At 41.7% G+C, this 144,179-nt stretch overlaps 5 protein-coding genes, 1 long non-coding RNA gene and 1 pseudogene across 11 annotated transcripts; 4 read left to right on the top strand and 3 right to left on the bottom strand.

The window, feature by feature from the left end:
* Positions 1-96: 96 nt before the first annotated feature.
* On the top strand, positions 97-1,203 carry LOC308087755. Its single transcript, XR_013933363.1, has 2 exons — positions 97-272; positions 744-1,203. It is a non-coding gene; the product is annotated as an uncharacterized lncRNA (long non-coding RNA).
* Positions 1,204-2,883: 1,680 nt separating this feature from the next.
* On the top strand, positions 2,884-8,557 carry LOC308087300 (uncharacterized protein). 2 transcript variants are annotated; one of them, XM_080431078.1, is made up of 5 exons: positions 2,884-3,031; positions 4,522-4,617; positions 5,848-5,949; positions 6,951-7,232; positions 7,490-8,557. In XM_080431078.1, exons 2-5 carry the CDS (start codon positions 4,554-4,556, stop codon positions 7,855-7,857), a joined length of 816 nt encoding a protein of 271 aa, XP_080287204.1. In that variant the 5' UTR covers positions 2,884-3,031; positions 4,522-4,553; the 3' UTR covers positions 7,858-8,557. The 2 variants fall into 2 exon arrangements, with proteins under 2 accessions (XP_080287204.1, XP_080287203.1); XM_080431077.1 differs by having other exon boundaries at positions 7,487-8,557.
* Positions 8,558-14,316: 5,759 nt separating this feature from the next.
* On the top strand, positions 14,317-20,568 carry LOC308087584 (uncharacterized protein). Of its 2 annotated transcripts, none has more exons than XM_080431544.1 (5): positions 14,317-14,448; positions 16,043-16,068; positions 17,780-17,881; positions 18,894-19,175; positions 19,438-20,568. In XM_080431544.1, the coding sequence occupies exons 3-5, from the start codon at positions 17,812-17,814 to the stop codon at positions 19,911-19,913; spliced, it is 828 nt and encodes a 275-aa protein (XP_080287670.1). In that variant the 5' UTR covers positions 14,317-14,448; positions 16,043-16,068; positions 17,780-17,811; the 3' UTR covers positions 19,914-20,568. The 2 variants fall into 2 exon arrangements, with proteins under 2 accessions (XP_080287670.1, XP_080287669.1); XM_080431543.1 differs by having other exon boundaries at positions 16,043-16,144.
* Positions 20,569-27,761: 7,193 nt separating this feature from the next.
* On the top strand, positions 27,762-109,100 carry dnah7 (dynein, axonemal, heavy chain 7; the record flags this gene model as incomplete). Its single annotated transcript, XM_080430098.1, has 64 exons — positions 27,762-27,842; positions 28,063-28,243; positions 30,836-30,908; positions 31,282-31,407; positions 31,645-31,764; positions 32,427-32,610; positions 32,789-32,968; positions 33,412-33,687; positions 34,036-34,163; positions 34,818-34,896; positions 35,607-35,831; positions 36,011-36,157; positions 36,536-36,715; positions 38,116-38,256; positions 38,716-39,083; positions 40,173-40,359; positions 41,269-41,462; positions 42,409-42,607; positions 43,272-43,412; positions 44,627-44,839; positions 45,522-45,631; positions 46,258-46,426; positions 46,803-46,905; positions 49,455-49,582; positions 49,815-50,027; positions 53,974-54,072; positions 55,473-55,721; positions 60,449-60,598; positions 61,573-61,755; positions 62,378-62,554; positions 62,839-62,970; positions 63,954-64,175; positions 64,749-64,946; positions 70,898-71,053; positions 72,396-72,564; positions 73,224-73,350; positions 75,043-75,262; positions 76,625-77,083; positions 80,186-80,353; positions 80,674-80,919; positions 83,172-83,401; positions 84,091-84,421; positions 87,209-87,555; positions 88,086-88,266; positions 88,847-89,032; positions 89,756-89,919; positions 90,247-90,401; positions 90,522-90,712; positions 91,815-91,948; positions 92,924-93,259; positions 93,687-93,813; positions 94,459-94,653; positions 94,957-95,049; positions 95,894-96,070; positions 97,340-97,501; positions 99,207-99,407; positions 99,987-100,148; positions 100,650-100,835; positions 101,454-101,591; positions 104,067-104,297; positions 105,311-105,463; positions 106,259-106,436; positions 107,212-107,315; positions 108,894-109,100. The coding sequence occupies exons 2-64, from the start codon at positions 28,114-28,116 to the stop codon at positions 109,098-109,100; spliced, it is 11,538 nt and encodes a 3,845-aa protein (XP_080286224.1). The 5' UTR covers positions 27,762-27,842; positions 28,063-28,113.
* On the bottom strand, positions 50,054-52,484 carry LOC308086376 (CCA tRNA nucleotidyltransferase 1, mitochondrial-like; annotated as a pseudogene). The gene is made up of 2 exons: positions 52,480-52,484; positions 50,054-51,342 (listed from the first exon to the last, which is right to left on the bottom strand). The product of its transcript is annotated as a CCA tRNA nucleotidyltransferase 1, mitochondrial-like (transcript).
* Positions 56,165-59,379, bottom strand: LOC308086375 (bromodomain-containing protein 1-like; the record flags this gene model as incomplete). The annotated part of the gene is made up of 2 exons (XM_080429896.1): positions 56,165-56,211; positions 56,667-59,379. 2 exons carry the CDS (start codon positions 59,377-59,379, stop codon positions 56,165-56,167), a joined length of 2,760 nt encoding a protein of 919 aa, XP_080286022.1.
* Positions 109,101-134,684: 25,584 nt separating the features above from the next.
* On the bottom strand, positions 134,685-142,878 carry serbp1a (SERPINE1 mRNA binding protein 1a). 3 transcript variants are annotated; one of them, XM_080431793.1, is made up of 9 exons: positions 142,510-142,878; positions 140,565-140,748; positions 140,013-140,171; positions 139,252-139,323; positions 138,699-138,773; positions 138,006-138,186; positions 136,672-136,716; positions 135,875-136,147; positions 134,685-135,243 (listed from the first exon to the last, which is right to left on the bottom strand). In XM_080431793.1, the coding sequence occupies exons 1-9, from the start codon at positions 142,763-142,765 to the stop codon at positions 135,184-135,186; spliced, it is 1,305 nt and encodes a 434-aa protein (XP_080287919.1). In that variant the 5' UTR covers positions 142,766-142,878; the 3' UTR covers positions 134,685-135,183. The 3 variants fall into 3 exon arrangements, with proteins under 3 accessions (XP_080287919.1, XP_080287920.1, XP_080287921.1); XM_080431794.1 differs by having other exon boundaries at positions 139,252-139,320; XM_080431795.1 differs by lacking the exon at positions 139,252-139,323.
* Positions 142,879-144,179: the final 1,301 nt, after the last annotated feature.

Genomic DNA, 144,179 nt, shown 5'->3' with positions numbered 1-144,179 from the left:
TTTTCGGATTTCTTTTGTCCCTGCCAGGCCGGACGGCCGAAGGCCAGAGGCTGTGTTTTTGCTCCCGTCCATCTGTCCTTCCGTCCATCTGGGGGGGGGGGGGGGTACTCAATACAATTATCTTTCTGAACTTGGGTTTTCCTTACTAGTTTGTACATAAATAGGCATAGTCATACTTATTTTAGATACTTATTTATCAAGGCAATACATTACAGCAATGACTTAAAGTTTTTGGCGGTCAAGTGTTTCTGCTGAAACGGTTGGATTTAAAGGTTTAATGACATTCACTTTTACACCACATTCAAAGTCTTTGTCCTGGTCCTTCAAAAGTGTACAAAAAGTTTTAAGTGAAAATTCCATTCCAGTGATCCATGGCAGGTGTTTTTCTCTCACATTTCTAAAGCCTTTTCAACTGCAATGAAAAAAGAAATCTTTGCCTGCGGGTGTCGCTGGTGAGGGATTTTGCCTGTCAATCATCGCCTCTGCTCCGCCCCCCCCAAAGGAAAGGATAGGGGAGGGGAGGGGCGAGGAGGAGAGTGGGCGGGATTAATCGACTGTGACCTCACTGTCGAAGGGCCAAGCTCAGATTACTTTTCAGCCTAATTATTCAGAAAACCCCAGACCACAGAAAATCCACTGAATGTTCTAAATTCAGTTTTTTTGGGTGTAATTGAGGTCATAAAACCCCAAATAAAACATTGAAAATAAAAAAAGTGAAAATGAATGTCATGATACCTTTAAAGTGCCTTGCTCAGGGGTGCTTGTTTATGGAGAGATGGGTTTGGGAGGCCATCAAAGTCATCAATTCTTAGACCACTTGGAATAAGAATTGGAACTTTCTGATCTCAAGCCCAGTCATTAGTCAGTTACTGGTGTTTGCATAATTACTTTTGTTGCATCAGACATTTGTTAACTACAATCATGCTCAATCACAGATCGTTACATTCTTATGTCTGTGTGGCATATGCTTCCCCCTCTGTAAATCTTTGCTAAATAGGCAAGTATTGTATTTTTTTGTCCTTCTGGTGATTGCTAAAAAGGCATTTTGTTAAAGGTACATGTTTAAGTTGGTCTCTTTGAATATTGATACACATGGAGAAAAAAAAGATTTTGCTATAACACATGTTCTTGTATCTGTGTTGTAAAAATATGTTCAGTAAACCTTTATGTTGGCAAAATAAACTTGTCCAACTTCACCTTCAATTTATTGTCATTTATTGCGTTGGTGAAATTATTTTCCGCACCAAGCTTCAACGAACTGTAGTTTACCAATACCATATCCAATAATAAAATAAACATGTTTAAATCAACTGGCCTACAGGTTTTCTGTGGGGAGGCTGCAACAATATTGTTCTTTTGGTGCCACCCCTATGAACATTACTATATTTAGGATGTTTGGCAGAATTTATTCTGCAGGCACAATTCAGAATTAACTTTAGTGTCACATGATTACAGATGTTAAGGACAATTACAATTATACAACATCTGAAGTTACAGGAAGAGTTCAAATAGAGAAAGAAATATAGAAGAAAGAAACACAGAGCAAGTAAAAACTAAACTAAACAGGAAGGAACAAGTATATGCTTCTTCAGAAGTATATACATTTATTAATATACCAATGGAGCCAGGTCTGCAGACAGGACTGATACAATAGGGTTGTGGGTCTGATTTTATAACTACTTGTGGCCCTACATCTTGGAACACAATAATATGAAATCTCATGATTAGTTAAGACCATTTTAGGTCAGCCTGACCCAATGTAATTCATCCTTTACGTTCAATAAATCTTAAGAACCCTTTTCCTGTTTCCCAGAACTGTCTGGAACATGCATTTCATCATTCTCTTCTCCATGCATGCAATGATTCATAACAATATTTCTGCTACAAAATAACTTGTGATGTTCTTACTGTGTCATAGTCTGAATATACCATACAGTTTGAATGTATCATATAAATAGTGATATATTTACAAATATTGATCATGTAACATGGTATTTGGTTTATGTTGTATCCTGCATTTCTATGAGACGTGACTGATCAGACCAGATTATTCTTCACGATTATTCTATACATTACTTTCCTGATTCATCCAAAAAGATATTTTATATATATTAAAAAAATATATATCAATGAATTAATCAATTACTTTAGCCTTATTTTTATATGCTGCGCAACAGTGTCACGCAAGACTAGTGAAAGTAGCTGATCTATAAGCTCAAAATGCATCGCATCGTGACACGTTGTGAGCTTGTAGATCGGCTCTTTTCACTATTCTTTAAAGGGACACACACTTCACCCAAAAAAAACGGATGGATTTGTCACCCCATGGAGACTTGAATTCATGGATATTTTTTAGTTTTTGTCTCATTCCTAAGACAATAATTTGATGATCAGCGGACCGGTAGGCAGCGGTTCCGGTAGGAGACACAACGGAGACTCGTGTCTCCTACCGGAACCGCTGCCGGTCATCAAATTATTGTCTTAGGAATGAGACAAAAAACACAAAATATCCATGAATTCAAGTCTCCATGGGGTGACTAGTTTTTTTTGGGGTGAAGTGTCCCTTTAAGCTCTGGAAGTTTTTTGTGTAAATAATGCCCAAAATAGGGATTGATAAATGTATTAAATTATTGATTATCAATTTGTTTTTAATAATACATTAAATGTATTAGTTGTCTGAACTGCTTTTCCTATAGATGGATGTTCTCTTGTCTAGACTCTACAGGTCTGGAAGGTCACATAGTACTTCTTACTGTATATAAACAATGGACAGTACCCGAGACCAACAGTAAGGGGCAGCAATACGGCAACTGGCGTCTAGACTCTTGTGTTCGTCAGAAGAAGAACATACCCACAATGCAGTAGTGAAAACAACATGGTGTGTTGACTGACTGTTGTTGACACTTTAAAATACCATAGATTAATATAAAATTAAAATACAAAGAAAAGTAAAACGTGTCGTTTCTAAACAGTGTCGTCGTTGAGCAGCAGGAGGACGTTTGTTAGCAGCTCAACCACTGAAACACAGCAGGTAAAGATCAACTCATTCATGTTGGGTTTCATTTGTATTTATTGACTCAATATGGAATATAAATCTAATTGCTGTTACTTGCTAGATTATAATTCATGTTATTGTGACTATTATCAATGTAATGGTTAATCTCATATAAGCAATGAGGTGCAAACGTCGCTTGTACATGAGTAGCCTTGGATCAAGACGGTCATAATGATACGTCTTGGAATTATTTCAAAATAGTCTTTGCACTTTCGCACTTGGTCCGTACGTACATCTACTTAAACGTTCAGGTTTCAAATATAAAGTGCTTACCTCATGGCCACGGATGTTACAATTATGTTCGGGCCCTCAGAAGTACCCTTATCTTCTTTATTGTTCAATAAAAAGCATTTTAATCCGATCTGTGTCATATCTTCTCCATTATGCTTTCAACTGCGTGACCCTATCGGTTGAGAGGTGTATTGCACTCTGATACATTACAACTCTATGAAAATAATGGCCACCGATCAGGATTAAAATGCTTTTTATTGAACAATACGGCAGACACGGGTACTTTTGAGGGCCCGTACATACTCATAACATCTGTGGCCATGGGGTAAGCACTTTATATTTGAAATCTGAACGTTTATGTAGATGTACGGACCCCAAGTGTAAGAGTGCAAAGACTATTGTGAACCTACTCCAAGACTGTCAGATAATATATGACAGTCTTGTATCAAGGCTATCAGTAGGATCTTTACTCTGTCCACAGTAATGTTAATGTGATTGTCAAGTGAAGTTAAACATTTGTCTAAAAACATGTGTCATGCTGTAAGTGTTGCCAGATTTGCGAGGTTGCCCGACCCCCTGGGCAAGTGCGCGTTTGAGTGGGGACTCACGCTAAAATAAAAAGTTTACAAAAAAAACATCGCTAAGCTTAGCTGGCGTATTTGTCCTGTTCTGACAGCATTTGTTGTTTTTGAAAACCTAGACAGAGCATTCAAAATACCGATAGTATGATGATGGTACTGGTATGGATGGCAAAAGACGATCTATGGTCATATTTAATGCCTACTTGATTGATTGATTGATGTACTTTATTTAGTGAGACATATGAGAACAACAGTACATGGAAGTACAAATTCACAATACAAGGTCTACTTAACTGGAAGACTCATAAAGCACTAAGCTTGTTTAAAATGAGATACCCACGCACACAAATCATGATGACAGACAGATATACACACACTACTATACAGAACGTCATACAATCAGCTTACAGGTTACTGGTATGAAGAGTACTACTTTCACCTTATTCACTTTACACCATTATTTGCATAGTTGGAATCACTTTTGATACACTTGTGTAATATTAAGTTAAGCGTGATGTCTTCTACAATACTGTATATAAACTGTATATAGCCTACCATTATCCTTGCACCCAACGTTCATATGTTGTTTGACTTTAGTAACTGAAGACTACTGTGTCCAGTCATTAATGTCCTTTTTCAATTCCTTCATTTCAGACCAGTGTGTGCAGTCCAGACTGCAGGTGAAGATGAACTTTACAGACTCAGCCAGGGACATTTCTATTAAACAGGAGGAACCTGAAGACCACCTCAGTAAGTTTCATGTGCTCTCTCTTTCTTTCATATTTTCTGTTATGTTGTTGAGCTGTTACAACAGACTTGACACTTTGTCACTTGACTTTGGGCTTCAGGGAGTGGTGAAAGTACACATATGTAAATTAGCGGGTGCTTATAACAAAACACAAGACAAAATTAGAATGTCATTGTGAAATGGAATGCAGAACAATATTTTCATTTATACATTTTTGTCTCTGCCAGGCCGAAGGCATGGCCGAGACTATGTTTTGCACCCTGCCAGTCCGTCCGTCCGTCCGTCTGTCCGTCTGTGAACAGCTAATCTCCGGCACCGTTACCTTGATCACAGAGAAACCTGATGCCAGAGCTGAACCTCTTTCCCAAATGGTTCACATAGGCCTGTTATTGCGCCACCAGGAGGCAGATCTTTGTAAAAAAAAAATTGACAGTACTCCTACAGATTTTTTCCAAACATCACGCAAATCAGTACACAGTATCTCTATAGTCATGGGTCTTTCAGATTTTTCATATTCCATCCTGATTGGCTTCCAAAATTTGCAGGATTGCTCCGTTTTGAACAAAATGCCTCAAATGATTTTAACACTATAACAGGCCGATTTGTGTTTTAACCTATATCCGCACCGATCTGTGTAAAACTTTGTATGCTCACTCCCTAGACGCCAAGGAAAAACCTTTGCCCTGCATTTTTCATATCTGCCTTTTATAGCGCCATCAGGAGGCCGACCTATGTAAAACTTTTTTTTTTATATTACTCCTTCAGATTTTATCCATATTTCACGGAAATCGGTACACATGATCTCTATAGTCATGTGATCAAGACAGATCTGTTTGATTTTTCATATTCTTTCCTGATTGGCTAAGATTGACATCTAAAGTTTGCAGGAGTGGCCCGTTTTTGAACAAATGCCGCAAATCATGAACGCAGTGTTCGATTTTGGTGAAACTTTGCACGCACATTCGCACTATGTTGAGGAACAATGCCACCCTTTTAATTTTGCCCTATTATAGCACCACCAGGAGGCAGATCTTTGCTAAATTACAAAATTACTCCTAAAAGATTTGTCCCAACATCATGCAAATCGATACGCATTATCTCTATAGTCAAGTGATCAAGAGAGAGAGTTGATTTTAGGCCATATTGCCTTTACATTCTGCAAATATTAATGCTATTTTTGACACCACTGGGTGTCCAGTTATTAAAGTCCTTATTCAATTGTTTAATTTCAGACCAGTCTGTGGAGTCCAGACTGCAGGTGAAGATGAACTCTCCAGACTCAGCCAGGGAGATTTCTATTAAACAGGAGGAACCTGAAGACCACCAACTCCTCAGTAAGTTTCATGTGCTCTCTCTTTCTCTTCTTTTTTCTGTTCTGTTGTAGGGCTGCCACATTGTCTTATTTTCACTATATGATAATCATAGCTCATAAAACATCTTGACAATGCTAATATCCCAATATGTATAGCCATCATAACAATACCTCTAAAAGAAAATTATAGAATCTTTAACATCCAAAAGCACATCCTCTTATGTGTGAATCAATGTTAAAAAAAATAGATAAAAAAGGCAGCATATAACTTTAGAGCTTTGACAGGCTTTTTCTCTGCTTCTTGATTTAAGGTTCAACCACGTGAACTCGAGCATCCCTTTTCAGGGTGGAACAATAGAGGGTTAGCTCACTAAGTATAGAGGGTTTAAGTCATTCTATCAGATGTGAAAAATACTTCTTTGGCCTACTGGCATTGTGCAGACATTTGGCGCTGATCGGTACATCGGTTTGTCAAGTTCGCCCCGAACACAGACAAACAGATTCAAAGACTCACAGAACCATTTCTATTTATTAAACTATGACCCAACTTCATGGGTGGAGAAGTTTCTGTTTCATGATGTCATGCAGGTAAAGGCATGAGCTGTGATTGGTCTACTTTTGAGAGGAAATACATACAGTACATACTGTACGTACAGGTGAACCCTGTTCTATACGGCTTGACCTACAGCCTAATTTATCCAAATCAGAGCTGACGTGTGAAGTTCTATGGTTTAATATTGTTTCATAATTTAATGATTCAAGTTTGCAGTAACAACATTCACTTGTTTGGTAAAATAACTAATATTTAAATTCAAATTATATTTCAAATTATTTATTTTTCTAAAACCTAAAACATGATTCTTCTGAATTTCCGTTTGCAGAAACACCTGTAGTAACCTGTAGTTAGTAAATGTTTGGTAAATAAAAGTAGCTGATGGCTCAATTTGTACAGGGAACATGGACGCTAGAAAAATATATGTACATTTTAGGAATCCAGTATTCATGTTATCTTTCTGCTCCTAGACATCATGCACATGGTTGTGTGTAAAGAGGAGGTTTCTCCTGAACAGGAGAGGAGCCCCAGTCTGCTCCAGGAGGAACCAGAGCCTCCACACATTAAAGAGGAAAAGGAGGAGATACTTCAGAGACCAGAGGAGCCTGATGGGTCAATGTTGACATTACTAGCAGTGAAAAGTGATGATAATGATGAAGACTTCTCTTCACACTGCTCTGAAGTTGATGCTGAGCTTGATTCTGACACTGAAGTCACTGAAGACAGTGATGATTGGGAGGAGACCAGTGGAGGTCAGTCAGTGTTAAACACAGGGACAGGAACTACATGTGTAGGAAAACTGGGAGTTGGTATGACGACTAAATTGGGGAATAAAAGATGAAAAAACTATTAAATCAGAAATATTAACAAGGAAGCCATAGTGCTCCTAAACAATTGACTTGTTTGATGATGGAAGCTATATGTACTTGTACTCACCATTTCTAACCTGCCTCTCCCCTTCTTCTCCCCCCCCCTCTCTCTCTCTCACTCACTCACTCACTCTCAGAAGTGAGGTCCCAGTCTTCGCAGACTCCAATCACCAGCTCTACAACCAGCCAGAAACAAGGAGATGCTGATCAACCAAGATCTTATAGTCATCAACAATTTACCAAGGCTGTAACTCAACCAGAAGAACTAAAGGCTTACATAGACTTCCTGAACGACAGAGTAGATCAACCAGATGTAGAAAAACCTTTCCACTGTAAACATTGTGACAAGAGTTTCAGTCTGTCAGGTGACCTGAAGAGACACCAATTTCTCCACACTGGAGAAAAACCTTTCCACTGTAAACGTTGTGACAGGAGTTTCTATCGGTTATGTGACCTGAAGAGGCACCAGATTAGCCACGCTAAATTCGTGCTCTGGAAAGCACTTTGAGCTTTTGAGCATATCATGAAATGTGCTATACAAATAAAGTGTATTATTATTATTACTGAAAACATTGTGAACAGAGTTACAGTCAGTCAGGAGACCTGAAGAGACACCAGAGTATCCACACTGGATAAACTCCTTTCACAATGTTAACAGTGTGACAAGAGTTACAGTCAGTTAAGTGCTCTGAAAAGAGTGCATTCACACCAAGGATGATTTTTTTTACGGTCCTCTATAAATTAGCTCAATGATCAAATTAAACAGCTGTATGTTGGAAGGGAGTTGGATAGAGAAACAAACATATAGAGATTTATGCTGCTCTTGTCAATAGAGGCCCCCATTAGTACTCGTCTTTCTTACTGTAAATCGCTCTGGATTAAGAACGTCTGCTAAATGCCTGAATTGTCTTTTGGAGACATTTCCGAGCTCTTTCTTTTCTTCTTAGAAAGAGACATTGACGTCACACCATTGAAAGTAATTGCTGAAAACCTCCCAAGATGGCACCACCTGTCCACTGAACTCCATTGAATGGTTCCTCAATCTATATAGATGACCATGTTAACCATATCAATTGTATAAGGTAGAACACCTATTTCATCATGATTTGTGTGCATGGGGTTCTCATCTTAAACAAGCTTAGTGCTTAATGAGGGTTTCCAGTTTAGTAGACCTTGTATTGTGAATTTGTACTTCCATGTACTGTTATGTACTGTCATGTACTATTCTCATGTCTTTCTAAATAAACTACATCAATCAATCAAACAGTTTTTCTAGAATCTTAGTTTTAATCATTTGATTTAATGTAATGTTGCTGTATTCTATTACATGCCCAATTAATGGGGTATTATTTATTTGAATTATTTTAGGTATTAAATCAGTTAACTGAGGGAAAACCACTTCGCATGCATTTTTGATTAATTTTGCCAGTAATTATTACACTATTGGTGAATCATGACCATAACATATTTGATTCAGTGTCAAAACATATTTAATTATATTACATAGGCCTACTATAATTAATAAATACCCCCTTTTTGTGGTTTTCAAAAAAGAATTGACACAGAAACAAATATTGTATGGTTATTATTCACCAGGAGCGTGGATGGCTTGGTTCCAGGCTTAAAATAATTAATATAATATTAAATATTTGTATTTGTGAAAAATTAATTGGCTTTCGATTTGTGGCACCACAAAATGGCCGTCACTGCTATGCCCTATAACCAAACTCAGAACTGTCTGGAAGCTGTTCTGTTGAAAACAATGTGTCCTGTTTATATGTAAACCAGCATTTGTGGGGTACCCTAACACCTTCAGGAGGCTGCAATTCCAACCCCCCCCCCCCCACCACCACCACTAACCCTCCCTCCCCGAACTTTTTTATTTTTTCCTTTTCATAGTGACCCCCAAAAAATATTTTCTCTCCCGTTTTAGGATTATTACGGTCATTTCCGGGTCGCGCGGCCCAATTATTGTGGGATCGCTAAAGCGATCACACTACTGTTATTGTCAACACCGTTATTATACACTGTTATTTTTGACCCCTAACTAGTCCTTCATACTTTTAGCTACAAACTCCGTTCCAACTCTTCAACGTTCGGCCTACTCAGGACATGTCGGCTACCATTTGAATTTTTGAAATAATTTGTACTTTTAGAGATATTTCACTTTTTACTTCTAAAAAACTCCCATTCATTTCAATGGAGAAATTCATACTTTTAGATAGAAACTCCGTTCCAACTCTATAACGTTCAGCCTACTTAGGACATATTGGCTACCATTAGATTTTTTTGAAATAATTTGTACTTTTAGAGATATTTCACTTTTTAAATAGTAAAAATACTTCAAAGTTGATAAAAAGAGTAAAAATACTTAAAAGTTGTAAAAATTAGTAAAAGCTACTTTAAAGTAAATAAAGTGACTAAAAATACTTTAAAGTAAATACCTTGAGTAAAAATACTTAAGAGTACTTATATTGAGTAAAAATACTTAAAAGTACTCAAAATGAGTAAAAATACTTAAAAGTTGAAAAAAATAGTAAAAATACTTAAAAGTTGATAAAAAGAGTAAAAATACTTAAAAGTTGTAAAAATTAGTAGAAGCTACTTTAAAGTAAATAAAGTGACTAAAAATACTTTAAAGTAAGTACCTTGATTAAAAATACTTAAGAGTACTTATACTGAGTAAAAATACTTAAAAGTACTCAACATGAGTAAAAATACTTAAAAGTTGAAAAAAATAGTAAAAATACTTAAAAGTTGTAAAAATTTGTAAAAAATACTTTAAAGTAAATAAAGTGACTAAAAATAATTTAAAGTAAATACCCTTTAGAACCTTTCAAACCTTTAGAACCTCTTAAACCTTTAGAACCTCTTAAACCTTTCAAACCTTTCAAACCTTTCAAACCTTTCAAACCTTTAGAACCTTTCAAACCTTTAGAACCTCTTAAACCTTTCAAACCTTTAGAACCTCTTAAACCTTTCAAACCTTTCAAACCTTTAGAACCATTCAAAGCTTTAGAACCTTTCAAACCTTTAGAACCTCTTAAACCTTTCAAACCTTTCAAACCTCTTAAACCTTTCAAACCTTTCAAACCTTTAGAACCTTTCAAAAACTTTAGAACCTTTAAAACCATTAAAACCTTTAAAACCTTTAAACCTTTCAAACCTTTAACTCTACTAACACTATCAATACTCAATACCATCAACATTCTTAGCGATCCCACACTGTTTCTTCAGGAACAGTACCTTCTAGTTAGTTACGTTAATGTTTGGGCTGGCATGCTTTCTGCAGAGTGCAGCTGCAGAGTTCATGTGCAGGGCTGGGCTGAAACCATGATTTGTGTGCGTGGGGACCTCATTTTAAACAAGCTTAGTGCTTTATGAGTTATCCAGTTTAGTAGACCTTGTATTGTGAATTGTACTTATTTTTGTAGTGCAAGTCATTTTAAACCATGGGACTGACTTAGCTGTAGTATCGGTAGTATACAACCCTCGTAGACGTATTTATGATTCTGACGTTTTCAATCTACGAGAGTTGTAGGGTGCACTTCCCATAGTGACCTGGACCTTCTGCACTATGCCCCGTAGACACTCCAAACATTGTACAAAATGAAAATAAAGGTGCTTACCGCCGAGACCCAAATGTTAACTGGGTCTACGGGGTAGTAGTGTAATGTAATAATCCATATCTTTCAATGAAGAAGTGTTTTAATGCCGTCTGTGGCCGAACGCCATTTTTTCACCCTCGTTTACTTCCTCTTTACATTTAGTGTAATTCCGGGTTCCACCGGATGCGCCCCGTCACTACCCGTCACTACCGCCCATTGGGAACTTCCGACAGATTCGGCCACAGACGGCATTAAAACACTTCTTTATTGAAATATATGGATTATTACATTACACTACTACCCCGTAGACCCAGTTAACATTTGGAGCTCGGCGGTAAGCACCTTTATTTTCATTTTGTACAATGTTTGGAGTGTCTACGGGGCATAGTGCAGAAAGTCCAGGTCACTATGGGAAGTGCACCCTACAACTCTCGTAGATTGAAAACGTCAGAATCATAAATACGTCTACGAGGGTTGTATACTACAGCTAGGACTGACTGATGCTTGTGTCCGTTTCTTCTTAAAAGAGACACCGCTTTGTTTTTTATTATACACAGCTTTTGCTACCTCCCCAAACTGCTTAAATGGAGCAGTTTCAGTTTACAGAAATGATAAGTTTAAAGAAAGCAGTGCGGCTGTCAATGGCGCGATGTCTGTCCAAAGGAATCTGACTGGACTGGAGGTGGTGTGACCACAGTCTATGGGTGTGACGTGTGAGGTAGCCATGGATCACACGACACGACGGTCGTCTGTCACGATCGTCATGGATTAACTTCAACCTGGTCTTTGCATTTTCTCCATTTTTGGCCTTTACATCTGAAGTTACAGGAAGAGTTCAAATAGAGAAAGAAATATAGAAGAAAGGAATACAGAGCAAGTAAAAACTAAACTAAACAGGAAGGAACAAGTATATGCTTCAGAAGTATATACATTTATTAATATACCAATGGAGCCAGGTCTGCAAACAGGACTGATACAATAGGATTGTGGGTCTGATTTTATAACTACTTGTGGCCCTACATCTTGGAACACAATAATATGAAATCTCATGATTAAGACCATTTTAGGTCAGCCTGACCCAATGTAATTCATCCTTTACGTTCAATAAATCTTAAGAACCCTTTTCCTGCTTCCCAGAACTGTCTGGAACATGCATTTCATCATTCTCTTCTCCATGCATGCAATGATTCATATAAACAATATTTCTGCTACAAAATAACTTGTGATGTTCTTACTGTGTCATAGTCTGAATATACCATACAGTTTGAATGTATCATATAAATAGTGATATATTTACAAATATTGATCATGTAACATGGTATTTGGTTTATGTTGTATCCTGCATTTCTATGAGACGTGACTGATCAGACCAGATTATTCTTCACGATTATTCTATACATTACTTTCCTGATTCATCCAAAAAGATATTTTATATATTTAAAAAATATATATCAATGAATTAATCAATTACTTTAGCCTTATTTGTATATGCTGCGCAACAGTGTCACGCAAGACTAGTGAAAGTAGCTGATCTATAAGCTCAAAATGCATCGCATCGTGACACGTTGTGAGCTTGTAGATCGGCTCTTTTCACTATTCTTTAAAGGGACACACACTTCACCCAAAGAAAACGGATGGATTAGTCACCCCATGGAGACTTGAATTCATGGATATTTTATGTTAGTTTATGATAGTTTTTGTCTTATTCCTAAGACAATAATTTGATGATCAGCGGACCGGTAGGCAGCGGTTCCGGTAGGAGACACAACGGAGACTCGTTGTGTCTCCTACCGGAACCGCTGCCGGTCATCAAATTATTGTCTTAGGAATGAGACAAAAAACACAAAATATCCATGAATTCAAGTCTCCATGGGGTGACTAATCCATTGAAACAAAGTTTTTTTTGGGGTGAAGTGTCCCTTTAAGCTCTGGAAGTTTTTTGTGTAAATAATGCCCAAAATAGGGATTGATAAATGTATTAAATTATTGATTATCAATTTGTTTTTAATAATACATTAAATGTATTAGTTGGCTGAACTGCTTTACTCCTATAGATGGATGTTCTCTTGTCTAGACTATACATAGTCAGGGGATATTAGCAGAATATTTTCCAATCTTGGAATAAATTCCTTACCAAAAAAAATCTTCGCCAATGTGTTTGTAAAGGTGTCTAGTAACACATCTCACAAAGACTGAAATGCAGTCCCCCTAGGAGAATTTTTGACAGCTCCTTAAAGTTGGGGTACCCACCATAACCTTGGTTAAAAAAAAAAAAAAAAAAAAAATCAAAATTTAATTCTGTTTTAAGTAGCATGTGAGGGGTCAAACTAGGGTGTTTTTATGATTCTGAATCCATTGCAAGCATTTGTTTTGCACCAAAACCACTCCTTGGGCTTGTCAAGGATATTTGAATATAAACATTTAAAGTGAACTAGGTTGTTTTGATGCTTCCTGCTTTAGGACTGGCTGGCACCTGAACTTAAGTAATGCAAACAATGTGTATTGAGACTGTCTGTTCTCACCGTCTTCTCGTGTCATGTGTTAATGAAGAAGGTGTCAAATTTGACTATGAAAGTACCTTGAAGAAATTGTGTTACACCCCACCCTGAAGGGGTGGAGACTGGGAGAAGCCTATTTAAGTATGTGCTGGCCATTGCTTTGATTGAGTCAGCTTGTATGTCCCATTGATGACGTGTACGTTGGCTCCACTGTATTAATACCTTTAAACTCTCTCATACTTTGGAAATGTAATTATTGTCTGTCTCATCATTATTGTGTTATGAGTGCTCCATACAGATTCTGCTTTCACAGGCTAAAAACGGCCATAGCCATCCTTTTCCAGGTATACTTTTTGTGTAAAAAGCCCATTGAGATTGGGCCGTTTTTAGCCCAAGGAGTGGTTTTGGTGCAAAACAAATGCTTGCAATGGATTCAGAATCATAAAAACACCCTAGTTTGACACCTCACATGCTACTTAAAACAGAATAAAATTTAGATTTTTTTTAACCAAGGTTATGGTGGGTACCCCAACTTTCAATCAAAAATTCTCCTAGGGGGACTGCATTTCAGTCTTTGTGAGATGTGTTACTAGACACCTTTATAAACACATTGGTGAAGATTTTTTTTGGTAAGGAATTTATTCCAAGATTTTTTTAATATCCCCTGACTAACAGGTCTGGAAGGTCACATAGTACTTACTGTATATAAACAATGGACAGTACCCGATACCAACAGTAAGGGGCAGCAATACGGCAACTGGCGTCTAGACGTTCGTCAGAAGAAGAACATACCCACAATGCAGTAGTGAAAACAACATGGTGTGTTGACTGCATAGAGTTAAAGGTTGACTGACTGTTGTTGACACTTTAAAATACCATAGATTAATATAAAATTTAAATACAAAGAAAAGTAAAACGTGTCGTTTCTAAACAGTGTCGTCGTTGAGCAGCAGGAGGACGTTTGTTAGCAGCTCAACCACTGAAACACAGCAGGTAAAGATCAACTCATTCATGTTGGGTTTCATTTGTATTTATTGACTATGTAATATAAATCTAATTGCTGTTACTTGCTAGATTATAATTCATGTTATTGTGACTATTATCAATGTAATGGCTAATCTCATATAAGCAATGAGGTGCAAACGTCGCTTGTACATGAGTAGCCTTGGATCAAGACTGTCATCGGTCATAATGATATGTCTTGGAATTATTTCAAAATAGTCTTTGCACTTTCGCACTTGGGGTCCGTACCTGCATCTACTTAAACGTTCAGGTTTCAAATATAAAGTGCTTACCTCATGGCCACGGATGTTACAATTATGTTCGGGCCCTCAGAAGTACCCTTATCTTCTTTATTGTTCAATAAAAAGCATTTTAATCCGATCTGTGTCATATCTTCTCCATTATGCTTTCAACTGCGTGACCCTATCGGTTGAGAGGTGTATTGCACTCTGATACATTACAACTCTATGAAAATAATGGCCACTGATCAGGATTAAAATGCTTTTTATTGAACAATACGGCAGACACGGGTACTTTTGAGGGCCCGTACATACTCATAACATCTGTGGCCATGGGGTAAGCACTTTATATTTGAAATCTGAACGTTTATGTAGATGTACGGACCCCAAGTGTAAGAGTGCAAAGACTATTGTGAACCTACTCCAAGACTGTCAGATAATATATGACAGTATGGTATCAAGGCTAGTACATGAGTAGGATCTTTACTCTGTCCACAGTAATGTTAATGTGATTGTCAAATGTCAAGTGAAGTTAAACATTTGTCTAAAACATGTGTCATGCTGTCAGTGTTGCCAGATTTGCGAGGTTGCCCGACCCCCTGGGCAAGTGCGCGTTTGAGTGGGGAGTGGGGACTCATGCTAAAATAAAAAGTTAAAAAAAAAAAAAATCGCTAAGCTTAGCTGGCGTATTTGTCCTGTTCTGACAGCATTTGTTGTTTTTGAAAACCTAGACAGAGCATTCATACCGATAGTATGATGATGGTACTGGTATGGATGGCAAAAGACTATCTATGGTCATATTTAATGCCTACTTGATTGATTGATTGATGTACTTTATTTAGTGAGACATGAGAACAACAGTACATGGAAGTACAAATTCACAATACAAGGTCTACTTAACTGGAAGACTCATAAAGCACTAAGCTTGTTTAAAATGAGATACCCACGCACACAAATCATGATGACAGACAGATATACACACACTACTAACAGAACGTCATACGTAATCAGCTTACAGGTTACTGGTATGAAGAGTACTACTTTCACCTAGCCTCGCGTGGCCAGACAATATCACACGACACACTTTTGCAAAGGCAGATTCATCTGGAACCAGGCTAACTTTCACCTTATTCACTTTACACCATTATTTGCATAGTTGGAATCACTTTTGATACATTTCCCTTGTGTAATCTTAAGTTAAGCGTGATGTCTTCTACAATACTGTATATAAACTGTATATAGCCTACCATTATCCTTGCACCCAACGTTCATATATTGTTTGACTTTAGTAACTGAAGACTACTGTGTCCAGTCATTAATGTCCTTTTTCAATTCCTTCATTTCAGACCAGTGTGTCCAGTCCAGACTGCAGGTGAAGATGAACTTTACAGACTCAGCCAGGGACATTTCTATTAAACAGGAGGAACCTGAAGACCACCCACACCTCAGTAAGTTTCATGTGCTCTCTCTTTCTTTCATATTTTCTGTTATGTTGTTGAGCTGTTACAACAGACTTGACACTTTGTCACTTGACTTTGGGCTTCAGGGAGTGGTGAAAGTACACATATGTAAATTAGCGGGTGCTTATAACAAAACACAAGACAAAACTAGAATGTCATTGTGAAATGGAATGCAGAACAATATTTTTGTCTCTGCCAGGCCGAAGGCATGGCCAAGACTATGTTTTGCACCCTGCCAGTCCGTCCGTCCGTCCGTCTGTCCGTCTGTGAACAGCTAATCTCCGGCACCGTTGCCTTGATCACAGAGAAACCTGATGCCAGAGCTGAACCTCTTTCCCAAATGGTTCACATAGGCCTGTTATTGCGCCACCAGGAGGCAGATCTTTGTATAAAAAAAAATTGACAGTACTCCTACAGATTTTTTTCAAACATCACGCAAATCAGTACACAGTATCTCTATAGTCATAGGTCTTTCAGATTTTTCATATTCCATCCTGATTGGCTTCAAAAATGTGCAGGATTGCTCCGTTTTGAACAAAATTCCTCAAATCATTTTAACACTATAACAGGCCGATTTGTGTTTTAACCTATATCCGCACCGATCTGTGTAAAACTTTGTATGCTCACTCCCTAGACGCCAAGGAAAAACCTTTGCCCTGCATTTTTCATATCTGCCTTTTATAGCGCCATCAGGAGGCCGACCTATGTAAAACATTTTTTTTTATATTACTCCTTCAGATTTTATCCATATTTCACGGAAATCGGTACACATGATCTCTATAGTCATGTGATCAAGACGGATCTGTTTGATTTTTCATATTCCATCCTGATTGGCTAAGATTGACATCTAAAGTTTGCAGGAGTGGCCCGTTTTTGAACAAATGCCGCAAATCATGAACGCAGTGTTCGATTTTGGTGAAACTTTGCACGCACATTCGCACTATGTTGAGGAACAATGCCACCCTTTTAATTTTGCCCTATTATAGCACCACCAGGAGGCAGATCTTTGCTAAATTACAAAATTACTCCTAAAAAGTTGGTCCCAACATCATGCAAATCGATACGCATTATCTCTATAGTCAAGTGATCAAGACTAATCCATCCATATTCCATCCTGATTGGCAAATTCCAAACATTGCTGGCCCACAATAACCTACCTGAACTGGCAGAGACCTGTGCTCCGAGGAGCACTTTTTCTAGTTTAAATATTTTTTATAATTGTAGTACAATCAGTGATTAAGTAATTATAACTTACTACTTTGTTTGCACCCTATGTTTTCAGTGTTTTCCTTTAAACCATTGCTACAACTCTGACACATCAAAGGTCCATATTTCTGTCCTATAGTAATCATTCTTGGTGATGAGGTGTGCGTATAAGGATGCTTGGCTGGATAAATGTTAAAAACAGATGGGCTACTTTCAACTTATTATCTTTACTTTAAATTATTATTATTATTCATCACTAATATACTGTATAAACCTCATAATCTTTGCACCCGAGATTCATATGTTGGAGAGTTGATTTTAGGCCATATTGCCTTTACATTTTGCAAATATTAATGCTATTTTTGACACCACTGGGTGTCCAGTTATTAAAGTCCTTATTCAATTGTTTAATTTCAGACCAGTCTGTGGAGTCCAGACTGCAGGTGAAGATGAACTCTCCAGACTCAGCCAGGGAGATTTCTATTAAACAGGAGGAACCTGAAGACCACCAACTCCTCAGTAAGTTTCATGTGCTCTCTCTTTCTCTTCTTTTTTTTCTGTTCTATTGTAGGGCTGCCACAATGTCTTATTTTCACTATTCGATAATCATAGCTCATAAAACATCTTGACAATGCTAATATCCCAATATGTATAGCCATCATAACAATACCTCTAAAAGAAAATTATAGAATCTTTAACATCCAAAAGCACATCCTCTTATGTGTGAATCAATGTAAAAAAAAAAGAGATAAAAAAGGCAGCATATAACTTTAGAGCTTTGACAGGCTTTTTCTCTGCTTCTTGATTTAAGGTTCAACCACGTGAACTCGAGCATCCCTTTTCAGGGTGGAACAATAGAGGGTTAGCTCACTAAGTATAGAGGGTTTAAGTCATTCTATCAGATGTGAAAAATACTTCTTTGGCCTACTGGCATTGTGCAGACATTTGGCGCTGATCGGTACATCGGTTTGTCAAGTTCGCCCCGAACACACAGACAAACAGATTCAAAGACTCACAGAACCATTTCTATTTATTAAACTATGACCCAACTTCATGGGTGGAGAAGTTTCTGTTTCATGATGTCATGCAGGTAAAGGCATGAGCTGTGATTGGTCTACTTTTGAGAGGAAATACATACAGTACATACTGTACGTACAGGTGAACCCTGTTCTATACGGCTTGACCTACAGCCTAATTTACCCAAATCAGAGCTGACGTGTGAAGTTCTATGGTTTAATATTGTTTCATAATTTAATGATTCAAGTTTGCAGTAACAACATTCACTTGTTTGGTAAAATAAATAATATTTAAATTCAAATTATATTTCAAATTATTTATTTTTCTAAAACCTAAAACATGATTCTTCTGAATTTCCGTTTGCAGAAACACCTGTAGTAACCTGTAGTTAGTAAATGTTTGGTAAATAAAAGTAGCTGATGGCTCAATTTGTACAGGGAACATGGACGCTAGAAAAATATATGTACATTTTAGGAATCCAGTATTCACTATCATGTTATCTTTCTGCTCCTAGACATCATGCACATGGTTGTGTGTAAAGAGGAGGTTTCTCCTGAACAGGAGAGGAGCCCCAGTCTGCTCCAGGAGGAACCAGAGCCTCCACACATTAAAGAGGAAAAGGAGGAGATACTTCAGAGACCAGAGGAGCCTGATGGGTCAATGTTGACATTACTAGCAGTGAAAAGTGATGATAATGATGAAGACTTCTCTTCACACTGCTCTGAAGTTGATGCTGAGCTTGATTCTGACACTGAAGTCACTGAAGACAGTGATGATTGGGAGGAGACCAGTGGAGGTCAGTCAGTCTTAAACACAGGGACAGGAACTACATGTGTGGGAAAACTGGGAGTTGGTATGACGACTAAATTGGGGAATAAAAGATGAAAAATCAGAAATATTAACAAGGAAGCCATAGTGCTCCTAAACAATTGACTTGTTTGATGATGGAAGCTATATGTATTTGTACTCACCATTTCTAACCTGCCTCTCCCCTTCTTCTCCCCCCCCCCTCTCTCTCTCTCTCTCTCTCTCTCACTCACTCACTCACTCACTCTCAGAAGTGAGGTCCCAGTCTTCGCAGACTCCAATCACCAGCTCTACAACCAGCCAGAAACAAGGAGATGCTGATCAACCAAGATCTTATAGTCATCAACAATTTACCAAGGCTGTAACTCAACCAGAAGAACTAAAGGCTTACATAGACTTCCTGAACAACAGAGTAGATCAACCAGATGGAGAAAAACCATTCCACTGTAAACATTGTGACAAGAGTTTCAGTCTGTCATTTGACCTGAAGAGACACCAATTTCTCCACACTGGAGAAAAACCTTTCCACTGTGAACGTTGTGACAAGAGTTTCTGTCTGTCAGCTTACTTGAAGAGGCACCAGCGTATCCACACTGGAGAAAAGCGTATCCACACTGGAGAAAAACCTTTCCACTGTAAACGTTGTGACAAGAGTTTCTATCGGTCAGGTGACCTGAAGAGGCACCAGATTAGCCATGCTAAATTCGTGCTCTGGAAAGCACTTTGAGCTGCATTTCATATCATGAAACGTGCTATACAAATAAAGTTTATTATTATTATTATTACTGAAAACATTGTGAACAGAGTTACAGTCAGTCAGGAGACCTGAAGAGACACCAGAGTATCCACACTGGATAAACTCCTTTCACAATGTTAACAGTGTGACAAGAGTTTCAGTCAGTTATTGCTCTGAAAAGAGTGCATTCACACCAAGGATGATTTTTTTTACGGTCCTCTATAAATTAGCTCAATGATCAAATTAAACAGCTGTATGTTGGAAGGGAGTTGGATAGAGAAACAAACATATAGAGATTTATGCTGCTCTTGTCAATAGAGGCCCCCATTAGTACTCGTCTTTCTTACTGTAAATCGCTCTGGATTAAGAACGTCTGCTAAATGCCTGAATTGTCTTTTGGAGACATTTCCGAGCTCTTTCTTTTCTTCTTAGAAAGAGACATTGACGTCACACCATTGAAAGTAATTGCTGAAAACCTCCCAAGATGGCACCACCTGTCCACTGAACTCCATTGAATGGTTCCTCAATCTATATAGATGACCATGTTAACCATATCAATTGTATAAGGTAGAACACCTATTTCATCATGATTTGTGTGCATGGGGTTCTCATCTTAAACAAGCTTAGTGCTTAATGAGGGTTTCCAGTTTAGTAGACCTTGTATTGTGAATTTGTACTGTCATGTACTATTCTCATGTCTTTCTAAATAAACTACATCAATCAATCAAACAGTTTTTCTAGAATCTTAGTTTTAATCATTTGATTTAATGTAATGTTGCTGTATTCTATTACATGCCCAATTAATGGGGTATTATTTATTTGAATTATTTTAGGTATTAAATCAGTTAACTGAGGGAAAACCACTTCGCATGCATTTTTGATTAATTTTGCCAGTAATTATTACACTATTGGTGAATCATGACCATAACATATTTGATTCAGTGTCAAAACATATTTAATTATATTACATAGGCCTACTATAATTAATAAATACCCCCTTTTTGTGGTTTTCAAAAAAGAATTGACACAGAAACAAATATTGTATGGTTATTATTCACCAGGAGCGTGGATGGCTTGGTTCCAGGCTTAAAATAATTAATATAATATTAAATATTTGTATTTGTGAAAAATTAATTGGCTTTCGATTTGTGGCACCACAAAATGGCCGTCACTGCTATGCCCTATAACCAAACTCAGAACTGTCTGGAAGCTGTTCTGTTGAAAACAATGTGTCCTGTTTATATGTAAACCAGCATTTGTGGGGTACCCTAACACCTTCAGGAGGCTGCAATTCCAACCCCCCCCCCCCACCACCACCACTAACCCTCCCTCCCCGAACTTTTTTATTTTTTCCTTTTCATAGTGACCCCCAAAAAATATTTTCTCTCCCGTTTTAGGATTATTACGGTCATTTCCGGGTCGCGCGGCCCAATTATTGTGGGATCGCTAAAGCGATCACACTACTGTTATTGGCCCCTAACTAGTCCTTCATACTTTTAGCTACAAACTCCGTTCCAACTCTTCAACGTTCGGCCTACTCAGGACATGTCGGCTACCATTTGAATTTTTGAAATAATTTGTACTTTTAGAGATATTTCACTTTTTACTTCTAAAAAACTCCCATTCATTTCAATGGAGAAATTCATACTTTTAGATAGAAACTCCGTTCCAACTCTATAACGTTCAGCCTACTTAGGACATATTGGCTACCATTAGAATTTTTTGAAATAATTTGTACTTTTAGAGATATTTCACTTTTTAAATAGTAAAAATACTTAAAAGTTGATAAAAAGAGTAAAAATACTTAAAAGTTGTAAAAATTAGTAAAAGCTACTTTAAAGTAAATAAAGTGACTAAAAATACTTTAAAGTAAATACCTTGAGTAAAAATACTTAAGAGTACTTATATTGAGTAAAAATACTTAAAAGTACTCAAAATGAGTAAAAATACTTAAAAGTTGAAAAAAATAGTAAAAATACTTAAAAGTTGAAATAAATAGTAAAAATACTTAAAAGTTGTAAAAATTAGTAAAAGCTACTTTAAAGTAAATAAAGTGCCTAAAAATACTTTAAAGTAAGTACCTTGATTAAAAATACTTAAGAGTACTTATACTGAGTAAAAATACTTAAAAGTACTCAACATGAGTAAAAATACTTAAAAGTTGAAAAAAATAGTAAAAATACTTAAAAGTTGAAAAAAATAGTAAAAATACTTAAAAGTTGTAAAAATTAGTAAAAAATACTTTAAAGTAAATAAAGTGACTAAAAATAATTTAAAGTAAATACCCTTTAGAACCTTTCAAACCTTTAGAACCTCTTAAACCTTTAGAACCTTTCAAACCTTTCAAACCTTTCAAACCTTTCAAACCTTTCAAACCTTTCAAACCTTTCAAACCTTTAGAACCTTTCAAACCTTTAGAACCTCTTAAACCTTTCAAACCTTTAGAACCTCTTAAACCTTTCAAACCTTTAGAACCATTCAAAGCTTTAGAACCTTTAGAACCTTTCAAACCTTTAGAACCATTCAAAGCTTTAGAACCTTTAGAACCTTTCAAACCTTTCAAACCTCTTAAACCTTTCAAACCTTTAGAACCTTTCAAAACTTTAGAACCTTTAAAACCTTTAAAACCTTTAAAACCTTTAAACCTTTCAAACCTTTAACTCTACTAACACTATCAATACTCAATACCATCAACATTCTTAGCGATCCCACACTGTTTCTTCAGGAACAGTACCTTCTAGTTAGTTACGTTAATGTTTGGGCTGGCATGCTTTCTGCAGAGTGCAGCTGCAGAGTTCATGTGCAGGGCTGGGCTGAAACCATGATTTGTGTGCGTGGGGACCTCATTTTAAACAAGCTTAGTGCTTTATGAGTTATCCAGTTTAGTAGACCTTGTATTGTGAATTGTACTTATTTTTGTAGTGCAAGTCATTTTAAACCATGGGACTGACTTAGCTGTAGTATCGGTAGTATACAACCCTCGTAGACGTATTTATGATTCTGACGTTTTCAATCTACGAGAGTTGTAGGGTGCACTTCCCATAGTGACCTGGACCTTCTGCACTATGCCCCGTAGACACTCCAAACATTGTACAAAATGAAAATAAAGGTGCTTACCGCCGAGCCCCAAATGTTAACTGGGTCTACGGGGTAGTAGTGTAATGTAATAATCCATATCTTTCAATGAAGAAGTGTTTTAATGCCGTCTGTGGCCGAACGCCATTTTTTCACCCTCGTTTACTTCCTCTTTACATTTAGTGTAATTCCGGGTTCCACCGGATGCGCCCCGTCACTACCCGTCACTACCGCCCATTGGGAACTTCCGACAGATTCGGCCACAGACGGCATTAAAACACTTCTTTATTGAAATATATGGATTATTACATTACACTACTACCCCGTAGACCCAGTTAACATTTGGGGCTCGGCGGTAAGCACCTTTATTTTCATTTTGTACAATGTTTGGAGTGTCTACGGGGCATAGTGCAGAAAGTCCAGGTCACTATGGGAAGTGCACCCTACAACTCTCGTAGATTGAAAACGTCAGAATCATAAATACGTCTACGAGGGTTGTATACTACAGCTAGGACTGACTGATGCTTGTGTCCGTTTCTTCTTAAAAGAGACACCGCTTTGTTTTTTATTATACACAGCTTTTGCTACCTCCCCAAACTGCTTAAATGGAGCAGTTTCAGTTTACAGAAATGATAAGTTTAAAGAAAGCAGTGCGGCTGTCAATGGCGCGATGTCTGTCCAAAGGAATCTGACTGGACTGGAGGTGGTGTGACCACAGTCTATGGGTGTGACGTGTGAGGTAGCCATGGATCACACGACACGACGGTCGTCTGTCACGATCGTCATGGATTAACTTCAACCTGGTCTTTGCATTTTCTCCCTTTTTGGCCTTTACATCTAAATAAACGTACAGATGTCAAATATAAAGTGCTTACCTCATGGCCACAAATGTTAAAATTATGTTCGGGCCCTCAGAAGTACCCGTATCTTCCGTATTGTTCAATAGAAAGCATTTTAATGAGATCGGTGGCCATTTTCTCATAGTTATTATGTATCTGAGTGCAATACACCCCCCAACCGATAGGGTCGCGTGTTGAAATCATATGGCGAAAATACGGAGAAAATGTCCACCGATCTGAACGTTTATGTAGATGTACGAGCCAGAAAGGGAGAAGTCTATACCTCTATGGAGAAAGTGCAAACACAATGTTAAAGTTCATCCTTTATACTTCCATGTACTGAATTGAATTGAATTGAATTTGTACTTCCATGTACTGTTATAAACTGTCATGTACTATTCTCATGTCTTACTAAATAAACTACATCAATCAATCAATCAATCCATGACGGTCGTGACAGACGACCGACATGTGATCCATGTTTAGTGTGGAGGCTGCTGTCGCTTCCCTGGAAACAGCCTTAGCAACGGCACGCCGGATGCCTAAAACAAAAACAAAAGTTTGCTTTTAACAGACAACCAGCTTACTTTTTAGTTGTCTTTAAAGGAAAGAAAAACGATTAAACTGGACGTTTAACTGGGCACTAGCCTACTTCAACTGTATGGGTGCCGTATGAATAGTAAAGAGGACATGTTAATAAAGTGCGAGAAAACAGCCAACTTGTAATGATCAATGCATGTGTGTTGCTAACGTTCAGGTTAGCAAGATTCATCTCGCTCACCCTTTAGCGTTTAACTGGACCAACATAATACAGCTATGGAGAAAAGGGTAAGTTTGGACTATGATGGGCTGAATTGATAGCCTACGATGCCTTTTTTCTACCATAATAAAACATTTAGTACTTCTTCCACCAGTGGTGGAAGAAGTACTAAAAGTAGCCTAAAAGTATCAATACTGCAATGTAGAAATACTGTTACAAGTAAAAGTCCAGAATTAAATATGTACTTGAGTAAAAGTACAAAAGTATTGGTATCAAAATGTAGGCTTCTTGTCTTAAAGTACCAAAAGTAGAAAGTACTCATTACGCAGAATGTCCCATTTCACAAGTTTTCAAATGTATAAAATGTCTAAAAATCTTAAGAAAATCTGCAAGCTCACAATGCATAGCATGGCCATGCATGTGAGCTTGTAGACCAGCTATTTTCAAATGTCTGAAATGTACATACTAGCTAGGGTTTTAGTGGGTAATGTATGTTTTGTAAAAAATAATCAAAATCTACAAAGTACAAGTTTTAAAATAATTGTAGTGGAGTAAAAGTAGGCTACAATATTTCTGAGATGTAGTGCTAGAAGTAAAAGTATTGAAAACTGGAATTACTCCAGTAAAGTAAAAATACATCAAAAATGTACTTAAGTACAGTACTTGAGTTACTTTACTCTGCACTATAATGATATATCTCTCCCCCCACAGAATCCATCCTATACGAATAAATTAACCAAGGTTCCTGACAATTCAGCGCACTTCCTTCCACAGCTTCAGGTAGAAATCACAATAACTTTGATTGTGTTTATTGATGTATACAGTAACATACTTGCATACAGGATAGCAATTAGCACTTGCCACTTTCTACGGAAACAAACCATCAATTCATCATGCCATTTTCTGTACAAAAAATATTTTTTGACATTTTGACGTTTATTTGTCCCAAGACTGCTGTATAGGTCAAGTATATGTGTTAAAATGTGGCAAGTGTTCGACATGTTAATTCCCATAATCATTTCTAGAGTGTTTGTTCCCCATCTCTCCAGCTTTACACTGAACAGAAAATACATTTTCAGGTCAGGATACACATTTAACCAAATTAAGAGAGAGAACTCATACATGATGAAGTGAAATTGAAGTGAAATTGGAAGTGATTCAACTTATTTTTTGCTGAACACTAAAATTGAAGCTGATAAATGGGTTCTCTCTCCTGTTTGGATGAAATTGGTGTCCCACCTGCAAATGTGTTTGTTAAAGATGTAAAAATGGAGAGACCCCTGTTACCAAAACGAACACTATAGCAGTGATTAGTATCAGATTATCACCTGAATCAACTAGTACATAGACCAAGGCCTTAATTCAAGTGTCACCTCACCAAGACTGTCACTTTTGTGTCTGTATCTTAAGCCCAAGTTCCAGGACACATCATCAACTGCATTTACACTGCAGTCTCCTGTCAAGCTGGACCCAGGTAGATTTGGAGCAGCTGTGGAAAGACCTAGTAAGTACAATTCCCCATGCAGTCCTGCATCATACTGTATTATTCATGCATTTGAAAACTTTACTTACTTACTTTATTTGTTTATTTAGACAGGACAGAGCATATTAATGAACGTCACATGAACGTAAATACACCGGATTTAGCAAAGATGCTAATTTTCATCCGCAGTCCTCACACAAAACATAAAATCAGAAAAACATAACATCAGAAAACAGACAAACGGTGGAATACATTTACATAACATTACATAGCCTAAAAATAAACCTAAAATATGATCACAAATGGTTGCAGCTTTGGTTTTCAAGCAGCCATCTTTTCAAATTGAATTTAAAATATGGAAATGTAGCACAATCCCTTATATGTAGAGGAAGGCCATTCCATGCTACACAACCCTGTAGAGGACATTTTGACCGAAGGTTGTTTGCCGGTGCGGCACTTCACAATCTCCTGGAGTGGTTGCTCTGGTACTGATTCCTCTTTCAGGCTAAGGTCTTGTATATGACCCCAACCTGTTTGAACTTTTTGAAATTGTCGAAGAAAAAAAAATTGAGCCTCCTGAATATGTTACAATGATGATAAGAGTGAGGCTTCCTGTCAAACACCTTGAGCGCACTTTTGTAGAGCTGTTCAATGGGTTTTAGAATCGTCACGCCTGTGCAAGACCAGTTTGTCAATTTTTCATAGACATAGAAAGAAGAAAAGGATGAAAAAAGCTTATTGTCAGATAGCCACATGCTGAACTATTTCAAAACATTAAAGCTAATTTCCATAGCTTTTATGTCCTCTCCCAATGGAGAGGTAACTGCAATGTTCGAATAAAGATTGCATTTAGTGTACAATCCAGTCTGCCATCTGCTTCAAATTACTTTATTGACATTTGCCCGTTTTTGGATTTTGATTTTGCCTGCTCCCTGGACTTGTTCACTCTCCGCACATGTAGACATTGACACCAGGGGTAAAAAATCTCTCAATGTAAGAGTAGGAAGACCACCTCCAACCACAGCAGATGTGCTAGTTATATTGTATTAACATGTTCTACCAGATTGGTGGATCAAGTAATGTAATGTTATCTTGTACTGCTTGCCCCTGTGTGCCATACAGAAGATGTGCTGGGTGGAGCGTTTGGTGCAAAGCGAGTTAAAAGCCTGAGTAGAAGCCTGGATGAGTCCCAAACCAGGGGGACAGGACAGGCCCCAGAGTCCTCCAAAGACTCTGGGGCCTACAGAACTGGCAGCGCCTACAAGAACGAACGCGAGCACTTCCGCAGTGCCTTGGTCGGCTTCATTGTGTGAGTCTCACTTCATGGATAAGTATAGGCTTCAACTCTGCTGACAGTCCAAACATGTGACCCCATCTCTTTCTGTATTCATCCAGCACTGGATCATCCAGCACTGCAGAGAAATTGTGAATTTTGAAATGTGAAAAAACGATCATCATCATCATCATCATACATAGTAATACTAATTTAGCCTTATTTAGCAATCACACAACAGATGAATTAATGAATGGTGAACGATGCTCTAGAACTGTGACCAAAACAGGAGAATGCTATGGATCCATAACGAAAACCCCTAAGCACCACAGCCACATAAAATCACACATTTTGCATTCCTCATGATTCTCCTTTCGGTGACTTTGCTGTTCTCTTCAGTCAGCAGGAATCCAATACTGGCAATAGCGTAGTTGAGGACAGTAACCCGCCTGCTTATGGCCCTCCCACAGCCACAGAGAAGGATATTCTGGTGAGTTGAGCTTACTGTATGATATGAATTCAATCATAGTAATATATTATTCTATGTTTATTCAATACAGTCCCCAAAAATAGAATGAATTTAAAAGGAGCCTTTTTTCTTGAATCAATCAGCCCTTACAATATAATTTGTTTAATTCCAGCCAATCATGCTGTTTAATGTTAGCATTATTACCAGCACTGTGATAATAACTACCATTGTGTCCTGTCAGAGATATCAATACTACATTCGGCATGGCATCGATACAGAGCATGTGGCCCCAATGGAAGATTTGTGGCTGCAGAATATCCTGGGACTGGTCCCCTGCCACCTGAAGAGATTTACCACAACTACTGAACAGCTGTCTGAGGAGATAAGAGAGGACTACTTGTTCAGTGTCAAGAAAGCTATTGGTAGGTACAGTACGCCTACAACACACTTTGATCTCATGTGGCTTTGTGAAAAGTATTTCTTATTTGTATTTGCTGTATCAGAACTTTGTGCATTTCCCAATACAGAGGCAAAGTCTACACTGATCGTTCAATATTTTAAGCATTTTCAAATTGGCATACCTATATTGTGCGTGCCATTATAGGTGACATTTAATTATATTTTATTTTAAATGAATTTGTTTCCCACAGTTTTCCAATGTCAAAATCGAAAAAGACGATGTACAAGCTCACAACGCGTCGTGACTCGTGATGCAATGTGTTGTGAGCTTCTATCTGCTGTTTTTCATATTTTGGAACATTTGCAAAAGTATATCGTTGGTGTCCAGCCGAGACCAGCTAACTCCATTTTCAGTTTTTTTTTTTTTTTCATAAATCAACGCTATTGAACCCCCTCTACATCTGTGTAATTTTTTTTTAAATAATAACATATGAAAAGTATTAAAAAGCGCCTCTGACGAAAACTCCTAACTCCATTGGACCCTCAAACTGTCCGTCAAAAACAAACAACTCCCCCCTCCTCTCAGGCTCTCAGAGAAGCTCTGCTCTGTATGAGGCAGACAGGGAGAAGATTTTTCAATGCTTTTGGGAGAACATAAACTGGGAAGAGAAGAGAATGTATGTGCAAGGTTTGATAGATGTCACCCCAGTGAAGAGGAGAAGGGTGTCTTCACAAAGGTCATCTGCTCGTGTTTTCTTTTTAAATGTTAAAGGGATTGTAGGCGATTCAGAGATAAACAAAGAAAAAAACTCCAGCAGTTCGTTTCCCCGACCACCAGGGGGTGACGTAGGGAGGACTTCCATAGAGTTAAGGGCACTTCTAAACGGGCCATGCCGAATATAGGTTACTTTATTCGGATACAATTCGTGGAACTGCCCGCCCCTGCCGGTTCTCTGAATTTTTATTTTTAAATAGGCTCTTTCATGACAAATTGACCACATATATGAAGTTAAACAACTATATTCTATCCAAAACGCTATCTGAAAAGTAAATTATGTGCCTCAAAAACGAAGTTTGAGAGCGTTTTCAAACCGAAAGTAAAAAGTTCACACGGACACGGACGCGCACGGATGCGCACATGCGTGCGTTAATTTACGGCCCGCTACAAACATAAACAGTAGGGAAAATACGATTTCAGAAAGAGGACTGTGTTTCAATGCAGGAAAACACCCAGCATCATTATATAGTGGCTGATAGAGGGGAAAAAATGCAAAATATATATAGATATTTTTCAAATTTAGGCTTAATGTTGCCAACAATCCCTTTAATGGACAGACAGAGAATGAGTGTGTGCAGGAGTTTGTTTCAAACATCTCCAAGAGCTCAAGGAGATCATGCCAAAAGACTTTCACAGCTTTTATGACAATCTAAAGCACTAAGAAACACCCACCACACACACGCAACACACAACACACAGTGTGATAATAAAATGTTGATAGGTATATGATAGGTAAATTCAACTGTGGTTGTTATTGTTAGTGCAGTAGGCTACAGATTTGATAGGCTACAGATTCTATTTTTCATGAATGTATTTTGTATTTATATGCCATTTATTTATTGTTGGTGTGCCATGATTGCTTTTGTTAAATACATGATTGAGTATTGAGGCAGAATTGTTTGTTGCACTCAACTGTAGAAGAACAACAATGGTAACAGTTAGATCCATGGTTGTTTACAATGCATGTTAAAATAAAAGTTGTTTAAGTACAGAATTCAGCTTGATCTATACTTAGTATATGAGGATGGCGCTCACCTTAAATAGCTGATCTCCAAGCTCACAATGCGTTGTGAGCTTTGAGATCCATTGCCAGCTGTTCTTATCAATGATGGACAAAACCTCCTAACTCCACTTGCGCTGGATTTGTGTTTGGACAAAACTCCTAACTCCACTTGAGCTGGATTTGGGTAAAGTGGTGATAATATAATGACACATGCAAGTATCTGATAATATATAAAGTCACAATACCAAGTTTGATGAGGCAGTATTGCTTTGTTTTAAAAATATAAGGTTTTCTTCATTTTCAGAAAAAAATATATTTTGTTTTTCATTTCCTGAACAATTACCATTTTGGATTTAGCTGGTTCCGGCCGGACAGCAGAGATATAATAGTGCTTAAGCGGGTAGTTTTTATTTGGCATTATATAATAAAAAAATAAAATAAACGTTTACGGAGTGATGAGAGTGATAACACTTGTTATAGAGGCTATTTTGCACTGATATTAATACAGCTGTGCCTTCAGATTCTGACTTGCCATTGGTGTGCCTTGGGCACAAAACGTTTTTAAACGATTGACCTACTGTATACAACTAGAGAGTATGATGTTTATTACCAGCTGAAATGGGTCTTGACAAGAATTCAATTACATCTGTCAAGGGAATGGTGGTATTGCATTATACCCTCTGCTATACTACAATTTAGGAGGTGATCTGTGATTTTACAAAGTACAAAGGAAATATATGGACCTTTTTCATGTTCTCCAGCCTCCTATTCTTCTTTCAGTGTTTAAGTATTTGCAGGAAGGTAGTAATAACATGTTTTTCATTGTGTTTGCAGTGGATTTTGTATTACAAGACCAGAGGGAATTTGACATGGGCAGGATGAAAGATCTGCCACCCCACAGAGCTGAGTAAGTCTGTGGATTGTTGGAGAAAATGTTGCATACTCTTCCTCTATCCACAACATACACAGTAAAATCACAGTGTTCATTTGTACACTCTTCAGAGTTAAATTGTGTAGGCCTACTTAATATTTTTTAAATTTATATTAACACTAGGATTTTACTGTGTACTCTACTGTGACCTATGGCTCCGAAGCCAGAACACATGAAGATCCATGTGATATTTTATAATAACATTTAAAAAAAGTAAAACCAATCATTGATCAACAATGAGAGATGCAACAGTGTGGCTACATAATGATAGACTGATAACTTGTCATTCTGCCAAGAAAGAAAATGTACACATTCACAGGGTGACCTTTTTGAGACCTTTCAACCACAGATTGGAGGTGGTGCCAAAACCATGGAACAAGTCCTTTGTCCACGCCCAAAAGAGGATGAGAGACAAGCTTCATGCCATCAACCCCACTATGCTGCAAGTTCTGGACCTGTGGCATGTATCGTTCAAGTAAGTACACCAGCTTTTATTGACACTGTCAACATTCCCATAACTCCAACCTAGGTGGATTTCATTTTTGTTCTTGAATTGAGATTTTACACTGTGTAAACTCTCTGGAAGTCAATTTATTGTTCCGTACATCGAGCTCCACCTACCCATCTGGAACCACGGTCAGATAAAACGTAAAAAAATCGATTAAAGCCAGGTCTGTCTGGCATCTCACCCTGCTGTATCCTCACACTGCAGGGAGCTGCGTCTGATAGATGTGGAGGAATTCCACAGTAGGATGGAATCCATGGAGCTGCCTGTGTTCCAGCACCTCATCTCCAGGCACATTGAGAGTGCCAAACACACCCTGCTCAAAAAGTTGGTCCAGAAGAATCTAGTCATGAGAGTTTTGACCCATCACGTTGTGCTCAAAATAAACAGCAGTTAGTCCTGTGTGGTGCAATAAATGTACACAGATTTATCTTAGTGATAATGGTGCCTGCCGGCTGCTGAGACAAATCAATACCTTTGTGTACATGTCACATAGTAAAAGGGCAACAGGACCTCCCAGTCCAAATCTCCAGAGGTACTCCAAATCAACAGTGCTGTCTTTTTGTGTAATATCAATTATTAATTTAAGAATTAAAGTCTGGTTGGTTTCCAACCGATATAAGTGACTCACATCCAAAGAGGGTTTACAATATGTACCACCTGTTCCAAAGTACATTTCTGGTCTCATTGCTAATACAGTATTTGCAGCCAGCTTACATTGTGAATGCTTTATTTTAAAAATGAAACAAGTTCCAGGGAAGGGGTGTTATCATCAGCACTAAGGCGCTGAAAGACTTGACTGTGAAATCGTAATAATGACCTTTATATCACATTTGTTTCGATATGCAGCATACGGTATAATGAGGTGTTGTCCAACACATGCAGTTCATCCTGAATAATCCCTCAACCAGAATAATGACCCGGTATGTGGACTGCTGTGTCCATGGGAATGCCCTCAATGACTCAATGCCCTCTTCTCTGCCAACCAGATGGTTCCCTGAGGTGCAAAATATTTACTACCAGGGAAATAAACGCAAGCTGGTACCAAGCAACAGTAACATGGCCAAGCTGCAGTCCTTTTTCAACTGTGTGGCCGCCCTGATGACCTACCAGCTGCAGAGCCTGGCCCTGGACTCTGTGAGGGACTTCACATACCTCATCTCCAAAGACCCGGTAGGAGAGATCTTAGACTTCTGAGATCTTGCCAATCTGACCATCAAATGTCTGATTAGTCCAAATACTAACAGCAATAAATCCAAGTCCTGTATGACACAAAGTGTGTTAGGCACTGATTGCTCCCTGTGGGAAGTTGCACCATACTTGCTTTTTGGTTTTTATCCCTCCACCCCAGCTGTCAGTGCGAGCCTTCGAGCATCCAGGCTTTGTGCTGCGTCTGATCCTGGAGGACAAGGAGATTAAGTTTGAGCCCAAGTTCAAGGACTTCCAGGTTGCACTGCTGAGTGTCTACGACTTAATGCTGAAGTCCATCAGCGTTGTGCCTCGCGTGGAAACCACGCTCTACTCTGAATGGGTAAGAATGGGCGTAGTAGAGCCCTGTGCAGGACTGTTTTCTTAATACCGTACCCGCCACTCCCACTGTGTTTCTGGGGGGCATCAGGGGACCATTTCAGCACCACGGACAGAGGCACAGTGGGCTGAGTGAACTGCTGATCTGTAATAGATGCATACGTTTCAAAATACTTTTCTCCTCTTCTTATAACAAGTGTTAATGTTAAGCTACGTTCAAGTACTGTTCTGTACAGGCATTAAGTGGTAAAGAAAATGCTCACAAATCGAACCCTGCTTGTAATCATTCACAGTACGACTGAGTTTGACACATGTACCAGCCACAATGTCTCTGTTCCAAACACCATAATGTTGAATCATAATATCCATCAGCTACTGTCGTCGTGGAGAAATCCAGGTTACTGTAGTTTTCTGTCCTGCTCCTTAACCCTTCCTGCGTCTCTCCAGTCGGGCACCCAGTCAGGTGGTAGTACGCTGAAGCCCACCGTCCTACCAGAGATCCTCCGGGCCCAGCAGGAGACTGTACGCCGGGTGATCCGGGCTGAGAGCGCTGGTCCTATGGAGCATGTGCTCGCGTACGACAAGTACGCCGCACTGGTGTCCAAGCAGGCGGAAGAAGACGTGGAGCAGTTCCTCAGCGAGCAGCATTCTTTCCAGGAGATCATGGTGGAGGTGACTCACTACCAGGAGCTGGCAGACCAGATTCAGTACACCTCCACTAAGGTACGTGTCAACTACAATCCCTTACAGCGTTGGCTCAAAATACTCATCTAAGTTTACTTTGTTGACCGGGGTCGCCCAGGTTTCTATACTGGGGCCCCTATCTTGCGCGGCGCCTTATCCCTTATGCCTAATCTTATAGGCTATTTTTATTATTAAAAAAAAAACATTTTTAAATTATCCAATTGCCTGAAAATAGCCTATCTACATTGCCGCGTTGTGAGCTTGTAGATCGGCTATTTTCACTATTTTAAAATGTTTCAAGTTAGCTTAAGATGATCGTGTCTATTTTGAATGTCTGCTGCTAACCATAGTAGAAATGAATTATGTGCCGTGATGTGAATACCACAGGTGGTGCGCCTCGGGATGTTTGAAGTCCACTCCCATGAGTTGATCCGCTCGCTTGTCAAGCGCGCCGAGTGCCTGCAGCAGAGACTAGTCACACAAATACTGCAAGACCACCAGGAAATCAATAACAGGTGAGTCGATGTCCAGTTTCCACATCCTCACCGTCTAAGATCCTGGCTCTCACATGGGGTCCAGGGACACCCAGGGGTTCTTAAAGAGGTTCTACGGGGTCCCCAGTTAAATGATTCATTTTTAAGAACCAAATAGACACTTACAGGTCTGTAACTCTGAGAGTGTACAAATGGAAACCACAAGTGTCCATTTGGTTCCATTTGTACTCTCAGAGTTAAATTAGCAATGTGGATTTCACAGTGTAAATTGGTGTCCCAGAGATACAAATCTTATCAAATGGGGGTCCGTGGCTTAATGCATATCAAACTGGGGGTCCTTGAAATTACAAAGGTTGAGAATCACTGATGTAACACACATGCATATATAAGCCTGTCTCACTTAAGTCCCTGTACTTCTGCACAACTTAATGTCAAAATGCTGTTTATGCCAAGTTATTATCATCCAGAAATGCCTATGGGAATTACATGGAGTTCGATACTTCACACATACATCTCAGCCCAGCGGAGATGGGTTTCTTTTAACACTTTCAACAATATCAAACTCAGGACTGAACTCGAATGTCTTCAAGTGCAGTAGTATGACATGAGTCCCAACTACTTTGCTTGCAGTCTTTGCACATAACACTGAACTGTAATGATATCCCTCGCTCCCAGGCTCTGTGATGAATTCCAGAGGATTTCTGAGGAGGCACTGAGAACACCGGCCAGCACACAGGAGCTGATGGAGCTCAAGGTAAATAACTTAACTTAACGCCAGCTGGTGTGCCTTCGTCACACCGGCTGGCCTGGCTGGTGCGATGGGGCGTATGGCTAGTGGAGACTGCAAAACAATGCTAAAGTCACAGCTAATACTAACGGTAATGCCAGTTGGAAATGATCTCTATTTAACCTGTACATTTCAACAAAAACTGTTTCTGATAACATTTAGGTGAGAAATAGGCAATGCAGTTGTTCAATATTGATTAAATTCACATATACAATGGCTAGTTTGTTTGTTAACAGTATTCGGGAGCTTCTATGCAGTATAGGGGAATCCGTCCTGATGCAATTACAAAAGGAAGCTAATAACGATTTTCTCAGACCAATGAGTATTCTTCAGTGTTTTCAAGTGATATTTTGGTATCGCCTCAGCTTACTTGGAACCTCGACAGAGTTGATACCAAAAAGTTGAATGCAGTGCAGTGGAAACATGCAATAATTGTTGCCTTTAGAGTCATTTTGGTTTTAGTTCCTTGTCTGTCTGAATTCTTTCTGCACACTTTGGTTCTTGGACAGACTGCAACACTGTATTTAATAATGAATTATGGCGGTGGTGCTGGTTTGAAATTGAGCTATTATTAGCAGTGTATTTAAATTAGCGTCATTTTCAATCCATTAGAGTTGGTGATTTTCTGTGGTTGTGTGAATGTACTGTAGAAGAAACCCACTTCTCCCTCCCCTCAGGCCTACATCACTACGGTGCAGACCACAGAGATACCTCTCCTGGAGCAGAGGCTGGCTGATTCCAAGGCGCGCCTATATTTCCTGGTGGGCTACGTCAGCCTCTCACCAGCTGACATGAGGCTCAACAGACAGACCTGGCAGTGGCACGAGCGAATGCCCTCCATCTTTGAAGACCACCGACAGATCGTGAAGGACAGGACAGAGCAGTATCAGAATGCCCTCAAGGTCTGTCACTTCCCATCTTGATTTTGCAATAACTTGGGTACAGATAGCTTTGCCCATGAGGGTAATTTTTTACACTCCCTGGGTAAGATTACCACTAAGGATTGTGCTGTTTAGTCTACACAGTGAATTTTCCAGACTAAAGAAACTATTTTTCTGTGTAATGTGTGTGCTGATTTCAGCTGCGCTGCAAGTACTTTGTGGAGGAGCTGGTGAGCTATTCCAAACAGGTGGAGGTGTTTTCCACCTTCGGTGACCTGAAGGATCTCGACAAGTATTTGAAGAAGGCCCAAGCCCTCAGGACCAAACTGGAGATGGCCATGGAGAAGGTATTGCTGGATTTCTCCTCAACAAACTCGATCACTGTAAAAAAAATAACAGCAGAGATTGAAGACATAAATATTTGTAATGAGAAGATCTTCAGACATTTAGAAGATTCAGCAAAACCTGAGCGGATACTTCATTTTCATGTCATATTGCATTACTTTTGTGTCCTTGGGATAATATCATTATTTTGAGTGTATCTAAAAATAATTTAGAGAGCAATATTGGCTACAGAAATTAAATGCATTACCTGGTTGTTAGAGTGTAATACAAGGCACTAGTCATAAGGACAGAACTATATGTGGTCCTTCATTCATTCATTCATTTTCCTCTTCCCCTCTCCCATACCCTGCCCTCCCTCTGTCTTTTGTCTGTTGGCAAAGATTGATAGCTTCAACCATGAGGAGGAGGCCTTTGGCTGGCCTGAGTCTCAGTACCCTCAGCTGAAGCAGATCAAGGACAAGCTCACGCCTTTCCTGCAGCTGTACGAGACAGCATCTGACTTCCAGAATGATCACCAGAAGTGGGTCCATGGGCCGCTGTCCGCTGTCGACCCTGACAAGGTGACGCTGTCTGTGTCTTTGTATTGTGTCTGAGATTCTAGTCTTAAGCAGCACTTTACACTCATAGTCAATACAGTTTTAATACTGTTTTCAAGTCAGCGATCATTATATTTTATTTTATTTAAAAATTGCCTCGGGGGGCACGGTGGCGCAGTCTGTAGCGCTGTCGCCTCACAGCTAGAAGGTCCTGGGTTCGATTCCCACAGGGGACGCTGTGGGCGCTGGGGGCGCGTTCTCTCCTCCGCGTCATCAGTGCCCACACCCTAGGTGGGGTTGGCGAAAGGGCCTTTCTGTGTGGAGTTTGCATGTTCTCCCCGTGTCTCCTAGGGTAGGTACCCTCACAAAAAACATGCAGTAATCCTGGTCACTATACTGCCTCCCCCTGGCCAGCCAGGGCGCCTGATGGAGGGGAAGGGAACTGGTTGGAATAACGTGTTCCTTCCACGTGCTACGTCCAACCAGGGAAACTCTCCCCTGTCAGGTGATAAGAAGGTCAGTTGGCTCTCATGCATTGAAGGAGGCATGAGCTCGGCCCTGGCCTCCCTAGGTTGGCAGAGGGAAGGTGGTGCCCAGGATTACACGCTTAGGCATTGGCACTAGGGTGAAAAAATAGGGGTTACAAAAATCGTGGGATAAAAAATTTTGGTAAAAAAATAATTAAAAAGTGCCTCTCATTAGTTTATCACAAAGTACCACAAAATAAAAAATGCAGATCAAAATAAGATAAAACAGAAGCACACAACAAATGATTAACACATTCCATGCCAGAGTTTAATATCATAATGTACTCACCCACTGCCAGCGATTTATAGTTTTTTTAGTTTTTTCACCTCGCCACAGACCTCGCTAAATACCTTATGATCGCGTGTTCAACTGTTTGTAGACACACAGGGTAGTTGTGTGAGTGGCCCAGAGAAGACATTTTCAATCGGCGACATTCCATTTTGCAGTAGTAGCAGTTTCTAAAACCTTCAAACAGCGTTCAGCGCAGAGAAAAACAACACCGAGATAATGGCGATTTAGCGGAAGCTTTAGAGCGGCGGCAGATGGGAACGAAAATCTTCGATTGACGTCATTTCCGTATCCGTGTGTGCTACAATGAAATGTGTCACTGCGAGAGAGTGCTACAATGAAATGTGTCACTGCGAGAGAGAAAGAAAAAAAAAGACCACTTCACGTAGGCTACGCGATTGGCACGCTGCGGCTTTATTTAGGTTCGCGTAGATCTACGCGATTGGCATGCAATGTGTTAAGTGTGAGTGCTTTGTGTTACCAATTTTATTATAAAAGTGTGTATACTTAAATGAAACCACTTGACAACTGCTGTATATCAAGGTAGTAGCCATGTCAGTTCTTCCTGGCCTCTGTCCTGTGACATCACTCTAATCCATGTACTGCAGGTGGAGGGAGATGTTGGTAACTACTGGCGGGCCCTCTACAAGCTGGAGAAAGGCTTCGCCGACACACCCAAGGCCCTGACCATTGCTACCAAGGTCAAGGCTGATTTGGAGGCTTTCAAAGAGCACATCCCTATAGTACAGGTAAGACAAATACAGAATCCGGAGTGTTGAGCGGTCACACTTTACACAAAATGTGGACATTAAAGGGATATTAAAGGGATATTTCACTTTCAAACATGTTTGGCGTAATTTTAACGTCTACTCAGGCTTTTGTGAACACCCCAGAAGTTTAATTAATCCATCATGGTTCAAATGGAGTTTGAAGTTACAATGGGTTAGTATAGGAAGGGGTCTAGGAAGGGGTCTGATAAAATGAATATCTAAATACTGAATCAAGCAACTTAAAAAACTGTCTGGGGTGTTCACAAAAGCCTGAGTAGTCGTTAAAATTACCCCAAACATGTTTGAAAGTTAAGTATCCCTTTAACTTGGTTGAATCCCCGGCAAGTTAAAGTTTTAATTAAATGTATGATTCTATACATTACATAAAGTCACACTTGCCGTATCAGTGTACACTTTCACCTATGTCATGGCCTGTAGGTGCTGTGCAACCCAGGCCTGCATGAGCGACACTGGGACGCCATGTCGGCGGTGGTGGGCGCCCCCATCCGGCCGACCGCCGACCGAGCCAGCGTGGCGGATTTCCTGACCATGCATTTGGAGCAGCACCTAAGCAGCCTGGAGGGCATCAGCGAGACCGCCAGCAAGGAGCACTCGCTGGAGAAGGCCATGGAGAGGATGGCGGCCGAGTGGGCCGGCATGGAGTTCAACCTGCTGCCTTACCGAGAGACGGGCACCTCCATCCTGTCGTCGCTGGACGACGTGCAGATGCTGCTGGACGATCACATCGTCAAGTCGCAGACCATGAGGGGCTCACCCTACATCAAACCGTTCGAGGTGGAGATACGGTAATGGGTGTAGACGTGATTTCGAAGACGTCTTTGTTTACATTAGGACGCTATGTCTGATCACCAGGGCTGTATTAGCCATTGGGCTGCCAATGGCTAATACACCCTTGGCTCTCAGGGGCCCTTCGGGGGAACTGGGCCGCGTGGCCATCGACAATTTAATAAAATGAAATGTATAGGTTAATCAAATATCAAATGTGTGGGCCCCTCCTCTGTATTTACAGCAGTGATTCCCGCTGGGTTTGAGGCCCTGACAAGTGCTCCTGGGGCCCTTCCATATATGATGGAATATGATTAAGGATGTCATATCATACACACCATACCTGTAACTTTCACTAACCCCACCCAAAAAAGCGTTTTTGCAACCAAAAAAAATCAAATTATTTTTTTTCCAAAAAAATTGTTTTCCCCCAAAAGAAACCTTTAACACATTCCATGCCAGAGGTTGATCTCATAATGTACTCACCAGTGCCAACGTTTTATTGTAGTTTTTTTGTTTTTTTCACGTCGCCATAGACCTTGTTAAAATCCTTAAGATTGAGCTCTGCAATTGAGCTCTGTTTGTAAACATCGCCCAGATCTCCCTGCGTCTACCAGAAAAAACCACGTGTCAAACGGAGCTCCATGGTTGTAGTTAGAGCGGTTTATGTTAAACAGTGATATGCAAGGAGAAAAAACTACAAGGAGAAAATTGAGTTTCAGTTTCGTCATTAGAACGAGGGCCGACGGGATCGGCAAAACCGGATCCCAAATAATTCTGTTTCCGGTGGTCAAACCGGAACCGTAAATGGATCAAAAAATTCCGAAAGTGCACCTGGGGTGAAATCAACGCGAACCGGCGGTTCGCGTAGATCTACGCGATTGGCACGCTGCGGCTTTAAATAGGTTTGCGTAGATCTACGCGATTGGCATTCAATGTGTTAAGGGGAGCCCTAAAAAAATGGCGGCCCAGGGGCCCATGCGGGTGTTAATCCGTCCCTGCTGATCAGTAATATTATAATGCCATATCATTGTACAAACTAACTGGACTTCATCCAGTTGTATCTGTGAGTTTTTAGTGTGCATGTTTTGCATGTGGTTTCCTTCCAGAGAATGGGAGGGTAAGCTGCTGCTCCTACAGGAGATCCTGGATGAGTGGCTGAAGGTTCAGTCTGCCTGGCTCTACCTGGAGCCTGTCTTCAGCTCCCCAGACATCATGGCCCAGATGCCCAAAGAGGGACGCCGTTTCACCACCGTCGACAAGACCTGGAGGGATACCATGAAACAAGTCTCCCTGGTGAGAACTTTTCTCTTTTCTTTTCTTTTCTTTTCTTTTCTTTTCTTTTCTTTTCTTTTCTTTTCTTTTCTTTTCTTTTCTTTTCTTTTCTTTTCTTTCATTCATTCTTTCCTTTTCTCGACTGTGCTTTGCTCTTTTTATATACAGTAATTCTGATGTCATTTACAAGAGAGCCAGGCAAGACTGCGCTACCACATTAAATAGTTAAAATAAACAATAACAAAGGAAGATACAAGAGACAAGGAGGGGGACAGAACCATGTATACAGTGGCTGTCTTTATTTACATTTTCTCCTAAAGAATTATGATATATACTTATTTGCAGACAAATAATCCATATTAGATATTACTGCAACTGTGAGTTAGGATTTTTTTTTGTGTGCGTGCGAGTTCCAAGGTGCCAGTGCTAAAGAATAGCGCTGGCCATAATAACCAGAACATACATCTCACCCATCACACAGCTCTAGTATCTTGACAGATCACATCTCAATAGGTCGGACCAGTAACACGCACGCACGCACGCACGCACGCACAAAGTACGTGGCAGTGTACTGTAATTGGTCCTGTCTGTGTATTTAGTTATTTTAGCAAGATAACATGAAAACGGATGGACAAATGATCACAAAACGTGGAGGGAATCATCAGCAGGCTGCCCCGAAGAGATGATCAACTTTAGGGTCAAAAACATCAAAGGTCACAGTTAAAATCAAGGTCAAAATTGAGAATGGATCGATGGATTTTCATGAAAGTTTGTGGGAATGACCAGTAGGCTTCCTTGATGAAATGAATATGTTTTGGGTTGAAAAGGTCAAGGTCACAATTGAGAAACATCAAACAAGTTGCATTTGTTTAACATCCATCCTCTCTAAAGTGCACTATCACTTAGAAACACCATTCTGGCTTATGGCAGGACAAGCATGTGCTGGCAGTGGTGGCCATCGACAAGATGCTGGAGAAGCTGAAGAAGGCCAATGAGTTTCTAGAAATCATCCTCAAGGGTCTGAACAACTACCTGGAGAAGAAGCGACTCTACTTCCCGCGTTTCTTCTTCCTTTCCAATGATGAGCTGCTGGAGATCCTCTCTGAAACCAAAGACCCCACTAGGTATGTAGGTAAAAAGTGATGTCAATTTCAGATCGAAATTCAATCACATCCAATCAAACAAGTTGGTGTTATGTAATTTAATTGTACACTTTTCCACTATAACTGTCTTTACTATAGCAATGAAAGCAAAGGTAGGACTGTCAGGGATATTTAGGTGACCTTTGGTACTGACCTTTAATTAAAGATGAATTTTGAGTGAGGAGTTAAAGGAGCACTTCACACATTTTCAACCTTGTCTCCATGTAATTGGTCCTGTGACTCTCAGACTTGGCTCCAATGAGGAATTTGGATGTGGCCAGCCTGTGACATCAGTCATCTGAAGTCAGTCGTCTGTTACATATCTATGACTTATGACTCTAAATTTGGGTAAGGTTTCAGCCCGATGAGGGTCCATTTTAAAATCGAAGTATAAAACGTGTGAAAACTATTCGTGTTCTGTGGCCTACTTGCAGTGCGCCCAAGAAATTAGGCGACGATCAGTCCAGCGGTTTGCAGGATTAACTCTGGACACACAGACAGACAGACACACATATAGACAGACAGACAGACAGACCATCTTCTACACGGCTCTGCCTCATATAGAGCCATGCACGCTGTAAAAACAAGATAAACTAGAAAATGTGCTCCTCGGAGCACAGGTCTCCGCCAGTACTGTTCCTGATTAATCCTGTCTTACCTATTTATATTACATATTGTGATATATTACATAATGATTTTTTTAAGTGACACCTATTTATAGGTTTTTATTTCGTCATGCGTCTCGCTAGCCAATCAAAAGCATTGGTGACAACATATTGTCACGTGTCACACGAAGCTTGACCAATGTTAGCTTGGCTGAGACGGGGGGACACACGGAAGGACAAGAACGAAAACATACTCTCCACCTCTGGCGGAGACAATAAACCTAGACAAAGTGTATCTTTCTTGTCTCTTTCTCCGCCTCCAGGGTGCAGCCCCATCTCAAGAAGTGCTTTGAAGGCATTGCCAGCGTGGTGTTCACTGACGTGCTGGACATCACCCACATGAAGAGCAGTGAGGAGGAAGTGGTGCGGTTGCTGGACAGCATCTCCACCTCCAAGGCCAGAGGCCAGGTGGAGAAGTGGCTCCTGGAGCTTGAAAACGGCATGACCGCGTCCCTGCATAAGGTGCTGTGTGGTCCTTTTGTGGTGTGGTCTGATGTGGTCCTTTTTCTTTAAAGCTAAAAAGCGGTGATGAGCATGGATCAAATTGTTTTTTATTGCCGCATTAGAGCTTCACAATTATTTATTCATTATTTATTTGGTATTGGATATTGACATCAGTGGTTCTCAAACTTTTTCATGTCAAGGACCCCCAAATTGACACTTATTAGCCCGCGGACCCCCATTTGAAAAGATATGCCATAGGGACCCCCATAAGAGAAGATGTTTACAGCTCTATAGCAGTGATTCTCAACCATTTCAATTTCAAGGACCCCCCAGTTTGACATGTATTAGGCTACGGACCCCCATTTAATGACATTTCTATCTCTGGGACCCCAATTAGTACTGTAAAATCAATGTTAATTTAACTCTGAGAGTGTACAAATTGAACCAAATGGACCCGTTAGGGTCCACTTGGTTCCATTTGTACACTCTCAGAGTTACAGACCCATAAGGGTCCATTTAGTTCCTAACTATCCATCATTTAGCTGGGGACCCCCTGTAACTCCCCTGGACGCCACTTTGAGAACCAATGGATTACATAATACTCAATGTTGATTTGAGTTACATGCTCTAGATTGGACCTTTAGTTAGTTTTAAGGCTCCTTCCATGATCCCATTTTTTCAGGTAATCGGAGAGGCGATCGCTGCGTACCCTCAAGACCTCAGGACCAACTGGGTGCGCGCTTGGCCGGGTCAAACCGTACTGTGTGTCTCACAGGTCTACTGGACCAAGAACATCCATGAAGCCTTTACCTTGGGACAAAAGGTGGGCCAAGCCAGACCATGCATGCTCACTGCTTATTACACTGTAAAATCCTCACAGTTTTTATATGCACGTGTGCCTCGATGATTAGCAGAAAATATGGAAGGTGGGAGAAGTTTGAATAAACTGTAATGTAATAAAAGTAACATACCATGACATAAGACTGCTGAGACTACTCTATGCGATAAACATAAGACAGACTAATGTTTATAGCATGTTGAAGTTCTACAGTATGCTTTCTCTTTGTCAGCTTTAAAGGTTCTATGACATTCATTTTCACTTTTTTTATTTTTTATGTTTTTTGGGGGGTTTTATGACCTCAATTGCACCCAAAAAATCTGAACTTTGAACATTCAGTGGATTTTCTGTGGTCTGGGGTTTTCTGAATAATTAGGCTGAAAAGTAATCTGAGCTTGGCCCTTCGGCAGTGATGTCACAGCCGATTAATCCCGCCCAATCTCCTCCTAGCCCCTCCCCTCCCCTATCCTTTCCTTTGGGGGGGGGGGGGCGGAGCAGAGGCGATGATTGACAGGCAAAATCCCTCAACAGCGACACCAGCAGGCAAAGATGTATTTTTTCATTGCAGTTGAAAAGGCTTTAGAAATGTGAGAGAAAAACACCTGCCATGGATCAATGGAGTGGAATTTTTTGTTAAAACTTTTTATACACGTTTGAAGGACCATGACAAAGACTTTTAATGTGTGGTAAAACTGAACGTCATGAAACCTTTAAAACTAACCATATAACTAACCATAACAACATAAGCTGTGTAGTATACCTGGGTAAACAGACATGGACTTCTTTCAAGGTGTCCTAAACAATAAAACCAAAGATTCTCCTCTCAAGAAGGGTGTGTGGTTACCCTCAGTTGTAGGATGAAGTCTGTAAATCACAGAAGTCTCTAACCTGAGTGCATTGACTGCTGATTTACTCAGCATATTGTAACATAAAACAACCTCAGAGAGTGGGGGAAGTGTCAGCAACAGTGTGTAGCTGACTTGAGCCTGATGGCTACTTTGAACAAGCCCTTAATAAGTGTATTTAAATCTGTCACATGGAATGAAGACTAGAGCCCTGTGCTGGAGAGCTGATACACCTGATTTACTTAGCTAGTCTTACTCATGGACAGGGATGGACTCGTTGACTCCCTGACTTCCAGGCCAACTTATGTCCCATTTTCTCATAACCATGCTCCCCCACCTCCTACCTTCCTCCAGGCCCTGGAAGCCTACCTGCAGCTGAACAACAGTCAGATTGAGGACATTGTGAAGCTGGTGCGCGGTAAGCTGTCCAAGCAGAACCGTGTGACTCTGGGAGCCCTGGTGGTGCTGGACGTGCATGCTAGGGACGTGCTAGCCACACTAGTCCAGAAGAGCATCAGCGATGAGAATGACTTTGAGTGGCTCAGCCAGCTGCGCTACTACTGGGTGGTATGTGAGATTGTGTGTGTGTGTGTGTGTGTGTGTGTGTGTGTGTGTGTGTGTGTGTGTGTGTGTGTGTGTGTGTGTGTGTGTGTGTGTGTGTGTGTGTGTGTTGCGTCGCGTCGCATCGCAACACATTGTTTGAGGTTGTAGATGTGCTATTTTCAAAAGATTTTTATACATTTGAAAACTTATTCTGCATAATGAGTACTTTTACTTTTGGTATTTTAAGTACATTTTGATGCCAATAATTTTATACTTTACTCAAGTACATTTTGAATTACGGACTTACATTGCAGTATTGATACTTTTACTTAAAGGAGAATTTTGGACTAAGTTTTTCTTACCTTTTCTATGAGGTTATCTTAGGATGAATGGTACAGTAGACAATTTTCATAACTCCATCCTGGGTCCGCCACAGCTTAAAACGTGCGCGGATAGGCCTTGCGTTAGATCACATATTTTAATAGCTTTTTATTTATTTTATTTTTTAGATCTGACGTTCATAGTGACAGAACACTATGCAAACAAAAATAATAATCTTGCTAGACGAGATTGAAATCTCGAGATTGAAATCTTGTCTAGCGAGACTTCAGTATTATTATTTTTTTTGGACAGTGTTCTGTCACTATGAAAAAAAAAAAGCATTTGAGTACTTTTTCCACCACTGTGTTTTGCCTTCTGTGCGCAGGACAAACACCTCCAGACTAAGATGATCAATGCAGGCCTGGTCTATGGCTACGAGTACCTGGGGAATACTCCTCGCCTGGTTATTACCCCACTCACTGACCGCTGCTACCGGTAAAGCTATAGTCAAACCTAGGATAACACTTAATGCCCCCCACACAGGTCTCTCTTTCAGAATGACATTATGTAATACAGCACTGATATACTGATTGAATCATTTCTCACAACGGCTTGATGTAACTAAAACTGGTGAGAGCCACACTATATTTTATGAGCCTATAAAATAAGTATTTTTTTTTTACCACAATCAGTTTAGAGGTAACTCATTACTGTAACCGTGAGCTATGTTTATCCTCATTTTAGTTTAATGAAAAGCCGATGGCATAATGCTATGTCTTTTACTCTGTTTTTAGGTCAATTTATTTGCACAGCACTTTACTTAACAAGCTTAAAAGAGCATAATATGATAACCATAAAGAGATTAAACCGCTAAGTAAAATTGAATAACATTTATTAAAGCAACAATAGGACAGATAAAAACTAATTAAAACAGACTTAAGAGGCTAAATCCATTAAGAAAAGGACTTGACATAGGTTGCAAAGCCTCGGAACAGAGATGTACTACTGTATGGTGTTTTGTTTGTTGTGTAGTGTGCTGTTAGGAGTGTCAGGACTTAGTAGACCAATAGACGTTTGCAGTCCCCTGCATCTCCCACGTTGTGAACTATTTGATTCTTCAGGACACTGTTTGGGGCTCTCCAACTCCATCTGGGTGGGGCCCCGGAGGGCCCGGCTGGCACAGGGAAGACGGAAACAACAAAGGATTTGGCCAAAGCTGTGGCCAAACAGTGTGTGGTGTTCAACTGCTCTGATGGCCTGAACTACATCGCTCTGGGCAAGTTTTTTAAGGTAGGTACACTCTAACTCTCTCTCAATCACACATTCAGTAGCCTACCGTACGTTCTCTCTCACACACAGAGGCTTCTGTAAGCTGAGCTGGAAGTAATGTGTAATAGTTGGTCTGACCTTTCAGCTGAATGGTCTTTGAAAACCTGCAATAGAACTAACACATAGAACACTCTTATATTTACTTGCATACTATTGTGTGTGTGTGTGTGTGTGTGTGTGTGTGTGTGTGTGTGTGTGTGTGTGTGTGTGTGTGTGTGTGTGTGTGTGTGTGTGTGTGTGTGTGTGTGTGTGTGTGTGTGTGTGTGTGTGTGTGTGTGTGTGTGTGTGTGTGTGTGTGTGTGTGTGTGTGTGTTTGTGTGTGTGTGTCCATGACCAGGGCCTGCTGTCCTGTGGAGCATGGGTCTGCTTTGATGAGTTCAATCGTATTGATCTGGAAGTACTCTCCGTCGTCGCCCAGCAGATTCTCACTATACAAAGAGGTGTGTCTTTTTTTCCTGCAATGCATGTGTGTGTGTTTAGTTAACCTGACAACCATGCCTTTTTTTTATCACTTGAATTTTTATTCATTTTTTTACACACACATACATACAATACACAAAATAAAAGAAAAAACACACACACAACAAAAGAAAGAACAAACACCAAAAGACAAACATTTTGAAACCGACAACTTTTCAGATGTACTTTTTCTTGTTACAATGGCATATCCCAAGTGATTTTCCTTTCTTTTTTTTCTTTCTCTTTCTTGTATCAAATGTCTTTCTTATCACTTTCTGGAATTCTTATAGCCAAACCTTTTTAATTTCTCATGTTCCTTTTTTTTATTAAATGAGTCTCTTGTAAAAAATATACTTGCATTTTTTCTTTTTTTCAATTTTTTCATCACCCTTTGTCTTTTTATAGGAGAATTCAGACCATTCAGATTAGGCGACATTATTCCAACCACATTAATCATCCTTATATCTTGTTTCTCTTCTTGTTACATGTAGCCCTCTTATATCCATTCCATAGTATCAGTTATCAGTTTCACAAATACAACATAAAACACAGAATGTGACCTCCAAACACGGGGTAAAAAACTCCGTGACCCCTAAACCCTCATAATAGGGTGTGGGAGTAATCCCCGTTTTACACGGGGCCTCCCTTCTAGGCAACTAGTACTAAACCCAACCCTTGGGCTTCCCCAGCGCCTAGCCATAAACCTCTCAACAGAACAGAACTCTCCGTCGGTATTTTGTAACCCAAAATAAAGAAAAAATAGAAAATAATCCACCTTGTTATCAAATGAAGCCCTAATTTCTATCATAAATCCCATACTGAGTTAGTGCTGATCCTATAGTTACCATTACCTCAGATACAGGAGGGTTTGCTTCGACTTTTTTAAACAGATATGACGTCCATAATTTATTCTTTTTTCCCTTCTCGTATTTTACCTTCCCTCGTCATTTTCTTCTCCCCCCCCCCCTTCTTTATCAACTCAATGTTACATCTTATTTTCAGCAGAAATTACTCATTATCTTCTTTGATTTTTATACACTTCCAGCTTTTCCCTAGCTCTTCTCATCGCTCCTCTCGTCTTCGTCTCTCGCTTCCACTCCGGTGATCCACGGCTTGCTTTCGCTTGTTCCCTCGCCTCCGCCGCCGGCTCCGCGTTTCCCTCTGTCTCCGCCGTTGGCCCCGCATGGCCCTCCTCCTCCCCCGGCGGATCTGCGCGTCGCTCCCCGCTCGGCTCTCCCTCCCCGCTCGGCTCTCCCTCCACGAAGCCTCTCTCCTCCAAGGCTTGGGTGACTTCCTCCGCGCTGTTATACGTCTTTATCCCTTCTGGCCAGTGGATCCTCATCTTTGTGAAAGGCGTCTTGAAGATAATTCCCTTTTCCTTTAGGATTTTTTTAGCTGGAAGGTAGCCTTTCCTCATACGGACAATTTCGGGAGGATAGTCGTGGTCAAATCCTATTCGTTTGCCTCCCACTTGAATGTTTGCCTCCCACGCCTTTCTTAATATCAATTCTTTCGTCTCGAATTGTAGGAAGTTCAGTACAATGGACCTGGGGGGTGCAGACGGATTGCTTGGTCTCTGGGATAGCGCTCGATGACCTCTCTGTAATTGGAGCTGGGTCCCTTCGGGCAGGACCAGCTCCTCTTGAAATAGTTTCTCCATATACTTTATTACCGAGGTCCCTTCAATTCCTTCCTGTAGATTGAAGACCCTTAAATTCGTCCGCCTCGCCCTGGACTCGAGCTCCAAAAGTTTTGTTTGTAGTATCTCCACATGGTCCACTAACACTTTCACAGCTCCGTCCGCCCCCACTCTCCAGTCCTCCACCTTTGAAATGCGCGTTTGTGTTTCGTTTGTATCCGACTTAAGCGTTGCCATTTCCTCGTCGTGTCTTTTCGCCTGGAGGTCCACCTCCTTGCGAAAGCCAGCAATATCCTCCTTCATTTCTTTCTTTATTTCGTCTTTTAAAGCCGACAGCTCCTGTTGTATTTCTTGTTTGAAGGATTTTAGCTCCGCAGTTATATCTGCGAGTCCCGCACGAAGCACTTCAGTAAGGCCCCCGTCCATTTTCAGACCCGCGTCTTCCTCGTCTCTTTTTCCTCCTTCGTTGCCGATGATTTCGCTACTTTGTCTTTCTGCTATAAGTTTTCGGTTGTTTCTATGGCTTCATCTTTGTTTACTGTTCATTTCTCTTCATATTTTTCCCACTTTGGTCCTGTTTTAATCTTAGTATTTTTACAGACTGTAGAGAGCTTGTTTGTTAAGCTTCTCCTCTCTCCGCCATCTTACCGGAAGTCCCCAACCATGCCTTTTTGAGGAACAATTATTTTTTTCAATAGAATTTCTTGGATGAGATATTTAACCTATTCTCAATGGGTCCATGCGGGTGCTGTGACAGGTTCAGCCACGAATGTCAAACCCTTGTATCTCAGGGTGTGCTTTTGCACAATACAGTATATTGCTCTATGGATACTGCCAGGGCAACGCATGGTTGTATTCCTCATAAAAAGGCAGCATAAATGTGTCCACCAGGCATTGCTGCCCGTGCTGAGATGCTGCTGTTTGAAGGCACCGAGCTGAAGTTAGACCCTTCCTGTGCCGTCTTCATCACCATGAACCCTGGCTATGCTGGACGCTCTGAGCTTCCTGACAACCTCAAAGTAACACACACACGCACACGCACACGCACACACACACACACACACACACACACACACACACACACACACACACACACACACACACACACACACACACACACACACACACACACCCACATACACCCCCCCACACACACACACACACACACACACACATTTCTTTCTTTCTATTATGTATGTGATGAGCCTCAAAGCTGCTGTTAACCAGAAACGCATTATTGTCCCCATTCAGTCACTGTTCAGAACGGTGGCCATGATGGTTCCCGACTACGCCATGATCGCAGAGATCGTGCTGTACTCGTGCGGCTTCGTTACGGCGCGTCCCCTGTCGGTGAAGATCGTGGCAACCTACCGGCTGTGCTCAGAACAGCTGTCCTCCCAGCATCACTACGACTATGGCATGAGGGCCGTCAAGTCCGTGCTGACTGCCGCCGGGAACCTCAAGGTACTTTTTCTCCCTTAAAGACGGTTTTATCTTATCTTTTTCTCCCAGTTAGGTCGTTGTCGATTCTGTGTGTACTGTAGTCCCCGTCGCTGCAAACCTCCACCGTTGGCCTGGGGAGGGTGTAGACAAACGTTTGTGATAAAACCTTCAGGAGATCTTCTTTCTCCATCTGGTAGTGACTTGTCATCCAAACATGGCGGAGCTCCTGCATCTTTGCCTGTGATGCCCATCTTTGTCAGATTGTGGCCGATAACAGGGAAGTGTGGTTGATCCATTTGCAGAGCTCTGCCAGCAGCTTGTCCTCCCCTTGATACTTGAGCAGCTCGCACACTTTACTCTCAGAGTCCAAATCCCGACTAACGTTGATGAAGTCAGTGAAGGGTTTGAGGCTGTCAGGGTAATCCTGGCTCTTGTGAAGCTCTTGTCTGTGTTTTATGAGGAAGAGAGCCAGAGTCTTCTCCTTGTGGGAAACCTTCAGACGCTTTATCTCCTGTACATCCAGAGAGCAGTGGAAAAAAGCAGACAGGACCGTCATGGGTTTAGGAGAGTGGTCCTTGGCACGCTGCCTCACTCGTTTCAACTCTTCAATGTCACCATGTAGAGGTAAACCGATGTATTGGGCCAATCCCAGATCATACATGACCTCCACAAGATGAGCAGCGTGGCTCCCAACCACAATCCTCCTGAGTTCCCTCCATATTACGCTCTCCTGATATACCTGCTAGGCCATGGGCATTCTCCCTGATGGCCTGCAGTGTCTCAGGCTCATGGTCACCTGGCTCCAAGGCCACTGTGCCATAGAACCTGAAATACCGCTGTATTCTCAGGTAGTCCCCTTGGATCTTTTGCTCAGCACTGCCAACAAACCGAACTTTACGGTTCTGTAGGTCTTCATATCCATTGAAATGGTCATATAAGGTTCCATCTAGCCCTAAGAACATGGAGTTGATGGTGAGGTCTCTCCGCTCAGCATCTTTCTGCCAGTCAGTGGTGAATTCTACCTCGGCATGTCGTCCATCCGTCTTAACATCCACTCGCAACGTGGTAACTTCAAAGTTCTCCTTGTGCAGTCTAGCCGTGATGGTCCCATGCTTCTCTCCTTTGTTGTTGATCATCCTGATCCCTGCTGTCTGGAACATGGTCTTCATCTGCTCTGGGGTGGCTGTGGTGGCAAAGTCCACATCCTCTGGATGTTTCCCAGACAGGAGGTCCCTTACAGCACCCCCTACTATCCTCAGCTCAAAATGGTGCCTTTCAAACAGATCTCTGAAAGGACTGAAACTGAATGGTTTTCAGCTGCATGGTAAAGAGACTTCTGCAACTCCAAATTGAAAATTATCTTTATAAACCCCTAAATAGTCGACTGGTTGTTTAAACCGGACTCAAGACCCGCTGTGATGGTATCCAAGCAGGAAGTAGACCGAGATGCCCCTTGGCAATCTAGGGAGGAGGAGAATCAGTGAGACCGGATCCGTGCAAGGTGTATACTTGGGTTGTAAAGCCAGTCACCTGGGATCTGTATTGAGGCTTATTGTCTCCGCCAGGCCGAAGGTATGGTGGAGAGTATGTTTTACCCCCTGTCTGTCCGTCCGTGTGTGTGTGTGTCCGTCTGTCACCACCGCCCATAGGCTAAGCTTTGCAGGACTTGCTGCAACCTGACCTGGCGGAGACCTGTGCTCCGAGGAGCACATCTTCTAGTTGGTAGCTGGGTTGTAAAGCCGTCTTGGATGTTTCATTAGCTCTATATATGGGGCTCCAGGAGGGGTTCTCTGATGTCAGAGCTGGGTAGGTTGGTTGTCTCCATATATGGGGATCTCCATGTAGGGGGAGGTTGGGATTGAATCATTTAAGGTCGGATTGAATGGGTCATTTATCTCCCTATATGGGGTTTCGGGCATTTATGGCTAGTGCTGGCAAGTATGCTCTGAAACCTTCTTTACAATCTTACTTGCCACACATCTGTTTTTGCATTCCAAAGCACAAACAGATCTGCTATTCAGACCATCTGTGACTATGGACTGAAACCTAATGGTTTCCAGCTACATGGTAAAAAATCACACCCAGTGTGAAGTGGGCGGTGTGGTCATCACAGTGGTCATCACAGTGATGGAAGCTCACTTAAAAAAAATGGATTTTTTGAAGTGCATAGTACTATTTATAGGTTATTAATGTCATCATGTGTCTTGCTAGCCAATCACAGTGCTGAATAGAGTCAGCCAATAGAGTCAGCCAATCACAGTACAGCTAGGGGTGTACTAATGAGCCAATCACAGTACAGCGAAGGGTGTACTAATGAGGTGTCCCATCCCCACTTATAGGGGCGGCTACACCGCCCAAAAACAGGTCTCAAACTCCAAACTGAACTTGATCTGCTACTCACACATTTATTTATATCTCCAACCAAGTTTTCTTGGTCTGTCTCTTGTTATGCCCAAATATGGAGATGACTGACGTCATAGTGCTGATGACACAGATGACTGATTTCATAGATTGGCCTCTAAGTAGTCTGATCCTCTGATCCTTTATATTAATTTGGCTAATGGGAGGGCCGACCAACGGGTGAACGGGCCGGCGGACCACGTCATCACGCTCATGTCACTATGACTCAGCCATAACCATATAAGGAGTTCCCAATGCAGCTACACCCAAATATGGCGTGTGTCATGCTGACTGTGACAGCATGACCCCAGACCCAAACAAACCGTGTCATCATGACATCAGACTCAAACAAATCATATAAGGATCCATTCAATATGGGTACACCGATATGCCCATATATGACATCGGGGATCTCCATATGAGCATAAAAGTCTAATTCTATCTGTCTCCATATATGGGCACAAAAGGGACACAGACAGACGGTCTGTGTCACACACTAGAGAGTACAATGGGTACTCTCAGGTACTCTGACAAGGCCCACGTCATTATGACTCAGACATATCGGTCGGATCAGCGGTGTGATGTAGGTGTGCTCTCTCTCTCTACGTCGTCCTCAGACGAGCCCTCCATCGGCGTCTGGTCATCTCGGTTCTCCATACATCTGGCCAGCTCCTTTGTGCTTTCTGCACCAGCATCTTTCCTTAGTACATCCACGTAGGTAGGTGTGCTCTAGTAACTGAAAAACATCTTTTAAAAAAATCTATAAACAACATATGCATTGAAATTATTTGGTATTAAATCATTTGCTATATAGCCCTTTTTTTGTCCAGCATGCTGCCCTTAAGATCTCTCTGTGTCAGGTCCAGTCGGATCGGGCCCCGTTAGGGTTCGTTAGGACAGAGGTCCTGACTGTCCTCTGGTCTGTTTCGACTGGGTCTCTGTTTAAAAGTTGTTTTATTATTTATTATTATTTATTATTATTTATTATTATTTATTATTATTTATTATTATTTATTATTATTTATTATTATTTATTATTATTTATTATTATTTTATGCCTATGGGTTTGGGTAACAAGGCCGGGTTCCATTTCTGAACGGAACCAACTTTTTAGACCTGTGAAGACCTCTAGTAATAATGTCTCAGTTCCCCTCCCTGCTAGAACATAAAGCCACCCGGGTGCAATGTCATACATACACTGCTTGAGACAAGCGTCCTTGTTTTGCATTATTTGAACAAATCTGTATTAACACAGAAAATTGTGAATTCATCAGCGAGGAAGAGCCGCAAGATTTCACACCCCAATTAACCCTAACGCTGCTGGTTACCTTGCTGTTTACTGCCATATAGCACAAAAACTATCTTTATAATGCATTATTCTCCATTGTAGCTTATACACCGTTGATGCTGCCACAAGCTACCTATATCTCTATTTAACTCCATAACTCCACTGTTGTCACCTGCTCCGTCAGATTCCTCCTTTTAAAAGGATATCCCCCCCCCCACACACACATACAGTACAGTTTCTCACTCTCTTTGACGCTTTCTTGTTCCTCTGTCATTTCAGCTGAGTTACCCAGAAGAGAATGAAGACATTCTGTTGCTTAGGTCCATCATCGATGTCAATCGCCCCAAGTTTCTGGCGCATGATCTGCCACTCTTTGAGGTGTGATGGATGGGTGGGGAGCAAGTTGGTTGATTGATTGATTGATTGAATTAATTAATTAATATATGAATATGGGCGACCGGGCCTTCTGAGAGCACCACAGTTTTTAAAAAGGACTAAAATCCTTCCTTCCAGGCATTTGCTTGTCTGCACTGGCTCTATGCCTTTGTGTGATTTTAAACTTTTTTATATATATTTTTTTTTTTAGTAGATATTTGCTCCAAATCAAATGTCAAATGTGTTTATATTATTATTATTATTATTATGATTAAATAAAGTTATCTCAATACAAGATGGGATTTTCCTCTCTCATTCACATTGGAGCAGTTAGTGGTTCTCAAACTATGGGTCCAAAGTGGGGTCACGGGGAAGTGCCGTGGGCTCGCACATTGGCAACCAAAAAACGTTTTTTTCTAATCAAGAAACGAAAAAGAAAAAGAAAGTCAAAAATATAGGGTCTTGGTATGAAAGAGTTTGAGAACCCCTGATAGATGAACTGATGTCAGTCCCTGTTTATTCAAGTCAGTACATGTGGAACTGTGATACGCAAGGGCAATTTACCGTAAGTCCCTTTGAATCAGATCGGTTTGCATGTTTTTGCCTATGCATGTGTGTGCTGCGTTTAGGGCTGTCACGATTATGAAATTTTACTTAATTAAAAAAATATTTATATTTGACAAATAATTGTGATTAACGGTTTAACACATTGATTGCCTAGATCGAGTTAACTCGTTTTTACTAGTCTTTAGAATCCATCACTTGATTGCCAAGAACGAGTTAACTCGTTTTTAGTTTTTTTTTCTTTCTTTTTTTTACTTTTTTTTTTTTTTTTTTTTTTTTTACCCAAAGACCAAGGAGATATGATTTTTCAAAGATCTAGACTCCTATCCACTTCCTTGTTAACTTAAAACTTAAAAATTCTGTATCTCGGCTCCTGAGTACTTTTTTTTTTCAATGAAAAATCTCTGGCAATAAACTGCAAAAAATGTGAAATAATTCTGTCAGTCAATGTGTTAATTGTGTGGTTTTAGGCCTTGTAAATAAAAGTTACGCACAAGCAGATATGACAAAAAACATAAATACACAAAGAAATGACTGACAGTGGCCGACGCCAATAATCTAAATAAATATATATATATTATATTTTGGCCATAATAGTATTATGGCCAAAATAAGCCATATTTAATATGTTATACTAAAAATTTGAAAATGTTAAAAAAAATTGTGAACCTTTCTCAACATGGAAACGATTCTGACGATTATGCAAAATAATTGCGCTTAGGCGATTATGTAATAATTGTGACAGGCCTAGCTGCATTATCTGAGTGTAGCGCCTCCACATGCACACACTTGCGAGCACATGTTTAGAATCTCCTCCCATCTTCTCAACCAATATCCAGGGTATCACCTCAGACCTCTTCCCAGGGGTCAAGCTGCCCAAGCCAGACTACAAGATCCTTCTGGAGGCCATCAGAGACAACAGCAAGCGACTGAACCTGCAGGTCACAGACTTGTTTGCGGAGAAGATCCTGCAGATCTACGAGATGATGATCGTCCGGCACGGCTTCATGCTGGTGGGCGAACCTTTTGGAGGGAAGACCTGTGCTTACCGGGTGCTAGCCGGGGCGCTGCGAGACATTTGTGAGAAGGTCAGCTACGCAGCTACTTTACGCTACCTGGTGGGCTATAGGAGGGTGGAAACCTTGTATGAGAAGGTTTTATGTCGTTGCTGTCGGGCAGAAACCATATCTCCATATTCTAACTTTTTGTGTTTTTTAATAAATGAATGCCCTAATTAATGCCCTAAGTTGAAACATGGAGATAAAAGGTTTCTACCTGACAGCAACAATTGTTGGATCAGATAGATATGGGGTAGTCCTGTGGCTAATGCTAAACATATTACAGTAGGTCTAAGTTATTTAGTAATTTATTGATTTAATAGCACAGTACCCCACTCTGTTCTTATTACACCTTTGTGTGAGGATCTTTACTGGCAGGACTTGCATTCCACTATATTTTAGTTACAGGGCCCTAGTTTGCCCTGTTGCTTGTTTTCTGTATGGGGACTACTACATTTTATGTGTGGTGTTCATTAATATGCACTGTCCCGTCCAAAGAGGATCTCATGACCTTCTGGGTCTATGGGTAAGGGGACGCAACAAAAGCAAGGTGGTATGATGCAAAATGTAAGTTTTATTACAAGGAATTTAGATTTAAACAAACAATGAGTGCAAACCAATTGGTGAAATGAGTACAGGAGGTTCCATACAGTAAGTGCACTTGTGATTTTTGAACAGGGCCGAGCAGGAACCACATCATAAACTTACCCAAAATTACTTCCCTATCAATATAGAACCTACAAATCTCACTATCTTAGTTCCTCAGGTTAATTTGCATTGGCAAAGGCCAAAACTTTAAAGACAGGTTGCAAGCTACATGATTCTTTATCTAAAATTACTTTTTCTATAGTCTTATGGATGCCAAAAGAAACCATCTTGGATCTAGGAAGTAATTGTCAGCTATGCTTGTTGTCAAAGATGTGGACAAGGAAGAGTTTCTCATTGGATTTGGACTGTATCTTCGACTGTGAGAACATCTGGAGCTGGCAGAGGCAGGCGGACTCCGTTGTGTCAACACTCCGTCCTCTTTGTTTTGGGATCTATGATCTGATACGATCTTGGATGCTTTTCGTGAACTCTCCGTTCTCAGCACGAGAGTGCTTTTATCATCCACAGTGTTACGGCATGCCACACTTTTAGGCATGACAACAGTGCTCGTGCCACACTGCACACCCCCACCAGGAGTCCCACTGGACTCGGAAGCGCAGAGTCGTTGCGATTCTAGTGGCCGGCTGGGAGCAGGTTTGCTGGCCTTAACAACAAACTTGTTAGCTATTCCTCTGTCAAGGCGTTTGATGGGGGATTCCTCCTCCTCAGCATCTCCATTGGTGTTTCGGGTTCTCTTCCGTGGAAGAAGGAGGGTCTCAAGTCTGGGAGCCACAACCGAGAGGAAAGTCTTGGCACCCAAATTTGGGGAGCATGGCAATGTTTCAACCATCTGAAGTGGATGCTGTTGGCTGACACTCTTGGACTTGCGGAAGAAGATATTGGTCTGTCTATCGTGGGTGTCAGAGGTTTTCGCAAGAATGGAGGTCGCCACGACATCGAGGTCATTGTCAGATAGCAGCGAGTTCAGAAGCTTGTCCTCATCCTCCCAGGAGAAAGGTCGCCGTGCTTCCAGCTTGGGGGGCTCGTGGAGGTGTAACCCACTGGGGAAGTCAAAGCCAATGCACTCAGCTTCCCGCCGGGCCTTCCTGAGGATGGCCCCACCGTGGTCCTTCCTGAGGATGGCCCCACCGTGGTCCTGCATTTGCACGGCAGCCTTGTAGAAGAACGTGTCCTTGGCGTTGTACTTCATGCAGTTGAAGATGATGAGATTGAAGTCAGCTTCAAACTCCTCCAGGGTCTTGTAGCCATGCTCATCAATGCACTTCCTCATGGTGGAAAAGGCCATGGGCTTCTTGATGTGTTCCAAATAGTCAGGAAACTCTTTGATGCTGACAGGCTGAGAAAAGCTTCTGTCGGTGTCCTTCTCTTGCAGTTCATTTAGAACCACCCTGAGCAGAATGTTGGATGGAGTGAGCTGGACCTCTAATATTGATTGCTGGAGCTTCATCTCTTCTATGTTTAGCTTCTCCCTCTTCCTGATGAGATCTAGCAGCAGGCGAGCACGCTCCAGGTTGTGACGGAGACAATGCCATTCCTTCAGTTGCTCCTTCAATGCTGGATTACTCTCCACCCTGCATTCCTGCAGGTGCTTTGTTTTCTGAGGCTGGGGTTTGGTGGCCTGGAGCCTTCTGATTAGTGGCACGTTGTTTCTTGACTGCCTCTTAAGAACCCAATAGCTCAGGACACGCTCCACTAAAGACCTCTTCCTCTGGACAGCCACCTGGTTGAGAATTGCATCCAAACTTGAGGCTGTTATGCTGGGTCCAGAGCTGAAAGGCACCTCCAGCTCTGGCTCCGGTTCTTCCTGTTTACACCTCATTTTCTGCCGTCCTTTTAACCCATCACTGCCTCTTTTCTCCCCTCGTTTATGTTGAGCAGTGTGTTTGGAGTGAGCCTTCTCATAGATGTTGAGGGGTCTCTTGTCACAGCCATCAGGTGTATGGGCGCAGCAGTAAGCAGTCTTTTTTACTGTGAATGTTGTGACGCCCGATTCTGTCACTTCTTTCACTGGCTCTATCTTCATGTAGAGGCCGGCCTTTTGAGCGCAGCTGACGTGGAAGGCAGTGTAACATTTGACTTTGTAGCACTGGATGCAGGCCCCTGCCCCTTTCTCCTCACAGAGGTAACAGGTGAGCTTCCAGCGGGCAGGCGGGATATTGTTGATGCCGCTGATGGGCTCGACGAAGACCGTGTCAGAGAATCCCACCTCCGGCACCCACAGGGCGCACGCCACATGTCCCCAACGGTCATCGTCCGTCTTCTTCAGGGCGCCTCCCCGGTTAGGGCAGAAAACACACTTGGCAGGTCGGGACGGGTACTGGAGGCAACGGCGGCACAGCCACTGACCCTCTGGGATGTAGGGAACACCGTAACACCGCTGGTGCACAGCAATGTTGCATGAATCACAGAAGAGGATGAGGTCGCTGTCGGCCCCATCTCCATCCATGCAGATGGAGCAAACGGCGTCCTCGTCCACCAGTGACTGCGGGTCTCTTTGGCCCTGTATGGCAAAGTAGGACTCCTTCTCGAATCGGTCCATGAGGAATTCGAAGAGGTTGTAGGATACCTGGCTGATGCTTTCACTCTTCCTCTTCTCATTGATCAGCTCCAGCCAGGCGTAGTCCTCCTCGTCCATGTCATACTCAACCTCCTCGTTTAGCTCCTCCGCCGTCTTCTCTGTGTACTTGTAGTACGCTGTGTGCCTCTGAGGCACTGCTGGCAGATTGTACTCTACTATACGGAACTTGGGTTCCAACAGTGTGCTCCCACTTCCTTGATGGTGGCCGGTGCCGCAGTGTGTGGCCGTCAGTGCCGTGTTCTTCTTCTCCTGGTTGTTTTGGAGGCGCACAGAGCGAACCAGGACCTGCTGTGGCTTCTCATTGTTCTCCTTCTTGCTGTTGAACTCCATGATCTCCTGGGCCGTCGGGTCATTGTCGTTGATGACGTCCAGCTTGTCGTAAATGCTAAGCTGTTGCACGCAGCCATCAACCTCCAACTCCACCATACGCTGAGCCTGGGTATAAGTCAGTCTCTCCCGTTTGGGCAAAGGCTTGATGGGCGAGGAGGCCCGCTTTGACATTGCCACGTGGTGATGTCGACCTTTATGTTATTTAAATCAGCTTCCAATAGGAGTGCCTGCAAGCAATGGTGATGTGGCCTGTAGAGCAGAAGCAGCAAGTCCACATTCAAAGCGATCATCCAAAAGTCACACCGTTGCTCGAGTGACATCATTATAACCCTTCTATAAATCTCTGTGTGTGCGCGCGTGCATGCGCGCGTACGTGTGTGTGTCCACTGCTGTGTGTCCACTGCATATCTCGATAACCATCCGTCCGATGGACTTCAAACTCGCTGTGCGTATCGCATAGGACCTGACAGAGTGATGTGCCTCAGCGGTTGTCCAGAACCGCCGTGCAGCAACGGATCTCCTTATATGGAGATCCCTGAAGAAAGGATGGAATTTCTGTCTGAACGTCCGACTGATGTCAGTAATATGATGTCATATTGATGACATCAGGGATCTCCATATATGGGCATTAAAGGGACACAGACAGACAGATACAGAGCCATCCATATTTGGCCTCCAAGTGCTATGGTAATGCTTACTGCACAAAGTACTCTGACAACGGGTACAACAGGTACATTGGGTATTGTATTGCACAACCAGAGGGGCATGCTTTCCCTTGCATCGTTACCAACAGGCATCAGCCTAGTTATTCATAATAATATCTATTGTAATAGAATATATTAATAATTTGATAATTATAATAACTAGTCCATACTCCATACCCGGTGAAGTGCGCAGGCGAAAGTAGTTCCAAACACGCGGTTGTTGCGCGTCCCGTTGCGTTTGTTAATGAATAGACTAAATAATAAATGTATTTAGAATGGGTTGAGATTGGTCCCGACCTAGCATCTTTTCACCTAGCAACAATGCTGTTATGCTTCATATAACTCGACATTGTCACCCAGTAGGTGGCCTACACCAGGGTCTAGATTGCTCAATGTAAGAATGATAGGGAGACCACCTCCAACTAAAATAAGTCCCATATCATAGCTTAAAAAGATGACACTGATGTAACTACCTTACCGAGATCTTGCGTATGTGCTTGTATGTAAATTAAAATGTATGCCATGTGTCCAACTAGGGTCTGATGCATGAGAACCAGGTCCAGATTACAGTCATCAACCCCAAGTCTGTCACCATGGGCCAGCTGTACGGCCAGTTTGACCCTGTCTCTCTTGAGTGGTCTGACGGCATCCTTGCAGTCAGCTACAGAGCCTTCGCTGTCTCGCAGGTAGTGTGGTTGGTGATCTTTGGCGGGGTCATGGTGCAAATGGGTTTCATTAGACAAAAAATAATAATCAGTCCACTAGGACTGAGCCAAATGCCATATTTCACACTTTTACAATTTTCTGTGAAGCTCCGAAGCTTTGTTTTCATAATAATATATGTGTTTTTAATAATAATTTTGGGGTCCTTCAAAACATTAAAATACATGCAGTTGGGAGTGCATGTGCACCACCATGATACTTTATTGTCTCCACAGGGAAAGTTTTTCCAACTATTCTAGTAATGTGCAAGCTAAAGCATGAAAAATGTGAGCTTCATTTTGTCAATGTTGTGAGGTTTATTTGATTTGAACGGAAGTGCAATTGCATAAGCTCTCAGAACATAGTCATCACATAGTCTACTGAGCACATACAGTATATACTGTAGTTGACAGAGCACACATGCTCTTTCTCAGTAGTGCACTGCTTAACACATACTGTACTGTACATACATACAGTACATTATGCACCCATTCAGCCACAGTACGTGGTGGGGGATTGCGGCACCAAGGGAAACTTCCTGATGGTGGTGTTTGTCAGCATACCCTTTCCTACGACCCATTGTTCAACCTGTCACTTCCTCTGAATTTACCAAATTCTTCTCAGTGTTTTGAAGAGATGCAGTATGACCTGTCTCCTAAACTGAATACATGTTAATGTGATGGCTACGTTGGTAGCATGATCAGATAGAGGTCAGAACTGCAAGCACAGAGTGATAGGAAATTGATTGTTTCAACTCGAATGTGACCACACACACACGATCCAGTTAGTTGTTATTGAACTCTTAAAGGGCATGCACAAAAAATGTCAGACTAAAGTAAAATATCACGCCTACTACTTCAAGCTTGAACGATGTCGTTCAAGCTTGTTAGCTTGAAAATATTTTATAGTAAGTATAAATTAGGCTTTGCGAGTAAAGATCCCTACTGTATCTCCTTAGAGCTCAGACAGGAAATGGCTGATCTTTGATGGCCCGGTGGACGCAGTGTGGATCGAAAACATGAACACGGTGCTTGATGACAACAAGAAACTTTGTCTGACGAGCGGCGAGATCATCCAGATGTCCCCGCAAATGAGCCTCATCTTTGAACCCATGGACCTGGAGGTGGCCTCACCTGCTACGGTAAGAAGTCTCGCCACTCGAGACACAAAGTATGCCAATTCAAATGTCTCTTTTTCAAACCAAACAATTCATACATTGTGAGTCATTAATATCCAACATAATTAATATTTTTAAACAGCTATTCTCGAACCTTCCAATAAAAATTACAATACAGAATGTCTGTGTTTCATGCACACATAGACATCAAAGGGGGCTTCAGCCCCTGCCCTTTTACCCGTCTGTAAAAAACTGGCCTCTCCACACCATGAATGCAGCATTTACTATGGTGAAAGAAATGCAAACGCCCCCCTTTCCATGCCATACCCGAAGGCAGCATCAAGGAGAATTGCCTTTTTCCGAACTCTCCTGAACTTGAATGCAGCATTTTGCGTTGAAAGAATTGTCCTCTGGGTAGAAATCCATGTCGTACGCCGCAACTTCAGTAGCTATACTGACATACGGCGTAGCAAAAATTGCAGATCTACAAGCTCTCAACGCGTCACAGCGCGACGCGTTGTGAGCTTGTAGATCCGCTATTTTTTCTATTTCTTTCTAAAAGTGCCCTTTTAGGGAATTTCAATCCCTGCCTCTCTAACATTCTCTGCACGTCCCTGTGTGTGTGTGTGTGTGTGTGTGTGTATAGGTGTCTCGCTGCGGCATGGTCTACATGGAGCCTCACATGCTGGGCTGGCGTCCTCTGATGCTGTCCTGGCTCAACACGCTGCCCGCCGCCATAAGCGCCATGCACAAAGAACTCATCACTGGCCTTTTTGACCGCATTCTGCCTGCCTGTCTACAGCTCATCAGGAAAAACACCAAGGTACAGGATAGAGATTTGAACCTCTGTCAACAAATGAACTGTTTAAACATGTCCATGTGCATTATGAACTAACGATGTTCAGTATTCAGTGAACATTCCATCACGTTATGTATTCATTTATCAATTCATATCATTTTTAAATCATGGATTATAATTTCGGGTTAGGTTCAGTTCTCTCAGCCACTTGTGTGTTGCCTTAACATTGACAGTTTATGATGGTTTAGGTTTTATTTAGAGACCATTGCGATTTAAAGATGGCTGACCCCTTTTGTGATTGCTTTCAGGAGTTGTCCCCGACCTCGGACACAAACCTGGTCAACTCCCTGATGAACCTGATGGACTGCATGATGGATGAGTTCTGTGATGAGGCCAAAATGAACAGTATGGATGAGACGGATGTTTGCTCCTGGTTGGAGGTGAGAGGAGGGTCTGCTGCATGCTTGCTCCTGGCTACAGCATTGTTCTTATGCATATTAAATGATTTCAATATTTCCTCAGAAATAAAGGGGGGGCTCTTGGAAGAGATCATTGACCACTCTGTGGATTGCTTTCACTGTGTGGATACCAATACTAGTAATATTATCAGCCAGTCAGAGATGAAAAACAAAAACAAACAAAAAAGATGTAAAAGGAATGGATTTATCACATAGAGACATAACACGCAACTGGTGGCCAGGGGACCACATGCGGCCCTCACATTAACTTAATGCAGCCTGTGGGTCTACATCCGAGATGAAAGCATGCTTGTGGTGGGAGGTGAGACACGTAAATGTGTTTGTTGTGAGAGGTGAGGTCACAACATGTATGAAGTCTGAGATCCACATGGACGCCACGCCGTTATTAGACCCTGTCTTGTTTTGTTTCACTAAAACAGACAAAATGCATGCTTTTCGTTACAATATAAAAGCTATTTGTTACTTTGTGTTTGCAACACAAGACAACAACAGCCACAACCAGTCTTCTTTCCAAAGATCACTGAAATGTGTTTCTTCCTATTTAAGCAGCCTAGGAATACTAAAGGATCATAGACATATAAAGGTAGACGCCTCCTTCGGCTCTGAGGCATCTGTCTCTCGGGCGCCATTTTAGAGGAGGCAAGCTTCCGCGTGTGTCACAGAATGGGGCGTTCGATAGGCCAATCAGAGGCAGGTGGGGGCGGGTATTTTCGTAACCCAGCCCTTAACCCTTTAAGAGGCAGCCGTGCAGCAACTAGTCAGTTAGACGCGCTGTGATTGGCCAGATAGTCACTTTGAGTGGCAGCCATAGAGTTAGGTGGCAGCGTGCTGCGTGCCTCCTCTAAAATGGTGGCCGCGATCATACAGGTCGCTCCAACAAAGAGGCCAATGAGGTATCTAGGTTTCTATATCTATGTAAAGGATGAGCTCTTCCTTTCGCTCAGGGCATATTTGTGTTCTGCCTCGTGTGGTCGGTGGGCGCCAGCTGCGACGAGGCCGGCCGGGTCAAGTTCGACAGAGTGGCCCGAGAGGTTCTGGACGGCCCACTGAGCGAAGAGACGAGGGCCCGTCACGGCATCCTGGCCACCGTAGAGCCTCCGCACAAACAGCTGACTGTGCCCCTGCCCACTGATGGAACAGTGTACCAGTATCGCTTCATCAAGGAGGTGGGCACACTTCTTCTTCTTCTTCCTCTTCCTCTTCTTCCTCTTCTTCTTCGTCAGTGGTGTAAAGTAACTAAGTACATTTACTTAAGTACTAATTTTGAGGTATTTGTACTTTACTTGAGTATTTCCAATTTCCAAAAGTTTTACTTCTACTCCACTACATCTCTGATCCAAATATTGTACTTTTACTCCACTACAATTATTTGAAAACTTGAGTTACTAGTTACTTTGTAGATTTTGATTATTATCACAACACATACATTAACCACTTCAGCCCTATATACATTTCGGCCATTTGAAAATAGCCAATCTACAAGCTCAGAACGCGTCGCGATGCGACACGCTCTGAGCTTGTAGATCTGCAATTTTCAAAAGATGTTTATACATTTGAAAACTTGTGCATAATGAATACTTTTACTTCTGGTACTTTAAGTACATTTTGATACCATTACTTTTGTACTTTTACTCAAGTAAATTTTGAATTCCGGACTTGCAGTATTGATACTTTTACCTAAGTAGAAAATGTGAGAACCTTTTCCACCACTGTTCTTCGTCCTCCTCCATGTTCATTAGGGCCCAGGCAGGTGGGAGCTCTGGACTGACGAGTTGAAGGCAGCGCCCCCTATCCCAAGGGAAATTCAGTTCAATGAGATCATTGTGCCTACGGAGAACACGGTGCGCTACACAGCCCTCATGGAGCTGCTCATCACCCACCAGAAGCCCACTATCTTCATTGGTCCAACCGGTACTGGCAAGAGTGTCTACATCATAGTAAGTGGTCCGTCCGCCATGTGTACTGAATGCCCTCAACGCCACTATCGTTTTTACGGTGAAGTGAGAGTCTAGTCTGGTTAAGCCTTCTCTGATCTTCTAGGCATAATACGCAAATAATGAAGGTTCAATGCCCCTCAGACCCTGAAGTCCAACTGTGAAACATCCATTTTAGAAGTATTTTTGGCAACACCTCTTTTTTTTGTCTGTTGGTAATTATGAAGTAAATGAGTTTATTAGTATGTGCACATTTCTGTGACAATCTTTCCAGGATTGTGAGTGAATGCTGTAACAACTTTCAAAAAGAAAGACAGACAGACAGAGACATTTTTGGTGAAAATATTTTTAGCCACATCTAGCTTCTCCTATTGGCTTCACATTTGATTAGAGTGGTAGCTTCTTCCAGCTTTCCAGAGCTATTGCCTAATTAAAATATTTAAACTAATTTAGGGATCTGTTGATAGTTATATATGCCTTATATCATCACATCATCTGAGAATAAATCATTTTACCCATGTTGCTCTTGTGTGTTAACTTAGGTTGCCCCTCTACTATACACTTTATGGTATGACCCACACAGGCAGGGGCGTCACAGGGGGGGTGTAAGTGGGACTGAGTTAATAGGGCCCCCCAAAAAAAAAAAAAAAGTATTTTTTTGGTCTTTTTTTAAAGAAAAAAAATCATAGGGGGTCCCACAGTGAATCTTTGTCCCCAGGGCCCAGAATTTGGTGCTACGCCCCTGCACACAGGTATATACGCATGCGCAGTGAGCGCTGCGGTTCACTTGACAAACATGGAGGGAACGTGTTGTTGTTTTGTCCCACTGACTGTACAATTGAATAAACTGAGCTATAAGGAATAAACGTCGTGTTTATTAAGTTCGAGATCAACATTGGTAGCAGAGGATGGTTTGAGGATGGCTGCAAACTATAGAGTACCGCCAAAGTTTGACGAAGCCAGACCATACGAGTGTTGGAAAAATGAAGTCAACATATGGACGCGAGTTACTGAACTCGATAAAAAGAAGCAGGCGCTTGCTGTGGTGTTGGGGCTCGAAGGGAGAGCCAGGGAAATCGCTATGGAAATATCTGCAGAAGACTTGGACCGTGATAATGGTATGGAGACTTTATTGGCGAAACTGGACGGCGTGTTTCAGCAAGAGGAAAGGGATCGGGCCTACGAAGCGTATTCCCAGTTTGATCGTTTAACAAAGGACAGTTCAGTTTCAATGGCGGACTACATAATTGACTTTGAACAGCGATACAACCGGATGAAAAAGTTTAACATGACGCTTCCTGATGCCGTATTAGCCTTCAAGCTGTTAGATACAGCCTGTCTCGACGAGAAAAACAGACAGCTTGCACTGACGGCATGTCCAGACCTAAAGTTTTCATCAATGAAGTCGGCACTCAAGCGGATTTTTGGAGGGAAAACACCAGGCTCGTCAAATGGAATACAACTAAACCAGGACGCAGCTTTCTTCACAGAACAACGACAAGGAAAAGGAAGACGGAACACAACGTTTCAAAGTGCTCAACAGAAGTCACTGCTGCCGGTTACTAATCCATTGGATACGTTCGGTAAGCGATCAAGATGTGCGGTGTGTCAAAGCACATTCCATTGGGCCAAGGACTGCCCCCACAAGAGGAACGAACAAGTAAGATTCACCGAAGACGAAAATGTAGATGAAGTCAATATCACGTTGTTGACAAATGACCGCATGTCTGACTCTGAGATTTTCATGACTGAATCCCTGGGATCAGCCATCATAGACACAGCATGCACTCGTACAGTGTGTGGGGAGAAATGGCTTTGTTAATGGTCTCAGTCAAGAGCAGGCAAACAAGCTGATGAAGACAGAACATTCCAGTTGCAGACCATTTCGTTTTGGAGATGGGAATTTAGTATATTCTACCAGGAAAGTGAAACTACCTGCCAAGATAGGTCAAACAAAATGTTACAGACAGAAGTGGTCGAAGTTGATATCCCACTTCTGCTAAGTAAATCATCACTGAAGAGGGCAGGAACTGTTTTAGACATGGAAAATGACAGAGCAGTGATGTTTAAGCAACAGATACCTCTTGAGTTCACTAGCTCAGGACACTACTGTGTAGACATAAGAGATGAAGACAACGCAAGGAGGAAAATGAAAGATGACGTGATACTTGCAGCGACAGCTGAAGATGAAGCCCTGACCGTGACAGAAAACATGTCCCCAGGTGAAAAGTGCAAGGTCCTTCTCAAGCTTCACAAACAGTTTGGCCACGCATCAGCAGACAGGCTGCAGAGGTTAATCCAAAGCTCTGGAAATAAAGACAAGGACTGCCCCACTATTTTGCAACAGATAGTACATGACTGTGACATATGTCAGAGATACAGCAGAACAAAGCCAAAGCCAGCTGTTGGTCTGCCTCTAGCTTCGGAATACAATTAAACCGTAGCAGTGGACCTGCACGAGTTGGAGCCAGGAGTGTGGTATCTACATGTGATCGACCAATTCACACGCTTCAGTGCAGGAAGTATTGTGAAAACCAAAAAGGCCTCTGAAATTGTCAACTCCCTCATCCACACGTGGATTAGTGTTCATGACCCCCCCCCCCGTATTTTGTATAGCGATAATGGGGGCGAGTTCGATAATGCAGAGTTCAGAGATATGGCGGAGAACTTAAACATCGAGACGAGGACAACAGCAGGATACAGTCCCTGGAGCAACGGGCTGTTGGAAAGACACAATCAGACTCTCACTGACATTCTCTTGAAGGTGAGACGGGAAAATGGATGTGACTGGCATACTGCCCTAGACTGGGCCCTTATGGCCAAGAACTGTATGCACAGCGTCCATGGTTATAGCCCACATCAACTTGTATTTGGTCAAAATCCTAACCTTCCCTCTGTATTAATTGATAAGCTACCTGCCCTAGAAGGTACTACAGTGAGTGCATGGGTAGGGCAACACATATCAGCGTTGCATGCATCTAGGAAGGCTTTCACTGAAGCTGAATGTTCAGAGAGGATAAGAAGGGCCCTACGTAAGCAGCTCAGACCCACAGATGAAAAATATGAGACAGGAGACAAAGTCTATTACAAACGAGCTGACAGTGCAGAGTGGAAGGGGCCAGGTGTAGTTATCGGTCAGGATGGAGCTGTTGTATTTGTAAGACATGGTGGTATCCTTGTTAGAGTGCATCACTTAAGACTTAATAAGGTACACACACATGTTCAGACTACTGTACAGGGTGAGGTTCTCAATGACACAAACAGTGAAAAAGTTGTACAGAACCGTGCAGCAGATGCTGAACAAGATCAAAACACAGGTGTTGTAAGTAGAGCCACAGGTAGCTCATATAGCAAACAAGCCACAGACAACGAACAGGAGAGTGACAGAGAGTCAAGTGCAGGAGCAGGGGTACGTCCTCTAGTGACTCAAAATGATGTGACACAAACTGAAATGGAGCACAATGTCTGTGATGATAACTCTGTTCTTTCTGAAAATGTAAAGTTAAAAACAGGACAGACTGTAACCTTTATGAAAAACAGGACAGACTGTAACCTTTATGAAAAACGATGAAAGTGTTCCATGCAAAGCTATAGTTCTAAGCAGAGCAGGAAAAGCCACAGGAGTGTACAATTTTTTTTATAATCTGCAGCTTCTTGAAACTGATGGAGGTCATGGTCAACAGGAGGCAGTTGATCTGTCTCGTGTTAATAGTCTCAGCGTTGAATCAGAAGTCAGAGATGCTGATGTGCTAATAACGAAAGACATATCTTTTGATGCAGCTAAACAGGAAGAGATAAAAAACTGGAACAACAATAATGTTTTTGAGGAAGTTGAGGATGCAGGCCAAAAGTGTGTCTCCATAGTCTAAAAGACACTGACAATGGTATTGTGCCCAAAGCCAGGCTTGTAGCCAGAGGTTTTGAAGAGCTTAATATACAACAGCTACAGAAAGATTCACCAATCTGTGCCTCTGAATCACTAAGGTTATTACTAGCTGTGATTTGTCAAAATCAGTGGAAAGTCCATTCTATGGACATTAAATCTGCATTTTTGCAGGGCATGGAGTTGTCAAGGGACATTCATGTTCGCCCACCCCCAGAAGCAGACAGTAAAGGCGTTCTATGGAAATTAAAGAAATGTGTATATGGTCTAGCAGATGCATCACTTTATTGGTATAACAGAGTGAAATAAATCATGCTAGGCACATCATGCTAGGTGGTAAAGTTTCACAAGTGGATCCTGCAGTCTTTTATTGGCTAGATAAACAGTGCAAAATTACAGGTGTACTTGCATGTCATGTAGAGGATTTTCTTTGGGCTGGCTCACAACATTTTGTAACTAATGTGATTCCTCAACTGAAGTCTACGTTCCATGTGGGACGTGAGGAACATGATAATTTCTGTTATGTGGGAATGGATATTGTCACTGTTAAGGGAGTAATAGAGATGCATCAGCACAGCTATATTGAAAATTTGCAACCCATCCACATACAACCAGCACATAAGGCTATACAGAGGGATTCACCTCTTGGTGAAACAGAAAAAGAGCAGCTTAGATCAAAAATAGGACAGATTCTTTGGGTTGCAAAGCAGACCAGACCTGATGTGATGTTTGATGCTTGTGTTTTGGCATCCGTTCTAAAGAATGCTACTGTTCAGTCCATCCATGATGCAAATAAGGTGATTCGTAAACTTAAATCTGAAAAGGTTACTCTGAAATTTGGAAACATTTGGGTAATAATGATGCTTTGATCTTGACTGTTTTCAGTGATGCTTCACTGGGAAACTTGCCAGATGGAGGTACACAAGGAGGGACATTGATCACCCTTATGGGGGAGAGGGGGATGTTTTCTCCTCTTTGTTGGCAATCCAAGAGGATCAGACGCGTGGTGCGGAGCACCCTTGCGGGAGAGACTCTTGCCATGTCGGATGGAATAGACAATGCAATCTTCCTTGCCACTCTTTTTTCTGAGCTCACTACTGGTTCAGTTGAACTAAATGTTCCCGCGTTGGTCTGTGTGACTGGCAATCACTCCCTGTTCGATGCCCTTAAGTCAACAAAACAGGTCACAGAGAAGAGACTTCGTTTAGACATAAGTGGAATCAAGGAGCTCATTCAGAGCAAGAAAATCAAAAAGGTGCTCTGGTCTGTGACAAAAGCCCAACTTGCTGACTGTCTGACAAAAAAAGGAGCATCACCTCTAGTGCTCTTGAAAGCATTCAGTGAAGGACTTTGGAATCCTGCTTAAATGTTTTGCATTAAAAAAAAAAGAAAAAAAAGGGGGAAATACAGATTTTATTGCATTGTATTTTGTTTTGTTGAATTGTTTTTGAAATGCACTTTTCTGTAATGCACCAGTTTTATTGGATGTCTGAATTTATTTCTTTTTCTTTAAAGAAAGAAGAGGGAGATTGTTAACTTAGGTTGCCCCTCTACTATACACTTTATGGTATGACCCACACAGGTATATACGCATGCGCAGTGAGCGCTGCGGTTCACTTGACAAACATGGAGGGAACGTGTTGTTGTTTTGTCCCACTGACTGTACAATTGAATAAACTGAGCTATAAGGAATAAACGTCGTTTTTATTAAGTTCAAGATCAACATTGTGCATTTGCAAGCCGAACCCCCCTCTTCCCATCTCATCCCTATCAGAAGTAAAAAATGCATCAGTTATACTTCTTTGATCTTACAGCATAAGTAGATGAGCACATCCCCTGTAGCGAATTCCTGTCTTGCCAGTGATGTTTTCAGAGACTGCCTCAGATCCAAATTTTACCACATGAAATAAAAATAATAAAACAAAACACTATTGTTTCAGTTTAAACTCACTTTAAAAAGAAAACATTTCCAATGCATGTACGGTATGTACTTTATATACACTGTATACATACAGAATAGTACATACATGTTATACTTTATTTGTGTTTGTATTTGATATCTCCTGTTTAGGACTTCCTGTTGAGACGACTGCAGAAGAATGTGTACAGCCCGCTGCTGATCAACTTCTCAGCCCAGACCACAGCCGCCCAGACTCAAAGCATCATTATGTCCAAGCTGGATAAGAGGCGCAAGGGAGTGTTTGGACCTCCATTGGGGAAGAAAATGGTCTGACTTCATGTTGTTCAATCTTGCTATTAGATTCACTGTAATCTCTTAAGAACAGATTCAGAGCTGCGCTACTGAATCTGTCGGGAGCCCCGTTCAGAACGTGTGAGCGTTAGCCTACAAGTGGGCGTGCCTTCAGATCAGGAAGCAGGCCACGCTTTACCCAATCAAAGGAATTTGATTGGGGAACGCGGGATTTACATCTATGCGTTCGCTTCCCACTGAAAACAAACCCAAACTCATTTAACAATAGCGTCCTCTGAGCGACAAAACCATGGAAAGTTAGTAACATTTTAACTTGTTCTTTCATCATAGAAACAAGTGGGCTTATTACCAAAACGATCCATGTTCTTTGGGAGAAATGGTGTTAGTGTTCCGTGGAGAAATATTGTTAGTGGGAATGAAAACATAGGCACACCACCGGAAGTGGAGGGCTGAGGGCAGATCAAAACGCCGGTTTCCAGTCAGCGTCTGTCTATTTAATTACTCCCCCCAGAGTCAAATGCAAAAGTGAAAATCGCTGGGGGCGCTGTTTTTCCTTTTCATTTGACGATGGGTTCCCAGATTGGATTCACTGTGGATCTAGGTCAGACTCATTTTACCTTCAAAGTCTGAGCTCTTATATTATTAATAGTAAAGAAAAATAAACATAACTATTTTTTTTTTAACTTTTATTAATTGTATTTCCTTCTATTATTATCATTATTATCATTATCATTATCATTATCATTATCATTATCATTATCATTATTATTATTATTATTATTATTATTATTACTACTACTACTACTAGGCCGGTGCCATTGGGCACCAGCCTACTTGGAAACATTGCAAATAGGGAATGCATGCCCCACCCTGTTATGCAATACCCATTGTACCGTTGTCCGAGTACCTGTCTGTCTGTCTGTCTTTCTGTCTGTGTCAAGTCGTTAGGATAGGCATTTGTTCTGGACAACAACCGCCTATCCTAACGACTTCACGCCGGGCACCGCTCACCCTCAAGTCCTCACCGTGATGTCTAACCCCCCAATCGGTTTCCTCTATGGCACTCATACTGTACCTTCAAATCCAGTCAAATGCATTTGTGTATGAGCGCCATAGAGTGCTTTACTTTGTAGTCCTAAAAAACAGATGTGGGTTATCAATGATTTCCCACAATACTTCAGCTTGTAGATCTGCTAATTTCACAAGTGACACAGCCTCACAACGGAGTATAAATTAAGCATTAGCTGGTCTTACATACATCTAGTAATAGATACAGTTCCAAACAGGCTTTATGCTGTATATTTTATTGGTGTATCTATTCAAATACCCACTATACGCTAATGCTGAGTTTTGCCAGGTGGTGTTTGTGGATGATGTGAACATGCCGGCCAGGGAGACGTACGGCGCCCAGCCCCCCGTGGAGTTGCTGCGGCAATGGCTGGACCACCGAAACTGGTACGACATGAAGGACTGCACCATGATCAATCTGGTGGACATCCAGATAGTGTGTGCCATGGGACCAACAGGTGAGTCGAGGAGGAGAATTGTGAATGTTTACATCCCTGGATGTTCATTATCGTTGCTGTCGGGCAGCAACCTCGTATCTCCATTTTTCTTTTTTTCAACTTTTTGTTTTTTTGTCGTTGCAAAAAGGTAGCGAAAATAGCAGATCTAAACTCCCAAAAGCTTGTAGATCTGATCTCAAAAGCTTGTAGAGCAGGGGTCTTCAACGTTTTCAGGCCAAGGACCCCCTAGCTGAGAGAGAGGTGAAGCAGGGACCCCCTCTATATTGTATAAAATCGTGTTTCAGATAAACTTTTGCTGCTCTTTTTTCCCTCTACACACCTATAACTCTTTGCCAAAAATAGCAGATCTACAAGCTCACAACGCCTTGTAGATCGGCTATTTTTGGCAAAGATTCTCCTCAGAATAGGGATGCTAGGGTTCAAGTGGTTAATGTAAAACAAAAAAAATCACATCACCCAAAGATTTGGCGGACCCCCTGTAGTAACTCTGAGGACCCGCTAGGGGTCCCGGACCCCCTGTTGTAGACCCCTGTTGTAGAGTTTGTAAATTGGCTATTTTCAAAAAAAAATCTTTTTTTTCTCCAAATAAACCTTTTCGGACATACAAGGTTTCCGCCCGACAGCAACGTTGTGTTTTATTGTGCTTCTTTCTTTTCTAGGTGGGGGGAGAAACCCCATAACGCCTCGCTTCCTGCGCCACTTCAATGCGGTTACCATGAATGATTTTGATGAGAAAACCATGTACACCATCTTCTCCAGGATCCTTGACTGGCATCTCACCACACGGTACGTATGATACAAAATGCACTGGATAGTAGTAGTACTTTTGTCCAATAAATTTGCATAACTAAATGATATACAGTATCGTAAAACAAAAGTTGGTGGACAACAGCAGCTTTCATAAATGTTATATCCAAAGGGCCATACAGCACTATGGGTGAAAAACTGAGGCTCAAACACTGTCAGTAGCACTATGCTCATGTTATATAAAGACCCTGACATTATAGCCCTTGTAAATAAATGCTACATTATTTGTCAAACAGAAAACTTTCTCACAACAGAAGGCATATCAAATATAAGGCTCTGTTTCACAGCACAACAGCCTTCAAAACGTTTGGTACTTTTCTTCAATCTTTCTCAATCTCTCTTTAGGATTGTAATGGGTCCCTAGCAGTGTTGATTTCGTCGTCTAAAACTATGAAGAAAAATGTTGGTCGACTACCTTTTTTCACTGACGAAAACTAAATAAAAACCAAATAAAAACTAAGCTATGATGACTAAAACTAAGACTAAATATATTAACAGTTTCGTCAACAAATAAAAACTAGACTAAAATGTTAGTGAGGGACTAGTGGATCCAGTAGAACGTGTTGCTCTCTGAAAATAGCAGATCTACAAGCTCACAACGCGTCCCGCTGCGACGCGTTGTGAGCTTGTAGATCGGCTATTTTCAGCATACAACCAAGTGTAAAATCCGCCATTACGACGCCATCAAGGCACCGCCAAAATACATTTTAGTCGACTAAATCAACTAGATTTAGTCGACTAAAATCTCATGATATTTAGTCGACTAAAACTAGACAAAAACCAAAACATTTCAGATGACTAAAATATGACTAAAACCAAATGGAATTTTATTCAAAAAACTATGACTAAAACTAAATCAAAATCAACACTGTTCCCTAGGTGGGACTAAAGTGAGACAATTAGCACCATAGTGAGATTGCTAATGAGCATAATATTGTTATGGAACATTACGGTGCCATTGTGGCTCCATTTGCATAAAACACCCATGAGGGCTCTCTCCAACAGGGCTGTCTTGAACTGTGTGGCACGATGCCAGTTTCATGTCTTCACCCACCCTCATAACCTGATCCCAAACACATCTGGAACAGAGAGGTTTAATCCTTTTTCTCCCGTTGTTTTTGGTAATGGTCAATGAACTGTAGTCAAGGTTCAAGGGTCTTTAATGTTACATCTTGCGTTCCGGTACATAATAGTCACATTTCCTTTTGTTCGGCTCCTCCAACATTACTTTTATTTATTTTTATCTCTGTGTGATTGCCATCCTGTTTTGTTATATGGACCCTGAGTCTGAAATAAAGATTGAATTGAATTGTAGCAACATTGGTAATAGTAATAAAAAGACAAACAATAATAATAATTAGAAAAACCTATATACTGTATATACTCCACACAAACCTGTACCTCAGACACTTTATACACACCTTATATTTCCTATCGATAAAGCATAAAGATAATCAAGTAAGTTACACTGCAAATACTGTAATTGTTAGTATCAATTTAGAAACATTCACTCATTGTCTGTACATTTTTGGTGAGAATAGAGTCAAGGGAGTGGCAGGTTTTGGCTAATTCCTGCTGATAACCATGTCATATTATTCACCTTCAAATTGTGTAATGTATATATTAATCAAGCAATCAAGCAGTCCAGTAACTGAACCGTTTCCATTACAGCTTTGACTTCCCCAAGACGTTTGCTGACTTGACCTCTCAGATCGTCAACGGCACCATGTCAGTGTACCAAGAGGCCACAAAGAACCTGCTGCCCACTCCCGCCAAGTCCCACTACCTCTTCAATCTGCGGGACTTCTCCCGCGTCATCCAAGGCATCTGCCTGTCGCGGCCCGAGACAGCTGACGAGCCCTCTGCCATCAAGCGCCTATGGGTGCATGAGGTAACGTTTTAAAATCAAGGGGCCAGCTTGAGATTTTTACATTGACTCCAATACGGAAGAGACAGTTCATATGAATGGCCTGTAGTTTCGCTGTTTTACCCCTGCTGGTGTCAGAAAGAATTTATCTTAACGCAAGTGGGTGGGTTTTTGACAAACTTTAGACTAGATGTTCTTACCTTAATAAAAATTTTCATACATACTATATGCTTCCAGTCGCTAGTTTAAAGTCTCCTTTCAATCATCATGATATGCGTTTTGGTAAACTATGGTCCCATTTATTTTAAAATTGACGATAAAGTAGGTTATGCTCTGGGAGGGGCGGGATGTTTTGATTGACAAGCTACACAACCAATAGCATTCATTCCCCGCCCCCGCTTTTGATTGACAAGCTACCCAACCAATAATGGTCTTCTGGTGTCATTCTGCAGGATATGACGCGATATGACGCGATATTGAAAGATGGCGGATTTGAAATTGCTGAACAATCGGCTTCATTTACGGTCTGTAGAGTCTAGGGGCGTAACGCTGTCCATTCTTTTTTTACAGTCTATGGTTAACAGCAGACGGATTGCGTAACTGTGGATCAGTTGAACAATCTGTTCTGTATAATGCATCATGGTTGCAATGCATATAGACATTGTGATGGGAAAACATTTCACTTAAACTAAAATGTAATTAATTAGAAACAGATTAAGTTCATCAAAGTGATTTTCTTTCTTTTTTTAAAAGATATATTTGGGGGCTTTTCTGCCTTTATTTGGATAGTATAGTTAGAGATAGTGTATAGTGACACAGGAGAGAGGCGGGGACTGGCACGCAGGAAAAGTCATCAGGCTCGGGAATCAAACCCACGGCTCGCTGTCAGGCTGCATTAGAACCCGTGGTACACGCCTTAACCACTAGGCCATCGGCGCCCCCATCAAAGTCATTTAACACATTTAGTCCCAGAGGTTTTTTAAAACAGGGTACATCTAATGCCAGCGTTCTTCCCGTTTACGCTGATGTGTTTAGAGCTGTGGACGGCTCCACGAGGACCTGGATGTAAACAAAGGCTGTGTGCGCGATGGTCGTGGGTCCTGTCTAAGTACTGGAACAATAACATTTCTAACGCGATCCGCCATTGCAGAGTTATCACCCGTCAAAAATTGCTCGTTTTCACCACGGTAAAAAGATATGGAGATATGGAGCTTTTTCTTTTTCTCAAGATCCTATAATGGGAGTGGACGGGAGGCCCCCATGTGGAAAAAAATATATTATTTTATCCTCCCGAAGATCTACGGTTATGGCACTCAATGTGTTAAAAATGTTTTTCATGAATACTATATGTGTATTATGATTTCTCTGTGGACCACGTCCACACAGGTCCAGAGGGTATACTACGACCGCCTGGTGCACGACTCAGACCGGGCCTGGCTGGTGAGCCACCTGGAGGTGGTGTGCCGGGACCACCTGAAGGAGAACTTCCACTTCCTCTTCCAGCACCTGAATCCGGACTGGGTCGGCCGGGCCACCGAGGATGACCTCCGCAGCCTCATGTTCTGCGACTTCCACGACCCCAAGGGGGAGGACCGCCTCTACCGCGAGGTGTCTGACTTAAACCGGCTGCGGCGGGTGGCGGAGTCGCACCTGGAGGAGTTCAACAACGTCAGCAAGGCGCCCATGAACCTGGTGCTGTTCCGCTTCGCCATCGAGCACGTCTGCCGCATCTCCCGCGTCCTCAAGCAGCCGCGGGGCCACGCCCTCCTGGTGGGCATGGGCGGGAGCGGCCGCCAGTCGCTCACCCGGCTGGCCGCGCACATGGCGGAGTCGGAGCTGTTCCAGGTCAGTGTTTTAATTTTGTCGACTAAAACTATGACGTAAAATGTTCGCCGGCTGCCTTTTTTCACTGACAAAAACTAAATAAAAACGTATCTATGATGACTAAAACTATGACTAAATATACTGACACTTTTGTCAACAAATAAAAAACTAGACTAAAATGTTTGGGAGGGACTAGTGGAGAAGAGATCCAGTGGAACTAAGGGCCCGTACACACTGCAGGAGATTGGGTCCGATATTGCTGTCGCCGACATTTTTTGGCGCTCGCCGACAAAACCTCCCGATCTGACACAGATCGGCCTTTGATCGGCGAGCTAATGCTCGCTCTGTGTGAAAGGCACAGCGACACGATCTGGCCACGATCATCCGCTCTGGGATGGCTTTGCGACCGTTTTCAGATAACTACCATGTTAGATATTCAGCTCTGTCCCAGACAGGAGATCGGACAGTATCATACATTATGAAAGGGTCTGCGAGGAGATCCACGCTACAGCCAATGAGAGCACATTACAGCCACCGTGGCCAGGGGAGCGTCGCTGGATCTGACCACAACAAACAGTCCCGCAATATTACCGTCCAGACCTGTATTAAGTTAACATTATAAAACAAAATGAGAGAGTGAGCGAGCCTGGTGGGCTGTTTATTTTAGAGGAATTGTACAGAGAGAGAGAGAGAGAGAGAGAGAGAGACAGACAGAGAGTGAGAGCGAGCTCTGTGTGTGTGTGTGTGTGTGTGTGTGTGTGTGTGTGTGTGTGTGTGTGTGCAGCATGTGCACGCTGTTTCTGAACAGCGTTGCCAGATGTTGCGAGAGAAATAAGCAACCAGGTCTATGAAAACAAGCCCAAGAAAAGGCCACTTGAGCACTTTAAACCTATTTACAAATACATTGGATATTTGAAAATAGCCGATCTACAAGCTCACAACGCGTCGCAGCTATTTTCAAAGAAAAATCTTGAGAAAATTGTGGAATATTTTCCAAATCCACACAAATCTTGTATGGGGGTCTATGATGGCACAACATATTTACAGAAGGGGGGTCTGCGGACAAATACATATTATGTGTTGTTTAAACCACTGTTTTAAACAACATTAGGAAACAAGGCCAAATAAGCAACTACACAAATAAGCCAAAAAAATGCACCCCGCAACAACCAATATTTACAAGCAACTCTACAGAAAAACAAGCCCAAAGTCGCTTATAATAAGCGGACATGGCAACGCTGTCACTGACCGCTACTGCGCACTTGACGTGCGAGAGAGAGAGAGAGAGAAAGAGCGAGAGAGGGGAGAGAGAGAAAGAGCGAGAGAGGGGGGAGAGGGAGAGGGAGAGAGGCATATCACGGGATACGTCGATTAAAATGAATTGGAACTAGAAAAAGTGCTCCTCGGAGCACAGGTCTCCGCCAGATCAGGTAGGTTTTTGTGGGCCAGCAATGTTCGGAATTTGCCAATCAGGATGGAATATGAAAAATCGGACAGAACCATCTTGATCACTTGACTATAGAGATAATGGGTACCGATTTGCATGATGATTGGACAACATTTGTAGGAGTAATACAACAAAGGAAAGTTTTGAAAAAATCGGCCTCCTGGTGGCGCTATAATAGGGCAATGTTAAAGGGTGGCATTTGTTCTTCAACTAAATGCGAATGTGCTTGTAAAGTGTCACCTCAATCGGACGCTGCGTTCATGATTTGTGGCATTTTGTTCAAAACGGGCCACTTCTGAAAACTTTAGATGTCATTGTTAGCCAATCAGGATGAAATATGAAAAATCAAACAGTTCCATCTTGATCACATGACTATAGAGATCATGTGTACCGATTTGTGTGAAATTTGGATAAAATGTGAAGGCTTAATATCCAAAAATGTGTTTTACATAAGTCGGCCTCTTGGTGGCGCTATAAAAGGCAAATGTGAAAAATGCAGGGCGGATGTTTTTCCTTGGCCTCTAGGGAGTGTGCGTGCAAAGTTTCACGCAGATCGGTGCAGTTATAGTTAAAAACACAAATCAGCCTTTTATAGCGCCACCATGAGGCTGATGTGAAAAATGTCAGGTGGCATTTCTTCCTCGGCCTAGTGGGAATGTGTTTGTGAAATTTCACGGAAATCACAAGCTGCGTTCATGATTTGAGGCATTTTGTTCAAAACGGACCAATCCTGCAAATTTTGGAAGCGAACCTTAGCCAATGAGGATGGAATATGGGAAATCGGACAGATCCGTGTTGATCACATGACTATAGAGATACTGTGTACCGATTTGCATGACGTTTGGATAAAATCTGTAGGAGTAATATAAAAAAATGGGTTTTGGACAAATCGGCCTCCAGGTGGCGCTATAACAGGCCCATGTGAAAAATTTGAGGCAGAGGTTCTGAATTGGCATCCAGGGAGTGTGTGTGCGCAGTTTCGCAGCGACCGGGCCAACGGTGCCGGAGATTAGCTGGTAACACACGGACAGGACACACGGACACACGGACGGACGGACGGACGGACAGGGGGTAAAACATACTCTCTCGCCATGCCTTTCGGCCTGGCGGAGACAATAAACTCAAATGTATGTATTGGGTCTGACTCTGGAGATAGCATCCTAGTGAACTATCCTACAGTGTGTCAGCCCTTGTCGGGGATCAATCCTGTTGTGAAGACCACAACGATATTATGACAGCCGATTTCAAGAAATAAACTCCTGCAGTGTGTTATGCTTAACGATCAGATGACCCCCCGACCACTTAAAGGTCCTGCAGTCTGTACCTGCCTTAAGACAAGTCATTTTATGCTTGGTTGTGTGCAGGTGCACTCTCCGAAAATAGCAGATCTACAAGCTCACAACGTGTCGAGCTTGTAGATCTGCTATTTTCGGCACACAGCTGAGTATAAATCAGGCCTTTCAACGCCATCAGGGACGGGCAAATTACATTTTAGTCGACTAAATCAACTGTAGATTTAGTCGACTAAAATCTTATGGTATTAAGTCAACTAAAACTAGACTAAAACTAAGACATTTCAGATTACTAAAATATGACTAAAACTAAATGGAAATGTATTCAAAAGACTATGACTAAAACTAAATCAAAATTTGCTGTCAAAATCAACACCGTTCCAGGTGGAGATCTCCAAGAGCTACGGGACGGCCGAGTGGCGCGAGGACCTGAAGTGCATCATGAGGAAGGCCACGCAGGGCGACGCGCACGGCGTCTTCCTGTTCACCGACACGCAGATCAAGATGGAGTCCTTCCTGGAGGATGTCAGCAACCTGCTCAACACCGGCGAGGTGAGTGGGGGAGTGATGGAGCAGAGATGGAACAGATGGATGGATGATTGGACGGAAGGATATGGAAATAGATGGATAAGTCAAGTTAATGATTTGAATAAGTGAATGGATGGATGGATTGTTAGGTTAGTGGATGGAAAGAAAGGATAGGGAATGATACAAGAAGAAAAAACGTTACAAATGTACACATTTGTATTCCAAGTATTCTATATAAGTGTGTAAGTGTAAGTGTCTATATACTGTTCAAAAGTATACAGTGGAAAACTCTCTACGTGTGATTCCATGAACTGTGGGTGAAACACATCTCCCCATGCTGCCAGGTGCCCAACCTGTTTGCGCCAGATGAGAAGCAGGAGATCTGTGAGCGCATGCGAGTCCTGGACCGGCAGCGGGAGCGTGACAAGCAGACGGACGGCGGCCCACTGGCCCTGTTCAACATGTTCGTGGAGCGCTGCCGCGCCCAGCTGCACGTGGTGCTGGCGATGAGTCCCATTGGAGACGCCTTCAGGAGCCGCCTCAGACAATTCCCCGCCCTCATCAACTGCTGCACTATTGACTGGTTCCAGGTGTGTGTTTGTGTGTGGGTGGGTAGCGACGCAACCATGTTTTACTCACCTTAAAGGGATAGTTCACCCCCAAAACAACTTTTTTTCTATCGATTAGTCACGCCATGGAGACTTGAATTCAATTCATGGATGTTTTTGTCGCATTCCTAAGGCAATAATTTGATGACCGGCAGCGGTTCCGGTAGGAGACACAAAGAGTCTCCCTTGTGTCTCCTACCGGAACCGCTGCCCCTTTAAGTAACAAAATTCCACACAAGGGTAGTAAATCCTTGTGAGGATTAGGGCTGTCACGATTACAAATTGAAGTTGACGATTAATTGTCACTGAAATAATTGCAATTAACGATTTAATTGTGTTTGGCATTGAACATTAGAACATATGAATACAAAATACATTTCTGTTTGCCTTTTAGGCTTCGTAATCAAAAATTGCACAGGCCAGATATGACAAATAACTTAAATATACAAAGAAATTATTGACATATTTAATAATTGTATACATTTAAAAATAGCTGACCTACAAGCTTACAACGCGTCACTTCAGATCTGCTATTTCTGAATTTTTTAAATATATTTGAAAATGTGTGAACATTTTTCAACATGGAAACATTTATGACGATTATTCAAAAAGAATTGTGATTATCTCAAATAATTGCGATTAGACGATTATGTAATAATTGTGACAGGCCTAGTGAGGAGGCCATTGTTCTTGTCCGCATTACATTTATTTGATCGAAATCATCAGTAATCAAGCTGGTTCGATCCCTGGCTCCCCCTGGGTTAGTGTCGAATTGTGAGCAAGACAGTGAACCCCTAACAACTGCTCTTGATGTCTTGTATGGTTTACTCTGCCATAGGAATGTGTGTGTGAATGGGTGAATGTAATGCGAATTATAAAGCGCTTTGGATAAAGGCGCCATATAAATGCCCCATTAAACATTTAGTACAACTGTGCACAGTGGTGGGAAAAGTACTCAAAGGTTTTACTTAAGTAAAAGTATCAATACTGCAATGCAGAAGTACTCTGTTAGGGCGCGCTCCCACCAAGAGTTGGCTGGCCGCTGTTTGCAGAATCTGCCAATGCATTGTCAATGCAAATGCGTTGATTCACGCAAGAGCAGATTTTTCCGCTAGTCGCGCAGACCTTGCGTTTATCTGCTCTCCGGGACTAAGCATAAAACTGCTGGAGGCAGGCGCTGATTTTCTCCCTCTGTCCAATCGGGTGAGTCGAAGGCGGACCGTCTCAAGACTCAGGAAGCAACATGGTGCTCAAGGCAGCAGGCACAGGCGGTGCGGGCTTGAGTGACAGGCGCGACACTCCCGTTTTTTAGAATCCGCTGGCTGCAAAAAACTGTGGCCGCGCACAACCTGCGTTTAACAGCGGCCAGCCAACTCTTGGTGGGAGCGCGCCCTTACAAGTAAAAGTCAGGAATTCTAAATTTACTTGAGTAAAAGTACAAGAGTATTGGTATCAAAATGTACTTAAAGTACCAAAAGTAAAAGTACTAAAATATTTGAAAATAGCCGATCTACAAGCTCACAACGCGTTGCAATGCGACGCGTTGAGAGCTTGTAGATCTGCTATTTTCAATAAGCCTACAGTATGTATAAAATAGGGCTAAAGTGGTTAATGTTTGTTTTATAATATAATCATTTATATCTGTAACTAGTAACTAAAGTTTTGAAATAATTGTAGTGGAGTAAAATTAAAAAGAAGTAAAACTACTGAACATTGGAAATACTCCAGTAAAGTAAAAGTACCTCAAAATTGTTCTTAAGTACAGTACTTGAGTAAGTGTACTTGCTCTTTCCCTCTTCTTCCCAGTTATAATTGATTTATTTATTTTACAGATTTTTAACGTTACAATTTTTGATTACATTACAAAAATCTGTTCCATTCCTCCTTTTATTCTGCATTTATTTGTTTATTCTCTTTTTTTCTCTTTTCTCTTGACTTTTATTTTGTGATATCGATTTTCTTGCCAATGTATTGTACTAAAATACCCTTGCATTTTCGGTCATTTAATAATTGGTTGATACGGGTATCTGTTTCATTGGGTATTGAGTACTAGTGTCTGTGATGTCTTGTAGTTTGTTATGTTTGTTTGAGTATCTTTGACTTGAAAAATTCTATACAAATATTTGAATAATAATAATGTACTTAGTTACTTTACACCACTGACTGTGCACAACTATGTGTGTGGTACAGTGTGTCCCCTGCAGTGTTGTCATACTTTGCACCTGTCTTCTCAGAGCTGGCCAGAGGACGCCCTGCAGGCCGTGGCCTCCCGATTCCTGCAGGACATCGAGATGAAGGACGAGTTGCGTGCCGGCTGCATCGGCATGTGCAAGAGCTTCCACACCTCCACCATCCAGCTGTCAGAGCGCTTCATGGCCGAGCTGCAGCGCCACAACTACGTCACGCCCACCTCCTACCTGGAGCTCATCTCCACGTTCAAGGCTCTGCTGCAGAAGAAAAGAACGTAAGAGTTCCCTGGGCGGGGTCATCTTCAGTAATTGCCCCTGGCCTGGGGTATTGTAGTTTGGGTCTGGGCTTCTTGGTCTGTCTGGATAATTCAACAGTGTTGCTTTGTACGATGTATATAACACACCGTACCTTTAGCATATCTTTGCTGTCGGGCAGAAACCTCTTATCTCCAAGTTTTTGTGTTTTTTCGCAAATGAATGCCCTACTTGATCACGTAAGTATCAAAAGTATCAAAATTAGCAGATCCACAAGATTGTAGATCTGCTACTTTTGATATTTTTGAATTTGGATCCTGAAAAGTAACAGGTTTGGACATATGAGGTTTCCACCCGACAGAGACTGTGTATGTGTGTGTGTGTGTGTGTGTGTGTGTGTGTGTGTGTGTGTGTGTGTGTGTGTGTGTGTGTGTGTGTGTGTGTGTGTGTGTGTGTGTGTGTGTGTGTGTGCGAGCGAGCGTGCATCAGTGTTGATTTTGACAGCAAATTTTGATTTCGTTTTAGTCATCTAGTCATTAGTCTTTTGAATAAAATTCCATTTAGTTTTAGTCATATTTTAGTCATCGGAAATGTTTTCGTTTTCGTCAGTGAAAAAGGGTAGTCGACGAACATTTTTCGTCATAGTTTTAGTCGACGAAATCAACACTGGCGTGCATGTGTTAACCTCCGGCCCTCTCTCCTCACTCAGGGAGGTGATGACTCTGAAGCGGCGCTACGAGGTGGGCCTCCAGAAGCTGGAGGCGGCCGCGGCCGACGTGGCCACCATGCAGGCGGAGCTGGAGGCCCTGCAGCCTCAGCTGCGCGAGGCCAGCCGTGAGGTGGACGAGGTGATGGCGGTCATCGAGCACGAGTCGGCGGAGGTGGCCGACACGGAGAAGGTGGTGAAGGTGGACGAGGCCGTGGCCAACGAGCAGGCCACGGCGGCCAAGGCCATCAAGGACGAGTGCGACGCCGACCTGGCCATAGCCATGCCCATCCTGGAGTCAGCCATGGCCGCGCTGGATACTCTCACCACACAGGTAGAGGGAAACGTTACGCAGTGTTGATTTCGTTGACTAAAACTATGACGAAAAATGTACGTCAACTACCTTTTTTTCACTGACGAAAACGAAATAAAAAATTAAATGAAAACTAAGCTACGATGACTAAAACTAAGACTAAAGATATTGACAATTTCATCAACAAATAAAAACTAGACTAAAATATTAGTGAGGGACGAGTGGAGAAGAGATCCAGTAGAACTAAGAGCCGTTTCACACTCAGGTCCCGGGTGCGCACTCCAGACCGCTTGGCTAGTGTGAATGTAGCGAATCGACCCGCGAAACGGGTAACCGTTCCGTTCCCGAAACCACCTCGGGAGGCAGTTTCGGATCCGGATCATGCGTTTTCGGGTACGGTAGCTGCAATGTGAAAGCAAGCGTACCGTTAGACGGAAGTGGCCCGCTATTTGGAATAGGTGACGGTATATAAACTCGACAAAAACAGCCAACAAAAACACGTCGCAGATCAATCCACAGGGGTTCAACCATGGCCGTAACATATCCACACCAAGCAGTAGCACAGCAGAGCAGTGCTCTCTGTAGGCTGGAATCCAACCGTTGCGGCATCCATCCGTTGGATGCCGCATGTGTTGGACGCCTGTATGTTGGATGCCGTCTGTCAGCGCAGCACCGGTTTGAAAAAAAGAAAAAAGACACACCGACATTCCATAGGCTAAATCAATGCATTTTGTGATCGCATCGCACAACTAATAGCCTACTAAAACTAACGGGGAATACCAGAAAATAATAATATTTTGACATACGGGAGAAACGGTTGGTGCGGATATTTAAATTGGATCTCTACTACATATCTTTGCTGTTAGGAAGAAACCCTGTATCCCATATTGCAACTTTTAATGCTTTTTCATCATAAATGAATGCCCTATTGTCATACAGTGTCACACAAAAGTAGCAAAAATAGCCAAGCTACAAGCTGAAAATGCGGTGCAATGCGACACATTGAGCTTGTTGATCCACTATTTTTGATATTACAATATAGAGCAGATAACCACACTGATCTTGCATTGGAAAATATAATTTTTATTTTAAATATGAACAAAGGCAGGAGATGCACGTCCCCACAGTTCTTTTTTACACACAGTGCTGGACCCACAAATCATAAATAAATAAAAATAAAAAGGTGAGTCTGCACATAAACTGCTCTAGTCTTTTTAAATTATAACCAAAGCTCTAAAGTTAACGTTTCTCCAATGTAGGGCTAATAAATTAATACATAAAATAAGGAGACTCTTTTTAAATAACCAAAAGTGAACTTTCTCTTATTATTATTATTACTTTAGAGACTATGGCAAGCGCGATCCTATCGCACACCTTCCTACATGACCAGCTATGGCTTTGCAGTCCAGAGGATGAGATTAAACAACAGACAGGCAGCGTTGCGGAATGCGTTTGTGTCAACTGTACTTGTACTTTTCTTCATAGAGAAAAAGAAGAGCACAGGGCGCATATATATATATATATATATATATATATATATATATATATATATATATATATATATTTATATATATCATTCAGTCCGACTTCACTGTAGGCTACTATAGTTGCCTTTTCATTTTGTACTTAAGCTGTCGTGAAAGTTTATAATATTTAGAGAAATTTAAAGTTTCAAATGCAAAAGTAGTAGTAGTTGTGAAGGTTAGTAAACTGTACATTTAGACTGAATGTTTCCTGTATCCTCATCTTGCGCTAATGCACACAAGTGTTTCACCAGGTTTTGAAACCCTATATTAATGCGAGCCCAGCACAAACATTGTCGCATAGTTGATGACGTCTGTGTCCACAGAAGAAACACTATGTGCATGCCGCCACCTATAGGATCGGGGGTATATATGCATGTGTTCTCTGGCGAGATTGGATCTTGGCCAATGTGAATGCAGGCCACTGAGGCCAGCATTCGAACTGGGAAACGTTTTCAATGAAAACGGATCCAGTGTGAAACCGCCCTTAAAGACAAGTAATTTTATGCTTGCTTGCGCTCGGGTGTTGCGCTCTGAAAATAGCAGATCTGCGACGCGTTGTGAGCTTGTAGATCGGCTATTTTCAGCATGCAACAAGTGTAAAATCAGCACTTGTAAAAAGGCACGCCAAAATACATTTTAGTCGACTAAATCAACTGTAGATTTAGTCGACTATAATCTTAAGATATTTAGTCGACTAAAACTAGACAAAAACTAATACATTTCAGATGACTAAAATATGACTAAAACTAAATAGAATTGTATTCAAAAGACTATGACTAAAACTAAATAATAAAAACTGCGTCGTTACGAACACGTCCCACAGTCTCGGGCCGAGAGCGCGCCACACATTCACCGCTCAATTAGAGAAAATGATACACTCACCACTGATTTAGAGAGAATGTATCGCTCATCTGTAACTTGGTGGATTGTTACTGTGTGCTTTTGATGGTTTTTCATGGTTAAGAGTTATCCTGCCAAAGGCACCTGACATACAAAGCCATGTCTGAGGTAGCCTGAAAGCATGACACATTGTCCATGTACGAAATGTTTTTACTTAGGTTTTACCTCTCATTCTTTAGCATTTCTGCTATTCGTGGCTTTATGCATTAGGAATAATAACATATTCAATCATATAAATTGATAACATTTTCATCACTGTCAAATAATATGTACTCATCTCTTACTGAATGAGTGACATACTGTACTGTAGATTGCTTATGTTTTATAAGCTGTTATAATGCTGCCTGACAAAGATAACACCCAGCCCTGTGTCACCTTCCAGGACATCACTGTGGTCAAGTCCATGAAAAGCCCACCCCCAGCTGTTAAGCTGGTGATGGAGGCCATCTGCATCCTCAAGGGCATCAAGCCTGACCGCATACCCGACCCCTCGGGGTCTGGCAGGAAAGTGGAGGACTTCTGGGGCCCAGCCAAGAAGCTCCTGGGAGACATTAGGTTCCTTCATAGTCTCCGCGTGTATGACAAGGACAACATCCCATCTAACTTAATCGCTATCATCCGCAACAAGTATGTCACCAACCCGGACTTTGAACCGGAGAAGATTCGATCCGCGTCCAATGCTGCAGAAGGCCTGTGTAAGTGGGTTCTTGCCATGGAGTCCTACGATAGGTAAGTTCCATAGTTTTGACTCCTATTAACTCACTGAGTGCCAGAAAAAAAAAGTGCTTAGGAAGCGAGATACAGCCTTTTTCAGTTATAAGTTAAACAAGGAGTGGATGGATCTGCAAATCTTCAGATAATGATATCTTGGGTTCTGAACATGTTTTTTTTCTTTCAAAAACACGTCAAACACGTCATTGGCACGTTGCGCCATAGCGGTAAAACACGTGAAACACGTCAATGGCACTCAATAATTATTGTTATAACTTTATGAATATTGCACTTTTCTAGACATGAGTTACAAAGTGCAAAAATTCTTTTCACAAAGGTAATAAACAAGTGAAAATAAAATGAGCTAATACAAATGAAACAAGAAATAACCATTAGCAAAAGGTAATGACATTTTTACAGGAGTGTTTAAGATATAATGGAACCAGAGAGGCGAATTGTCTTGGGTAGAGCATTCCAGAGCCTATTGGACCATTATTCAGTGTGAGGTCCGTGGAGGTAAAGTAAATGATCCTCCATGTGTGCTTCAGAGTGGCCAAGGTGGTGGCTCCTAAGAAAGAGAAGCTGGCCCAGGCTGAGGGGAAGCTGCAGGTGGCCATGGATAGCCTGCACAAAAAACAAGCTGCCCTGAAAGAGATCCAGGACAAACTGACTAAGCTTCAACTGACCCTGGGTTCTAACAAAAACAAGAAGGCCGACTTGGAGAATCAGGTATGCATGTGCGCGTGTTGTGCTTGCATTAAAGGACGACTTCACCAATTTTCAACCTATCTTCATATAATTGGTCCTCACTAACACTCATTATAATATGGCACAATTTTTGCCTACTTGGTCTGTGTCGAGAGGGCTGTGGACAGTTCAGAAACCTGCCTACCAGTGACATCGTCTATGGGGAATCCAAGCTAATAGAAACTGCCGGCTTTCTATTCCTGGAAAGTTAGCATGCTATTATGGAAACCATTGTTCTTGTGTTAATAAAATAATCTTAATCTTATCTTAATCTTATCTTAAATAAAACCTGCCACTGGTAGGCGGGTTTCTGAAGTGTCCACAGCCCTCCTATGAGACACAGGCAGCGTTGGAAAACTAGTGAGGACCAGTTATATGAAAATGGGTGAAGTCGTCGTCCTTTAAGTAACAGGTAACACTGTCAGTGTCGGGGACCAGACCAGCAACCCTTCAACAACACAACAGACATCCACAGTATCTCCATCTTATATTTAATCATAATGGTAGAACCTCAAGGCTTGTCCGGCTGACTTTCTGTTGCTCTTCCGTTGGTCCCGTCCAGGTGGACCTGTGCTCTAAGAAGCTGGAGCGAGCTGAACAGCTGCTCGGAGGCCTGGGCGGAGAGAAGACCCGCTGGAGCGAGGCGGCCTTCAACCTGGGAGAGCTGTACAACAACCTGACCGGGGACATCTTGATCTCTGCAGCTGTGGTTGCCTACCTGGGGGCCTTCACCTCCAGCTACAGACAGGTCTGTGGAGGGCATAGTCAAAGGTCTCAGTTAATCAAGTGGAACCGCCTGGATTCAATCCTAGTGGTAGATATTTGGTTTCCCATGTGGGAGACCCTGGTTCATATCCAGGTGGTTAAACTGGGGGCTCATCCGGATGAGGGTGATGAAAGGGGGGACATTTAGCATAGTAGCCTTGCCTGTTGTCCAGATATTGCCTGATATTGTCCTTGGCCAGAGGGGATTTTCCTTTGGACGAGAGATATATGTTTTGGATTGCCATGCAGACCAACGGGTTCGAATCCCGGTGGAATCCCGGTGGTCGCATACACAGGTACTGTACGGTACAGGTTATTTTTCTTTAAAGATAATAATACTCCTGTGGATCTCAGGATCGTCATGGAAACGCTACCCAATGTTGATTTCAGACTTTGTGTCGCCAGCTTATGACATCAGTCATCTATCATATATCTATGATGTATAACTTCAAATTTGGGCAAGGTTTATTATTATGATAAACTGGAATGGAGCGTTATGATGAACTGGAAAGACTGCAAACCAAATTGTTTCAGTATTGACAATTGGATGAAGGACTTGTATTTAATTGTGTGTGTGTGTGTGTGTGTGTGTGTGTGTGTGTGTGTGTGTGTGTGTGTGTGTGTGCGTGTGCGTGCGTGTGCGTGTGTGTGTGTGTGCGCGCGTGCGTGTTTGTGTGTGTGTGCGCGCGCGCCCTCTCCTCTCCAGTGTCAGGTGGAGGAGTGGATGGAGCTATGCCAGAGTAAACAGATTCCCTGCTCTTCCAGCATGTCTCTGATGAGCACTCTGGGAGATCCAGTGAAGATCCGTGACTGGACCATCGCTGGCCTGCCCTCCGACAGCTTCTCCATAGACAATGGCATCATCATCTCGTGAGTGTTATCAATATGTTCATCGACATCAGCCTTCCTTACTATGGGCCAACAACGCTGTCATCATCTAGTCAGTGCCGCCTTTCTCTTTGCTTGTGTTTTCCTTTTGTCTATCAGTAGGTCAAGGTTTTTTACAGGCTTACTGCCATTATGTTTGACCAGCTAAAAGGCAATACATTTGATTTGTCCTTGTAAATCTGTGTGTGTGTGTGTGTGTGTGTGTGTGTGTGTGTGTGTGTGTGTGTGTGTGTGTGTGTGTGTGTGTGTGTGTGTGTGTGTGTGTGTGTGTGTGTGTGTGTGTGTGTGCGCGCGTGTGCGTGTGCATAGTAATGCCAGGCGGTGGCCCTTGATGATCGATCCCCAGGGTCAGGCCAACAAGTGGGTGAAGAACATGGAGAAGGCCAACGGTCTGCAGATCATCAAGCTGAGTGATGCTGACTTTGTACGCACCCTGGAGAACTGCATCCAGTTTGGCACACCAGGTGCGTGTGTACTGTATGTGTGTGTGCAATTTGTGTGTGTACAAAAGCTAAACAAGTACATACAAATAAAAAAAGATTGCACAAATTGGACTCTGTTGAGCTTTGAACCATGTCTTACAGTGCTCCTGGAGAACATTGGGGAAGAGCTGGACCCCATCCTGGAGCCCATACTGCTGAAACAGACCTTCAAACAGAGCGGTGCCCTCTGCATCCGTCTGGGAGACTCCACCATCGAGTACGCCCCCGACTTCCGCTTCTACATCACCACCAAGATACGCAACCCCCACTACCTGCCTGAGACCTCTGTCAAAGTGGGTGCCATCTGTTTGTACCCTTGCTAATCCAAATGACATTTCTGGTTCTGCTTTTGTCTTGATCATTGCTCTACTGTACATCGCTTTTGTTGCCTTCACCTCATGTCTTTAATTGAAGCCATCCCAGTGGACCACCATCTACATCCCCATCTCACACACACACACGCGCGCACACACACACACACACACACACACACACACACACACACACACACACACACACACACACACACACACACACACACACACACACACACACACACGCCAGATTGTAAGATGCCAAGCTGTACTAGTATTTCTCCTCTCTCTCTGTGTTCTTGGATGAGTGTGACAGTTTCGGTCAAAAGGTTTTGCCGTCAGTAGCCATACGCTGCAAGTGTGTGTGTGTGTGTGTGTGTGTGTGTGTGTGTGTGTGTGTGTGTGTGTGTGTGTGTGTGTGTGTGTGTGTGTGTGTGTGTGTGTGTGTGTGTGTGTGTGTGAGAGAAAACAATGTATAATCAACCGAATAAGCCTGCTGCATCAATATAAATGGAATTAGGCTGCGGCACTGTGCACTTGTTTATTAGGGTGGTGAGTAGATACCAGATATTATTAAAACAACGACATAGACACCCCCTCACACCCAGTTTTAGCACTTTTCACAGTGGAGGGGAGGTAAAGAGTCAATGTATCCTACCTGTAGCTCGCCAAGGTAAGAAATGTCAAATGCAGCACTGAAGCAATTGTTTTAAGGTTAACACTGCAATAAGCAGCACAACATAGGGGCGGCCATAGCTGAGTGGTTAGTGAGCCCGCCTAGGGAGCCAGAGGCCCTGGTTGCCCCAGGTACGATTCCAGGCCAGGCCAGCAAATGTGTCGATTAAATGAAATTTGTCCCTGAGCAAGACTCTTAACCCCTAATTGCTCACAGAACCTCATTGGAAACAAGACCGCAAGGACTTTCATGAACGGACCTGTTAAAGGAATTATCCTTATCCTTATCCTTAGAACATGTCTGAGAGCTGGCATGCAGAAGGGATGGGACCGTATGTAGACATTACAGATATTTCTTTGTTTGTGTGTCATGTGTGTGCTCTGACCTTGGCCCTGTGTTGTATAGGTGACCCTGCTAAACTTCATGATCACTCCGGAGGGCATGCAGGACCAGCTGCTGGGCATCGTGGTGGCGCGGGAGAGACCCGACCTGGAGGAGCAGAAGCAGGCACTCATCCTGCAAGGAGCCGAAAACAAGAGGTAGCGCACTCCATCTGCTGTGTTTGTCACACAGGACAGTGAGAGCCAGAAAGTGTAGGCAGTCACAGGAATGTGTTTGTTAAACCATTAAGTCCAGAGGCCCATTCTAAAGCTGTAGTTCTCACATTTTCAAGATAAAAAAAAAAGCACGCAGCACAAAATCTAAAATAGCCAACGCAAAAATCTAAAATGACACAGATGCTTTCCCGGTTTTAGTAAATTGGTCATCACAGTGAGGCATCAGAAACGTCTTGCCAAACAGGGTCTGCGTCCACAGAAGGTGTTTTTTTCTAAAAAAAAATATCCCTCGATTTTGTAAAAAAAAAATCACCCGGTGCCAATTTTCTAAGTGATGGGCACTACACTCCCCCCACCAGCCTAGGGAGCCCAGGGCCGAGCTCATGCCTCCTTCAACCAGGGGAGTTTCCCTGGTTGGACGTAGCGCGTGGAAGGAACACGTTATTCCAACCAGTTCCCTTCCCCTCCATCAGGCGCCCTGGCTGACCAGGGGGAGGCAGTATAGTGACCAGGATTACTACATGTTTTTGTGAGGGTATTAACTACCCTAGAGACACGGGGAGAACATGCAAACTCCACACAGAGTATGCCCTTTCGCCAACCCCACCTAGGGTATGGGCGGTTTTTTTAGCAGCCAGCGCTACTGCTGTTCTTGGAGCTCAACAAAACTCTGTGACGAGCGGTGTGACTCCACACCTTGCACTGACAAGTTTAGAATATGTTAACTTCTATGTGCATTTTACGGAAGTTTATGAGGAATTTGTGTAAAATGTACATTGAAACAGTTTTATTTGTTTTCACTTGAGCGGGATGGATGGTGGATTTGATTAGGACATCAATCAAGAGGGACGTTATCACATACTAATTAATGTAGAATTGTCCAAAAACTCAATTTGATGTGTTAAATAATGATAAATACTACCTTTCTTTATGTTTCTTTCTTTTTGCTGTTGGCAGACAGCTGAAGGAGATCGAGGACCAGATCCTGGAGGTGTTGTCTTCCTCGGAGGGCAACATCCTGGAGGACGAGACGGCCATCCAGGTCCTCTCCTCCTCCAAGGTGCTCGCCAATGAGATCTCAGAGAAGCAGGCCGTCGCCGAGGCCACGGAGGTGAAGATCGACGAGACCCGGATGGGCTACACGCCCATCGCCGTGCACTCGTCCATCCTCTTCTTCTCCATCGCCGACCTGGCCAACATCGAGCCCATGTACCAGTACTCGCTCGCCTGGTTCATCAACCTCTTTGTCCTCTCAATTGACAACTCAGACAAGAAAGACATCCTGGTGGAGAGGTGAGCAGCACCGTGGAGAAAAGCGAAATCATTTCCCTTTGTCGTTCCCCGATGTAATTGCCGCGTTTTGAGCTTGTAGATTTGCTATTTTCGTACCTCAAGATATATGTTTTTTTAAGTCTGCACTGCAATTAACGTCTGCAATCAACGTCAGCAGTCAAATGAAACTCACTAAACAAGCCTTTTGTTTAACTAAGAAAGGTCAAGCTCAAAGCAGAGACATTAATCACTAGGTGTGATCTTTGTGTGCGTGCGTGCCTGCCTGCCTGCCTGCCTGCCTGCCTGCCTGCCTGCCTGCCTGCCTGCGCGTGCGTGCGTGCGTGCGTGCATACATGTGTTAGCGTCTGCACCAGTCTTTTGCTTTTGTGTTTGTGTACACATTTGCCTGCATGTGTTCATGATTGGTGTTTGTGTGTGTCTTCTGCAGGCTCCGGATACTCAAGGACCACTTCACATACTCGCTGTATGTCAACGTGTGCCGCTCGCTGTTTGAGAAGGACAAGCTGCTTTTCTCTTTCTGCCTCAACGTCAATCTGCTCATGCACGACAAACTGGTAGGAATGCACACGCACACACACACACACACACACACACACACACACACACACACACACACACACACACACACACACACACACACACACACACACACACACACACAGCGTCTCTGACATTTCTGTCAAACCACAGGCTTAAATACAATGTGCACATGCAGTACTCGAAGGGTATGGCATGGGTCTGAATCACAAGTCAACATGTCCAGGTTTTGCCAGAGAAAAAGTCAGGTAAACAGCCAGGAGAATAAGGCTGGCAAATTTATGCTATGGGAGGCAGCCAACACACAGGCATCAATCACAAGGGTGTCCCATACCTACAGTACATAAACACTGGCGAGCTAGACAGGTGTATGGAATATTGAATTGAATGGAGATGCTGCTGCAGGGCTCATCCGAGGATGACCTAAAGACTATTTGATTCGTTGTCCCTATTTTGGCCATGTCATTATAGGTGAAATATAGCATAGGCCTATATACACATGGTATGCCAGTGTTACACAGCGAAGATAAGCGATCAATGTGTCGTCTCGTGATGCATCTCGAGCTTGTCGAAAAAAAACGGTGTCCAAAAAACCAAGCTATTTAGTAGGACGGTGTCAGGCTTAAGTGGTTACCCCCCCCCCCCTCCCCTCCCCGATCCAGGTGGAGGAAGGAGAGTGGCGCTTTCTGCTGACAGGTGGCGTGGGCCTGCATAACCCTCACTCCAACCCCTGCACCTGGCTGCCAAAGAAGTCCTGGGATGAGCTCTGTCGCCTGGATGACATGGAACGTTTCGGGGGCCTGCGGTCTGACATGGCTCGTCTCAAAGATGAATGGAAGAAGGTGTACGACAGCCCAGTGAGTGTCTATGAGTGTGTCTATGAGTGTGTCTATGAGTGTGTCTATGAGTGGCGTATGTGTTAAGCTTAATTTATACGTGTTGCTTGGTATGGCTTGCCGAAAAGAGCCTAAGTATATCATACAAATATTACTGCACAAGAGCAGAGGATTTAGAGACCAGACACAAGTTGGTAATCTCCACATCCATGCCAGTATATTACTATAGTGTGTGTGTGTGTGTGTGTGTGTGTGTGTGTGTGTGTGTGTGTGTGTGTGTGTGTGTGTGTGTGTGTGTGTGTGTGTGTATCCTCACTTCCTCAGAACCCGCACCACACACCGTTTCCAGGTGAGTGGCAGGAGAAGCTGGGCCAGTTCCAGAAGATGTTGGTGATCCGCTGTCTCAGACCAGATAAGGTCAGATTGCTTTGCTGTGCTCCCCACACACACACACACACACACACACACACACACACACACACACACACACACACACACACACACACACACACACACACACACTTAACCACTTAAACCCCATATGGTTGAGCGGAGTCCCTCAGGGCTCTATGCTAGTGTATTTTCTGTTTTCAGTCTTACGGTAAATATTTTTTCGCTCTTCAGAGCTCGTAGATCGGCAATTTTCTGTAAATGATTTTTCCTCTAATACAGATGCTGGGGTATACTATTAATTTAGCTCGAAGCATCAACACGTTTACCAAGAAAATTGTACTCGTAAGCAGTGGTGTAAAGTAACTAAGTACATTTACTCAAGTACTGTACTTAAGTACAATTTTGAGGTATTTTTCCTTTACTGGAGTATTTCAAATTTTCAGTACTTTTACTTCTACTCCACTACAGTACATCTCAGAGACAAATATTATACTTTTACTCCACTACAATTATTTGAAAACTTTAGTTACTAGTTACTTTGTAGTTATAAATTATTATATTATAAAACATACATGAACCACTTCAGCCATATTTCATACATAGGTTAAAAGAAAATAGCTGATCTTTTGCGACGCGTTGTGAGCTTGTAGATCTGCTATTTTCAAACATTTGGTTACTTTTACTTTAGGTATTCTCAGTATGTTTTGATGCCAATACTTTTGTACTTTTACTCAAGTAGCATTTTGAACACAGGCCTTATACGTGTAACAGAGTACTTTTATATTGCGGTATTGATACTTTTACTTAAGTAAAATATCTGAGTACTTCTTCCACCACTGCTCATAAGGTCACTCTATATGCCCACCAGATCATTCCCATGGTGCAGGAGTTTGTCTCTGACAGCCTGGGACGACTCTTCATCGACGCGCCCCCGTTCAACCTGAGCAAGGCCTTTGGTGACAGTCACTGCTGCGCCCCGCTCATCTTCATCCTCTCCCCCGGCTCGGACCCCATGGCCGCTCTGCTCAAGTTCGGAGACGAGCAGGTAGAGAGACTTACAGAAACCTGTGAAATCCCGCTCTGTGTCCACAGACTGGCATCTGTGCCCTGTCAAAATGGCCTGAAAATAGTGAGCTTCGGTCAAGATTAACCCATTCAGACCGGGAGCTCATTCGTGTCTCATTTTTAGATTTCTTTGGCTATTAAAAAAATTGCAGATCTACAAGCTCATAGCGCGGCACCGAGTGCCGCGCTATGAGCTTGTAGATCTGCTATTTTTGAAAATTTGTGCAAATCGTTGAATATATATATATATTTTTTAAGATTTGTAACTCAAATCTTTGCTTCTGGGGGATTCTACAAATGTCTTCTAAATCCTAACAGTTTATGTTTTGGGATAAAAACTTATGCTGCTATAATATCAGTGGTTCTCAAACTTTTTCATGTCAAGGACCCCCAAAATGATATGTATTTGGCCGCGGATCCCCCATCTCAAAATATTTTGTTCAAGGGACCCCCAAAAGCAAAGATTTGAGTTAAGAATGTTTGCTTAAAAAATATATATATATTCAAAGATTTGCACAATTTTTAAAAAAAAATCAAAAAAAATAGCAGATCTACAAGCTCATAGCGCGGCACTCGGCGCGGCACTAGTATATCTGCTATTTTTGAATAGCCAAAGAAATCTTTAAAATGACACAGATTCTTTCGTGGTCGAATTGGTGAAATAATGCATAAAAAAATTATGGAATTATGATAAAGGTCATTCAATGTGCTTATAATAACTGTGTGTGGGATCCATGACAACCTCAACAGCCAGGATTGCCAATGCAGGTGTGGAATGTTTGGAAACATACTATTATATGGAGGGTTAAACCATTTAAACCCCTATGTTTCTAGTATGGGAAGTACATAGTATGAACAAGCATAAAAATCAAAGCCAGCACTAAACACCAAACCCTTTGTCATTAAAGGGTTCTGCATGCTTCACTAAGTAGTGAAGTATTAATAATAGCTTATATAATCAAAGCTGTGAAACAATGGAAGGTCTATCTACTCTGTCGAAAAACGGGAAAAGTCGGGAATCTTTAAATAGATCATGTGTGAACAAGTAGGAACTGCTGATTTTAGGCAGTGGCTCCTGCAAATGCTTTTGATGTAAAAATGTGTGTGCGCGTGCGTGTGCGTGCGTGTGCGTGCGTGCGTGCGTGCGTGCGTGCGTGCGTGCGTGCGTGCGTGCGTGCGTGCGTGCGTGCGTGTGTGTGTGTGTGTGTGTGTGTGTGTGCGCACGCGTGTGTGTGTTTTTATTCCCCAGGGCTTCACTGGTACCAAGCTGATTTCCCTCTCACTGGGGCAAGGCCAGGGCCCTATTGCTATGAAAATGATCGAGACGGGCATTAAAGAGGGCACCTGGGTGGTCCTGCAGAACTGCCACCTGGCCACGTCCTGGATGCCCACTCTAGAGCGAGTCTGTGAGGTCTGAAAGAACACACACACATACACTGATGTACTACTGTTTGTGGTAATGTTGCAACATTTCAACCAGGCTGCTCTTCAAGGCATACTCATAAAGTACACAAGAAAAGGTTGTTTGTATTGTTTGTATGTATGTGAGACGGCTATTAAGACAGCCCTTTAGGCAGTGTTGATTTTGACAGCAAATTTTGATTTAGTCATATTTTAGTCATCTGAAATGTTTTAGTTTTTGTTTAGTTTTAGTCGACTAAATCTTCAGACTAAAATGTATTTTCGGCTGAAAATAGCAGATCTACAAGCTCAGCTTGTAGATCTGCTATTTTCAGAGCGCAACACCCGAGCGCTACTGGATCTCTTCTCCACTAGTCCCTCCCTATCATTTTAGTCTAGTTTTTATTTGTTGACGAAATTGTCATTATATTTAGTCTTAGTTTTAGTAGTTGTAGCTTAGTTTTTATTTTGAATAAACTGAACTGTCGCTGTGAAGGGCTTGATATACTTTGTTGTGCACAGTGTTGTGCCCTGAAAATAGCAGATCCACAAACTCACAACGCATCACAGTGCAACGCGTTGTCTGCCACGCTTTGTGAGCCTGTACATCGGCTAATTTAGGGGTGCGATACAGGCACACAACTAAGTATAAATCTGGCTTAGGCAACTTCACTGCTAAAGGAAGTCACCTTGTCAAACATGATGAAACTCAGCTGCCAAACATGGTTGCTGGCCTGTTGCAGATGGTTTGATAGAATTAGCAGCTGAGGGAACACTGTTTCATCCGGGGGCATTTGATGTTTAGATAAAAGACAAATTTGTGTTGCTCTAAATAAGAGAGTACAAGTGTACAGAGTGTAAGAGAGTGCACAATGTAATAAACAATGTACAAATGTAATACACACTGTATAATTCTTACATTTGTACACTCTGAGTTAAATTAACACTGAAAAGTGTAAACATCAAACATCTCTCATTTGTGCCTTTACCACTGCATAAATGAACAGTTCTCCACGTGGGAGGAGAGCAACATACTGTGCATTGTTCTCAAGACCAATAAACCAAACACTGAGTCGTTGTGCACTGTAAAATCCTCAGTGTTCATTTAACTCTGAGGTTGTATAAACATTTGCACACTCTGATTGCAAATGGATTAATGAACACTGAGGATCAGTGGTGTAAAGTAACGAAGTACATTTACTCAAGTACTGTACTTAAGTACAATTTTGAGTTATTTTTTACTTTAGTCGAGTATTTTCAAATTTCAGTACTTTTACTTCTACTCCACTACATCTCAGAGGCAAATATTGTACTTTTACTCCACTACAATTATTTGAAAACTTTAGTTACTAGTTACTTTGCAATTGTCAATTATTATATTATAAACATACATTAACCACTTCAGCCCAATTTTATACATAGGCTATTTGAAAATAGCAGATCTACAAGCTCACAACGCGTCGCTTTGCGACGCGTGGCGACGCGTTGTGAGCTTGTAGATCTGCTATTTTCAAACATTTGAATACTTTTTTTTTGGTACTTTAAGTATATTTTGATACCAATACTTTTGTACTTTTACTTATGTAACATTTTGAACACAGGCCTTTTACTTGTAACAGAGTATTTCTACATTGCAGTATTGACACTTTTACTTAAGTGAAACATTTTGAGTACTTTTCCCACCACTGCTGAGGATTTGGTGTGTCTTTGAGCAGGAGCTGAACCCAGACAGCACCCATCCGGACTTCAGACTGTGGCTGACCAGCTACCCGTCTCCCACCTTCCCTGTGGCTGTGCTCCAGAACGGGGTCAAGATGACCAACGAGGCCCCCAAGGGCCTCAGAGCCAACATTGCACGCTCCTTCCTCATGGACCCCATCTCCGACCCCGAGTTCTTCAGTAACTGCAGCAAGCCGGTCAGTGTGTTACATGTTCAAGATTCAAGGTCTTGAACCTGCCTGCACGGGAGCCAGGACTAAGTTTTCTTAGTCCTGCTCCCGCTGGAGGAAACTATTGCCGCCCCCACGCCCGCATTGGTTTAATTTCTGACCGCCCCAGTAACTTTCGTCGCTGTCGGGCAGAAACCTAATTTCTTTCCCCGTAAATGAATGCCCTGGCCTACTTGATCATACTACAGCATCACACAAAAGCATCAAAAGTAGCAGATCTACAAGCGCAAAGTTTTGAGCTTGTAGATCTGCTATTTTTGCTACTTTTGAATTTTTCCTGAAAAGTAACAGTTTTGGACAACGATTTCTGACTGTCACTCCCACCCACAGGCAAAATGTAAGTGCCATCTAGTCCTGTATCATCCCCAAATCTCTGTCTGTATTGTTATGTCTTGTGTACAAGTACATAAGAGTAAAATTATTTTGTACTCATTCCAGCATGAAATGTATGTGTTTATAAGTGCTTACATGCATGCATGTTGTTATTCACTGTGCGTGCGTGTGTGTCTGTGTGTGTGTTCGTGCGTGCCTGCGTCCACTCCTCAGGCAGTGTTCAAGAAGCTGCTATACGGCCTGTGTTTCTTTCACGCTCTGACCCAGGAGAGGAAGAAGTTTGGTCCTCTGGGCTGGAACATCCCCTATGAGTTCAATGAGACTGACCTGCGTATCTCCGTCCAGCAGCTTCGCATGTTTCTGGAACAGTACCAGGTATTGTTGGGAGTGACACACAATTGAATAAAACGTCCAGGCTACTAATACATTTTTAGTGATGTTTACTCAATTGACACACGCACGAACATGCATGCACGCACACGCCATCACACACATTTGATTTACTTTTTTTTCAGGGAAATCTAAAATATATTTTTCAATCAATTCTATCTTCCTATGACGGAATCACAGCCTTGCTGATATACTTGTGTGATATATGAGGAAACATTACCCTTTTCCCCATCAGAAAGAGATCAGAAAAAAAAAATTGTGGGGAAAATGGTACACACACACAAACACACACACATATCTTGAATCTGCAATGCTGGAGCCTGTATGACAAAGAATTTCTCCCACTTTTTTACACCTGTAATACCTGTGATGTTAGTTCATTCATCTTGAACACATGAGAGACAGAGTGCACAAACACTAAAGCGATGATGGGCTCTGTGAATGTCATGGGTGTAATGATGAGTCTATAACTTCCTGCCCCGACAGGAAGTGCCCTTTGATGCCCTCAGCTACATGACGGGGGAGTGCAACTATGGAGGGCGTGTGACGGACGACTGGGACAGACGGACACTGCACACCATCCTCTCCATCTTCTACACCCCCAAAATACTCCAGGACCCCAACTACAAGTTTGACCCCAGTGGGATCTATTTCTCACCTCCTGAGGGGGATGTAAGTATACTTGACTTTATGTTCTAACCTCTTTTATATATTATGTATATATAAATAGTTATTTGTCCTGTTTCTGTCCTGTGCTAAATAATTTCACCCACTTCCTTACACCTGTAAACCTGTAATGTTACGATAAAGTGTAACATCACCAATGCTGTGGCACCAAACTCGCCCCTAACGCTATTTATTCATGAACCCTTTAAGACCTGAGGCCAATTCTACAAAATGTCTTCTAAATCTAAAACTGAAAAAACGTATGTTACTATGTCAGTGGTTCTCAATCTTCAATCTCAATCTTTTTCATGTAGCGCGGCACTCGGTGCCGCGCTACGAGCTTGTATATCTGCTATTCTTGAATAGCCAAAGTGTAAAATAATTTTTAAATAATTTTTTTGCTCAAATCTAAAAATTACACAGATGCGTTCCAGGTCTTAATGGGTTAACTCACATTTACATAGCCAATGTTATAAATGTCATCAATCTAAAGATGAACATTGTTTTTCAATTAGCCTTATTATTCTGAATATGTTCCAGTGTTAAAATAGACATTTCCCATCTCCCTCCCCTATTCTCCACCACTAACCACCCCTCTGGTTTTACCTCTGTTCTCTCCTGCAGTACAACAGCTATATTGAATACACCAAGTCGTTGCCACACAGCCCGTCTCCTGAGATTTTCGGCATGAATGCCAACGCCGACATCACCAAGGACCAAGCAGAGACACAGCTGCTGTTCAACAGCATCCTACTCACACAGGTAAACAGCAGTGTTGATTTTGACAGCAAATTTTTATTTAGATTTAGTTTTAGTCATAGTCTTTTGAATCAAATTCCATTTAGTTTCAGTCATATTTTAGTCATCTGAAATGTGTTAGTTTTTCTCTAGTTTTAGTCGACTAAATATCATAAGATTTTAGTCGATTAAATCTACAGTCGACTTAGTCGGCTAAAATGTATTTTGTCGGTGCCTTGATGGCGTCGTAATGGCTGATTTTACACTTGGTTCCATGCTGAAAATAGACGATCTACAAGCTCACAACGCGTCGCAGCGCGACGCGTTGTGAGCTTGTAGATCTGCTATTTTCAGAGCGCAACACCCGAGCGCAACAAAACATAAAATGACTTGTCTTTTAGTTCTACTGGATCTCTTCTCCACTAGTCCCTCTATAACATTTTAGTCTAGTTTTTGTTTGTTGACGAAATTGTCAATATATTTAGTCATAGTTTTAGTCATCATAGCTTAGTTTTTATTTCGTTTTTATTTAGTTTTCGTCAGTGAAAAAAGGTAGTCGACGAACATTTTTCGTCATAGTTTTAGTCGACGAAATCAACACTGGAAAACAGCCATACTGCCGAGGCCTGCACAGCACCCGGGAGCTAGAACACCCAACTACTGTAACACACACACACACACACACACACACACACACACACACACACACACACACACACACACACACACACACACACACACACACACACACACACACACACACACACACACACACACACACACACACACACTAGTAAGCACCACCACACACACACACATGAAAAAGAACATGAAATGTAAGGCAAGGAAAGGCATTATTTGTATGGCACATTTCAACAACAAGGCACTTCAGTGTGCTTTACACAGAGCATCAAGCAAGGAAACACACTTATAAAATGACATTAGGATGCATAAAACAAAAGAAGTAAAAATGAATAGATACAGTTACAGTGCAGAAGAGAAAAGAAAAGAGAAAAATAAAATCAAAGGCAGCAGCAAACAGAAAGGTCTTTAGTTGTGTTTTAAAAGAAATAAGAGTGGCAGCAGACCTGCAGTTTTCTGGGAGTTTGTTCCAGATATGTGGTGCATAAAACTAAATGCTGCTTCCCCACGTTTATTCATGGTTTTAGGGACAGAAAGCAGACCTTTCCCAGATGACCTGAGAGGTCTGGATGGTTCATGATATCGTAACAAGATCAGAAATGTATTTTGGCCCCTAAACCATTTAAAGCTTTATTAGACCAACAGTAGTATTTTTAAATCAATTATTTTACACACAGGGAGCCAGTGTAAGGATTTAAGATGTAAGCAAAATATGTAAAAATGTAAGCAACGATACACCGCCAAATATTAACCCATTAAGACCTGAGGCTGATTAAAACGTGTTTTTTTTTCTAAATCCTAACGCTTAAAAAAAGATATGTTGTGGTGGATAAAATTCATATAACAGTCATTGTGGTATTGATTATTTGAATGTATTAGTAAGAGGCAGCAATCATCACCTGTTCTTCACTGTCAAACTCCTCTCCCTGACAGTATTTTAGAAACAGTCGACTCATGCAAACCTATTTCAAACATAGCCACTATGTGCGAGTCAGTTCTAGAATAAAGCCCATGTAAGGAATGACCATCTGTTGTTATACCTCTGTGTACCATCCTGCGAGTATAAATATGTGTAAGACATTGGTGTTGGGGAGTGATGGGGGAAGCTCTGGAGGGAGACACTAGTCTCTCTCTGCTGTGATGAGATCTACAATAAAGTATGGAGTTTGGTTCCTGACGACTGAGTCCTGCATCTTCCTGATTTGGTTACCTTACATAAAGTAACATGTAAAAGCTGCCATTATAATGTATTCAAAGATTTTCACACATTTTCACAATTTTTCAAAAATAGCAGATCTACAAGCTCATAGCTTGTATATCTGCTATTTTTGAATAGCCAAAGAAATCTAAAAATGACACAGGCGCGTTCCCGGTCTTAATGGGTTAAGTGGCAGATAAAGGCAGTGTGACACTAAGCCTTCTCTTCTAAAATAGTCCAGGCAATTCAAAAACTGTTTAACAGATTGTTTTGTTTTGTTAGTATTATCTTAGCCTCGATCTCCAGGCTTTTATTGCTTAGTTTTGCTAAAAAATAAAAGCCTGGCCCAACCATAGCCTGTACTGTGTATGAGGAAGTGTTTCATTTCCCAACCAACCAGAGTGCAGTGGGCGTCGCTCGTAATGTTGTGTTAACGGGGCGGGGGTTGACGGACAGATCGGTGAACCAATGGGATCATGCGCAGTCTCTCGCCGGCTCTATACACACGCCCCTTTATACACGAAATCAGGAGGGTTGCAGCAGGCTAGTATTATCTCAGAGGAAGAAAGGGATTAGGAACCCAACCTAAACTGCACCACGATTCCTGCCATTCATCCTCAACCATCATCGTTCTCTCTCGCTGTCCTTTTCTGGTCCAGTCCCGTTCAACTGGCTCTGACACCAGGTCAGCGGACGACATGGTGTTCGAGGTGGCGGCCGACGTTCTGAGCAAGTTGCCCGCCGACTTCGACCTGGAGGTGGCGATGCTGCGCTTCCCCACCAGCTACGGCCAGAGCATGAACACAGTGCTGGTGCAGGAGATGGGCCGCTTCAACAACCTCCTGTGTGCAGTCCGAGAGTCCTGCGTCAACATTCAGAAGGCCATCAAGGTTAGGACTGTCACCATTACCAGGGCAGGGGTCATCAATATGTCCGTACACACGGACAAATGTGTCCGTGGCAAAGACTCATTTAACAGTTTTTTGAAAAATAGCAGATCTACAACTATGAGCTTGTATATGCTATTTTTTTTGGAATAGCCAAAGAAATCTAAAGTGACACAGATGCGTTCCAGGTCTGAATGGGTTAATAAGACCCAATTACTGAATGTCAAGTCTCCAGGGTTTCTTCAGAATACGTATGACTCTGATTTACTATGACACTATATATGACACATTAGGACTAGTGGTTCTCAAACGTTTTATTTGCAAGGACGTTTTATTTGCAAGAACCAAATGGACCCGTAAGGGTCCATTTGGTTCATGTCCATTCATTTGTCCGTGGCAAAAAAATCATTTTGACCAAAATGTCCATCACAAGACAGCATGTTGATGACCCCTGACCATTACAAAATTTAAGTTGACGATTAATTGTCATACAAATAATTGCGATTAACGATTTAATTGTGTTTTTGGCATCGAACATTGGAACATATGAATCAAAATAGAATTTCTGTTTGCCCTTTAGGCTTTATAATAAAAAATGGCACAGGGCAAAGACATGTAACAATAGCCAAAATAACCGATCTACAAGCTTAAAACGTGTCAGCAATTTCAGCTTTTTTTTATTTAGATGATTATGGGGATATAGTTGCAATTATCTCAAATAATTGCGATTAGACGATTATGTAATAATTGTGACAGGCCTATTCAAGGTACGCTAGTGTGGTTGTGGGGCAGGAACTCTACCCTTGTGCAGCCTGGACACCCTGAACATTTTACTTGTGTTAATGTGTCTGTGGATGTTCGTACTTTGTATTTGTATGTGTGCCCCCTTTGCTTACTTAGTTGAAATTGTGTGTGTGTGTGTGTGTGTGTGTGTGTGTGTGTGTGTGTGTGTGTGTGTGTGTGTGTGTGTGTGTGTGTGTGTGTGTGCGTGTGCGCGTGTGTGGTGTGTGAGATAGGGCTTGGTTGTGATGTCTGCAGAGTTAGAAGAAGTGGTGAACAGCATCTTGCAGGGCCGTATCCCTGGCATGTGGATGAAGAAGTCCTACCCCAGCCTCAAGCCCCTGGGCAGCTACGTCAACGACTTCCTGGAGCGGCTCAAGTTCCTGCAGGTAACCTGCTGCAGCATCACTTCCTCGATCGTCAGGTCAATCCTATATTAAAATTGGCTTAAGGGAGGACGGGTCTATGGGGGATCTCTGACGTTACGTTCATGTCACCATGACTCAGCCATAACCATATAAGGAGTTCCGAATGCAGCTATGCCCAAATATGGAGTGTGTTGTCTAACCTCAATGTCCTCATGGCATCAGGCGCAAACAAATCAGTCAGCTCCATATATGGGAACAAAAGGGGGCATGCCCATATATCTGCCCACATTCTGATGACATCAGGGATCTCCATATATGGGCATAAAAGGGACCAGGACTGACAGATACAGAGATCGCCATATATGGTCATATCAGTCAGATCGGTGGTGTGAGGAACCGTTAGTGTCCAAAATGTCCAATGTTTCTTGTTTTTTTTTGTTTTGTTTTGTTTTAATGGTAAAATTGTGAATAGCGGATCTACAAGCTCACAACACATTGAGTTGCGATGCGTTGAAGTATAGCCTGTTTTGGTAATAGTACATTCTTTATTTTGACTATTGGTTCTCGGTAATTTTTTTTGCATATTTCAGTAATAGTCTTTGTATACCTATGTAAGTTATTTGTCATACGTATCTGCCCTGTGCCATTTTTGTTTACAAAGCCTAAAAGGCAAAATAGAAATGATTTTGTATTTATTTATACGTTTCAATGTTAAATGCCAAAAAACAAAATTTTTTATAACAATTAATGGTCAACTAAAGTTTTCATGACTGTGACGGCCCTACCCCCCCCCCCTCCCATGTGTTGTGTGATCAGGACTGGTACGAAGGGGGGATGCCGGCCGTCTTCTGGATATCCGGGTTCTTTTTCACGCAAGCCTTCCTGACAGGCAGCCAGCAGAACTACGCCAGGAAGCACACCATCCCTATCGACCTGCTGGGCTTTGACTTCCAGGTGCTAGATGACACAGAGTACCACCAGCCACCAGAGGACGGTAAAGACACCAGGGCTTGGAGGGAGGAGACGGGATACACTAGAGAGTTGGAGGCTCGGGTTAGAGAAACAGGCTTTATGACTGGAAGGTGACAGGTCCCATGTTCATGACAACATGAAAAATGTTTGATTCCATGGCCATGGAAAATACTCACTTGGGATGGGCTGGCAGGTGCCTGTTAGCCATGTATGTTTTTTTTTCTTTTTTGTTTAAAAATGTTGTATCTATAATGACACGCCCAAAATAGGGATACCAGGTTGAAAGTGGATAGTATTCTAAATAAATATATATATATATATTTTTTTTTTAAAGGAGTAGTTCACCCAAAAAATTACTTATTTTCTATCAATTGCACACCCCATGAAGCCTTGAATCCATGGATTTATTTGTGTTTTTGTGGCATTCCTAAGCCAATAATTGTATTCCTGTCTCCTACCGGCTAATGTATTCGGTAGGAGACACAAAGTAGATTATTTGTGTCTCCTACCGGAAATACACCCAGGCATCAAATTATTGGCTTAGGAATGCGACAAAAACCAAAATAAATCCATGAATTCAAGGCTTCATGGGGTGCGCAATTGATAGAAAATAAGTCATTTTTTGGGTGAAGTCCTCCTTTAAAGTGTTTAATATTGGATATTGGGATATTGGGACAACTCAAGGCAAATTGCGAATGTTAAGTCTCTTTATAGTTGTCATAGTGGTGTGTTGAGTGTCTCTTTATAGTTGTCATTGTTTGTGTGTGTGTGTGTGTGTGCGTGTGTGCGTGCGTTAGGTGTGTACATTCGAGGGCTTTTCCTTGATGGTGCTCGTTGGGACAGAGAGGCCAGACATCTGGTTGAGTCCTACCCTAAAGCGCTGCACGACACCATGCCTGTGGTGAGAGCTCCTGCACACATACACTGGGAAACGCTCAGATTCCACACTCTTCCTTATTTCAGTGGTTCTCAAACTTTTTCATGTCAAGGAATCCCAAATTGATATGTATCTGGCCGCGGACCCCCATCTGACAATGTTTTGTGCCGGGGACCCCCAGAAGAGACACTCTTTCATGATGCAGTAGAGCATTCATTCACGAAAAAATATAAAAAGTTGAAATATGGAGATAAGATGTTTCCGTCCGACAACAACGATGTCTAGATACAGACACATTTCAATGTGCAGCCTTAAAGGGATAGTTCACCCCCAAAATGACTTTTTTTTCTATCGATTACTCAAACCATGGAGACTTGAATCACTATATATTTTTTGTTTTTGTTGCATTCCTTAGCCAATATTTTGATGACCAGCGGACCGATAGGCAGTTGTTCTGGTAGGAGACACAAAGGAGACTCTTTGTGTCTTCTACTGGAACCGCTGCCGGTCATCAAATTATTGGCTTAGGAATGCGACAAAACCCCCCAAAAATCTGTGAATTCAAGTCTCCATGGGGTGACTAATCGATAGGAAAAAAATCTTTTTTTGAGTGAACTATTCCTTTAAGTCTGATTTATACTTCATTGTATAATGGTGTCACTTGCCGGAAATAGCCGATCTACATACAGCGCATCGCGAAAATAAATTGAGCATTATACATCGTAGAAGTCCCTATAGTCACGCATGTATCTTGCATATATTCCGTATTGTCATTTGCACATTGTTGCTTGTCTTATGAATTGTCATTCTCCTGTGTATGGAAGTCCTACTATGCTGTGCAGTGGAGCATTTTCAAAGTTAATATAAATATACGGTAAACACAATATAAACAGTGTAACCCGTTTTTCCTTAATTTTATCCAAGCAATATTTAATTCACAACTAAAATGAAAATGACATTTTCGAACAATTTAATAAAGAAAAAAAACAGCATTTAACATGTTTACTACTAATTTATAATCAAATAGGAAGTCTCATATCGTCGCTGTTGGGCAGAAACCAGCTATAACACCCTTTACGTCTTGTGTGTGGGTTTCACAAATATTGAACCAATGAAAAGTATTTAAAAAGCGCTTCTGACTAAACCTCCTAACTCCATTGGATCCTCAAACTGTCGGTCAAACCACCTAACTCCAATTTTTCAGATAGCTGTTTTTTCTATCATTGTTTAGAATGACGAAGTCAGACGGAAAAACCCGATCTCCACATTAATGGTCAAAAACCTCCTAACTCCACTTGAGCTGTATTTGGGTAAAATTATGATAACATAAGGACACATTCAAGAATCTGACAATGTAAACCATAGTCACCATACCAACTTTGATGAAGCAGTATTGTGTTGTTCTAAAAACACGTTTGTTTGTTTTTTTCCTGAAAAGTTAATATTTTGGACACAGCTGGTTTCTGGCCGACAGCAGAGATATGATCTTTCATTTGGCACCACGACCCATTTATTTAAGCTAAAATGTTGTGTCATACCATGACATTTGTTCTCGCCACAGCACCTCCAGTGTAACAGCCTGCTGCCTCCTCTCTCTTCCAGATGTGGCTGAAGCCTTTGAAACGACAGGACGTCCCCCAGAGGATGAGCTACGTGGCGCCTGTCTATAAGACCAGCGAGCGGCGAGGCACCTTGTCTACCACTGGCCACTCCACCAACTATGTCATTGCCATGACGCTCAACTCTGACATGCCAGCGGAGCACTGGATCAGACGAGGGGTGGCGTTGCTATGCCAACTAAACTCTTAGCCTCTGTTTTTTTCCCTTTTGCGTTGTTTGTTCACTTGCCTGCATCATGTAAAGAGCCTTGACGTTTTTGTGTAGTTCATGAGGAATGTTGTTTGAATTCTGACTGCAATGTATTTGTTCATTAATTTGATCAAATAAAATGAGCAATTTTGGCACTACTCCCACTAAGGTTTTATGATGTGGTGGCATATTTGATTTTGGTGGGCAATGTGGTGGCATATTAGATTTTGGTGTCATGTGTGAACGTGCACCGAATCTCGAATGGTGGCATTTGTTCCTGGTTAGGACCTGCATTCTTTTCCATCCACGCAAGTGTGAACGTCATACCTCCATGACAGTGCTTTTCAGTGAGTGCAACTGTTGTGTTCAATATTAGCTTTTACATGAACGGAGGAGTGTTCTACAGTCGAGCTCTGTTCATGAACCTCTGTTCATGTAAGAACTTCAGCTACAACATGGGTACAAGTGTGCTGTGGTGCAGAGAGAGAGAGATGGTCGAGTGATCATAGGTTTATATCAAGAGGGAGACCATGCTTTACTCAAGCATGAGAGAGAGAGAGAGAGAGAGAGAGAGAGAGAGAGAGAGAGAGAGAGAGAGAGAGAGAGAGAGAGAGAGAGAGAGAGAGAGAGAGAGAGAGAGAGAGAGAGAGAGAGAGAGGGGTCTGGGGACCCCCAAGAGTCCTTGAGGAGGTTCCATATAGTCCCCAGCAAAATTAATTTAGCATCAAAATAGCAGCTCTACAACATTACAAGTCGCCGCGATGTGACACTCTGTAGATCTTGCAGATCAGCTATTTTCAAAACATGTTGGGGGAAAAAACTACGTTTTAATATGGGGTTACTTGACATGAAAGGTTTGAGAACAACACTGGTCTAGAACAACACTGACAGCTGGGTAGACACAGTTTTTACAGATTGTTTGATATGGCACTCAACACCTACAACAGCAAAGCTTGGAAAGAGATAAACTGCATCATATTTTAGAGGGAAATCTCAATGTTTCAATCTCAATGACTTGACTGACTATCATCCACTACATCAGTGATATTATTTACAGCATCACTGCACAAATGTTACTATTGTTACAGTGTGAAGGGCATACCTTCAACCTTACATTCCCATATTTATGTGAACATCCCCTTAACTTAGACATATAATGTAAACGATGAAAATGTAGTTCATTGGTCATTATGGTTTATTGTTCATTCTAATCTAGCATTTCACAGCCTTTATGTATTAATGCTGTTTCAAATGATACAGCAACTCAGTGGTTGCATACAGAAGCGATACTGTTAGATTGCAGTATGTATGGGAGAAAGGCTTAGCTTAGTATAAAACGGGGTGTCCATGGCACAACATATTTTAAGATGGTGATCCACGGCCATTGATCCACGGCAACAAAAACATCTCCATGAATTATATATATATATATTTTTAATGGCAGATCTACAAGCTCAAAAAGCGTGTGAATGAAATTTGAATGAATGAATGAATGAAAAAAAAATATTTTGTGGCATGCCACCATTTTGGCCCATCCCATATGGGATTATATGACACATTACACAGAAAGAAAACAAGACATTAACAGTCCATTAACAGTCCTTCCTGTTCATAGTACGTCCTTCCTTATAACATACCATTTAAATCAAACGTAAATGCGTACAGTAATTATATGAACAAAATAAGAACAAAAACAAGACATTGCCATTTTACATGTAAATGGCCCTCCTCCTCATTGACCAGGCCTTGTCAAGAAATGAAGCAAAAGAAAAAATGTCTTGTTGAAATAGACGTTTCAGTTTCTCTGAGTCATCCAACCACACAAATTCATACATAGGATCTACCTTATTAAAAAAGTATCTGCCTGATAAGAGTTGTAGAATGGACAATACAAAACAAAATGCATTTCATTTTCAATTTCATTAAGATCACACAAACCACATAATCTATCCTCCTCAACCATGCCTACATATCTACCCGTCTCAATATGAAGACCAAGTATGCCAGCCCTGATTTGAGCACATAAGCTTCGTTTCTTTTTTGACAAATGATACAATACATAATTTTCTGGACAATAGACATGCTTTTTCTCACAATAAGTGCGGAGCTTTGGTTTATTCCATATATCCAGAGCCCAACTGTCCTTTACTTGTTGAAAAATATTTTCTTTTATTACCATACTCTCTACTTTTTCTTTATTATAAAAATGGTCTTCATACCCTGCTCTCAAAAGAATGTCATACTGTACATGTCCGTAGCCCTTGATCAAAATGTCCCACTCGAAGACCTTTCTTACAATTCTATTGGTGTTCAGCCCCAGTATTCTATTCCACAAACGTACCATGTGCTCACTCCACCGTACCTCATTGGGTTCCCACTTCATATCTCCCATGATGGCCAGGGTTGGTGTAAATTTGTGTACTCCCAAGAAGTACCGCATTGCTCTATTGTGGACAGCCTCACTTTTAGGATATTGCTTAAATCCCCAAACACCTGCTACGTAATCCAACACTGGACAGACACAAGCCTGGTATAGTTTGGATACCAGGTGTGTGTGTGTGTGTGTGTGTGTGTGTGTGTGTGTGTGTGTGTGTGTGTGTGTGTGTGTGTGTGTGTGTGTGTGTGTGTGTGTGTGTTCGATCCCGGGCTGGATCCCGGGCTGGGGGGCTCCCCCAGAGTTAGTGTCCTTGAGCAAGACGTTGAACCCCTAATTGCTCCCGATGAGCAGGTTGGTGCCTTGCATGGTTTCCTCTGCCATCGGTGTATGAATGTGTGTGTGCGTGCGTGTGTGGTTGGATGGGGTGGTGGCTGCACTTTATCTGTTTATTTATAATTATTTGTTATTTTAATGTGAAGCACACTGAGTTTATCTCGTATTAAATGTGTTATACAAAATAATTGACTTGACCAAAGACAGTTAATAAGACAGATTAACATTTTCATGTGTTCATCTCCATTCAGGTTGCATGGCTGTGGACTCACAGAGAGATGCTGTGACGATCTGGCCTCCGTTATCAGCTCCAGCTCCTCTAGTCTGACCACCCTGTACCTGCGGTGTAACGAGCTGCACGATGCAGGCGCTAAGCGTCTCTGTGTTGGACTGAAGAGTCCACATTGGCTGCGGGTACATGGACCATCATGTATTCATTCAGAATGAATTCATTCCGAATGAACTCATTCCGAATAGAGGAATCTGATCCACTCACCTGTTTACATGGGACCTGAATAAAAGTATTCCTCGTTTACATGACCAAAGCATTCATTCGGAATATAACTTTTGACATGCGCAAAGTGGTTCCTGCCTATACGCCCTGGCATGGACCAGGGGCCACTACCCGGAGCAGAGCTTCCCCTGGTGGGCATGGGAGGAGGCAATGAATAGCCCCCTTGTGCCTCCGCAGCGGAGGTCTGTCGGTCGTAGACCGACAGACCATACCGGCCCGGTAAGCAACGCACCGACTCCTGGCCAGGCAGCGTTGTATGCGGTACAAGCCTGTGTTCCTTTGTTATCACCGTTTTAATGCAAAAGTAGCAGATCTACAAGTTCAGACCAGTTTATTTTTTTGTATTGGTACCAGACACGGTAAAACGTAGGCTAGCCTATACTATTTGTCACATTTCTCATGTAGGTACGATGACGTCATCGCGCATTCGCACATGGTCATTATAATAATCAATAATAATACATAAACACCGGACCGCTCATGGTCATTATAATAATAAATGGAGAGAGAGAGAGAGCAACACTACAGTCTATGAAACAAGGCACGCTCATTTATGGCAAAAGTACAAAAGTATTGGCATCAAAATATACTTAAGTAGAAAGTATAAGCTACTCATTATGCCGAGTGTCACGTTTTTCTTGTATTATGAAAAAGCTTTGAAACATGCTGTAACTCATTCACTGTGACGAAAACCCTCTTTCTGCGCCGAGTAGCGCGCGGTGCGCACACGGAGAATGCGGAGTCTGTCGCCCTAAAACACAATCGCCCCGGGTCAAAATCCAGCGACCATGGAGCGGCCGTGGATGGCCCGCTCAAAAGGTGCGTGGGGCGTAGTGTTTTTGATTGATTAAGTAAAACTCATCTGTTTTCGCTGCAGCTGCGCCCTAATAATGTAGTTTTCATTTATTTTAAATAATATAAAAGATCCATATACGTGTAGCCTAGGCCAGCAATCCTTGGAGCGTCCGTTCTCCTGGACAAGTCTGGGCTTAACCATGGTTTATTAAATGACGCTATAGAATAGAATCATTCATTTTATCCCGCAGGAGCGACCGTGGCCGAATTAGAGATTTGATAGGTCAGTTTTGGACAATTCTGACAGCACTATAAGCACGGACATGCGCAAAGGAATGCATGTATTCCAAACAGAGAGGAGCGTTCGGAATAAAGTGTTTACATGGTCAATTCCGATTGGTATATCCCGATTCAAACGGTCTATACCACCCCTCCAAACCCGAATGAAAATTCATTCGGGTCAGACTGGAATGGAATATTCTATTCCAATTGAGGTGTTAACATGAGCATTTCTATTCTGAATGAATTCATCCATTCATTCATTCCGAATAGAAGTGTATTCATTCCGAATGAAACTGTCCATGTACCCGCAGCCAGTGTAAACTGGTGGCGCTCAGGTCAGTAGTCCTGAAGTTTGTCACAGTCCTGTCTTTTTCTTCAAGCCTGTCTGTCTCTCTCCCTGGTGTCTTTTCTTTGGCTTGTAAATCTATGTTGCAGATTGGTCCAGTCAAATTGACTGACATCACGTGATGGATATGAGTCCAAAAATACACAAACTAATGAAACTAATACATTTTCACCTTCCAAATTGTTCCGACTTTATATAAACATATATATATTTATTTTATCGTCAAACAGAAAATGAAGTAGTTTGTCCACAAAATGTCTCCATTTATCACGTCTGTCTGTCTGTCTGTCTGTCTGTCTGTCTGTCTGTCTGTCTGTCTGTCTTAAGGCCTTAATTCCTACAACTACAAGACACCATCCTTGTTCCATGACCACCACAGTACCACCATAACACATAATATAATGCAAAGGATCTCTAGGGGGTCCCCAGCAAAATGTAATAATAATACCATTTAAATAATTACAACCACATAAACTGTATATCGGCTATTTGAAATCTACAAGCTCACAACACGTTCCAACTTTAACAACATAAATCGTGTATGGGTAAAATATTTTCAGATGGAGATGCCATTGAGCATTTTCATGTGACCAAAATATGACTTCTTATAACATCTTATTCTCCCAAGCCTTTGGTCAGTTAGGTGTGTGTGTGTGTGTGTGTGCTTGTGTGCGTGTGTGTGTGTGCGTGCGTGTGTGTGTGTGTGTGTGTGTGTGTATGTGTGTGTGTGTGTGTGTGTGTGTGTGTGTGTGTGTGTGTGTGTGTGTGTGTGTGTGTGTGTGTGTGGGTTTCCGTCCATTCAGTGGTGAAAAAAGTACTCACAATGTTTACATAGGTAAAAGTATCAATACCACAATGTTGGAATATTCAAGTAAAATACATATATGTACAAGTAAAAGTCCGGTATTGAGTGAAAGTACAAAAGTATTGGCATCAAAATATTCATCTTAAAATACTTAAAGTAAAAGTACTCATTACGCAGAATGTCCCATTTCACCAGGTATCAAAATCTATAAAAATATGTTTTAAATAGCAGCTCTACAAGCTGTCGCATCAAGGTGCGTTGTGAGCTTGTAGAGAAGTATATAGGGCTGAAGTGGTTACTGTATGTTTTGTAATAATAATCAAAATCTACAAAGTAACTAGTAACTAAAGATTCCACATAGTTGTAGTGGAGTAAAAGTACAAAATTAATTCTGAAACGTACTGGATTAAAAGTAAAAGTATTGATAATTACAAATACTCCAGTAAAGTAAAAAAAATTACCTCATAATTGTACAGTACTTGAGTACATGTACTTAGTTACTTTACACCAATGTGTGCGTGCGTGCGTGCGTGCATGCGTGCGTGCGTGCGTGCGTGCGTGCGAAAAAAAAGAGTGAAATTGAGTATTTGTTACTTTTAATAGTTAAAGTATATTTTGATGCCAATACTTTTGTACTTTTACTCAAGTAAAATGTTGAATACCGGCCTTTTCCTTGTAACAGTGTTTCGACATTGTGGTATTGCTACTTTTAGTAAAAAGTCAGAGTACTTCTTCCTCTACTGATGTGATGTAATCATGAAACTTGTCAGTGAATTGAAACATGTTAGTCATGTTTGGTCAGTTGTTGCACCTTGCCTTCATCTCCTCATCATTACAAAAGAGTAAATAAGCAGAACATTGTACAACCATCTCCCATCCAACAAATACATTAACCACTTAAGCTACCTCATTGCATGACAAATAGTGAAAATAGCCGATCTACAAGCTCACAGCCAGCCCAGTTCTGATCTATTGATTGATTTAAAAAAAAGATCTAGCTATTTGTTGAGTTCTCATACTGATTTGCCATTTCCATACAAGTGGCATTAGGCACTTGCTGCTCTCTCTCTCTCTCTCTCTCTCTCTCTCTCTCTCTCTCTCTCTCTCTCTCTCTCTCTCTCTCTCTCTCTGATCTCTGATCTCTGTTTTTTTCCTCTGTAAATCCAAATCAAACTACAATAATGACTGTCTATCTGTCACTCTGACAAGTGTGTGGAGGATATAACCTGCAAGTCTCCATGGTTGACTAATCGATAGAAAAAAAAACTATCCCTTTAAGTAGCCTACTTTTCTACTGTGCGTGTTCATAATATAGGATGATGTATTTGCACTGTATTAGCCATACTGGTGACAGTAGATTAATAGTGTTGTCTCTTGACAATTTGTTGATCTGTGAGCTCACCTGCTATTTACAGAGAATACAGGATAGGTGGGCACTAGGGACATCTGGGCACCTTGATGTAAAATTGGCTGTTTTGTCCAAAATGTTAAAAAAAAAAAAAAAAAAAAAAATGTTCTTAAGTAATGTAAAGTAGGCTATACATGATGTGAACATGCACGGTACATCATTATCAGACTTGATTTTATCTTTCAACTTCTTGTTTATGTCCAAAAATGACTGGATATACAGGTTTTGCAGCAATTGTAGAAATATTAGACCTTAATTGTCGAATGTTTAAGCATGTTCTAATCATGTATACTTCATAGCCAATGAAAAAAATGCCAATTTAACACAGAGGTCCCCCCAAATTGTCAAATATTACATAAGAAAGAGGCGCTTTGCGAGGCGTTGTGAGCATGTTCTGTAGATCAGCTATTTCCCCCCTCCCTATGACAAAATCTTGCCCCCCTCCTGACAGAGGCTAAAATTGCCTACAGTGTATGCTCTGTACCTTTGTTCTGTTCTGTATGTTGTTCACCTCTCTCTCTCTCTGTCTGTCTGTCTGTCTGTCTGTCTGTCTGTCTGTCTGTCTGTCTGTCTGTCTGTCTGTCTGTCTGTCTGTCTGTCTGTCTGTCTGTCTGTCTGTCTGTCTGTCTGTCTCTCACATACACACACACACACTCCTTTTAGACTCTGTGGTCAGATCAGTTCATAGTGATGTTGAGTTCTAATATGTTATAACTAGAATAATGTGTGTTTAGTTTTCTTCATGAATATACAAATAACCCTTTTCTATTCTCCATTCTCTTGTATTCATTTGTTTCAGGTTGGAGGCCAACAACCTCACAGAGGAATGCAAAGAGGAGTTATCAGTTCTCAGCTCCAACACATCCTGTAAGATAACATTCTAAAACTGTCAAACACATCAGTGTGAGAACTGTGTAGCTGTGATGTGAGCTGATGTGGGAGGAGATTCACAGTAGCAGGTGTGTCATTAGTAAGTCAGCAGCACACACAGGGTTAAATGTGGTGTCAATGAGGACCATGATTTGCTTGGCCTGCAATAGCTTGTAGATCAGCTATTTTCACAATATTTGTCTAGGGAACTGAGTCAAATAACCCATACAATTCCAGGGGCTTGTCTGGGGGGGGGGGGGGTCTACGCACCCTGATGAAGACCACTGTTCAAAACCTTCATCATTAAAACCACTGTCAATGTTTGTACAGCAGTCTACACACCCTGATGAAGAAAATGTTGATCAATAAAAGTATAAAAATGGAGTTGCATTGAGTGTGTGCTATTCTTCTCTGTTTCAACTCATCACTGTACCTAGTATATATATGTTATTTAATACATGGCAAGTGTTTTTACAAATACGGCTGAAAACAAATATGGATGAATGTTGATGTTGAATGTTGAAACAATTAAGGTGCTTGTAATAAGCATTGATTAAAGGGACACTTCACCGAAAACTTATTTTAACCCATTTTAATGAAGTTTAGGACTCAAGAAACAAGATCCTGGGTTTTTTTTTGTGTATAATGTGTGTTTTTAGATATCTAGTAATCTTCGAGTACATCGTGACGTTATTTACGTCACGAGAGTTAAGTCTCATTCCTTTCCGCACTACATGTCTCGGCGCGTCTCAGTCAGACCAGCTCCAAAGAATGGGGTGTCCGTAACACTTCGTTCAACCTTCTTTCCCCACTCGGCCACTCCCATTAGCTGCGGCCAGAGGGCAACCCCCCTTGCAGAGTGAGGCATTACTTTACCTGAGTTATCTTCTGATAGTTGTACTTGAATGTTGACATGAAATAATAATCCTGTGTAGTGTTTCATAAGCGCAAGCTTGAAAAAAAATACAGCGTGGAGTGGCAGCGCTGGTAAACAAACACCGTCACGAAAGGCTAGGATCATAATACCAAGGATTCGACAGTGATGTCATACTATGCGACACGGAAGTAGAACTGCATAAAGATAGCAAGGATTTGTCAGTGATATGACATCACTAACGACTCCTTGGACATATATGTAACTAGATGAACGTGTGCTGGTACAGCCAGTGTTGCCAGATATTGTGAGAGAAATAAGCAGCCAGGTCTATGAAAACAAGCCCAAAAGAAGATAACTAGGCCAAGAGCACTTTACCTAGACATGGGATATTATATATTTGAAAATTGCCGATCTACAAGCTCACAACGCTTCGCGACCCATTGTGAGCTTGTAGATCTGCTATTTACAAAACAATCTTGAGGGGGAAAAAGTGCAAAATGTGGAATATTTTTGACACATATTTGTTAGGGGCTCCCTGCCACAAATTATAATTTCAGATGGGGGTCTGTGGAAAATACATGAACATGTTTGAGAACCACTGGTTTAAACAACAATCAAAACATTTGGAAACAAGCCCAAATATCAACTACATTTTAGAAAGAAGCCGCTTATAAAAAGCAGACATGGCAACACTGGCATGCTGTTTGGATGTTATTGTTGGAGATCACACCCACATGCAACCTCCCCTGCCAGAAGGAGGTGCAGTGCACCAAAGCATTATGGTCATTGTAGTAATGCAGCAGTCCAGTCAAACCCTAGTCAAACACACAGATTTCATTATTTTTCTGGCCATAGGTTGCACATTTTAAATTGTGCTACTGTTATCTACTACAAATACTATTACCATTGAGTGATTGCAGTTTCTTCCAGGGGTGAAATGCTCCTTTAACATTTACCATTAACCTTTGTTTTATGGTTGTTTGTACAGTTTGTTGCGTGTTGTTCTATGTCTCAAAGTAGACCACAATGGAAAACAGCCTCAGCTTTTTTGTGTATAGGTTTAAATGGTGATTTTTTTTAAACTGCCAATACAAATATTATATTTTATTAACAGTTGATAAGGCACTTGTAAAGTCCTTACAAGATACTTACTAACCTTATTAAATGTGAATAAGGCTATATAAGTTGTAATAATAGCATTGCAAACACACTTATTCAGGGCACGCTCCCACCACGCTTTTATTTACCTCTGGGGCGGAATCTGCCAATGCTTTGTCAATGCAAATGAGTGGATTCATGGTCTTGCAGATTTTTTCCAAGAATCCATGCATTTACATTGACAAAGCATTGGCAGATTCCGCCCCAGAGGTAAAATAAAAGTGCGGTGGGAGCACGCCCTGAACATCCTTGGTGATCAACATTCACCCCAGACATTTTACTCATATGGATATCAACTGACGGCGAAAAAGTACTAATTTCAAAACACAGACATTCCAAACACAGACATTATCAAATGCAATGGTGGAAAGTAACTAAGTACATTTACCCAAGTTCTACAGTATACTTAAGTACAAATATGAGGAATTTCTACTTTAGGGCACGCTCCCACCAAAACATGGTCGGCTAGCGTTAAACGCAGGTTGTGCGCGGCCACAGTTTTTTGCAGCCAGCGGATTCTAAAAAACGGGAGTGTCGCGCCTGTCATTCACTTTCAGGACCCTCCCCGCAGCCCGCCTGTGCCTGCTGCCTTGAGCACCATGTTGCTTCCTGAGTCTTGAGACAGTCCGCCTTCCACTCACCCGATTGGACAGAGGGATAAAATCGGCTCCTGCCTCCAGCAGTTTTATGCTTAGTCGCGGAGAGCAGATAAACGCAAGGTCTGCGCGACAAGCGGAAAAATCTGCTCTTGCGTGAATCAACGCATTTGCATTGACAATGCATTGGCAGATTCTGCAAACAGCGGCCAGCCAACTCTTGGTGGGAGCGCGCCCTTACTGGGGAATTAAAAATGTTCAGTACTTTTACTTCTACTCCACTACATCTCAAAGGAAAATATTGTACTTTTACTCCACTAGAATGATTTGAAAACTTTAGATACTAGTTACTTTGTAGATCTTTAGTATTATTACAGAACAAACATTACCCAATTCAGCCCTATATACATTTTGGACATTTGAAAATAAAAAATCGATTTGCTATTTTCAAAGGATTTGTATACATTTCATACATTTGAAAACCTGTGAAATGGGACATTTTGCATAATGAGTACTTTCTACTTTTGGTACTTTTAGTCCATTTTGATACCACTTTTGTACTTTTCTTCAAGTAAATTTTGAATTCCGGACTTTTACTTGTAAGGGCGCGCCCCCACCAAGAGTTGGCTGGCCGCTGATTGCAGAATCTGCCAATGCATTGTCAATGCAAATGCGTGGATTCCTGGTCTTGCGGATTTTTTCCAAGAATCCACGCATTTGCATTGACAATGCATTGGCAGATTCTGCAATCAGCGGCCAGCCAACTCTTGGTGGGGGCGCGCCCTAACAGAGTATTTCTACATTGCAGTATTTTACTTAAGTAAAACAATTGAGTACTTTTTCCACATCTGATCAAATGTAACTCAATATCATAAATGGCACAGAGTCACATACCTAATAAAGTTGCCGGGCTCATTTGTTTATTTTTGGAACACAGTTCGCTATCTAGGATTTGCCTATGAGGTTTCCGTTGAAAATGGCCGCCTAGTGTTGTCGATTGACTCAAAAGACAACTAAAGAATATCATAAAAGCATACAATTTGGCACACATGTCCCTTTGGTCATCCTAAGACATCCTAGAAGGGTGCCCAAAAAAATCTTAAACAGGAAGTGAGTTATTGACTACATTTAAAATGACCGCCTACAGTGTTGTCGATTGACTCAAAAGACAACTAAAGAATCTCATAAAAGCATACAATTTGGCATACATGTCCTTTGGGTCATCCTAAGACATCGTAGAAGGGGTGCCTGAAATTATCTGAAACAGGAACACAATATCAACACCCTGACTCTGTTTGACCAGAATGGAACAGAGCCTTCAGTAGTAGGCTACCATTGGTAACACCTGTGAAGGAAGTAAGGAAGAGGACCAATTTCTTTCCAATATGGCTGCTGTGCATAGAGCCCATCGTTTTGCGGTGTGTAACGGAATTCAGACGCACGTGATTCATCGCACAGCGGTAGGGATGGGACCATGTGAAAAGTTCATGTCACGATTATTGTGTACAAAATAATATTGATTATATTAACGCGTTAATCAAAATATGATTTAAACTCTTGAAATGCCATTTTTGTTAACCACTTCTACCCCAGCCAAAAAGAACAGGTCTATTGTTTTGCCACGTGTTGTGAGCTTGTAGATCCGATATGTTTGGTGTATAGATTTGGTGTAGGGAGAAAAAAAAACAGTCCAAGTACAGAGTCAAAAACGAATTGATCCCAGTGTATGACAGAGGACAATTTCACCATGAATACAAATATTTGCGATACGATTTTATTGCAATAAATGATAATGAGGATTACCGCCCCATCCCTACACAGCACGTGGCTTTCAGAAAATGCAAGCAACATGGGGTATAAATTAGGCTTATCAGTCAACGTCACTGTGGCTTAGGGCTGGGCAATATATCAATATTATATACATATCATTATATTAAACTAAATCGTCTGGGATGTTGGTTAAAGTAATATTATTATGCTGATATTACCATATTATCGATGATGTCACAATAATATATTTTATCCATATTGCCCAGCCCTAGTGGCTATATGTTTGTGATAATGAATGCAAATTTACATTTAAAAAAAAGTTGAAAAATAAACAAAATACAAAAAGAAAATTGTGATGGACCAATATGTTCATTTGGAAAAAGTGATTTTCAGCTGCTTAGGCTATGTTCACACTGTCCACCCAAATCAGATGTTTGGTCTATCCAGATTAGAATCGCACTAGCCCATACCCGGTCGACCCAAGACACCACCCAAGACAGACAGACAGAGGTTACTCCAATTATATAGTAGGATTGGTTTTATTAAGTCTGAACAGCAAAAATAAAATATATGGAAACTGATTTCTGCTAATCATATTTGAATCACATTACTTGCTGGTTTGAAATGTGATTCAAACGTGATTTCTATAGCCTACATTTGTCTCAGTCTGGACACTCCCAGACATGTCCCATTAAAGCTATAGTGGGCACTTGGGAGCTCAGGACGAGTGCTCATAGGCAGCTAAAGAGAATGGGGCTTGTCAGCCCCTGATGCACGTTGTGCATCGCGATAGCCAAATTCAAATTTGTGTCCATCCTCAAGTCCTCCACTCCCGCCTAAGCCCTGCCTCCGAGCGAGGAGGCGAGGAGGCAAGGAGCGTCATTTTGAAGTGACAGCAATTATGACGTGTCACACAGTTGAATTGCTGGACTATTCCAGAGCTCGGAGGGTTGTCATGTGGAGGAGGAGAAATTATACGCCACGCATTTCAACGAAGACAGTTCCCCAAACGATACATGAAAGATACACTTGTATCTTGCCAGATTTCACTCCAAGTGGCTTAGGGAGCCTGCGCTCACCTCACGCTGGAGGACATAGTGAGGAGGAGGCAGAAATGAAGCTTATGCGTTAGGCTGAGAGGAGTATCCCTATGTCGCCTGGCTCACTGGATAGTCCCACTGGTCCCAAGTGGACCTCCATGCTGGCTCCTATGCCCGAGATGGGCACTCGTGAGTGGGCATAGTTAGTGAGGAGGGACCCCCCCCCCCATAGTGGTTGTAAGACCTCCACGTGGTGCATGACTGTGTGTCAGGCAGTCAGGGGTGTCCCTATGTCTGACTGGCTCACAGGAGAGTCGGTGTCTGGTTGGTGGCTGACCATTAATATTCCCAGGGGCCCCCAGTGACTTATCATTATGGCTCAGAGCGTCCTCTCCCCTCAAATCAATTTTTAAAGTTAAAATTATCCAGAAAAAAAGATTTTAAAAAAAGATCAAAGTTCAAGGTTATTGCCAGCAGTACCAATCACAAAATAAAAGACAATTTTGCACTAAAACCCCACACAACTACTACAATCTCAGGAATAAGATGTCTGTGACAAGCAAATCTGAACCCTATCCGGCCACACTCCTCTACCACCCCTACCCAAGACAGTAGACACTAAATGTTGTGATAGCTCTGTGCTGACTTACAATGTTTACAAATGTCACAGTACCACCCAGTAATAATGAATGTATTCCTTTTTGGTATGAAAAGAAATCTCCTGAAAGCTTCAACAGAATGTGAATTACCAATTCACCAATCCTGGGCATTATGTAGAAAAGGGAGAAATGTCAAATTACATTATATATGTATATATATGTATATATGTGCTTATAACCATGCTTATAACCAATTCCTTTATAATTGAACTTGTAAACACTTGACTATAATTTATATATGCTAATTAGATTTCAAGATTACCAAAACATGGGGTTTGGCACCAACATTACTTGTCTAGGATGAATAATGAAGGAGTAATGGTCTTTTTAAGGAACTGGCGGCGGCCATCTTGAAAATGTTACCTTTCTAGTGGTCCGATTTTGGTAAACTTTTGATATGTTATTAAGTACACCTAATACTACAATAATCCATTGAAAAACCTTTTGTTGCAATTTGTTTTGGGTCAAACCATAACTCTAACTGCACCCGCCTATAAGTCAAATCCAGGCTTGACAAAGTCGGGTCCGTATAGCCTGGTTTTAAGGAAAGGAGCGACTTTGTCGAGCTAGACCTTGTCAAGCCAAAATAATAAATGAAGCCAGGCTTCACGTATTTCTATAAAAGACCATGAAAGTCAATAGCAGAATCCTTGAACTTGACCAATCATGGAGCCCAAAACCAGAGCGGCGTTCTTCTCTGTGGCTGAACAGCAGCACTGCAGCAGCTCATGGAATCATACAAGGAAGTAAAATGTATTTAAGCAAGAAAGGAAACGCGACTGCAATAAATAGATCCAGGGAGAAAGCGTGGCAATGTATTGCAAGCACACACAGAGTGTGTGTGGCGAACAGCCCTCTTGCATGTTGTTGAAGGCAAGGGGCCGGGGGGGGGCGGGGCTCTTTCCTCTACAATAGAAGAGTTAGGACGTCACATTCTAATACAACCCGAATACCAAATTTAAACTTCGGCCTTAGTGGCGCACCTCGCTAATCATTAGACTACCGATCCACTACCTCTGGGAGTCTGGTTTCGACTCCCGCTTGGGATAATACTTTTTCAAACAACCGCAGACTATTTTTTTCGCCGATAAAATTTTGGACCATAACGGAGGCGCGCCGACTCAGCAGACCTTGAGGCCGAGGAGTCGCGCCCGAGCGCCTCCAGGGTAGGCACAGAATCGTAAATAATATTGGTGGGGACTGCGTTTGCCCCAACTGCCACTCACTGCACTAACTAACTTAGCCCGCCAGCGCAGCCCCGCCCCCCCCTCTCCTCTCCCCACCAGCCAGCCCCGCCCCCCCCGGCCCCTTGCCTTCAACAACATGCAAGAGGGCTGTTCGCGTGTGTGTGTGTGTGTGTGTGTGTGTGTGTGTGTGTGTGTGTGTGTGTGTGTGTGTGTGTGTGTGTGTGCGTGTGCGTGTGCGTGTGCGTGTGTGTGTGTGCGTGCGTGCGTGCGTGCGTGTTTGCGACGGGACGGGACGGGACGGCAACGGGACGCCCGGGGACGGGGGGTGACCGCGACGGGGGCCGTGACGGGACGCACGGAGGAGGGGGGGGGGGGGGGGTTGACGCGCAATAACCCCACATTTGCAAGACCACTTTGGTAGAGGTTTGGTTTGTGTAGTTATAACCTTGCCATCATGATGTAACTCCAAAGGTGGGCAATAAATTTAAAAAAAAAATCTCCATTGGCTATAAATTGATAATTTAAAATATGCATATGCTCCTCATTGACTTACATTCAGTGAGGCTCTTTTAAACCCGTAACTAATAATTTATATATATGTATATATATATATATATATATATATATATATATATATATATATATATATATATATATATATATATATATATATATATAGAATATAGAATATAGAAAAAAATCTGTAATATATTATCAAACATCTAACAACAATATGAACTATAGTGTTAACAGAGTGACAATGACATATCACATGAGTCATTGTGAAACAATTATGATTCATGGTCACACACTATTTCAGTAATAGTCCTATAATTAATTTGATTATATCTTATTGTATTTATTTCATTTTATTTGAATGCAGGGTCATTAAAATGAGTCCATATACAAACACATGTTTTGAATTAACTGTGGAAAAACTTGAAGAACAAGGCACTGGATTAAGTAAGCTTGGCTGTTAGCCTGCTCCTGACCAGGCTAACTTCACAGCTAAATTGCCATGGTAACTAAGGTAGGCTTGCTTCAATTCTCTTTCGTGGAATCGAGTCATGGCTAAACTTAGCCAGGGTGAACTGGCTAAACTAATCTTCAAGATAATTCAGCTTTCATGGAACCGATTCAGCCCTAATCCTGGCTAAATTAAGCCAGGATAGGGGTTAAAGCCAGGCTTTAGCTCTAATTCACCTTTCGAGGAATAGAGCCCAGGCATAGCCGCGGGAAGACGTTTTAGCTGTCATGTAATATACAGTGCAGTATTGTAACGCAAGATCAGCTTGCGTTACAATTTTGTCTGCTCATTTATTTGTTTCTTTAACTGTATTCTTAACTGTATCCTGTATGAGTTCTATCTCCTGATTGGATGAAATGGTATCCCAACCTGATGTGTTTTCAGTTGTCCCGGTCAACTAAATACAACTTTTTTTTAAAAGATATTATTTGGAGCTTTATGCCTTTATTTTGACAGGACAGTAGGCTGACAGGAAATGGGGAGACACAGAAAATGTCGTCGGGATCGGGAGTCAAACCCACGACACTCTTAAACGGGATTACCAGCATAAATGGAATGTGCCTGGACCGCTAGGCCAGCGGATGCCTCAATTACACACAACTTCAAGTGGTTAAGGCTCTTCAAATATCTCTCTTGCTCTTTTGCGAGCGTAGTGAAGTGGAAGGGTGTTGGGTTCCAATGGTAACCCCACTGTGTCCTGCCTGGCGCTTGTATCAAAGTGCCTTTGAGCCAGGCATTCATTGTCTGACTCAGCATGTCAGGTCACATGACCAGCTGTACTGTACCAATACAAAGACCAATATCCTCAAAAATGTGCTTACTGTGATTGCTATTCATTTTTGTTGAGTTGGATATGGTTTTTGTATGGTATTTAGTTGACCTTATATATATATGATATCTGTAATACTGATATAGTCAGCAACAGTGTTCTGTGATTGTTCTATACCTTTATAGATGTAAAAGGTCCTGTAGTACTGTAGGTAGGTGGATAGACAGATTGTTACTACATGCAATCTGGTGGCTGAATTCCTTCATGCTCTAACTCTTGACATATCAAATTTGAACTGAAATTATAAAGCACATTCGAATAAGGTTGTGTGGGTGCCACAACTGGCAATTTATTTTAAAATTAGATTACAGAACAGTCGTGTGTGGATTCCAGACAGATAATTGTGTCAGTTATAACAAGAATTACTAGTATTTTGGTCTCATCTTGTTGCCACGACATTCGGTAAGAAGAGGTATACCTTGTCGCTAAAAGACGCTGATGGGATTACTGAAAATGAATTAAGAATTTATGTTTCCCCTCCCTCTAAATCAATATGATTTCTATTAACTACCATAAAGAACATAATGTAAAGCAGGCTAAAATAATTATGTCAACAAGGCATGCCCTTTTCGTGTGCCCCATTCGTTTGTGCTTCCCTGTGTCAATTTGTTATGACGTTTGTGATGATAAGAGGATGTTTGGGTAAATTCGGTCCTTCACTCAAGTCGTGCCCCTAGCCCGTACAGAAAGTCGTCCGTGTGCAGCTCGTGGAAAAGTGGAGATATTTGACTAAACACACGTTTTCTGGCAGAACTTTCAAATGGATATGAAACTAGAGGACAATATCTGACTCCAAGTCTTAGGAATTAATTATTGGGTGAGTACAGACGGAGTTTAGAGGACTTTTACGGCCGCGCAGATCGTGACTACACAGCGCGTCGGCGAGGGTGATCTATGACTGTGTATTTGGAATACATGAAATGTATGTAAGATCACAGACATTCTATAGGGCTAATTTCACATATGTGTGCCCTCTGCTGCTCATTAGAGGATATTACATATCTTAGAGAGTAATTGTCTACTGCTCTATTCACTTAAATCCTATGTACTTTGTTGACAGGGGTCCCCCAGGGGTCTGTACTTGGGTCACTCATTTCTTATCTCCACAACCAAATCTCTTCGCAGAAAATAGCTGATATACAAGAGTGCATTGCAGTAGATTGGCTATTTTCGCAGAATGTTTGCCTATTATGACATGGCCAGAATAGGGACGCCAGGCTTAAAATAATGTCCCCGTTAAAACAACATTGGTTGATTGTATCTATACCAGATGTATAACATCTGGTATAGAGGGAAATAATGGGTAAAACATTCATATATTGTTATGTAAACACAGGGCAAAGTTACATACTATGACTTTAGGATGACAAAAATCAATAATACAATCGACCCCTGTTTCTGCATGTACACGACACCACCATACTACTCCAGTGACTGGAGTAGTATGGTGGTGTCGTGTACATGCAGAAACAGTGTATTTTGGTGTTTTCACCGTTTGTTTTGGTAGACAGGGACATTTTGGGCAGTACAGACGCATTGTGAGCTCGTAGATCTGCTATTTTTGTTTGAAGAGTTTTGACAAAGTCTGCCACTCAGCTATGGTTCCCATTATACATTATATTTACTTCATTATACCATTTAATTTCGATCTTTCCAAATGGGGGCACATTGGACACCTTGTCACTTTTATTCAACCCTAGTTAATACGTACTTGCACTACTTCTAACATAACAGCACAGTGATCGCTCGTACCTTAGATCTTATGTTAATAATGTTGGGACATAACTCCAACATTTGTTTTATATTTAATGAAAGAAAAAAACTATATATAACGTTTTTTAACTAAATACATACATAAAGACTGTATTACAAATTGACTGATTCACATGACTGTACATTTGGAGAAAAAATATTGAAATGATAATGATCATCCCAAGATCAAGCACCGTATTCCCCTATTTTGCCTGTCATGAGCTGAAGCCCTTGATGGCTGTAGGGGCCAAATTCAGAAGGAAAAAAATTCACCTTTATTTCCCTATTAAGTAGGTCGGAGGATATAATTCCTAGCTGTGTTCCGTGAGCAACGATAACGTAGCAACGATAAGACTTCTGGTGGACGATCTCTTCAGAATAAGAGTACCCTCTAGAGCAAAAAGGAGCCATTGAAAAACGGTTAATTTGCACATTAAAACTATAAATTAAGCATTTAAACGACATATTATGTTTCTATACAACACATATTATGTTTCTGTGTAACAAAAGGGATTTAAAACATTAATAATTTATCTAAATGGATAAATGCTGTTCAAAGGAGTGCATAGCCTATACAAATTGGACACTGGACAGGAGACGGCTCCGCGAGGCAACACTTTGGACATACGCACGCGTTCAAGTATAATTCCTTCAAGGAAGGAAGATAACACTTCCTCTTCTCTAGCCCCTTCATGTAATGGTAAATGACAATGTCGCCATCTCCAGGAGAATGTCTGAAACGACAGTACTGCACATTGGTTTTAAAACAGTTAAGACATGCTGTAGTAATAGTCCTGTAGCAGAGGCCCTCAGATTTTGAGATACCCCTACCCGAGAACAAAACACAACCATGTTTTTTCTTATCTTTAGGGTCTCCCATTAATGAAATGGATTGTTGTGAAATTTTATTTTGGGGCAAAATTTGTTTTTTTGGCTATTCTTTAGAACTACCCCAATGTCTGAAAAGGGCAAAAGGTGACCAAATATGCTATAACTTGAGAATGCTCACTCTTATCTTCATCAAATTTGCTGATGTATGAACCAGGTGTCTACCCTACATCACCAAAGAGTCAGAATGTAATTTACCTAAAGAAATACTGAACTATAGACCTTTAAACATACCTTTAGTTTAGGCGGAAATTGTACTTTTGTAGTGAGGACTCCTCTACTTTCCCTCATTTAGAAAAAACAACATACATTTATGTCAAATAAGCTGTTACTGCATAGACTAAGATGCTATTAAACAATAACCAGTGGTTGTGTGGAGAGATCTAGTACAGTTTTATTGCAAATGAGACTTCTTTAATCAGAGTATTCCATTTGTGTAATGCTTCTCTGTATTGAGGCCTGCAATTCTCAACAAAATTAATTAATCTATGCACCTTTGGTTTGGATGTGTATATAAAAAGGTTCTTACTACTGAAATCAAATTCATATTGCCACACACAGCAATCATGTGTGAGTGTGATTGAATATGGTGCTGTACTTTGCTCACATACATAATTGCCTCAACATTGCCCCAAATGTTGCCCCAAAATCACAACAATAGATATTCAGGGAGGGTTAAACAATGCCAACTGAGAAGGAATTTGACTTTTAATTTGATTTGGTATATATAAAGTGGTAAAGTGTTATTCCAACATAAAAATAATAGGCGGGTGGGACCGTACCCTAAAACATTGGAACAAAAGGTTTCTCAACAGTTCTTTTGTAGTATTAGGTGTCCTGAATAACACACTAAAAGTTTACCAAAGTTTGACCACTTTTAAGGTGTTATTTTCAAGATGGCATCCAAGATGGCCAAAAAAACATTAAAATAGCTTAATTCCTTCATTATCTATCCTAGACAAGTACGTTTTGTGTCTAATCCCATGTTTTGGGGGCCTGGGAATCCATTGGACTTGTCCAAATTGCAGAGATACAATTAGATAATTGTGAAATCCAATATTTTGTTTGTGACTCTTTTAAAACACTTTTTAAATGGTCACCCGTTTAACTAATTATATAATAAATGTCCAACTACTTATATATTTTTTTTTTACTGGAACAAGGCTTCAAGATATCCTCAAAACACAACAAAACTAATAGTCACAATTTCCAGTAATTCAGAAGGTGGTGGCAGAGAATATTGTCAGTTGATAGATAGTATTGTTTAATATTGAAAGGTTTTGGATAGCTCTGTGGATCAAATTTAGCCCAAACTAAATTCATATTTGACTATACACCCCACCCCCCAAAAAAAACTTGCATTATGAACCAATCTCTCTGCACCCCCCTCCCCTTACCGACCCAACTTCATAACTCCTCCCCTACATACACGAGAATATTTATTTTTCTTGTGGACAAGTGCAGTGTCATCTTGTAGACATGAAATAGATGTTTAGAGAACTTTTTGACACATTAGGAAGGCAATCAGTGTGAGTGTGCAAAGAGGGGTGGGGGTGGTTATGGAGGTTAGTGTAGAGCTGTCAGAACCGAGTATCTACTGGGTGCCTTGACAGAGGGGAGTATGGGGGGTGGGTCTGGTCTAGAGTTTAGTGGGCCTAGGGTTCCCCTCAGGTGGGTAGAGGGGAGTATGGGAGTCACTGGATTGCTCCCTGGGCACTTGGAGCGCAGAAGAGCAAAGTTAGGAGCCAAGGAGACCTGAGCTTCTCCTGTCCCCCATGTCCGACGTGCAAAACCTCCAACAGAAATGATGCGCCATTTCAACGAAGACAGTTCTGCAAACGATACATGAAAGATAAACTTGTATCTTTGCCAGATCTCACTCCAAGTGGCTTAGGGAGCCTGCGCTCTCCTCGTTCTCAGCTCCTCCAAAAGCAAATTAGCATTTGGGATGCAAACGATTTCTAAGTCACGGCACGCTGGAGGACGGAGTGAGGAGGAGGCAGAAATTAAGGTATTGGAATTTAGCTAATGCGTGAGGCTGAGAGGAGTGTCCCTATGTCGCCTGGCTCACAGGATAGTCCCACTGGTCCCAAGTGGACCTCCACGCTGGCTCCCGAGATAGGCTCTCTTGAGTTAGCATAGGTAGTGAGGACAGTCCCCAGTGGTGGTGGTTGTAAGACCTCCACATGTTGCAAGACTGTGTCATATACATATGTATGTATGCTGGCCCCAAATGGACCTCCTGGCGGGTCTGGCTGGCTCCTATGCCCGAGATAGGCGCTCGTGAGTGTGCATAGGCCTTCGTGAGGAGGGCCCCCCCCCCCATAGTGGTGGTTGTAAGACCTCCACGTGGTGGTGCATGACTGTGTGTCAGGCAGACAAGGGTGTATGTCGGACTGGCTCACAGGAGAGTCGGTGGTGGCTGACCATTAATATTCCCAGGGGCCCCCAGTGACTTCATTATGGCTCAGAGTGTCCTCTCCCCTCTCCAGAACAGCTCCAGAACAAAAACTTGGTGTTTGCTGAAAGCAATGCTTGTTTGTTGGATAGCAGCAGAGACACAGGCCCTTATGGGTGTGGAGGTCGGTTAGATTGGGATTCTATGGGGAGACTGGAGCCCAGGGCGTCATGGGCTGTCCCCTATACGTACCTTCTTGCTGTTAGAAATTATCCAGAAAAAAAGATCAAGGTTCAAGCTTATTGCCAGCAGTAACAATCACAAAATAAAGACATGTGAAATTAATTTTGCACTAAAACCTCACACAACTACTAGTCTCAGGAATAAGGAGATGTTTGTGACAAGCACATCTGCACCTTATCCACGCCACACTCCTCCACCACCCCTGCCTACACCCAGACACTAGATACATGTTGTGATAGCTCTGTACTGACTTGCATTTCTCTCCACTGTATCCCCACTGAGGAGTCCATCTTCCCCATAGACCAGACAAGTGGACATATTTTTTGTGTAGCGTTGTGAGCTTGTAGATCGGCTATTTTCACAATGTTTGCCTCTTTCTTACCTAATATTTGAGATAATAATGAGTCTTAAGAGTAATTAAATTGTAACTTTAGAAATGTGCAGATACCCTGTATACACTTATACTGTATGTTGGTTTGTTTACTGTTGAGTGAGAAAACAATGTTGCACATCAAGCTAACCATCTGGGGACCCCCCAAAATCATTTGATGGACCCCCAGTTTGGGAACCAGACACCTTTACAAACAAATTGGTGAAGAAATTTCTCGGTAAGGAATTTCTTCCAAGATTTGTGTAATATTCCCAGTCTATCACATTGGCAGCCATGTTTTTACAAATGTCACAGTACCACCCAGTAATAATTAATTTATTCCTTATTGGTATCAAAAGAAATCTTGAAAGCTTCAACAGAATGTGAATTACATGTATAGGTGATGAATTCACCAATCCTGGGCATTATGGCATGTAGAAAAGGGAGAAATGTCAAATTACATTGTTAAATATGCTTATAACCAATTGCTTTAATATATAATTGTACTTATAATCACGTGACTATAATTTATATATGCTAATTGGATTCCTAGATTGCCAAAACATGGGGTTAGGCACTAAAATTTCTTGTGTAGGGCAAATAATGAAGGAGTAATGGTCTTTTAAGGAACTGGTGGCGGCCATCTTGGAAATTTGACATTTCTAATGATCAGATTTTGGTAAACTTTCGATATGTTATTAAGTACACCTGATACTACAATAAACCATTGAAAAACTTTGTTTCTAATTATTTTTGGGTCAAACCATATTTGCACCCGCCTATAATGTTTTATTCCCAGAGAAGGGGTATGTCTAAAGAAGTCTAATTTGCAATAAAACTGTACTAGATCTCTCCACACAACCACTGGTTATTGTTTAATAGCATCTTAGGCTATGCAGTAACAGCTTATTTGACATAAATGTATGTTGTTTTTCTAAATGAGGGAAAGTAGAGGAGTCCTCACTACAAAAGTACAATTTCCGCCTAAACTAAATGTATGTTTAAAGGACTATATTTCAGTATCTCTTTAGGTAAATTACATTCTGACTCTTTGGTGATGTAGGGTAGACACCTGGTTCATACCTCAGCAAATTTGATGAAGATAAGAGTGAGCATTCTCAAGTTATAGCATTTTTTGTCACCTTTGCCCTATTCGGATTGCCCTTTTCAGAGATTGGGGTAGTTCTAAAGAATAGCCAAAAAAACTAATTTTGCCCCAAAATAAAATTTCACAGCAATCCATTTCATTAATGGGAGACCCTAAAGATAAGAAAAAACATGGTTGTGTTTTGTTCTAACTCGGGTAGGGGTATCTCAAAAACTAAGGGCTTTTTTGAGGACTTGCTACAGGACTTTAAGTAACATGGTACTACCCTGACAGTCTGTCCTGTATACAATTCTACTTTTAATCATAACAGGCGTTTTCTCTATTTGGAAATCAACGTTTTCGAAATTATATAAGCAACACAATAAAAATAAAACTTAAGATTTTAATTGGGTGTGTGGGTTATGGTAAGGGACCTGGATGCCCAAGAAAGGTTGAGTAATTTGGCATACTAAATATAGTACCTTAGACTTAGAATGTGATTTCGGATGGCCCGAAATGACACACCAATGTACTATTTAGTATGCCAAAAAGGAGATCTACAGGCTCATAACACATCACAGTGTGGGCTTGTAGGTCTATTTTAATATTTTGAAAGATATGAGTACTTTTACTTTGGTACTGTAAGTATATGTTTGTTTGATTGAATACTTTAAGTTTGCAAAAAAGGTAGAGGTACAAAAATAAAATAATGTTAAAAGAACACAGAAAGCCTTAAGCTTGATGCCAATTCTTTTGAATACAGGACATTTACTTGTAACTAAGTATAGTTTGAGGTATTTGTACTTTACTTGAATATTTATATATAATATACTTCTAACCCTGATGTGAGCTTTTTTAATCTTTCATTGCTGCCTACATTGCACACTTTTATTTCTCATATGGGTTGTGAAATGTTGTGGTGTTATAGGCACTTTCGCACCAATGTACAAGCAGAATAAATAAAGGCCAAAGCAAAAATGAATCGACCATCTTTATTTACCGACAGAGGTCAGGTCTCTAATAGCAGGGTTAGAATTCACACATCTGCTGTATCAACTGTATTTCTTTCAGAGCAATTATGCAGTGGTGCCACTGTGGAGGCTAAAGAGCAAGTCAACCTTGGAGGAAATGATTAGCACAGTAACGGCAGAAAACCAAATAGGAGCTGGGCTGAGTTCACATTTATCTCAGTATGCGTATGTGGAGTGTGTAAACGGTAGTTCGAGAAAGCGCAAGGAACTCCTGCTGCAACTCAGTCTAAATACACATCCTTCCCTCGTCATCTTTGATTAAATTAAATGTTGTGTCATAATTTGACACACATAGCTGATGAAAGAGGGCGAGACATTTTAGACCATGAATAGCACCCCGAATACAAAGTAAATGAGAACACAAGGAAAACCTTTCACCTGTAAATTAACCCACTGGATTTGTCACGATACATGAAATTAGCGGATTTTGACCACAAATGTTAAGAATGTTATTTACATAAAATGTTTCAACAGATGCTGGGCTCATTGTTTACCTGGTATCGTAGTTTCTTTGAGGCTCTACGTTGTGGTGTCTGCACTCTTACTTATGTGATTGTTGGCTTTGTTGACAAGAGTTTATGCTTTCTATGCTCTTTCTGATCTCGCACTTTTAAGCCGGTCTGGATAAGAGCATCTGCTAAATTGTTAATTGTAGTAATCACCATTATCATCTAATGCTTTGGAAACATTTCACTACCAAAGAACCCCCAATATGAATTTGGCTCCATTTTGTCGATGTGCCCAAAGGTAGGTAAAGGGATCGCCTATCTGCAGTGCACCATCTGAAATACAACCCAAGAGATTATGAAAATAGTTAACATCGTCAGGCCTAGGGTCACAGACAAAGACCTTCCTCTTAAAAAAAAAAAAAGTAAAAACAAAAAACCTATTAAAGAAAAGTCTTTAAATCTCAAAGAGTGAAGCAGTAACTTTTTTCTTAAAAAAAAAAAAACCCAGTGTAGTAGAGCTTATGAGCTTGGGTTCAGAGCCCCACAGTGCGTGAATTAAAGCAATCAATACTCAGAGCAAGCCATGGGACACCCAAGATACTGGATACTTATATTTGGAAATGCATATTTTCAAGCAGCAATACAAAAAAGTATCCATGAACAATGCATAACCTCTGAAAAAAATACTGTATGAAAACATCCCTGCTACTTTGTTTCCAAGTACAAAACCTCTACCAATAAGTTGCTCCAGAGTAGCAAGAAGTCCTTTTCTTTTTTTCTTTGTTTTTTTTGTGTTCATTTCTGTTTTTTTTTTCCATCTTCTTTTGTGTTTTTTTTTTAATGGGTAAAATTCAGTCCTCAAAGTTGAGTGTCATACGTAATGACAGTCTTCGCCATCAAATGAAATCTGCTGAAGGATCCAGGAACATGCAAGCCTCGTAGTGGAGGTGCCTAGGGGGCTCCTGTGGATCTGAGAGACTCCAGCCGGGCCCTTAGGCCAGGGCTGGGAAGGCCTCGGGGTCGTCCACGTTGGGCACGGACACTCCACTTGGCTGGAGAGAGGAAAGGGGAAAACACGCAAAGCAGAAGTTCAGACAATCTGACCACTTGAAAGTACAAAATAAAAAACTTGTTTCCCCGCTATCCATGAAGCAGCTGAGAAAATTAAGTTTGCCCAATTAACTCTTATGTAAGAAGGATTACATTCTTATACTCATTTTACTTTTCAAACATAATCAACAGCATGATGATTTCAGTTTGGTGAAGCAAACACTGTGTCCTTTTCCAACCCAGATAATGACAAGGCATGACACAATTACGAGTACTGCTTGTTTCACTGTTCCTCAACTAGTGGTCATGGTATATTTACAGGTGGTCAATGGGAAAAGGTTTAAAAATACATATTGTACCTTTGATAAATGTATAAAAAAAACTGTTTAAATAATAAACCCTAACTAACCCTAACCCTAGCTTGAAATAAAATATCGACTATTATGGGCTAAATATACTTTGTTGCAAGTTTTTACATATTTACTACATATATATTGTTGCAGGGAAGTGGCATGGGGTGTTCCTTGAGGAACTTGTTCATAATATTCTAGAGGTCCAGCGCTAGAAAAAGGTTTGAGAACCACTGGCTTGTTTGACTAATCATGGCTGTGTCGACAAGAAGTCATAAGTTACCCGCTCGCTCCTTCCACCACCGCGGGGCGTCCTAGCAGAGGCTCCATCACGATCACGATCGCCGCGAGGCTCGCGGTCACCACGGTCACCACGGTCACCACGGTCACCGCGATCGCCACGGTCACCGCGTGACTCGCCGCCTCGGCCACGGCCCCCCCGGCCACCACGGGGTCCCCCGCGGCCACCACGACCTGGACGGCCCAAGTCTCCAAAGTTGATCTCCAGCTGAGCCGTGATGTCATTGGCTGGCTTCCGGTGGTGTTCATCCTCTGCCTGAGATGGAGGCAAAAAAATATATATATAAAAAAAAAAAAAGACAAAAAGACCAATGTATTTTGATTTAAACCACCATAAACTGGTTTAACACATTCAATCCGGGGACGCATCTCTGTCATTTTAGATTTCTTGGGGCTATTCAAAAACAGCAAATATACAAGCTTATGAACTTGTAGATCTGCTATTTTTGAAAAATCGTGAAAATGTGTGCAAATCTTTAAACATATATTTTTTAAAGCCAACATTCGTAACTCAAATCTTTGCTTCTGGGGGTCCCTGGAACAAAATATTTTACAAATGTTCGCTTAAAAATATATATATTAAAAGATTTGCACACATTTTCACGATTTAATTTTTTTTTGCAGATCTTCAACCTCATAGCGCGGCACTATGAGCTTGTATATCTGCTATTTTTTGAATAGCCCAAAGAAATCTAAAAAGGACACAGATTCTTTCCCGGTCTAAATGGGTTACGGTAACGTTTAGACAGTTGATGCAGTGCGCCCAGGCTCAACGTTTACCTTAGCAGGCTCTTCTGCTTCATCAATCAGACCGGCTTTCTTCTCCTGTAAGAGTGAACAAAACCAACAATTACCTCACATTATCCCTTTCCTCTCCCTTCCCGCCATGCCCCACACTCTACAGCTCCTCCCTCAGATTATACTGACATGATGAAACCAAGAATTAACTGTGTGCACTTCATTCACAAAGGGATACACCCCTCCAAAAGCTTCCCTGATTGGTTGGAAAACCAGACCATGCAGAGTTAGAGGAGCGCGAGAGAAGAGTGTGTGTGTGTGAGTCACTTACACTTGGTAGAGATGGTGCTCCCAATAAAAAAAACGTTAGGAGCACCAGTAAAAGATTTGCCGTGCCCACCAAAATGAAAGCAACACCACTATGTAATAAGATATATATTTTTAATTGATAAAGACGACAACAGTAACGGAAGGCCAACGCTGGGGTTTTATGCATTATCCTGGGGCCAAGATTTAAAATGTAGTCTCTCCTTGCCGTCTGTCCTTCCTCCACCATCTCTTCACTGAGACAAACATCTCCAGAGGAGAACGCTCTACACTGATTCTAATCATATCTTGAACTGTGGTTTTTATTTGTTCACTTCCATAGCCCTTTTGGTTAATATAATTCAAATTACTAAGTTATAAAATAATTGCAATGTAAATATAGCATATGAAATGGGGGTGTTCATCATTACATTGGGTAACCATATTGTGTATACTCACTTCTAAAGTGCACATCAATAGGGTTTTTAGTGTTGTTGAGTATTTCTCAGTAGGTTACATATTGATTTTGTATATCTAAAACCGTTTCAAAACTCATTTGATGTGGTATACCTATACCAGCTGTGCCGTTCTATGACTCGTCTCTGCCTCAAGTAGCACACACACACATACACAGCAGCCCCGCCTCTCATTCAGAGAGTTGTTTCTCGCCGCTATCTGTTCATCTCGTTCCTCAACATGAAAATACTTTCTGACACATGGTGAAATTGCACATGGCGCTGGGATGACAGCACGGCAGGGCTCAGCAACGTCTCTTGTTGTGAATGTTGTCGTGTCAATGAGTGAGCTATTCTCCACGCTACCAGAGCTTCTGTCAGCTCACAAGAGAAGGCATTTTGGTCACAACACCAACTATTTGCACAAATGCTCCTACTTATATTTTGGGCACATGTGACAAAAACTGTAGTAAATTCAAGCCCTGGTGTTTCTGTCTCTCTGGGGTGGGGGGTGTTAATGAATATCTGTTCAAAATGTTTTGTCAAATACAAATTCACTACATTAAAGCATTTAAAAAATAACAGAAAGGAGCAAGGCCATAGTTATTCACTCACATCTTCTGTCTTGGACTTGTGCAGCACATATCCTTTCTTCCAATCTGCTCCCTCGTTGGCCTTGCGAATGTTGAACTCCACCTTGGCGGCAGAGCGCTCCTTGTCCTGTACGGCCTTCCATTCATCCAGAGTCATCTCCTTGGCAACTTCCTCCTTGGGGCCTTCCTCTACCTCATTCTCCCTGCAATACACCATGTGTTATGCTGCATTCAAACTAGCAGCGAGACCAAGCGTGGCCAGCTACATTGCTGCCAAGACGCCATTGAAGTGTTGCCCAAACACACAGAGTAAATGGCTGGTAGAGTTAAAATAGCGCAGTAAGAGTTAACGGTAAGAGTAAGATTGTGTTCCTTTTACAGAACGGAACAGGGATTGTGGGGAGAGAGGCGTGGAAATGGTGAAACAAACATTGACACTTGGCTGCATCATTGGAGCACTGAAAAAATTTAAGCAATCTCAATATATTTGAAGCACCTTTTGAAGCTTGTCACACAGCGACAAGTGTCAATAATTGTGGAGTGGAGTTCATACATTCATCGATCCGTAAAAAATCATCATATGCCCTGCCCAAAACAAGGAATTTTCTTACTTAAGTCAGACAAGTCTGAAAGCCATATAGCTTATAAAAAATATTAACTTATTTTCACAAAGTCGATATCTGAGGGTTTGTTCTCAGAAACAACCACAACTCACTTGTTCTCAGAGTCAGCGGGCGGATGCTCCTCTCCCTCAGGGTTCTCATCTGTGACGTTTGATTGGTCAAGCTCGCTGAGAGAAGAAAAAAACAAAAATTGGAACAATATGTACATGTTCCCAGTTGCATGCCCTGCAGCATAATCCAAATAATGCTACACTTTTTTGGGCTTGGGTGGGGCTTCCCGAATCAAAGCTAAGTTCCGCGGGGACCAAATGTTTTATACTCGATGCGGTTCTACTCTGGGTTCTTAGGTAGACCAGCCCACTCACTGCCTGTCGTACTACAGATCTTCACTGTCGGTTTACATCAACCTTCAGTTTTTTCAAAACTGTCCATGGTGCATTGCTAACAAAAAAAAAATTTTACCTATAATGACATGCCCAAAATAGGGACACCAGGGTGAAAGTGGTCAACTGAACTGTACCAGACGTGTGGCAAATACTACAAATCTGGGCCAAGCATCATCTCAAAACATATCACTGTTGATATGAAACTTAAGCCCAAGTTTGTATGTATTGGACATGTGTCAAAATGCTGGGTATCACTTACTTCATATCATCCTTGACAGTGCCCCAGTTGTGAGATCCACTTCCACCACGCTTCTCCTCACCTTTCTGGCTGCTGAAACAACATTTGCCTTAGCCAGGAGCTTATGTGTCGTGTACACACAAAGATATTTTGGTATTAAACATGAGGGAGGTGTTTTTGTTTTAGCCCACCCATTTCTTTTTTAATCAAATTAAAATGACCACCTTCAGGTGATTACATTTATTTCATTATCTCCAACAAAAACGGCCTATTGAGTTTGTCGGGAGCGCCTGGTAAATCCAGAGGCACCATGGAGGACCCATCTCCACTGGTGGTGAGCAGGACTTTTACCCCTGTGCCACCCAGATACCCCGAGGTGATCAGGTAATAGATTTTACATGTTGGGTGACCCGATAGACGAGCGGTTGGGGCGCATACCACATGGGCCCTATTTTGCATATCTAAAGTACCAGGTCTTATGACTTAACTTAAGACCTGGAGGCGTGGCCAATGCCGTTTGGCTATTTTGAGTGGCCAAACAGCATCGGCCACGCCGCCAGGTCTTACGTTAAGTCATAAGACCTGGTACTTCAGACGCGTAAAATAGGACCCCCATGTGTCCCCAGTTTGAGTCCCAGCTGAACGAACCATTTGCTGCATGTCATTACCCTACTCTCTTCATTTCCTGTCTCTCTCCACTGTTCCTATCAAATAAAGACTTGTGCGAGAAGGCAATTTTTGACCACAGAAATTGTCACATGACTAGAAGGCAAAGTACTTACGATTTGTCACTGCCACTGTGTCGGTCAAATTCACGTTTTCCTCGGGAGTCGAAACCATCACTACGGCCCATGCCACGTCCTCTGCCGCCACGGCCGCCACGGTCGCCACGGTCGCTTCTGGGACCTCCACGCCCTCTCATCGACCTTTCACCAATAGGCCTACAGAGACAGATGGAGAATGCTCATCAAATCCTTGTTACAATAGAGTTTCTTCATCAATTACATAAACCAACCCATCAATGTTTGATTAACCAAGAATGAAATCTCAATCTCATTCACCCATGGGCAGCAGTAAGTGAAAATGTAATCTCTCAAGACAGAACAGCAGAATCTGTCAGCACTACTGCCTTAAACATGTGTTGTTAATAGGAATAAATACAGAAGCACCCGGGAGGAAGTAGACTAAGAAAGGGGAGGAGCCAAACTGAGGTCCTGTTTCTATACCAAAAAAAGAAGGTTATGCATAGAGGCAAAAACAAAAGTTTCCCTTTTTTTTACCAAATGGGTTCCCAGATTGCTAAAAATTTAGCATCGATGTGCGGTTCAACTCACTTTTCCACAGAGAATTCGCCTCCCTCTGGTTTCTCGCCACCTTCGCTGGCAGGCCTCTCAAAGCGACGCGGGGGCCGCCTGTCCACTGGCCTCCTGTCTGTTGGGGGGCGACCTTCTCCCTGGAAGCCCTGGGGTCTGCCGCCCTCACCTTCCGGCCTGCGACCCATCCTCCTCATACCAGGACCTGGGAGGGACAATCAAGAGGACAGGACGATTAGGGGTCTGCCAGTAGATAACTGGGTAGCGCACTGACCATAATTGCAATGTATCTCGTTTGATTCTGGCTGGATGTGTCATGTCACTCCCCCACTCTGCCCTCAGATTCATGTCTCCCTACACCCTCGTACCCATGGAAAAACTGCCAAAAAGATCACTTTAAATTAAAGTAATTTATATAGCATGTTAAGTAGGCAGAATGATGCCAGGTTTATTTGTTGACCTGGCATCCTATAGTTTGAATATACAGATTATTTTTTGGATATTATACCGTTTAGACTAATAGGTTCTTGGTTTACCCATGATCCTAGATTACTATTTGATGTATTACCTCGTGTTTACCTTGCTTATTGTTAATCTCTTTGGATTAAGAGCATCAGCTAAACGCCTAAATTGCAAATTGTTTAAAAAGGAATGGATTTAAAGGAAGGGTGGGTTAAATAAAGCATTCCAATTACTTTAACTAATTCAGCCATACAGACGGGGGAGGGGGAGGGGAATAAGGTAGAACTGGCATCCAGAAAAGGTTGACACTTTACCATTTCTTCTGCCTTATTATATAAATGATGATACATGTTGGTTGAAGAGTATCAAATAGATCCATAAACACCTAAAAACCATACCAGTGTGTCATATAAGCCCCTCCCACTGCCTGAATCAACAGTTACCAAAATAGAAACCCTACCCTTCAGTACAGCCTGCTGGCTGCACCTGTCTCATCTTCTCTCTGGCAACCAGATACAACTTAACAGACTAAATTGTAGATAATAGCCAACCAACTTCCTATTGCTTAAGTTACAATTGCATCTCAAGGTTATTTGCTGTCATTGCCTGGCTAAAAGTAGGCCTACATAATGTGTTAAATTAGCTTCACATTGGAATGATAAAAGACACATGGAGGTAATGTTTTAACATAAGCACTAGAGTGAAATGTATAAATTCAGCAAAAGAGCCGTAATCGCCCCATGCTTAAGAGAGGAAATGGCATCCAAAGAGAATCATGACATCACTCCATGCCGAGGGCATGTGTTCAAGTGTCAGTTGTGTGTGTTCCGTTTATCACGGCCCACTCCCCAGCCACGAGGTTTATCACCATGAGAACTGACATGGTGGCCATGGTTATCTGGCAGCAGTTGTCAAAACTTAGCTTAGTGAGATGTGCTAATCAATGTCATGTTTTGTTATTTTATTAAAATACTGTATAGTGCGTCACTCTCGGATCACATTATAATACTTTGCCTTTTTTCCATCCCACGTTATTTAGGCTTCAGTGGTTACCGGCCACCCGGAGATATTCAAGACGTTTTGGATGAATTCAACCCACTTTACGACATAATCCATCGGATAAATGTCTTAATTGACATGATGTACCCGAAGCAGGCTTTTGGAGCCCTGCCTGTAGAAGTAGGCCCGAGGGGGGACAGCACAGGCCAAAACATGTTAGACAACAAGCCTATTTATCTGTCCGCGCAAGATTACACTAAAGCACCCCACCTACTGCCGTCTGGAAAGGGCACGATTGTTCCAACAAACTGACACGGTTCTAGTGAACTGACAGAGACAAAAGGAAACGTGTAGACCTCATGTCACGGGGCTTCTGGGTCGTTCCTAGCTAACAAGGAAAGCAGCTTAGCAAGGCTAGCATTAGCTTAAAATACAGGCTAATGTTGGGGCCCGCTGATAATTAATTAGAATTGGAAGTATATTTAGAAGGAGTATAATTTTTCACCATCTTTTTTGAGGGGCACTGGGGCCTGGATCTCCTCCTTCTTGTCGGCGAGCGGGCTCTTTCTGTCTTTCAGGGAGTCCTTTTTCTGTTGCTTGGCAGCCTGGGCTGCGGTCTTGGCGGCACCGGGAACAGGAGCCTCCTTCTTCTTCAGCGCTGCCTGCTTTAACAGCTCGAATGGGTCCGATTCGTCGTCCAATAAATGGTCGAACCGGTTCGTTATGGCACAGCCAAAACCTTCTTGCATTTGTCCGGGCATGATGGCGCCCCTTCAGCAGGATTTACCTCCGATTCTACGAGGCTTGGTGCGAACACTTCGCTAAATGAAGCCACAAGATGGCTGGGGGAAAGAGCTTCTTCTCTTCCGGCGGCGCGATGTGACATCCGGGACTTTAGGCTGTTGGGCGCGGGGTGGGGCGTGTAGTTCTTTATGACAAAGAGGCTAGCTGTGGTGTAACGTAACTGAGTACATTTACTCAAGTGCTGTACTTTAAGTACAATTTTGAGGTCTTTTTTTTTTTTTACTTTATTGGAGTACTTCCAATTTCCAATAGTTTTACTTCTGCTCTACCGCATCTCAAAGGCAAATATTGTACTTTTACTCCACTATAATTATTTGAAAACTTTGGTTACTAGTTAGTAGTTACTTTGTAGATTTTCATCATTATTAAAAAACATACGTTTACCACTTTAGCCCACTTTGGCTATTCAAAAATAGCCGACCTACAAGCTCACAGCGCGTCGTGCGCTTGTATATTTGCTGTTTTCAATTTATTTTAATACATCAAAACTTGTTAAATGGGACCTTCACCTTCTACATAATGAGTACTTTTACTGTTGGTACTTTAAGAACATTTTGATCCCAATATTTTTACTCAAGTACATTTTGAATACCAGACTTTTACTTGTAATAGAGTAACTAAGTAACACATGTGAGTACTTCTTCCATCAGTGGAGGTTAGCGGAGCATCACGTGGAAACGCGAGAGGACGGGCCATTAAAAACTACGTTACCCATAAGGCCATTCAGCAGTGGTTTTCCTTTTTTTAATGACTCTCTCTAGTTGGGCTGCTTGGGCAGCATGATACCCAAATTACTAGGCTCATGTTTCCTTGCGTTTTGCTTTTGTGTTATCCAGGAAACCGACAAAACCTTTACACTCTTATTTAAGGAAATTATTTTACAGCTTAAGCGAAATAAAACGTGTTACTTTTTAGTTTGTATGCCCTATTTTGGTAGAAATCAGAAGCAACAGGTGTGAATTTGTGAGGTTGCAAGAAGTCCGTTATCGTTATTAGATGGCAGAGGCTCGAACGGACAGTTTAGGCTACCTTAAAAGTAATCTCATGTAACTTGCAACCTATCAGTTAGGCCATGAAACATCAGGTGAAACTTGTGAAAATGATATAAAGGGCTCAGAAAGAGGTAGGCTACAAAATTCAGCTCAAGTTTCTCATTTATCATCGATTATATTTTTGGAGCTCACATATCAGGCTATGTGACTGTCACTGCCCTTATAAGGAAAGACAATCTGCCTGCCAGGCTGATGGGCTTTTGACGGGACACTGCTGTGGCAGCATGGTGGCCTTGTGGTGGGAGCATAGAGTTATATATCGGGTGGGAGCCACTTCAAATGTCTTGCCTCATACAGACCTAAAGTCAAAAACCCATTG

The sequence above is a fragment of the Gymnoscopelus braueri genome (genome assembly GCF_963280865.1).
Source record: "Gymnoscopelus braueri genome assembly, chromosome: 6".
In the NCBI taxonomy this organism is placed as follows: Eukaryota; Metazoa; Chordata; class Actinopteri; order Myctophiformes; family Myctophidae; genus Gymnoscopelus; species Gymnoscopelus braueri.
This window is presented reverse-complemented; position numbering and strand designations above follow the sequence as displayed.

What these genes read in the sequence shown, in the direction of transcription:
- LOC308087300 (XM_080431077.1), top strand. Translation starts at nt 4,554, where the DNA reads ATGAACTTTACAGACTCAGCCAGGGACATTTCTATTAAACAGGAGGAA. An exon ending in GGAACCTGAAGACCACCTCA is followed by an intron (nt 4,618 to 5,847) that starts GTAAGTTTCATG and finishes GTTTAATTTCAG; the next exon opens with ACCAGTCTGTGGAGTCCAGA. An exon ending in TTGGGAGGAGACCAGTGGAG is followed by an intron (nt 7,233 to 7,486) that starts GTCAGTCAGTGT and finishes ACTCACTCTCAG; the next exon opens with AAGTGAGGTCCCAGTCTTCG.
- LOC308087584 (XM_080431543.1), top strand. Translation starts at nt 16,075, where the DNA reads ATGAACTTTACAGACTCAGCCAGGGACATTTCTATTAAACAGGAGGAA. An exon ending in TGAAGACCACCAACTCCTCA is followed by an intron (nt 17,882 to 18,893) that starts GTAAGTTTCATG and finishes TTCTGCTCCTAG; the next exon opens with ACATCATGCACATGGTTGTG. An exon ending in TTGGGAGGAGACCAGTGGAG is followed by an intron (nt 19,176 to 19,437) that starts GTCAGTCAGTCT and finishes ACTCACTCTCAG; the next exon opens with AAGTGAGGTCCCAGTCTTCG.
- serbp1a (XM_080431793.1), bottom strand. Translation starts at nt 142,765, where the DNA reads ATGCCCGGACAAATGCAAGAAGGTTTTGGCTGTGCCATAACGAACCGG. An exon ending in GGCGAATTCTCTGTGGAAAA is followed by an intron (nt 140,172 to 140,564) that starts GTGAGTTGAACC and finishes CTGTCTCTGTAG; the next exon opens with GCCTATTGGTGAAAGGTCGA. An exon ending in ACAAGTCCAAGACAGAAGAT is followed by an intron (nt 136,717 to 138,005) that starts GTGAGTGAATAA and finishes TCACTCTTACAG; the next exon opens with GAGAAGAAAGCCGGTCTGAT.